Genomic DNA, 114,997 nt, shown 5'->3' with positions numbered 1-114,997 from the left:
CCTGTTAGGTGAAAGACCATTGTAAAATGTACAATTTCATACACACTTGATTGTGGTGATATCATATAGTATATCACTGTAATCATCACAGCACATATGAAATTCAATATATAAAATAATCTAAGTCTGTATACATGTACACAGATCACAAAGTAATATACCTATACTCAAACACTAGGGACGTATAGTTAAGTTTGAATAGTTTTGAATTCATTTAAATTTGAAGAGATTTGAATTCCAAGTTATTTTATAGATTGTTAGAAAATGGGCTCCCCAGCCTTAGCATCCCATTTGCTCACAGGCAGAATCTTGGATTTTGACCAGTTGATGGAGGACCAGACAGGGGTTTGTGAGCTATAACAGAATGCTTTTGACATATAAGCTGATTTTGTAATGTGGTGACTTTGACTAAATTCCTGTGATGTGGTTGCATTGACAAATGGAAGCTGCCAGGGGTTCAATTAAAAGTAAAAACAGTAGTGGGGATAGTTGGCATCCTTGTCAAGTGCCTCTCTGTAATGGAAATGCTCTCTGCTGTACCGCTTGTTCAACTTGTTCACTCAGATACACTGAATTCTGGGATTATTTATCAATTATTTAACTGATGGTAATGTGCTCACCACTGCAAACTTCCCATCCTTGTGATAGTCAAGTCAAGTATTATTCTAAGCAATTTATGGTAACTGTCTAGACATTTTAAAACATAATTAAAAATCCTTGTGGAATTTGTCACTTCATAGCTCAAGTACTGCCTATAAAGAACTGTAATATATTGTTCAATCTCAAAAACTAAAATAAAACTAAATGTTGAGACTAGGTGGGAACAGGTCCACAAAACCTTGTCTGGAGCACAGAAATCTGGAAAAAAGACTACACATACACAAAAAAGGCAAAACTCAAGGTTACCATTCATACAGAGAGAGAAGAGAGACAAGAGATACAAATAGAGCATGGAGTAGTTGATTATATTTGATTGCAGTTGTGAACAAAGACAGAGCAGGAACAAGCTGAACACTTGGATCGAGGACATTTGAAGGAGACACAGACAGGAGACATGAATCAAATCAACACATAATCCTGCAAATAAGACTGGATGAGAGGGAAAGATACAGAGAAAAAGGGAGGGGACACAATGAGTGGTCCCTACACAGGTGATATTCCACTGCAGAGAAGCTGCTGTTCTGAAAGTGAGAGTGTACAGGAAACCACCTCAACACTGACTCAGGATTGCCAACCTTCTGGAAAGACAAGTTTGGGTTACCAGGAGAGTTTCAAAGCTTCAGGAACTTTTAGACATTCCAACTAAAGGTACCCTCATATGCTCCACCCACACAAATAGTCGAAAATTTCTCCATTTCTTTTGTTTTTTGGAGGCGCAGCCGTTCTGCACATCAAAAACGCAGTCCGTCTGTCACACAATGAGGAGCAGGATGAGATTGAATGAGTCCCGCACCACAAGGTTCAACCAGGAATATTCCTGTCCTATGAACAATATTTTAGCTAATAAACAGAAACACCAGTTTATCTGGTACAGTGGCATCCTGGTTGCAGACGGCTAGAAGTTTAAATAAATGGCTTTACCCCATTGTGGTAATTTACAGTATTAATTAATACTAGATGTTAATAGGGAATTAATACATGATGGCAGACTTATTAATATCAATTCATTTATGACTCAGTTTGTTATTAAAGGGGTGCATTAATACCCATGGCTTAGGTAGCTTGCACATCTGGGAAGGCACCATTAATGCTGAACGGTATATACAGGTTTTTGAGCAACATATGCTGCCATCCAGACGTCTTTTTCAGAGAAGGCCTCGCATATTTCAGCAAGACAATGCCAAACCACATTCGGCGCGTATTGCAACAACATGGCTCTGGAGTAAAAGAGTCCAGACGGTAAACTGGCCTGCCTGCAGTCCAGACCTGTCACCCATAAAACAATAAAAATGTCTCAGTTTCAATATTTGATATGTTGTCTTTCTTCTATTTTCAATTAAATGTGAGTTTACATGATTTGCACATCATTGGATTCTGTTTTTATATACATTTTACACAGTGTCCCAACTTTATAATTCTACTGCAGTTGTTAGGGACCACCAAGGTGCCACTTTAGGGGGTATTGCCTAATGTCAGTGTCTCACTTGTACTAGTCCAAATGTATGTAGATGTTTGTGAGCTTGTTCTTCATTAGCTGATGCTGCCTAAATGCTGTTAATGCCAAGCGTGTTATTGTCGCATTGAATGAGGACGTGCAATTTAATTCAGCACACCAAAGTGTCAGCTTTTTATCCATTATCCAACTTGTACAATGAAAATTGAACAAGGAAGTCAAGAACCAGAAACAGAGTTAAACAAGTTAAATAGCATTGCAGTGTCAGAAATCAAAGCATGTTTACTACTTTGAAACTAATAGAGCTTTCACTATTTTGTCTTAGCCTGGTGCCAAAACTCTGTGATAGTTGTGTTATTGTTCAAGTTATCAGTCCTGGGTCTCTGTCTTCTGTCCCTTTACTTGCCCCTTCTGCCTATCATAGCGCTCACTTTTTGGGTGTAGTCTGCAGTACACCTGTATTGAATTATGTCATTGCCTTGAGTGCGGAGGAAGGCCTCTGGTCAAAACATGTCAGCAGTGATATATTGAAAAAAGATGAAGCTCTGCAGACATTGTAAGCACTGTCTGTCTGCCTGTTTCAGCACAGTCTTCTTCCTGTTCTTGGTTATGAAAGACATATTTTCCCAGAGAGCAACAGTGAGCAACCGTGCTATCAAAGTGATGACTGCATATTTTAGCACTTTCATGGAGTAAAGTTTTTTGCTTAGTGTACTCAGTGCTCTGTACTCTAAATCAAAATGATATGCAATTGTATTGGGTCAATTATTTCATTTATGCTTTGCAATCTTGTTGAAATGGGGTAAAGGGCATTTTAAATTAATAGTCAACTGCACATGTAGAGAAAATGCTTTTATTTGAAAAGAAAAAAAAGAACATATACTGAATATGTAGTATTTAGTTCTCACTATACATTATAGATTCGATTTATTCTGACATTTTATCATTTCAAAAATCAGGAGAAACAAATTGTGCCCTTGGAATTATAAGTTTTTCTCTGACACTTTTTTCAAAATTGAGTTATTCACATTTTTATTCTGTGACAACCTACTAACATTATGTGAGATGAGTTATTTTAGGTTGTGTGCATTTTTGGACTCTTATTAACGAAACGAGGTTCTATCACTTTTGGTATTTGGAATGAAAAAAACTTTGACACATAATATCTTAAAACTGCTCAGAACACAGATAGAACCTTATAATTCCAAGGGGGCAATGTCAAATTGGAAAAAGACAAAGAAAAAAAATACATATACAAAAAACAAAACAAAACAAAAACATAAGAAAACAATATACACAGACTATAAAATTCCACATAAATTATAGGGGCAGTAAGTATAGTAAATTTTAGTTACATTAATAACAGTGTATGCAAGGAATGAGTAGGTTGAGGTTGCAGCATAAATGGCTGAAAGATGACTTCATCAGGTGTTGAGGTGTCAGGCCTTCAGAATTGAACCTCCCATAATCAGTTTTGAACCAAGAAACTTCATGAAATGAACATGAATTTCTGCGCGACCGTACATCCTGACTCACTCATCCATCCCTGTATTTCTAGCCACTTAAGCATTGTTAAAAGTCTAAACACTGTCTATAGTAAGAGCAATTTGCTGGCGTGGCTCTTGTGAAAATGTAACCACCAACCTATGGTGGTTGATGGAAATCTTTTATTAACATGACTGTGTTGCAAAGAGATTTACAAATGCCATAAAGAATGTAATGTAAAACCATGCTATTACACATTTTCTGTGTAACAGTATGTCTTTAAAACGTACAACAAAATAGGTTTAACTTTTTATACTGGTAATATTTATGAGGTAATGTTATACATCTGCTGCACATATTTTTATCTTACGGCACTTGATTTGAGAATGCATTTTGCACATCCATGTCTGCTTTTGATGTACCAATTCAGAAACTACATATACAGTCAGGAAAATTCTTTGCATCTTCCTATAAGCCTGTTAGCATCTGTGCCACTGCGAGCAGAGTAAGGGACAAGACTACCAGTGTGAGCACTGTAGGACAAGGAGGACTACTCGATGTTGACATATCTAAAATAGTAGGGAAGCAAATGAGTTAGTAAGTGAACTCTCCACTTAATATAAAAACTGGGCTAAAAAAAAGAAAGGTTAAATTCAATTCAATTCAATTTTATTTAACATAAATCTCAAGGCACTTTAAAGAGTATGGTCAAAACCTTACAACAGACACCCAACAGATTATTGAGTCAAAGGCTGTCTCGTCAACTAAACAACTAATTTTGTGACAATCCCATAGCAACATTAATCAGTAATCTAGCAACAATGTTTCAATTCTCAAAGTTTTCAAAAACTTTCCTAGTCAAAATAGTCTGTCTGTCCCCCAGAAATAATAGTACCCCAGAAACCAGGACCAATAGTATAGACGGACACTGTATTTGTGTTATGGCTTTTGCATTGTGTTGTCCCATCTGGGCTACCATAATGGACAGATTTTTAATTTCTGAACTAACTTTTAGCCAAAACTAATTTGTAATTTGACACAAGCAAGACAATAGCAAGAAGGTTCTGGGTTCGAACCCCTTTCTGTGTGGTGTTTGCATGTTCTCCCCGTGTCTGCATGGGTTCCCTCCAGGTACTCTGGCTTCCTCCCACAGTCCAAAGACATGCATGTTAGGTTAATCTAATTTTAGTGACTCTAAATTGCCCATAGGTGTGTGAGTGAGTGGAGTGTGTGGTTGTCTGTCTCTATGTGTCAGCCCTGGTGGGATTGGCTCCAGTCACCCACCCCGCGACCCGGTTTCGTATAAGCAGTATGGAAAATGAATAAATAAATAAACAAACGATAGTAATAATATAGAATAATTTTAACAACTTACATGCAATAACACTGCCTGGTATAATTCTTATGGATGGGGAGTTGCTGGTGAGTTCACCACTAAGTTGCAATTTGTTGAAGGAACCAAGGTTTTATCTTTGAAAATAAGAGTCATGTCCACAACCACCGGTCCTCTCCTTCAATAACAGAGAGAACTTGGTCAACATTAGTCAATACTCCAACAAAAAGAGTAAATTGTTGCAAATGTCTTACCTGAACATGTTGACAATTGAGCGACGGAAAGTTGATGAAAAGACCCACTGACAAACTTTGTTCACCTAAAAGAAAATTTAGCTTTAAGTTCAATGTAATTACAGTTTTTGGCATTAAAAGGTGACTAAACTCCAAGTTAGCAATTTAGTCATGGCAGGGATACAATATGAGTTTGTTTTAGTTGTTGCATCAGCACAATTAAGAAAATGTTTTACATAATTTGCAGAACTATACTATTAGGCAAAGTGTCAAAAATAAATGTGAGACGAATAAACATAAGGGTTCTATCTTACGCGTCTTTGCTAGCTTCAGACCAACACAGTTTTCATTTTTCCTTCCAGCACCCAGCTTGTTTAAATAGCAAATACACTTGCACTCATTTGAGCACCCATGGGAATGTTGATCTTAAAATGAGGTGTAGTTGGGTGCATTGTTGGTGCATTGCTACCTTAAGGCAGTGGAGAGCAATTGCGTGACTGACCAACAAAAACCTGGTCTAAAGTCAATGGTGTAGTATTTCACTGGTATTTAAGACCGCATTATCAAGATCGTCATGTTTGCCTAAATAGGTGGGTACACACTGCACATATACTCTGCCTGTTATGCACAAGCAGTGCACTGAAAATGCACCTCAGCACACAGATGTTTGGATACATCTGGTGAAGGTTGGAGCATTCCTTGTGGCATATTGTGTGTTGCATAACATGCGTGATGGATGTCTCACTGCACTGCACCGTTATAATAGCAATCTGTCAAGGTGCAAGGACTGACATTTCTGGAGGATTGCCAGAGACAGCAGTCTGCCAGCAATGGCAATCTGGCAGAGGGAACATGCCCAAAACACACTCATGATTAATTAAAGACAAAGGTAAAACCCTTCTGAACCATGCACCTGGCATGGAGACTGTTCTTTCCATTGTTAAAATAGCACAAGTGATACTGACAATGCCTGAAATGCATTTACACCATGCGCTTTAGACTATGCGCTTTCCACTGTTTAAATAGAGGCTTAAATGTTGCTTAATGTTAGTCAAATAAGATAAAATACCAGATTGAAGACTCACATTTTATCTACTATCTAGCAAACATAAATAACTAACTCTTAACCGATGGTACTTATCAGGTTATTTTGTTTCAGTACTTTATTTGGCCGAAGGAAAAGACTGACAGCTAAGCTGAATCTGCCACTCTGTATTCATGGGTTAAAGATTCAGGCAAGTATCTCCATCTGTACCGGAGTCCTGACTCTCTGCTTACAATATAGCAAAGCCCTAGATAGACTTTTTCCCACTGTTAATGTTAGGGTAATACACACCTCTCTATTTATTGGAACTGTTTTTGTGGTTGTGGTATATTGTAGCAAAACTGCTAGTGATACACTTGGGCTGTTCACATCATATGAACAAATGAATAAATTGCAAAAACAGTCTGCTTTGTTGTTTGTCATGATGAGTGACATGAGTCGGTATTAAATTTACTGTGGACGGTTCTGTGGGTCTGCACATTTCCAGGGACTGTCTGTTTAACAAATAACATTTTGCCTCACTTTTAACATCAGAAATATACTTTAAAATGTCTGGTTATTAAAAAAAAATAGGCCATCTTACCTCCAAGACCACTGTCATTGACAAAGTTGTAAATGCTGTAGATGATAATTTGGAGAGCTCTGATGTAAATGTTTGGTTGAGACTAAACTGAAGACCCAGTGTTCCCTCACTCGCTGAAGGAGGATTTGTTGATACAATGGTGGTGGTTTCTATAGTTGAAGTAGCTGTAGCATCAGTGGAAGCAGCTGTTGTACCAGGAGCAGGTGTAGCAGTTGAGACAGCTGTAGCATAGGGAGCAGCAGTAGAGGCTGCAGCAGTAATAGCATTCGTGGCAGCAGCCGGACTAAGAGGTATAGCAGGAAGAGATGTTGGTACTAAAGCCTGTAATAATAAAACAAAACACATAAAAATATATTCTACAATAACCCTGTTGCAGCAGGGTAGCAGTTGATTGGAGCTCCATGGATTTAAGAGAACAACCTCTTACTTGTTGCAGCAATGCTTGATACATTCACTGGGAGAGAGAAGTTGGAACTGTTGGATGCAGCATTCACCAGAACCTTTGCCACAGCTCTAGGTTCACTAAGCTTGCATTATTAAATATCAGTTCAGCATCTACCACAACTGAACCTTCTCCGAAAGAGAAAATAGTGTTATAATTATTGTTACTTCTGATAATGTGTAATTACAAAAAAAAGAGGGAAAAAACAATTACCTCCTAAAATAACAGCACTGTTTGTGTAATAGATGGGGGATAAAATCCAGAGTCACCGTTCAGCCCAAAATTATATTCCAGTTCAGTCAGCTTCTTAAAGATGCTTCTGCAGCCTGAGTTTTCCAAAAAAAAAAAAAAAGTGGTATCTTCAAAATCAAAGTATTGTGTTTTAGTAATCCTCTTCTACAGCTCAACAAGGAAACTGTGTCCAACATATCCAACATAACATAAAAAGAAAAAAATTAACTATTAACACTAATTTTTAAATGTAACCTATTGATATGGATCACTCTCAATACTGATATCTCATAATGTGTTAGCCTGAACTTCATCTGAGTGGTGGTAAGAAGGGATCTCTTCAAGTATATACTTCAGTATGGAGAGGAGGAATCACTGCAGCGACCAAAACCTCTTGCAACAGAGCTGGCATTTGGTAGTGAGTTCATATCATTGAATATCACCCCAGCATCCACAACAATGGATCCTTGACTGTAAGAGAAACATTTTTGTGTCAGTTATTGGTCACAAAATGCTGTAGTCCACTTTATTAGAACATTCATTTATTCATTGAATAATTATGACATAATTAACATTACATTTACAAGAATGAAAGAAAAAAAAAACCAAATGCTACAGGTAACCACTGAGGATGAGGCAACTGATCAAATGATTTCTGAAATATAAATCACCAAAATTTGAAATTATCTGGAGCTATGTCCTATACCTGAATCCTTTCACTACAGTTCGATTAAATCACGCACCGTATTTTGCTGAATAAACTTGGTTGAGCTGTGAAAAATCAAACATTAAAGAAAAAAAGATTACTTTACATTCAACAATACTGTCTTGTGGGTGAGAGTATATTTGTTTTTGTTACAAAAGACCAACACACTTACTGCTGTGGTTACTTTAGTTGCTAATGCCTTGTATTCTTCTGAAGATTTGTTCACAAGCTGTGCTGTAAAATTTTGCAGTATTTTAAATTCCAATGTAATCTTTGGTTCAACTGGTGTGGCAGCTGTTGTTGTAGATGGAAAAGTACCAGTGAACGCCAGTGATGATGATGTTTCATTTACCGAGGGAGACGTCAATATACCTGTGAGAGACTAATAACAATTATTGGGTTGATAAACTGAAGTGATACGTGATGAAGGTGATTTAACAAATTTTAAAATTGCACTAAGTATCTATGAAGACACGATAACTTTTTGATTATCTTCTTTTGTGGAGATTGCGTTACCTGGCATGGATGATGGAGTATCAAGGGTTGGTAGAGCGTCACGCACTGTAGGTGAAGTTGTCATGGCTACTGGAGTAGTTATCTTAACAGATTTTAAAGTTGTCATCTGTGGTGTTAAAATTGTGCAAGGATGTGAAACTATGGCAGTTGAAGTGTTACTGATTGATGATGACATAGTGTTAAGTGTCACCGAAGTATTAAGTTAAGTAGTAAAGTTCTACTGGATGGCAGAGTAGTTAGGCTGGCTGGTGATAAAGCCTGGAGGCTGGTGGTAAAGCCTGGTCTTAAACTTGTGCTGATTGGTGGTAAATTCGATGTTGTGGGTGCTGAATTTGTTAAAAACGGTGCCAAAGATGTGCTGCAAAGTGGTAGCAAAGTGTTTACTCATTTCTGACTTGAGGTAAATGGAAGCAAAGTTTTTTTTATTACTGGAGATGAAGATGTAGGCAGTAATGATGGTGATGATGATGTCACATCCGATGCTGAGGTGTACATTGTTGGTGAGGAAGTCTCATTGACAGGTGGAGTTGCATTCACTGGTGGTAAAGTCTTGGTGACTGTTGGTTTACTTTCATTCAGAAGTGCTGAAGTTACATTGTGGGGTAAAGTGGTGATGGATGTTGATAATGCTGTCGTGGCAGGGGCTTGAGTGGGTGGCAACACACTTGTGAATTTGCCAACAATAAAAATATCCAAAATGAAGAGACTTACATATCTGGCAGTTAATATAAACTGTTACTTTTTGCATGAATAGATGATATGTTGATATTGAGGGAAAAATTAAAGCTGGAAGCAGTAGCCACCAAAGTTTCAGCCACAGAACTGGCATTTGGTAGTGAGTTGGCATCCTTGAATATCACCTCAGCATCTACAACAATGGATCCTTGACTGTAAGAGAAACATTTTTGGAAGTTATTGATTACAAAATGCTGCAGTCCACTTCATTACAACATTCTTGAAGTAATTAAGTCTTAAGTAATTTACAACTGAAAGAAGAAATCCACGTTTTGATACGAATCAAAGCAATGTTCTTTCATTTCTACAGTTAACCATTCAATATACAGACAACTTAGTATAAAAAATAAAAAAAACAAAGTTTCAAAATATCAGGAGCAATGTCCAATACCTGAATCCTTTCACTACAGTGCGGTTGAATTGTGCACCGTATTTTGCTGAATAGACTGTTAAGCTGTGAAAATTGAAGCATTATAGAAGAAAAATGCAATTGTCAAAATACATTTCTCCTTTAAGTTAAGAAATACATATCTCATTTTGTGGGTGAGATATAACACACTTACTGCTGTGGTTAATTTAGTTGCTAAGTCCTTGTATTCTGGTGAAGACTTGTTCACAAGCTGTGCTGTAAAATTTTGCTGTATTTTAAATCCCAACGTGATATTTGGTTCAGGTGGTGTGGCAGCTGTTGTTGTTGTTGTTGGAAAAGCAGTTGTACCACTGGTGGTGATGATATTCCATTTATCGAGGAAGATGTCAACATATCTGTTAGAGACAGACCAGAATTACCAATAGTAATTTGAAGTGACCTGAGATTAAGTTAATTTAACTAATTTTAAAAGTGCTCCAAGTATCTATGAAGACACAGTAACTTTTTACATTCGCTGAATCTTCTTTTGCACAGGTTGTGTTACCTGTCAATGATGACACTGTATTAAGGTTTGGTGGAGTGGCACGCACTGGAGGTGAAGTTGTCATGGCTACTGGAGAAGTTATCTTAATAGATTTCAAAGTTGTTATCTTTTGTGTTAAAGTTGTGTAAAGATGTGGAACTATAGTAGTTACAGTTGAAGTGTTACTGATTGCTGGTGATGCTAGAGTAATTGAATTCACTGGTGGTAAGGCCTGGTTTTAAACTAGTGCTGACTGGCACACCTGCAAACAGGAGAAGGAATATGAAAGGTCCCATCCTCTCTTTTTCAGGTCCCTGTGAAAAAAAAGTATGAATTAATTTTAACTTGCAGAAAATGTATCAATACATGCACCAAGCACAGGCTTAAGTGTGAGCTTATAGCAGCTCCAAGGTGATGTCATTAGATTAATAAATTGCTTTTACTGTCCATTCCATCCTTCCATTTCCATGTATCACAAGGCTACTATGTCATTTAGGTCTGTTTGAGAGTTAAGAGTTGCTGGCCACAGAACCTGGTACTTCCACAGTTTACACAGTTCACAGGGGCTTAAGACCCCTGAAGGTTCAAACGCCCTCTACCAGGATCTACAGATGGCAGGGACTGACACATTGTTGGAAGTCAGTGAATAATTTTAATAATGTTTAGATTCAAATAATTTTCCTCACACCATCTGACAATCCAACCTCATCTGTTCCCCTTCTGTAAAAATTATGGTAAAATATTGTTAGTCTACCATGCTGAGATCTAGATTTAGCAAAGCCCATTCAGGAGCTGCAGAAAGTGTGTAATTCATAAAGCAATGCATCATAAGCACCAACACACCCTCTGTGTGGGAGTCTGGAATGAGTAGCTCATGTATTCAGACTAAAGGATAATGCTTTCAAAGAATTTTACAATTTGATAAGTTTAGTCAAGAAATTCCCCACTTCACTCTAGTTGTATCAGCAGTTTCAATGGTTTTCAATTAGATGTTTCCTATAAAGTATGACTGCTATACTTGTACATAGTTATTATGTAACTGAGCATCTTTTAAATAAATTATAGCACTCCTACTTTGCTTTGTACATTGTTTATTTTTATTATATTTCTTCTAAAGAATGTTGGCATTTGCTAAACGAAGCAATTTTCTAAAAGGTATAAATAATTTAAAATCTTAGACAAGCTTAATTGTTACATGCAGTTCTATTTATTATATCACACCTGACAAAGCATTATGTTCATGTTATATTACTCCCTCTGTAAAATACAGGCAACCATCAGTAAGAACATTTTTTGTTGTCTTTAGAAGACAAATCTCCACACCATATTACCTGTCAATTATTTAACCTGAAATCAGACAACCCACAAGCCAGTCAAGTCTGAATCAATTCTGTGTCAAAAGCAGTGGTGTGCGGATCCTAACTGTTATGCACAGACAGAATGAGGAGATTTAGATCTTTCAAACTATGTACAAACAATTTGTCGAGATTGGGGGCAGTGTATTTTTTTTTTTTCTTATCAAATGAAATGCAGGAAATTGACAGTAAATATACTTTACAATACATTAAAGGGGTGCAGGAAAATCATGCATTGTGGAAATTTTGTAATATTTACTCTTTTCCAACTCTGTAAGTAGCATGCTATTTATTGCAAAGCTGTTGTGTTGCTTTGCATGTTCCTATTTTTTCTATTCACTCTGTTTGATTATGCTTTCTACGGAATGAGAAATACAATCTGTTATCTGTGAACTTGAAGGGATGGTTGTTGCAAGTTGATGATAATGATGCTACCTGGGTCCTGCTGGTGAGCATTTAAAATAGAATAAAATAAAAATGACATTAAAGAGCAATGTCAGTTTATATTGAATATTCACATTTTATTACCCCAATGGAGTCCAAATCCAACTCTGCAGCAATATTAAAATAACACCTATTATTCAATGGATTTTACAAACTGGCAACAACACACAGGCACCTGTCCTTCATCAGTGAAAATCTACAAGTGAAAAGCTTGTGAGGCTGTGAGAGACACCAATTCTGCATTAAAAAAAACTGGTACATACCAGTGGGGCTTGTTCTACTTTTGGACTATGTCAAAAAGGTCCTAAGAAGGTCCCCTTGAGGCAAATTGTAAATTGTAAAGGGCAAAAATTAGAGAAATTCTTCAAACACTACTGTGTGAATAATGGAAATGTCCTTAGGCCTACAATTTCAAATATGCAAGTATCCAATGCAGTTTAGATTAAGGTATTCAAGAAATTGTGCTAATCTGTGATTAGGCTACTTGTAAAATGTTACTTACATTGTTGTTTCCAGAGAGTTGACCACTGTTATTTATAGCTGCTACTATACACAAAGGCACAAACTATGAAAGAAAGACAGATTTATTTGCTTTCTAATGCTTTTGCATCATGTAGTACTAATAAGTAGGTAATTAGTTGGAAAAACTAAGTTTAAATACACTAAAGTTGAAGTCATTTAAACTAATGTTTTACTAATTTTTAAATCCACAGATTTCATGTTATCAAACTATAGTTTCAGCAAGTTGGTAAGGACATCTATTTTGTGCATGATGAGTAATTTTTCCAATGATTGTTTACAGACAGATTGTTTAGCTTTTAATTCACTATATCACAATTATAGTGGGTCTAATGTTTACATACTGTAAGTTGACTGAGCCTTGAAACTGCTTGGAAAAATCCATCAAATGATATTGCAGTTTTAGAAGCTTCTAAAAGGCTAAATGATATAATCTGAGTTCAGTGCAGGTGTACCTGTGGAAGAATTTTAAGGCCTACCTTCAAACTCAGTGCCTCTTTGCTTGACATGATGGAAAAATCAAAAGAGATCAGCCAAGATGTCAGAACAAAACTTTTGTTGTGGTTAAACCTTGGGAGCAATTTCCAAACACCTGAAGGTGCTACATTCATCTGTACAAACAACAGTACACAGGTATAAATACCATGGGACCATGCAGGTGTCATACCTAATGGGAAAGATTTTACTTTCTGGAGAAATGCTCTATAGTCTGATGAAACAAAAGTTGAACCGTTTGGCCATAATGACTATTGTAGGTTTGGACAAAAAAAAAGGTGAAGCTTGCAAGCTGAGGAACATTTCCCAACCTGAAACATGGGGGTAGCAGTGAATTAGTCAATTGACAGAAAAATATTGGCAACTATTAATTGTTTTGAGTAATTTCCAGATGATTCCATAGATGATTACAGAAACCAGAAACATATGTTCTATATGTTTCTGGTTTCTGTAATCATCTATGACAGTAAATTCAACATGTTTGGGTTTAGGACATGCTTATTGAACTAGACAAGACATTTTAAGATGTCACCTTGGGCTTTTTGAAACTTGGATGGGCATTTTTCACAATTTTCTGACATATTATTGACCAAACAACTAATCGAGAATGATCATTACTATAATCAGTTTTCTATTTGGGTGCATATTACATAGGTTAATACCATTACCTGGTATTAACATGCATCTTCAGTGATTCGATCACAAGTGGTCAGCTCTAAGTACTTCTGTTCACACAAAATGCATCTCCACATGTGTCTTTAGTGACCACTTGTGATCAGATCTCACTTCCCTGCTTCATATGCAAATAAATAGATATGGATTGTTGTTTTGAGCTTATCAGACAGATGAGCCCAACTTCTGTGTACGTACACACGTGGACAAAGTGTTGGTACACTTCCCTTAAAGAAAGAAAAACCCACAATGGGCAATCAAATCAAACATTGCTTTTGAATTGTGGTTCAACAGAATACAAAAATAATGGTACCCTTAACTTAATATTTTGTTGCACAACCTTTTGACGCAATCACTGCAATCAAGCAATTCCTGTAACTCTCAATGAGACTTCTGCACCTGTCAACAGATATTTTGGCCCACTCCTCATGAGCAAACTGCTCCAGCTGTCTCAGGTTTGAAGGGTGCCTTCTCCAGACTGCATGTTTCAGCTCCTTCCACAGATGTTCAATAGGATTTAGATCAGGGCTCATATAAGCCCACTTCAGGATAGTCCAATGTTTTGTTCTTAGCTATTCTTGGGTGTTTTTAGCTGTGTGTTTTGTTTTTTTTTCTTTAACGGAAGAGTACCAACAATTTTGTCCACGTGTGTGTGTGTGTGTGTGTGTGTGTGTGTGTGTGTGTGTGTGTCTGTGTCTGTGTATGTGAGTGAGTTGGAAAGCGAGCCAGAGAGCAAGGGGTATCGAGGATTTGAGCAACTCAATGCACTGTGGACAGCTCTACAGTGAAATAAATAAATAAATAAAGTATTTTAGGTTCATTATGTAGCAGACACAGGTTAGCTCCAGTAATAAGACACAACAAAAGCTACGGTAAGGACATGGGGGTGCTCCTGATTTTCAAGGAGAGCCTCCCATCATACTTTCCACCATTAAAGCATCATCTGGACAGAAAACAGGGACGAAGGGAGTCCCTCTCACAAACAAACTTGCTTTTAAAACATTGACAAAATTTACAGCTAGTTCATGGAACTCACCATGAATCAGCACCCGGAGCAATAGGGTTACACACACCCTAAACCCCTACTTGGTGACACAGAGTTTATGTACTTTCTCTGTTATTGTTAGCTTATTATGAGTTTTGTTGTGTCATTGTTGTACTCCTCACACTTTAATGTAGTTTCACTTAGACTGTCCGTCCATTCATTCATCCATTTCCTTCCGCTTATCCGGGTTTGGGTCACGGTGGCAGCAGGCTAAGCAGGGAATTCTAGACATCCCTCTCCTCAGCAACACTTTCCAGCTCTTTCTGGGAGATCCCAAGGTGTTCTCAGGCCAGATGGACTATATACTAATCCCTCCAGCGAGTTCTGGGTCTACCCTGGGGCCTCCTCCCAGTTGGACATGCCAGTTGGACAAAAGGAAGGTGCCCGTTCCAACCGAGGGTTGGAACGATGATTGACTGGTAAATTGAGAACTTTGCCTTCCGGCTCAGCTCCCTCTTAACCACAACAGTCCGATACAAGGTCCACATTACTGCTGACGCTGCACCGATCTGCCTTTTGACCTCCTGCTCCATCCTACCCTCACTTGTGAACAAGACCCCAAGATACTTGAACTCCTTCACTTGGGACAGTACCTCCCCCACATCATATTGATTTATTTTGTCTTAATACTGATATTCTAGGTACTGTCCTACAATGACAACGATAGTCTGAATTGGCTCTTCTCAGAGTGTAAATAAACCCACTCACTGTTTTAATCACAATCTCGACTTTGTTCTGGCTTATGCCATCGAAAATTGAACAATTAAAAATCTTTCCACAGAATCCTCTTTTATGAGACCACTATTTAATTAGTTTTGAGTTCTATCTGATAGTGCTGTAGCTAAATTTAAGGAAGTGATCCATTAGCATTTAAATTAATGCCATATCTCAAAAATAACGACTCCACTATGGTAACCTTAGGCGCTCCCAAATCGACCATCTTGTTGATAGTGCTACATACTGAATGTGAATGACACTCAACTCAAAAAGATAAAAACATTATCTGTCTTTATCCTATCTTTTTTTCTTTGTTCCTCTGAAAAATCATTAAAAACAAGGTTTGCTCCATGGTTTAACTCCCAAAACTGCATATTAAAGCCAACATCATGAATAAAGAAATTAGAAGAAAATCTTGCATCATGCAAGTTAGCCTTAAAACATATAGGAAGGCCCTCTGTAATACCAGAGCAGCCAATATCTCATAATCAATAGAGGGAAAAAATAACCCCAGGTTTCTTTTCAGCATTGTGGCCAGGCTAACAGACTGATAGCTCAATCAAACCATGTATTCCTGTAGCTCTCAGTAGTAATGATTTTTAATAATAAAATTCTAACTATTAGACACAAAATCCATCACCTCCTGCCCTCAATGGGCACTGATTCATCCTCAAACATAGGGACCTTACAAACAGCTGTAAAACCATATATATATTTAGACAGTTTTCTCCTATCAAGCTCCACCAACTAACTTAACAATTTCTTCATCAAGGTGGAATGTTGGTCCTGTGTGAATAATATTATAAGGAGTACGGTCTTTCCGCATGGATAAAACCTTCTTGTCTAGACTAGCAGCCAGTTGGACAAGATGCTCTAGCTATTTACATATCTCTCATCAACTGCCATGATCACTGCTTTATGAAAACTCTATACCATGTGAGGTTTATTATTTCTGATTACAACCAAGTTGTAACTATATCCTTTCAGTACCTGAACACACCAAAAATTTATTGACACTAAATTGTCACTTGCTTAAGACACCTGCCATCTTGTGTGGAATTGTCACATTCTCAACAGAAGTGTTTATAAAGTTATATTAATTCTATGCATTTTCCTTACTAATCTAACATTGCACTAAATTTAAATGTATTTTTATCTTTCCCCTTATGTTCAATCTGTTACAAAATATTCCTTATAAAGTGTGTTTACGGGAAGACATGCCAACAGAGTAATGTGTATAAAATGAAGGTGAAGTGAGGATACAAAGAAGGTTTTCACCTGGCAAGTGACTTGGACAAAGGAGCTGATGCTAACTCAACCAAGATTTGGCTGGCAAATTGTTTTGTGTGTTTATGTGTGTGAATAAAATAGTGCTGAAATCATCCAATTCTTTCGTTTGTGTGAGACTGGCACAATTAAAATAGTTTGATAAAAATGTCTGTTAGATATGATAAATCAATTATAAGAAATGACAGAATCTGTTACATAGATCCCAAGTTAACGTTAAAGTACGCTGTCTATTTTGTTCAGGCTATTGAAAGACATCAATGCTGCCACCAGCTGTATTTAAATTGAATAAAATGGATAGATTAATGTTGCAACATAAGACTGCAGATACAACCTGTGTTATTTTATACACTATTTACTATTTAGCAAACAGGAGAAGGTATATAATTTACCATCCTAGTTTAGTGTGTTAGAATACTATCATTTACTTAATATTAACATTAATTAATTATTACTGGCAAAGTACAACCGTAGTCAAGACAGTAGTATTGGACATTTGACCAGGTGAGGGCACTAGATAAAGAGTCAAAGGATGATCAAAGTCGTTACAACCCATAGACTTCTGTCCTCTCAGAATCCTATTTTACCTTTTAAGTAGGTGACTGTTAAGCAACACTGCCAGACCAAAAGGCAAAGGATTACTTCAAAGGAGTGTTAGGAAGATCTGCAGCATTCTTTAATGGTACTCCACCTTAAGTGGTCTGCCTGGTTAACATTCTCCATAAATACTTTACAACACACAGGAAAAGCATGCACAGAAGAAAACATCCAATCACCTTCCAGGAAGGTGATGCTCACGCTGTGTTAACCCAAATGTCAAATACTTTGTAGTATAAAAGACTTCTGGTAGTCAGTGTTTGTTGAATTAAAATCAACCATTATTTAAAATAATACAAAATGTATTCTAGAACCCTAAAATAAATGTTGTCCTCTGTTTGGAAATTACCGCAATTCTGAGGAAGACACTTGCTCTGTGCCCTGCACAGATATACAGAATGACCCTCGATCACAGCTGCTTTCCAAATATTAGAGCACTCTAATATTGACATTATTTGCCAACTAACTGCATGGATATTCATGAACAAGATGTACTATTTAAATCAATACATGAACACAAATAGTAAAAACAGTATTTATTCAGAGAATACCCATTCAATGTAAAGTATATCTATGAAAAAATATGAACAAACCAAAAAGATTAAAAATGATTGATCATACTTGCTAACTTCTCAGCTGTCACATACTAACCATATAAACTGCATTACAAACAATCATGTTATTAAGTTAATGCAGATGGAAATTCCCAGATCATTGGCTTGATCTGTGTTCTAGCGAGGTGGAAAACCCCTGTGTGGCCCTCCCCTGCCCCTGAACCCTCCTCTGTCCCCACGGAAATTTGGTCTGTTTCTTTCACGGCCTCTGTCTCCGCCTCTTCCTGCATTTGGCCCACCACGTCCGCCTCTAGGTGCTCCGCCACCACGGTCCGATTTGAGCTTAGCAGGTGGAGATTTGGGCCGCAGCCTCTCTATTTCCTCAGTGCAGCCAGAAAGGTGGGAGTTAGGCAAGCCAAAATGTGAGGCATAGGTCTCTGGGTTAAAGTTACTGTTTGTCAAAGTAGGACCCACTGTCAGCCAGCCTAGAAAGAGAAGACTGCAAGTTAGCAACAACATGGCTGTTCAGAAACGTGCAGACAGAAGAGAAGCTAACTAAAACCCAAACATACAACATACAGTTATCACCTAAATTCACCTGGTCAATGTATTTTTCCTTGATAAGCATATGTCCCATCTTACCTGGTCTGATGGTTGAGTCTCGCCCAAACAGGTGCAACCTCCTGCGGCCCAAACAGAAGTGCTCAATGATGTGGAAGATCTCTACAGGCTTCTCTACATTTCCCATCTCAGGCTCCTCAGTGATGATCAAGTCAATATCCACATTAGCATGGATGAAGTCACCATCAGTACTCCTTCGCACGGTTCCTTTGATTCCCATTAGGCAGTGTTCCTGGAGGGAATGTGTTGTATTTGTCTCTGTTCATTACAATATACAATTTACACTGGTTTAAACTTTAAATTTACCATACGTAAATGGTCTTGTAAACCTTGAATTGAGAATATATCATTATATCTACAGATTCTCAAGGAGAATAAATCCCAGACTAAATGCATTCTGTAAAATTTAGAGATATTTCACATTTGTTTTGGGCAGGTGTCTGTGAATGCTGTACCTTGGTCCTCTGGAACACTGCTTTGGGGTCCAGTGCCTTGGTCTTGCCTGGGTTATTCTTGTTGGTCTTGATCCAACAGATATCTTCACACCGCCTAAAGCCCCACTTTCTCAAACACTGAAATGGGTGTAATACGTCTTATGATGGATTACATACTGCATGGGCTAACAAGAACTGCTTTTAGTCACAGTGGGGCTTCACCTGCCCATCCACTGTGCATCATATCAAATAGCAAATTTTAAATAATGTAAATTCAAATTTACAAAATTCTGTTCACTCTGAAAAAAAAAATCTCATCATTGGCTGGTTACTTGTTCTTTGTAGCAGCTGAATGCTTTTGGGGATGACACAGAAAATTTGTATTGTTCTTTTTTCACACATTGTTACCTTACAATAAACAAGATGTAGCCTTCCTTCCTTAATTTTTACCACGCTTAGTTTTTAGTTGGTTTTAATAATGGCATCAGAAAGAAGGTTCAAAGGAATTGGAAAGGCATTTTATATTAGAACAAAACTCTGCTACCACCCTGTCAGCAATGTAATATCTCATCTACTTTTCTGTAGTTTTTGTTTGTTTAAATATAAAAGTTCAAATGTTAAAGTTGACATTTATAATGTGGTTTAATATGTGGTTTTATGACACTTATCTTTGTGACCCCAAAGAATAGACAGACAATGAGGGAAAAACTTTGTCGACATTCTTAATGTAAACAGCAAAGTTTTTTCCGGGGGTGGGGGGGGCACATGCATTATCAACACACACGCTCCAATAAAGGCAACTATAAAATCTATTTTTTTCGAACACAGAGAGTCAGGCTGTGACTCTGTGAAACTGTCTGCTCAAAGGAAATGCGTCACACCAACAACAGACAAGCATTCAACAAAGAAAACAAAGTTGTCTGACAGCTTTTTGGACATGAAGCAGGGTGTCTCTGCAGAGGGGCTTAAGCCTTGAATAGTCCAGTGAACACACACACTTCAAGGTAGCTGAGGACATTTCAGCTTCGGTTTCTGAATGCCTCATGCAGTGTTGTGAAACAAGTAGTACAAATACCACACATGCCTTACAAAACCAGTAATGAACAAGAGGTATATTTTAACAGAAAGCTAAAAGTTTGCCTGTAATTTAATGTGTGCTTTTGACTGTGTGTGTGTGTGTGTGTGTGTGTGTGTGTGTGTGTGTGTGGGGGGGGGGGGGGGGGGGGGGGGTTACCATTCTGCCCAAGTCCAGGCCTTCACCAGAGCCACACCAGAGAAAGACGAAGGAACGTAGTGCTGATATCTCCTCAATTTCAAGTTTCATGATCTACAATAGCAGGGAGCACAGAAGGAAAAGTGAGTGAACATAATGTCAAAATCTTGATCCATGAAGACTGAATAGGCTGTCCTGCCATTAGAGACAGCACAGATGTTTTGATTACCATCTTTACATTAGCAGGGTCATTCTGGATTCTTGTCATCTCCTACTGGGAGCCCACTACTGTATATTTGCACTGGCAACTTCCTAATACTATTTGGGATTTCCAAATCAATATCAAACATACTGCACATACATTTTTTTGTTAGAGTTCTTCAAGTGTGACCTCTTACTCAAATATTAATGATCAGAATTATGCACTGGTCAAGTGTAAAATTATGCAGGCTAAAATGAGACATCCTCCAACAAAATTATATCTGTTATACTTACTTTTTCTGTAAGTTATTTAAACCAGCCTGGGCAGATGGCTAGGCTTTGGGTTGTCCTTTTTGAACATGCATTCATACACTGAAATATGTCTCTCATACTGACTTCCACGCCTCACTGCCTTTTTATTATTACTTAATTTCTCTTTATTATTGTCAAGTTTGGCATGTGCCTCACTTGTGGCCCGTGAGCAAGTCGTAACAATATTCTATATTTATTCCAATCCCGGCATGAACTGCTAAATGCTAAAAGATGTGTACATACGTCATCCCAGGTCCAGAAACGCTCAGTGTGGCTGATGCCTGATTCTCTGTAGTACTCCTCCAAGGGAGGTTCAAGCAGGATAACGTCAAACTTGCACTTCAATTCCTGCAGGTCAAAGTGCTCTGGGTCAGCCTGGAGGTACCTTGACATAGAGGCACAGACAACTTTAATAGAGCCAAATGTTTTCAAAACAGTCAATGCCAACTTGAAATGGCCAGTGTCTTCTTAATGCAAGTTATATTCATCACATTGGCAGACTGATATTTACTCTTCCATTCACAGAATTATTTAACATACATGGGAGGGGTGTTGGTGGTGGAGATGAGTTCGTCCTTTAGTCTGATCAGCTCTCGAAGCTTTGGGTATTCTTCAAATCGGTCAGCCAAGCCTTAACCAGATAAGACACAGGGGTGAGACCCGTACACAAGATTGCACATGTACATTAACACACACACAGACAAGCACACACTCACCAACATCTCTAATGAAGTTTTGTGGCCTATGACCCGTGTCCACAAAATGCTGACAGTAGTCATTGTGAGGGTTCAAACTCTGGGTACCCTGAGAATAAATGAATGAATTAAAATAAAAGATGAGCAGGAGAGAATATACATGCATAAAAAAGACAAAAATTCTATGGTGAGAGTTTTCCAACCTTAAGGAAAGTACTTGAGTCCTTGTACACCTCCTCATATGGATTGCTTTCTTCTGGCTGCTGCACCTCCACCTCATCCTAACACGCATACACACACAAAACCACAATGAGATTCATATTTTTGTCCATGAACAGAACCTTTATCTGCACGTGAGGAGTGAGTGAAATCACAATAATAAATAAGTAGAGAAGTAAGGATAACAAATAGAAGAAGGTGCATTAAAGAAATACCGTAGCATATTAGTCAAGATTCTAATTTTCAAATCAGTCAGCCAGAAAACTAAGAGTAAGCAGGCGCATCGTGAACCCATTTATTGAGCCCACGTCATATCGACCCCAAAGTCAGCCACAAGTAAACCTCAAATTTCACGATATACTCACAAATGAAAAAATGTCAACTTTATTTTGTCCACCTTATTCTCTGGTGATTTAAGTTTTATAATGTCAGACCAAATGGAGCATGACCTCACACACTGACATGCAGAGAGGACATTATTCAGATAATACCCAATAGATTCATCTCATTCTTTGGCCAATCTTTGGAACTAATAATTAAAGAACAATACATAGCTCAATGCTCTTAAGACTACTTTAAAAAGAGTCAAGTTATAGTTTAAGATTCTCAGGCAAGAGGTATTTTAACTGGCCAGACCAGGAGGGACCACACCTTTGCTTTGAGGGCCACGAGGATCTGGAACAACCTGCCTGAGAAGATACGGTTTGCTCAGTCGGTGTCATCTTTTCAAATACTTCCCTGTAGATACTTACTCAGTGGCTTGTCATCATGTTTTATTCTTGTATTTTGATGTTATTGACATTTTAAGCCTTTAAACCAATCCATTTAAAATCACTATAAAATGTGATTAGAAAAGTGCTATATAAATCAGATTGATTATCATCTCATTCAATAGGGCGGAGGGCTCTTTAACCCATGTAGAGTCATAATACTCAGATGTAAATACACTCACCTTTTGTTCCTCCACATCTTCCTCTGTGTCCTCTCCTTCTGTCTGTGCCTTCCTTTTAGAAGGCAGGGCTGAACTATCAAATGAGGCCCTGCAAAATACAAATATCCTGAACACATTTCTAGATTTGATGTCTCTCTTAAAGCACAAGATCAACGTTTTGACACTGACATGGATGAGACAAAACTGGGAAGCAAGCTGGACTAATGTTTACAAAAAAATATGTTCAAGAACGAAAGAGGGAAACATAAACATGAAAAAGTCAGAGAATTTAAAATGCTAAATGTGTGCACAAATACAGGTCCAAAATGGTATGAAATGCTTGGACTGTTGTTGTTGTTGTGTGTTCTTCATGCCATTTAGCCCCTGTATTTGTGCATACATTGAGCATACTAAATTCCCTCACTATTCTGCACCCCTCCTTTCTTCTCTGTTATTTATGACCTGTTTGGTGTTATATGACATCTCACCTGCATGTTTCTCTCGTCTCCTCTATCTCTTTTAGTTCATCCTTACTGTTTAGGACAGCGCCGATGCTGTCTGCACTTTCAGCTCCCAACTGTGGACAGACATGAATGCGTACATCACTGTAGACTCATATTTTCTACTTCTGGCATCCCCCCCTTTATTGTATGAAACATAACCGGCGCATGTATTTATTAATTAAGTTCATAACAAAGCATGCAATCGTGCTCAACATTTTCTGTTATGCACATCCTCTACACACTCCAACTGAGTCGTGGTATATTTTTCATTTCTGTGCATCAAATTGTCTCAGTTTCGACATGATTTCATTTCACAGGTTCGCTTGGTTTCATTCATTTGCATTTCCAGTGAAGTTATTTTGCGTTTCGGATCCACTCGAGGGCGACCAATGTAAATGTTTGGAAGCGGTCTGGTTATCACCGAGTTGTCAACGTTTAGGTGACTCTTTGTCCCTTTTCACCACACAGCCGAAAATGCGTCTACCACACACGACAATAACCTTCTGTTATCTGGCAGTTGATTAGCGCTGCTGGTTAAATTAGCTACTTGCTAACAACAACACTACTTGCCTGTTGCGCTAAAAGCTGCCGCCTAAGTTTTTGCCGCTCTCGGATCTCTTGCAGTCGACTGTTCATTTCTTCTGCTGTATCGTTTTCTAATTACTTATTAAATACCTTTTGTTGTTATTATCAAAACCTCCCATATAGGTCTGACTAGCTTGGTTTAACGGAAGCCAACAATTCGCTAATGTGTAACAGCCGCTAAAAAAAAAAAAAAAAAAAAAATCACAATGGGTGCACTCGTTCTGATTACCGGCGCGGTCGGTCAGTAAGTGGAGTTAACCGCTAAAGTGGAGGGTTGAAGACACCTGGGTGCAAGTGGTCAACTTCTTTTGTCACTTTCATGCAAGTCGAGGCAGGTTTTGCATTCCCGACGGTGTTGGCGGCCAGGCTGGAGCGGTTCACCCGGCGAAAGGAGCGGTTTATCGAGTGCTGACACTGAGCATCGGCGTACACGGGTATTAATGTTTAACAAATACCGATTGAATAGACGCCGTGTGATGATGTCACCAGATAGGACGCTTACGTTTGACGTTTCCACGCTCCTCGTCCAATCAGAGACTACTACATCGTAGACACTAGAGGCGCTATGTAGTCCATCTGTGTCCACTAGTTCTCCCCATGGATGTATTATAAGACCACACACACACACACACACACACACACACACACACACACACAGACTGAACACACCCTCAGACATAATGGTGAACATCTCACAACATATTTCAGTCTTTCTGTCGTCACATGCACACATTTGAAGAGGAAGATGGAGAGGGCGAGTGTGTTTATATTTAGCCTAATCATACATTATACATCATAGGATACTGTTCTGCATCAAACTGCAGCAAATTTCCCTGATGTGACTCTAAAGAAGATCCCCCTAAGATCTTCATTCATAATAAAAGCAACAGAGCTGCACAAAACTTTTTTTTAAATTGTATAATTATGAATCCTCCTAAGAATATGATTAAAAAAAAGGTCTAAGAAGTGTAGGTTTAGTGCTGAGGGAATGTGCGTAAAATGATGATGATCATCGTTATTTTAAGCCACAGAGTAAAGGAAAGGCCTAAACAAAACTGACTTTAAACGTTATACTGAAAACCATCTGGCTAAGTCTGGTCAAATAGCCTAAGCATGTTGGTCATGATCGTGTCTCAACAATTTCTCAACATTTCTCAAAGATATGAGTCCCGATTGGATTACTAGCCTTTATCTGGAATTATTCAAAGCCTGGTATTTATTATAGCCTATATTATCATCATATTATAGGCTACTGGGTGAGGTCTTGTCTGTAAATTTGCCATAGGCTTCATAGAAATGCTTTAACTCTACTGAGTAAAGCCCATGTTATTGAATTTTCGTTTGGAGGCTGCCTGCCCGACGCACACAGGACTTTCATTGATCCGCGTCGTTTTTCCTTTCTCGGCTCTCACTGTCGTCCAACAGCAGGGCGATGAGGCGCACCGGGAACCGTCTCCTCAGCTGACGGTACACGCTGCCGAAATCTGCCCTGTCGTCGGCTTCTTACGGCCACGGACCTAACATGATTTTTGCATTTCTTGCTTTAACAGTCGCGATTAGCAGCCGCTGTCACTCCAGCAGCGTGCCTTCATTCATCCTGCCGTTCACCCACTGCGTCCAAAGCCGTGGGAAAGACGGTTTCTACCGGGGCGCGATAGACGTCACCGAGTCCGGCACCCGGTGTATGAACTGGACCGAGGTGGCCGGCTTCAAGGAGCGCTACCCGGGGAAAGGCTTAGGAGAGCACAATCACTGCCGCAACCCGGACAGCAGGATTCGACCCTGGTGCTTTTTCAGGAACCACAGAGGCAGAGTGGACTGGGGGTACTGCGACTGTAAACAAGGTAAACACGCAAGCCCTGCATTTTGCAGTTATTCACAATATTACATCTGTAGAGGGAAAAAAAATAGCCAGACTACTAAACTGAATGGTAATGTAGTCGCTCAGCCACATATACTATATGCATATTATCTACACTGGGCCTATATCCATTTTTATTTGGGCTGATGAAGAGCAGAGAGTTGTGCAGTGGTGTGCATCTGTCTTGACAATTATCTAGCTCGACCTGCGTTCAACTCAGGTGGCCCATAATTCAGTAATTAGACAAGACACACCTTCAGGTGTCACCCAGGTGTGACTGTGTGTGTGCAGTTGGCAAGCATAAGCATAATTACTGTGTAATGAGTGCGATTGAGAGTGAGATTTGCCAGCACAAGGGAATGTGAGTGAGGAGGCCAAATGAAATCCCTTTTTATAATAATATTCTTTGACCTGGGGAACATCACAGTATTAAGACCTATCAAATACACAAGCTAGGAGAACCTAGTGGTGATGATATGAAAACTGGCCGCAAAGTGGTTCCCACATTTTCAGACTGATGAGAGGTGGATAGAAGTAAAAGCGAGAGGGTGGTGAAAGAAATAAGAGTGTGGGATTTCCATCTGGCACAAGACAGACAGCTTCTGATATTTTTAGTCTTGGGGTGTTGGGACAGCATGGGTAAATTATCTTTTGGTAATTGATACTTTGAATTGACATGCTTTAATCCAGTTTATGAAGATATTTGGACAATCACGTGCCCGTGGGTGGTGTTCAGATACTGTTTGTGCTCATTTGTGTTTATGACCTTTTGCAAGAGAGGATAGCCACGCATGGGTTGTTCTCTTTAATGCAAGTTTAAGATATAACACAGATATCCCCCTGTGCCTGTGTTAGCTTAGACGTGCACCCTGACGTTCTTTGTTGCCCTTAAAATGCTTCGAGTACATTCACGAAAATGTATCCTAGCAATAAACAACATGCATGCACAAACACTACGTGACTGTAACCATGTCTTTCATATTAAAACTTCTGTATACATACCTAGGTTTAGTAAACATCTTAGAAACACTGTTCTAAATCCTATTTTGATCCTAGGGTCAAAATATTGAAATGAATGGTAGAATAAATTGTATGGCAGAGAGGCCCTGGACAGTATAGCAATACCGCCAACCCACCCCCTTTTTTGTATGTGCTGTATTTTTATACATTGTATTGTTCTCTCACCCTTTCTCCATCCTAGGCTCAGTGCGTCTGCAAGGAGGTCGCTCCAAGCTAGATGGCAGGGTGGAGGTCTATCTGGGAGGAGTGTGGGGGTCTGTCTGTAGCGATGACTGGGGGGATGAGGACGCTGCAGTGGTTTGCAGACAGCTGGGCAAGGGGTGAGAGAGCACACATGCACACACATGTGCTCAGACATGCACTATTTGGTGCTCTCTGTCTGCCTGTCCCTCTCACTCACGTATCCGCACGAGGGTGCAAGCACAATCTCCATCTAGCATATAAATTCACAAGGTGAAGCTGACTACAGAGGGCTGACAGATGGGTGCAATGGAAATTGGTTGGGAATGTATGAGAGTTTCACAACACTTCAGGCGTACACATTCATGCATTCTCTTCACAGCCTTTGTACTTTTCTCGAGTGACCCTTGCATTCCAACCCCCGTTCCCCAGTGGTATTTAAATACCTTTAGTGCTCAGCTATTTACCTTGTTACATGCTCTCTCTCTCTTTCTCTCCAACTCTCTCCCTTTCTCTCTCTCTCTTACTCGCACACACACAATGACTATGAGATGTTGCCATGCTAAAAGAGCCACTGATTTGGTGGGAGCCTGTAGTCAGATCATACATATGAAAAGTGTTCATAAGCTGGGGTTTAGCCTTGATTTTCCTGGAGCACAGAGACGTTCTGTGGACCTACTACACATGCTGGCACTAACACCAGCACTGGCATGCACATTAACATATGTCTGTGTGTGCATATTCACACAGGAGTCAATGAAACTCCACAGCGGAAAGGAAAGAGGGCAAATGTCAACCATATGTCAGCTGGAATCGTTGGTGATGACTTTCACGTGGCCAGTTACTGAAAGCTGTTGGGTGTAAAACTGCTGACCGTATTGGCCCTTGAATGGCAAAGCATGACATACAGATGGCTCAAGGCAACTGCTGCCAGGCTTATATGGCTGCAGAATTTACCTTGGATAAAATAATAAGTACCATGCATCCCTCCATCCATCCATTTTCTATACCGCTTATCCGAACTGGGTCGCTGGGGGGGGGCTGGACCCAATCCCAGCTGACATTTGGCGAGGGCGGGGTACACCCTGGACAGGTCGCCAGTCTATCACAGGGCTAAGTACCATGCAACAGTTATTAAAAGATGCTTTTAATATCTGAAGGACTCTTATCAGCATCAGCTCATCTTTTCCTGGTTTTAACAGACAACATCACATCACCCCAATCCTTGCTTCCCCTCCCTGGGTTCCTGTCCATTTTAGAATTGATTGTAAGATTTTACTGAGTACTCTTTAAGCACGCCGGGGCCTAGCCCTAAGCTACATTACAGCATTGTTTACCCCATATGAGTCAAGGATTAAATCTAAAGATGACTGTGCCTTTCCCATCAGGGCCCCTCAACTTTAACCTTGTAAAATCTCATTTCCATAGACTTGCTTTTATGTGATGTCGTCTTTTTATTTTGTTTTTAGTTTATTTTTTAACTTTTGTTTATTTTTATCATCTCCATAGTGTCCTTTACTCTTTACTGTTTTTACTGTTTCGTGTGCATGTGTGTTCATGTGTGTGTACAAATAAAAGTTATTACTTATCAGATGAGACCGGGCTTGCTGTTTGATGTCAGTTGTCTGATAAAAGCAAAGTATTTCAAATTATTAAAAGTAACTTGTTTGCTTATTAATCCCCTTCCCCATTTAGAATCTCAGGTCGTGCGCGTGCAGTTTCCCTGTTTCGTCCAGGCATGGTCAAACTCCATTGGAGGGCGGTCCATTGTCAGGGAGAGGAGCCAGACCTGCTCCAGTGTCCCAAGACTATCTGGAATGGGGGGGAGTGCCCTCTAGCTGCTGCTGTCACCTGCACCCAACAGCAAGGTAGGTCCACCTAATGGGGAAAAATAGGTCTTAAATAGATGGATAGAGATTTGCATGAATCTAATGACATCTGATTGCTGTAAAAACAAGTTTAAGATTTGTCCACAGTATATATTTTAAAATGAAAAAGTCCCCACATTTTGTGTCAGTCTACATAGATTCTGTAAGTATATTATGTGACAATGTATATATTTGTGCTTGTATGTCTTTCACCAGCGGTGACGCTCCCTATACGATTGGTGGGAGGTCAGTCAGTGTCGGAGGGCACAGTTGAAGTCTTCCATGCAGGGCAATGGGGTTCCATATGTGACGACCAATGGGATGACAGTGACGCAGAGGTGGTGTGTCGACAGCTGGGACTGAGGTGAAGGGGCAAACACACTCACACACACACACACACACACACACACACACACACACACACACAGATATTAATGTTCATATTCACATTAATTCAAACCAATAATTAGCATAAAGGAAATACATTGTGAGTATGAGAAAGTGTGGAAAAACCATGACAGAAAGATAGAGTAGGAAGCTGAGATGTGTCAGTGTGGGTGTCCAGTTGTCTGTCTGTCTGTCTCCAAGAGTATGAAAAGTATTCTTTCTATTCAGACACACAGAGAGAAAAGCGAGCAGTAAAGAACATCTGGGGGTCAGATAGTGAATTAGGCTCATTGTTCCTGCATGAATTCTAGTACCACAGAGATATGCATATTTAGCAATACCCTCTCTGCAAATGTTCGTGTGTGCTTTTTTGGTGAATGCCATTGTTGGTGTTGCAATGTTTACATATGCACGGATGTGCATGGCAAGCAATTTTTCAATAATAGATTTGAAAAACCATAGTTTTCTTTTCTTTACATTTCCAATAAAACAACTACAGCTTCCTAAACACTGTATTCTGTAAGTCAGGGCCAGTCAGTGCATCTGTTTTTCATTATATTAGTGTTACTGCAAACCAAACCTATTCTTCTGTGTCTTGTCTTCTCTTCGCAGCGGTGTAGCAAGGGCATGGGGCCAGGCACATTTTGGCAAGGGTTCAGGCCGTGTGTGGCTGGATGAGGTGCGTTGCACAGGCAATGAGCTCTCGCTGGACCAGTGTCCAAAAAGTGCTTGGGGGGAACACAACTGTCTGCACGCAGAGGATGCAGGAGTATCTTGTAACCCTCTTACAGGTAGGCCACATCTCAGCATTAGTATTCCGTAATATTCAGGAAGACACCCAAGTGAAATGTACACATATTTTGCATATAGAGATATGAAAGGCCCCCCTGGAATTTGCATGTACAGCTGCATTCCATTTAAGTTATCTGGTGCTGGTGTTGTGTTTACTGGAACACCAAAATGGAATAGTGCATTCATTAGTGTCATCAGTCACACATGTTCATTTTCTGTCATAATGTCTGCTGTGAGAAAGGCAGGGTAAATTAGTTATAAGTGAGAAAAAAGGGCGAAGCTGAAAACACCACCTTCCCCACATGAGTTCCGTCATTGCTCAGCCTGAGCAAACAATGTGGGAGAGGTACTGTGCAGTTTCACCACACGCAAAAACAGGAATGTGTTGTTAGGGGACTAATGTGTAAAGGCAGAAGACTTAAGAATTGAACCATGGCTACAGAAACTGGCTATTAAGTCTGGACAGCATCCTCTCAGGACCTTTTTTCTGTGATGACTGCCACCGGATATGACTGCATTAGTTGTGTGTTTTCTGAATAATTGCAAATCATTTTTTTTAAATGCTGCTTTGATGCAGATGGAAGGCCATGATTAAGAAAATATACACAAGGACATTGACTCTGTCTGTCTGTCTGTCTATCTCCAGATGGTGCTGTTAGATTGGTAGGGGGTATAGGGAGCCTCGAGGGACGTTTAGAAATCTTCTACCGTGGTCAGTGGGGGACCGTGTGTGATGACGGATGGACAGACTTTAACACACAAGTAGTGTGTCGACAGCTTGGTTACAGGTAATGTGTAAAGTATGCATACCACCAGGCAGGCTCATCCACGTGCACTTATTTCTTATTTATAGGTAAAATTATAGCCTAACCATTTGCATGTGGATGTACTTATCTGCCTTACAGGTTAGGCAAGACTCTGCTTTCTGAAGGGCTCGACATCACCCCAGTCCCACGCTTTGGGGTGGGGTCAGGTCCCATTCTTTTGGATGATGTGAGCTGCACAGGGAAAGAGCCTAACCTATTGCTATGCAACAGGAGGGAGTGGCTCCGTCATGACTGCACACACCATGAAGATGTTAATATCGCATGCAGCCCCGAGCATAATGGAGAGAGTCTTCCATCTAGTAAGAATCTTATCTTAATGTGAGACCTACTTCAAAGGTCACAGGTAACACAGAAACCACAAATGGCTGAGAGAGGCTCCATAGAAGCTGGTTGTCTACGTGGTTAGACACATATGTACCTCTAGCGTAACATAATTGTGATTGACCCCCATGCAAGTCAACATTGCTAGCATTCAATTAACCTTAAGCATGGTGAGTAAGCATGGCAGCTCTTTTGTTTACCAGACAATATGCTGCTAACTATGTGCATCACCTAAAGAACACTCCCTTCTTCTTGAGATGTTAAGAAAAAAAGTAAAATGAGTGGTTGGTAGAAATAATATTTATTTTTCCTAAAACGTGCAGTTTTGGAACATTTTGAAAAGGGCAATAAAATTAAAAAAGACTCTGACTCAAAACTATAAGTGTGATGGGCCCCAGACAGCACCGGCTGCTCTGTGGATAGTTACACCAGTGATATATACATACTGTACATAGATGGTCACTGTTGTGGGAATTTGAAAGACTAAGAGCAGTAACCATGTCCGGCAATGTGCCATCCATGTGGGGGTGTTTGAGGTTAGAAGTTTACAAATGAACAAGGACGTGTGTAGAAAAATTTGCTCAAATTGCTGTACTTTCAATTTATAAGCAGGTTTTACCAAGATCAGTTTCTGTTTTGATTCCAGCAACCGCAGTTTACATACTTTGAAGTTGAAAATGTTCATGTCTGAAAAGTTATTGTAGTTAATTTCAATATATTACAATTCATTATCGTAGGTCAGAATTCCTCTCTCACTAGAGTCTCATCTCATTTTGGTTACTGTTGGTCAGTATTGGCACGCACGTATTACCAGTATCTGTCCTGATTTTTGCAGTGATGAAAAATGACCAGATTTGATCTATTGCATGTTCATATTAATTACTGAAATGCTCTATATTCCTGTTTAAGACAATGCAGTCTTCAAAAGTTTTAATTACCTACGAATGCCAGATTTCTTTCGAGGGCCAGTAGGCAAGTTCCTAAAACCATGACTTAAGCAGCTAAACACTGGTTACACTGGCATTTCAAAACTGACTTTAATGTGGAGTTTAATCACTTTTATAGCCCATATGGGATTAGCTCCAGACTACCCTTGACCTTTTAACCCCATATTAGTTCCGCCTGAGATCCACTGGTAGTTTCTTTTAGGTCTTAAGTGGAGACTAAAAACTATCAGGCTTTGCCATCTGGGCCCCTCGACTCTGGAATAACTAGCGCTATAAGATCAGGATCAACAAATTCTTCATCTGATGCAAAATCTCTTACTTAAACTGTAATTATTCATATTTTGCTCTTTTTAAAAAAAAAAAAATTCTGATTGTTCTTTATATTCATTTGTTGGTAAGATTATATTTCACCTCTGCTATGCGATTAGCTAAATTTATTATTTTTATTTTTGAAAAGTGGTTTGTAAGAATAAGAATATAATAATAATAATAATAATAATAATGATCTAACACAGATCTAACATAGAAGACGCCCAGCTTGTACTTCACAGACACTGAGGAACAAGAAACCAAATGATGAAAATCTCTATGTAATTTCCCTTCACTACCAGCTGATCTGAAATCTGTGACTAAGATCTCTGCCAAAGAGAACCTGCAGTCAATTAGATATCATCTTACTTAGAAAAGGAAATCCTTCTCCGAGAAATGGATAGAGGATGATGTCAGTTGTGTCAGCTCTAATAGGCACAGCTGTCAGTTGGATTGCCCTGCCTGAAAACTGAAGTAAATCTCCCTCATGCCACTTCTTTACTGTTACTAACTACAAAATCATGAATACCAGGCATCAGTGGGCTAAGTGATCTTGCCACACTAACGCACAACACATGATTTTTCTTACTCCAAAACTGCACTTTCATACGCTGAGACAGGTAAGGGTTGAGTGGTGTTTCTATTACTGAAATGGGGAGGAAGGGTTGAATGCTAGCAGCATTAATCAAGCTGTGACAAGTCTGTAGCCTCCAGACACCATCCAGCTCCACCTTTCAGGATGCGAAAGGTGGAGCTGGATGGTGCCATTTGGGGCTTAGATTTTTCCTCATATGTGTTCACTTCTCTGCCATCTGTTTTGATATTGATGGTAACAAATATAGGCTTGATAAGTCCAGTGAATGTCACAGAAGGGATACATCATGTTTTCTTATATCCTTAGTGATGTAAGTTTGAGGAGTATGATTGTTTTGGGTGGAGAGCACATACTACAGACTGAAATAGCAGTATCATTTATTTGGTTTAGGTAGATTATATTGTTTGGCAAAAGCCTGAGGGACACTCTCACCCTACAAACATCCACTAAAGAATCATGTCATTACTACATAGCATTTGTGTGTGTATTAGTTTGTGTGCTCATGTGCACTTGTGTTTGGGTGTTTATGTGGGTGTGTAAATCCCCCCTTTACCCCCCGTAACATGCCACAGGCAGATTGGTTTGTGTTGTTTTTGGAGAAGGATAAAAAGCAGATAAGCCAGGCTGCGCTTTGAACTCTCTCCGTCTCTTTCACTCTCTGGTGTCAGAGACCATCACATTAGGCTTGTGTCAGAGCTGTGATTTAATGTGCGCGCATGTGTGTTTTGAGAGATAGAAGAAAACTATTTGCAGTGATACGATAGAGGATAAAGATGAGCATTTCCTCAACAGCAAACACCAAGTAAGAAGTAAACATTCCCACAATTAACTCCACTCCACCTTAATCTCCCCCTCCTGCGGTTCTTATGTCCCACGCACAATGTCTGAATGCGGTATGTCACTCATCTCAGCCACTGAAAATGATTTCAGGCTTAACTAAATTGCTGCTGATTTGTTCTAGGATTCATGTTTACAAAAGGATTGTGAAATGTTTCACCTACAAATAGCAACTAACAACTAGTCAACAAAGAGGATAGACAATAGCTTAAAAATTTAACATTTTAATTAGGTAATTCTTAAAGCCCCTCTCTGGCATGAGCAGCTTAAGCAAAGGCAAATGAAAACACTGATTGACCTGACACTTGGCAAGAGTGTAAACTTATCGTGAAGTGTCCACACATGTAAAAGACATAGTATTCACTTAAACGAGATTAGGGCACACGCATGTGCATGTGTTTGCATGTAAGGGTATCTGTGTGCAGACAAATTATGAAGGATAGGTCAGACTGATTTAATTATCATTGTGAGTTGATGACCACTTGACAAAGGACAAGAAAGGGAGCGTGTGAAAAACAGCCAATAAAAATAAATGGTCTTTTCATAGTCACAGGAGTCTTTTCTCCCTCTGGTCACACAAGTGGGTATATGCATGAAAACTGACAGGTGTTGCAGCTACTTCCTTTGTAGGGAGCATGAGCACACATGCTCCATTCACTAGACAAGTTGGCCTGGAGGATCAGGTTTGTTAGGGAATGTGTGTGTAGTGTCTTCAAGTAATTCTAGACATAGGGTCTTTTTTTGGGGTTAACTACAGAGAGAAATAAATCTGCGTCAGTCAGGTGAGTCTGTGCATTTTCAGTCTAAACTGTGTGTATGCATGTGTGCGTGTTTTCTTCAGGTCTGCCAGTAAGGCTTGTGGGAGGAGAGAGCCCGAGGGAAGGGCGGGTGGAGCTGTATCTATCAGGTCAATGGGGAACAGTGTGTGATGATGGATGGACTGATCGTGACGCAGAGGTGGTGTGCCGACAACTGGGGTACAGGTATGTATATATGTGCGTGTGTGTTAGAGCAGCTTCTTTGACAGACTTGCTTTTCTGCATAACAACCTAAAGTTATTCAGTTTACTGTTATACGAGACTGCTGATATTAACTTTTGAAAAAGTGATACCATTACATTTTTGGCCTATTTGTTTGAAAAATTACTGAAATGATTAATCAATAAAATAGCTATTAATTTACAGACTAATTGTTTCAGCTTTAGGGCATTTACATATTTTTAATATCTAAGAAGAATACCAGATTGCAGTCTGCTCTAAATCCCTCCTCTTATCCTTTCCTTTCCAACACATCAGGATGTTGGAATGGAGGTAAAATTTTGGAGAAAATCTCAGTACTGAGCTGTGGCATTGAAATATGATCACTCTATGCATTATATTCAATTGAGTGAATCCAGACTGCCTATGTGCAAAATCAATCACCACTAAGACTCAGTCCTTCTCTTTTTCCACTTTACACTTCATCACACTCACCTTGAGTTTCAGGCTAAACAACAGTAAAATAGCAATGTTTCATTAATTAATCTTTAAAAAATTGCACACCCAAGTTCTTGAGCACTTCTTATGAGCCTCTGGTGTCCTGCAAACTACTTTTAATTGAGGGTTTAGCTGTGCCCTTTAGCAGGGCCAAGATAAACATCCAATGAAAGGGCAGGCCAATTGTGCAAAAGATACATTCGCAGTGACAGACATGTTGGGGCAAAGCAAACTACCTCATCTCACCCTCTCTGCATCCCATTAAGTTTTCCCTCGGAGACATTGTCCCGTTTTCCAAAACAATGGCTATGAGAGGGCGGGGGAAAACTGTACTGTAACGAAATGTCTTCATTTTCTCTCTCATCACTCCTCGGCCTCAGCCATCCAATTTCTGTGACACATCTGTTTGTAGATGAAAGCCACATCTGGACCACATAAGCGTGAGAGAGAGGGGAAGCGTGTTGGAGGCGTGCAAAAATCATGTTAGGATCATCATTCTATCTCGCAAAGGGTGTGATGAGAGGTCATTATATACACAGCAGGTCCCTAAGGGTCAGAGGTTGCTCTGGTGATGTGAATGTGTGTATATATATATATATACATATATATAGAAGAACATGATACTCACACACAAACCGCATAAACACGCACACATTCACACCTATAGTGAGTGTCACGGCACAGTATGGTGCATCAAAAGATAACTGGGCAACAATTTAATGCTAGTGGTCTAAATGAAGCGTAACATGAAGTAAATTGTGATGAACTGTACTACTATTTCATACTTCACCTTCAGGAAACCAATGGTGCTTCAATTACTTGAAGGTAGAGAGAACTTTTTGGTCCACTTCCAGTCATTTGTTATGTTGCTTCCACAGTGCTGCACCATGAGCAAATGTATTCAGAACCTTAATGTCAGCACACTCGTGTCTCTGTTACAGAGCTGAGAGAGGCTTCTTAGCTCGAAGACATGTTGGAATTTTTTTTTTTAAAAACAACTGTGCCTGCCCCTCTTCATCCTACCCTGTTCACCTTGGCCTTCTATTTCCCCCTGGCAATATTTAACACTGATCCACTAACATGCATGCTAAATACTGCTCAGGGAGCTATTGGAGACACAGATACAACACTAGATGTCTCAATAAGAGACATGAGATTCCCTATGGATGAGTGGGGATACAAGACCTGTTACCCACCAAACCTCAGGGACGCAACATGAGATCTTCACTGTCAGTTATCTATCAATCTTAATTAAAATCACAGTTACAACATACACAGTCACCACCTACCGTCCTCTGTGTGTTAGCTGTTTGCTAATGAAAGTCAGAGGTGAGATGGTGATACAAATGCTTTTGTTATCAGATTGTAAAAGTGGTTTGACCTCGTTTGCGTCACAGCCTGAGAATGTCAAATCATAGCATTTACACTCATCACTGCCTATATGCTTGTGCAGATACATACGGACAGAAAGATGAAACAGTTGAGCATTAAACCCCTGAATTTTTTTGTGTGTGACATGATTAAAGGCTGTTTATCTTACTTTCTAATACTTTCTTGTCAAAGTAGTTCAATAACATTTCGAAAATCCAACATAAGAAAATATATAAATTTAAATCTTGTCAACACATCCTACACATTCATAATAAAAACATCACTCCAGTGTTGGCCTCTTACCACTGGAAACCAGGAGAGTTTAGAATTCAGTATGCAAATTTAATCAACCAAGCTCAAGGTGAAGTCCCCAACTACATTTTTTGGATTGTTGTGTCCCTATAGTGACCGAACATCTCTCAGGTCTACTTACCAGTGTCTGTTACTGGATGCTTAACTTAGCCCAAAATGATAGAAGACCAAGTTTTTGGTGTCTTAACTCCAAAACTTAGAATAGCTTACCTTTCACTATTAAATCAGCCAGATCAGATTTAAAGCTTCTTAAGACTCACTAATAGTCCCTTGCTTTTCTTTTTCTTTTTCTTTTTATGTTATTTCTGTGTTTTAATTCTATTGTTTTGCTCTTGAGTTTGTTACTTTCCTGTCTTTTGTTTAACCAGTGCTTTTATTGTGGAGCATTTTGTACATCTTGTTTTGAGAATTGCTATATTCTGAATAAATTTTAACATATTTACTTAGATTATTAGAATATGAACTTGTGTTTTTGACACTTTTAACAGTTTTCCAGTTTAATATCATTAAGAAGGTGATGGTAATGCAACGTCTGCGACGTCTTGTATCTGTCTGTCCTCTTCAGTGGCATGGCAAAGGCCCGTGTAATGGCGTACTTCGGGGAAGGGACAGGTCCCATCCATGTGGACAATGTGAAGTGCAGTGGCGAGGAGCGTTCATTAGCAGACTGCATCAAACAGGCACCTGGCACACATAACTGTCGCCATAGTGAGGATGCTGGGGTCATATGTGACTATGGTGAATCACAGCCGAGCTACAAGGAGGTCCAAGGTCAGTCAATTAGTCAGGACTGTTTTACATCATGTTGTGCTCAAAGTAAGTGGAGCTTCTGTGACTTATTGGGGACATTAAGGTAATGTGTTTAGCAAACAGTTCCAAAATGTCATATACACCGAAGAAGTAATGAGAAAGGAATGACTTAAGAAAAGTCAAGAGGTGATATTCTGAGAGGAAAGCAGTAGGACTTCTCTCTCTCTCTCTGTGTGTGTGTGTGTGTGTGTGTGTGTGTGTGTGTGTATCCAGATGGTAAAATGTTAAGAGCTCTGTTATTGCTTCACCCTGTCTGTCACACATCAGGGCAGACTCACATGATGCTATCTGTTACCTGCACATGTGCTATCACTACCATTTCTCACATGCACATACTGTGGGAAGCCTAGCCAGTGCAGGAAGGTGTTTTGCCTCTTCAGTGTGATAACTCACATCATCTAAAAGCTGCTCTTAAGCTATGTGTGTAGATTTTAACATACACACACACAAACATGACGAAAATGATCTGTCATTCATTTAATTTTCTTTACTTCAGGTTTATAGGTAGGTAGGAATTTCAAACATTATTATTTTTTCAGTCAGTCTAAATATTTAATAAGAGCAACATCTGAGCCTAAATGTATGGTTTAACAATCATCACTCTCCCACACAATCTCACATATACACATCCAAGTGGTTCCTCTTTTGTCTCTGTCAGATCCTGTCAACTCAATTTGCGGTCTGCGGCTAATACACACTCGCCAGCGCCGGATCATAGGAGGAGAAAACTCTCTGAGGTAGGCTGGAAGGGACAGGAGGGATTAATTACAGCACAGAGAAAGCCTGCCAGAGACATATAGAGTAAAGAATTTTGGACACATTTTCAGTTCAGCGTGTCTTAGATAGAAAACAGCTGATCTGAAGCTACAAGTAAAGAAATGTCCAACTTGTCTGTACATGCTTGTAAATGTCCTTTGAAAATGTTTTTCATACTCAGTACTCTGTGTCTGTGTGTGTGTGTGTGTGTTTGTGTGTGCACGTACGTACATTTTTAGATGGCATTCCTTAAGTTTACACCTCATATAACAGCATGTAAACTAATTCTGCTAGATATGCTAATGTTTAATGTCCTCTAAAAATCAAATAGAATATGCAGCTTATTGCTATGTTGCCTCTTTAGAGCTCCCTTCTTTCCCAACTCAAGATGCAATAACTACATGTACTGATTTTATAGTGCAGTAGAATGTCATTCCTTTCTTAGCATTGTCTGAATAGAACCCAGTGTGCTCTTGTTCAAACGCTGTAGTGTGGATGCTGTGTCTCAATTTTGAATTATTAGTGCCTTTTTGTAATTGTTTCTGTGTGTGTGTGTGTGTGTGTGTGTGTGTGTGTTTGTCTATGCGCATGCTTGGCTGTGTTTTCATGTCTGTAGGGGTGGCTGGCCGTGGCAGGCTGCAATTCGTTTGCGAGGCTCTCGAGGAGATGGGAGGTTGGTGTGTGGAGCGACTCTCATCGACTCCTGCTGGGTCCTTACCTCAGCACACTGCTTCAAGAGGTCAAACACACACACCCACATCCACTCACACTCATGCATATATACACAAACACATCTACTTTTAAATTGTGTTTTTGCACCTATCTTTATTCATGGAAATTAGGTCGTGCATATACATACATTGCTCGCCTGTTTCTGCAGACAGACAAAAAAAAAAAAAATTTAAACTAAACCCAAACTCAGCTGCACCCACTGAACCATTTCCTCATTTCATTCTCAGTATGTTTAAGTCTGACAGAAGCCTGAGAACCTCAACAATTTGAGCAGCAATCACTGGTGGTTTGGCTGCGGTTGTGGTGCAGGTGGAAGGGAGACAGCCAGAGTTACTCCAAAGCAACTACATCTGGTCTGGGGGGCCTCCACATGGCGCCACCACCTTGAAATCCATCACCTAATGCATACAGCAGAGAAGGCAGCGGAAAGAGTTAAGAAAGAAAGAAAATGAATAGAGCAGAGAGAGACATAGCAAATTGGTGTTGCGCTTAGAAGGTTGAGGGTTGTGACTGGACAAACCATACGGTCTGCATTTGATGTAAGGTTGTCTGACTGAATTTTAAGGGCAATGTCTCTTGGTTGTGTTTCCAGGTTCCAGTGTTTGGGTTTGGTAGGAAAACCAGAACTCTGTGGAGGCCCCTGGACCTCCACCACTATAAATCCTGATGTTTCCACATTAAAGAGAGAAAATCCTTTCCAGTTCCATTTCTTAAACGATTCCTAGGACCATTTCCATGTCAGACTTGTACTCCTTACAAAGTTATCTCTTCTCTGCGATGTGACTTTTCCATCCTCCACTTTAAAGAGGCACACACAGGAAGGAAAATCAGGAGTTCTAGGGTTGATCAGATGTAAATAAACATTGGATCACCAGCGTATTCACAGACTGAAATGATGATTAAGTGACTAACAATGTCACTTAAAATTACACAGTATCAATCATAAATCAAACTTTATTTATATAGCACTTTTCATACAGGTTACTACAGTTCAAATGCTTCACTGGTGACTGATGCTAGGCATTATAGTAGCCAGAACTGTCTTCAACAGATTGCTCTTTTGGTTATCTGTCATAGCTTGGCTGCACAAAAGAAGATAAATGATCGAGTAATCTACATAAATCTACATAAAGTAACATGTTAGTGTGTTCTTCATGGCCTAGGTGCACACTCACCTAATTTCTCAGACTTTGCTGAAACCCTGATGTTATGCCAGTCTGACAATCCTACCAAAGTAACACTCTGCTGACTGCTACGGATTGGCACTAGATCTCTACCTAATATAACAGTTAATTACTGTTGCTCAAAAGTGCATAACTAAATACGACACATAAAAAAATGACAGAACTTTATTTTTAGCTTTACTCCTGTTATCATGAAGAGTGTAAGCTGACAAGAAAGGTCACACCCTACAAAGTACTTACCTTGCCTGCTTGATCACATATCAGTCTTCAGTGCTCCAAGATGTGAGCTTCAGCTATGGCAGCTTTGAAAAGTAATTTGCCGCATGAAAGTCAGATACTAAGTTAGGGACTTCCGAGATCACAGTGTCACTTTTCATGTATGTAACGAAAATAGATACACATACACGCCTATGCATGCACACACACTCTCACACACACACACACACACACACACACACAAACACACACACACACACATAGAAACAACAAACAAATACACTCATGCATGTATTGTTCTGTTCTAATACAATACACAATAAATAGATCAACATGTTGGCTTATACTTGCCTGTTCTAATTTGCATAGATGGTTTTATAATGTCATGTTAAGGTACAAAATAATTAACATGTTCATATTATCTGATCCTGTACACTTTCATTACCGATTAGTAGGTTCATAAAAATTGACCTCAGGTCAGTGGTCACATGTTGTTAACATATTAAACCTATTTATACCTTGTAGCTGAACAGCTGGGGTCTTGCCAACAGTAATATTACTCCAGCAGATTTTTTAACTGCTTTTAGCAACAACAATAATGTGCGAAAGGTAATTTGGGTGTCACATTTAAGATCTTTACTATGGCTTTAGGACTAGATCAAGCCAGTTGGTTTTGTACCAGTCTTCATTAGCTTTGTACAGACATAGTAAGTTAGTGTAGATCAAATCACGTGTGTCTGAGTGTGAGTGTTGATGGATATTTACTGTACATAGATGGCTGGTGAGCAGTGTCTCTGCTCTGCCAGGAACGCTGTGGCATTCCCAGGCCAGGAGATCTTTCCGGAAATGCTCTAGCAGTTGTAACTGGACACAGAGACTTGGCTTAATGGCAGGGCCTTTCACTCTTCTCTTCTTCCTCCTCTTCTGTCCCTCCCTCTGCATTGCTCCTGTCTTTGTCCCTGCCTTACGCTACTTCATTTCAAAGAGGCCAAACATCTCCTACAAGTAAACAGAAAGTATGGAAAACACTTCATTATGTCAGCCTGAGTCAGCTAAATGCATAAATACACAGACAGATTTATTGTTATCATTCCTGCCTATGCTCATTCTTTGTCCGCTTTTTCATTTGTTTAGCTCCTAGAAGTGGTGTGAGAAGTGTTTAACCCTTTAGCTATAATTCACAGTAAATTGATAGAATGTATAAAAGTACTTAAGAGTGTTGTGGGAGAAAAGGATAGAAGATTAAGAGAAGAAGATCACATAGCTGATTAGTTACTTGAGAAAAGCTTTCAGGTCCGACCTAGCAAATATTCATAAGCATCAAGATGAACTCAAACACAAAATGAAATACAAAGTTGAGCAAAAATCCACAAGAAAACTAAAATACTATCTGATAACTACGGAAGCGTAACGTGTTGATTTAAGAAAAAAAAACAGTGCTCTGTCTTTCATTTCAAGTTTTCATGAGAAAAAATGTCCTGCTTTTTTTTCGGATTTATTGAGATCATATCTCAGAATTCCAAGATTTGATCTTGTTAATTTAGAAAAACAGAGAAGTTTTTTTTTCTTAGGTGAATGCATTACACTTTGTATCAGCAAAGAAATAATCATAGACTGAAAAAAAACCCCGCTTACCCCAACCTCATGACCCTCATTAGGTTCAACAAATCAAAAATATTGCTGGGATAATAACACTATTAAGCCTTAAACATTTAGAAATTAACTTTGAAATCTATTCTACCACGCATAGGCATGTAGTGCAGATTTTATATCTGCTCAGTTTAACGCATTTGTACTTTTTCCAACTCTACATGAACTACTGCTGAGGTAACTGCTGCCAGAGATCATAATTTTATTGTTCATGGTTTATGTATCAGCAGTGGGATTGCTCATATACACACGCCCTCTTTCTTAAAAGGCCTCTCCCGAGTCACCCCTCTGTTTCTCTCTGCAGGTATGGAAACAGCACGAAGCAGTATAAAGTCAGAGTGGGTGACTACCACACGCTTGTCCCTGAGGAATACGAAGAGGAGTATGGCGTCGATCAGATTGTCCTCCATCCACTCTACCACTCCCATAGCAACGATTACGACCTGGCCCTGGTTCGTCTGTCACCGGGGACAGTGGGCCAGATGCCAGGAGAGTGCGTGTCATTCAGCCGTCATGTCCTTCCCGCCTGTCTGCCCATGAGGAAAGAGAGAGTGCTCAAACAAGCCAGCAACTGTCACATTACTGGCTGGGGTGACACAGGTGGGCGTGTGTGTGTGTGTGTGTGTGTGTGTGTGTGTGTGTGTGTGTGTGTGTGTGTGTGTGTGTGTGGAGAAGGGGCTATACATGGAGGCCTTGAGGTGCAAAGCATAACATCATTTCAAAAACAAAATGAATAAATGCAGAATAATTTGTTTGGAAATGTAATTGCATATTCTTTTTGGTTAAAAATGGTTAACATCTCAGGGTCACAGTATAAAGGGAAGATGAAGGGCTTTCACACCTTCAAATTCTCTGAAATAAAGGACAGTACGGACAAAAATGATGATTTAAAAGACAGATATAGCATGATTTATTGACTTGACTATTGACTATTTACACTGTTTCCATCAGTTTCATGTTCACTCTACTATTTTTTTACCAATACGTTCCATGACTAGGAATGTTTTTAAAGATTTTTCATTTGTCTTGGGACAGTCAGGCTTAAGTTCAGTCTGTAAATCAATGCAGACTGAATGTAGTCCATCAAATTAATGAAAAATAATGTTTCTTAAAAATCATAATTATAATAAATATCTAGAACTTTTCAGCCATAAAAACATTTATTTTCAAAAACAAAAAATTGCATGGACTATTGGAAAGAACAGATGTCTAACAATGTAAAGAAAAAAAAACAATAAACAATGCAGAAGTGTAATAAATAAGGTAATGATGAAAAAATAAAATAACTCTAGGTCTAGTTATTTGTGGTGAAGTTAACTGTACATTTTGACAGACAGTAACACAATCATATGCTCTGACCACTATATCTTTCCTGTCATATGTAAGTCATTTTGTATAGGTGAACTGAAAATGCATATATAATAGAAGCGAATCTTCCACCAGCACTTACACTTGTTTGACTTCATGTTCTGTATCTGTCCATACACTCGCCTGCGTACACAGACACACATCTGTTAGTGATCTTTAAATTACATACTGATGTCACTGAATAATCATAGCAACTGAGTCACAGAGGGCTCCAAAAGGTCACAGGACACACTTATGCAGAAACATGTGCTCCCTACTGAAGGCCAAGTAAGTGTGTCATTTTTCCCTTAATGTCAGTGGAATTCATGTGTGATAAAATCTGTTTGTGTGGGTGGGAGAGAGCATTTTTATTAGTTTACTTAAGGGTGATGACAACACAGACTGTTTACTGAGTCTGATGTTGGGCAATGACTGTTTGACTTAAGGATAAATGTCTGCTTTGCACAGCTGTTTGCACTTGGCTATCTGCCACTATGATATCAAACGCACACACACGCAAGCAAATTTTACACATACATACCACTGCTAAGCTGCCACGGATAGTAAATAACACTGTGTGGTAATGGAGAGAGTCAGGGGTAAAAAAATCCCACCACCGTGGAGGCTTGAGTTCAGTTCTCAGCAGTGGTTCTTTCCAGCTTGGATGTGTGTACCAGCAAACACAATTGGCAGTGCTTATGAGTGGAAAACCATGGAAGCATCATGTCCTTGTCACTACTGGTTAGTAGTTTGAACCTCTGCAAATATTTTGGCCACAGGGTAAAGCTCCTTGTTGGAACAAACAGCCGGCTACAGTGCGTATATCAGAGGAAGCAAACTGCTGTCTACAACTTCCCCAGGCCAATACTAAAGTTAGCATGCAGGGAAATCATTTCTGTTAGAGACCTGTAAAGATATGCAATGGCAACCTTCATGGAAAAAAAAGAAAACAGTTTCTCTTAAACTCTGCCAGAAACCTTGAAAGTGATTTATCTCTAAATTAGATCCTGTTAATTCCTGAAGAAAGTCAGAGAGCCTTTGTTAAGAATGTGATAAACAAGATCGAGTCCAGTGGAGTCTGCTGACCACTGGCATGGCAAGCATTAGAATAAAAGATTTATTTAACAAAAGTCATGCCCATGTGGAAGACTGTGTGCTTCACAAATTTTGAAACAATTTGAAAATAGCATAAGAATTAGTCCATAAAGCTTTTTCACTGAATAATTAAACATTTTGATTAGATGCTGGTGCCATATGAGAAGCCAGAGAGATCACTGTTTTTATTCATCCTTTTTTGACTATGAATGCCTGCATAAAATTTTATGGCCATCCATTCAGCAGTTGTGGAGATATTTCAGTCTGCTAGCATTGCTAAACACAATTATTGACTGAGTGAAAGGCAGCAGACATTATAAAGGTCAGCAGAAAAAGACATTTTGAACCGCAGCCATTCCCCTCAGTCTTCACTTTGAGTATCCGACCTTGACACTAATAAACAGATGCTCACACACACTCTTCCAAACCTCTCATTTTAAACTCTAACTTCTTCATTTCTCTCAGGTCGCTCATACTCCAAGACCCTACAGCAGGCCCCGCTCTCCCTGCTTCCCCGTCGCCATTGCCAGCAGCATTTCCACGGCGCCTTCACAAGTCGTATGCTCTGTGCCGGCAGCATCCAGTCGGAGAGGCGTGTGGACAGTTGTCGTGGTGACAGTGGAGGTCCACTGGTGTGTGAGCGTCCAGGAGGGGGTTGGGTGGTTTATGGGGTCACATCCTGGGGTCATGCCTGCCGAACACAACAGTCGCCAGGTGTCTACACCAAAGTGTCTGCCTTCAGCTCCTGGATACACAAAGTGATTGGACATGATGAAAAAAAAAGGTGAAAGGAGAATGCCAAACTGACCTCTCGATTAGAAAGAATGACTCACTCAATTGGTCAGGTGACAACTGATACAACAATATCAGTCATAAATAATTGATGTCATGATGTTATGACCTGATTATCCTGTGATGTTAGTTATAACCTGACTTTCAAATGGAGAGGACAAGCAGGCAACGCTGGGCTTTTTGCCCCTTGAAATTTGTTTTGATGTTTCTTGGAGTTTTTCTCTCATCTAAGTCATTAGCACTTATTTTAATGATTTAATATTCTCATGAGAATATGCAGTAACTTTAATATGTTTTTGTTATTTCTTGTGACATTGCATAGCACACCATAATGTTTTTTCATTTTCTTCAGGAATGTTTTCTTTTCTTACTTTTGGTATAAAGTTTTATTGTAATTTATGATATAAATTATGTGAGTAAAAATGTTGAAAAGGGACCACATACTTCTTATATACGAGCATGCCCTCGTGCATACACAGTTAGTAATTGTAGGCATGAATTTGCAGACTTGCACGAAGAACCCACATTAGGTACTTAATGCATGATATTCAGTGCTTTTCCGTTAAGCACACCAGTCATATTGGCAATTGCCAAAGTGAATTATGTCTTTAACCTCACTTCATTCTTCTTATGTAAAGTTTATCCATTGTGCTCCTTGTTTCATGTTATGTAAAAAGCAAATTTCAGGTCTTAGTAATTACTCAGGCATCAATAATTTATATTCAATCAGTATTGTCCTTGTCTCAGTGCTGCTTAACCTTTGCAGAGAAAGGAGGAGACTAAATGTTTCTGAGTCCAAGCACAAACAGTATTTCAAAGTGTTAATGTGTTATATGTATATGTATACTGTTAATTTGTGTTCTTTTGTCCTGGTGGGATAGTTCAGTGTTGTCATGGTTTTGACGACACTGAAGGAAGACAATCGGGTACACTTGAAAAACAGACACTACACTGCCTTCTCATTTGGTATTCACTGACTGCGTGTTATGTTTTAATGTACTGTTAACATTTCTTCATAAACTAAGGTTTTGTAAAAAGAGTTAATTGTGTGTTTAATCAAACACTTTAAATACTTGAGTCACAGTGACTGTAATCAGTTTAAGTGGTTGTGACGACAACATATTTCTGTCATTCCCACAAACCTTGAAAGTTGCCAGCAGTGTTCTTTTGGTTGGGGGGGGGGGGGGGGGGGGGGGGGGGGGGGGGGGGTGACTGCAAACTGTCAAAGTGAGCACCACCATGTCAGACAATGTGTATGCACACACACCCACACACAGTGTCACTGGTATGTCACACAGTGTCTACAGGAATGGCAGCCATTTTCTGATTTGTCCTCATTTACAAAGCAAACACGTGTTGACTTAACATTGCTAAAAGCTGGGACCAACTGTTCCAGTGAGAAGCTCCATTTAATCTTGACAATTTTTTTTTTGTTTTTGCTTCACAAATATGTTGTCCCCATAAGACAAATACTCTTGTCAGTACACATATTTGCTGTTAAATCCATTTGACAACGAACTTGCACTGTCCACCATATATCAAGATCTAATTTCAAAGGTTGCTGTCATCCATCATATAAAAGAATGACATTGTCTGGCTCTGGGTGTGGTAATTGATGTGATTTCTGGCCTGGCTTTCTGCTTTTAGAGAATGCTTTTGTTTTTTTTTTTAAATGTTTTATTCATGAGCAATTTATGGGACACACTTCAAAAAAAAAAAAAAAGCCATCATATGTTATCACTGAAACTGCCCTCCTAGGAGTTTGCTAAAACCTAGTAGAGTTATACAATAGTTTTTGATCAAAACTGACTCTTTATATTGCTATATAAAGAGTTGCTTTCAGCTACAACACACCTTATTGTGTAAGAGCACCCTCCTGTGGTCATTATCACACATTACAAAACAGACATTAGACCTCACTCACATGCCAAAAACGTTTCTTACATTCAGTGCACAGGGACACTGAGCTTCCATTTATAAAACATTATTAAACATAACAAAAATGATTATAACTTAATCAAGGGGTGTTCTTTTTTTTCCTGGGGCTGAGATAAATGATAAGAAATTAAACATAAAATACCAAAATAGATAGATAAACAGTTAAAACACAAATATAAAAGCACACATATATTAACTGAATGTAAGTTTCCATTTATCTTTGTCTTGTGTTGGCTTTGATGTTAATGTCATCTTTGTGCACTGTGTTATAATGGCTGCTGCTTTTATTTTTCAAACTTCTGTGCTTCAGCTGTATTTGAATAATGCAGTATAGGAAAATCCTGATCAAAATATTTTTCATAAACATTCCAATAAAATGATAGAGGAACCAGGCAGCATTGCCCCTTTTTTTCTTTCACTTTTTTGTTATTCCCACTGAACCCCTAGCTATATAGAAGCACTAATGAGTTTATATTAGAGGTCACCAGGGGTGGTGCAGAAACAGAAGGTCTCATTATCCATGGATAATTGATTTCTACTCATATCTGTTTCCTTTCCTTAAACCCTGGCAACACTTGGGAAAACCAGCAGGGAAAGATCTAAGGATAGTGATTAAACCTGTATAAGAGTGATCTCATGCACATCAAATTGGCTGCTAGAAACTCCCTCCTCAACCTTCTGCTTTTGAAAGTGGCTGCAAATACCTTCATGGATTTGGGATTTGGGTTATTTTTAGACTGTTTAGATCTGCAATGCTTGTGTGTACTTCTTTTATCTGAAGCATTTTTTGTAAATAGGGTCATATAATCTTTAAACATTCTTAGAACATGGCAACATTACAACCATATATTATCTCCAAAAATCTTTCAAATCTGTCCAGAAAAACATTGCTGCTTTGCTGCTATTACCCAGCCCTGTGAACTCTGCAAAGATCAACCCTACTTTAAATGGGCCATAACTTAGATTGTGAAATTATTTATTTCCTCTACACAGTCAGTTGTGGCTCCTTTCAAACACAGTGGGCAGCTACAGCTTCTGTAAATACAGATAATGATTTATGGGAACTCCTACGGGGGGTTCTGTGAGTGTAAAATTTTTAAGGGCAACTAAGAAGGTATGTTTTTCTCTCTCACACATTCTGTGGATTCATCTTTTATTCCTGCCTTACTGACAAATGACGGTATAAATGGATTTCTTGTACAGGCTTCCATACTGATCTCTTGCACTTGTTCGGACGGTTGTATTTCGACTCCCGAGACATAAATCTGATGGTAGCTTCCTTTTGTCACTTCATAGCTAAACATCATATCTTATTGCTTTGGTCATCTCAAAGTCCTCCCTCACATTCAAGGTTTATTACAAATGTTCTGTGTATCATGATGAAAGAACAAAATAGCTCAACAGCAGATGGAAAGTTACTAATTGACTTGGCTGATATGATTACCACGTTGAGCCTTCAAAGACAGGTTTACATTTTTTAAGTGTGTCAGCAATAGTCAGGTGCCCATATGATTTTTTTTGTCTGTAGCTGATGTGAGATTTCAACAGCTGTCTGAATTTGTCAAGTGGATATCTTCCAAGGTTACAAACCTTTTGGTACAAATTACCCTGTTTGTGTTTCTCTGGATAGTGTTTCTCTATTGTGTTGAAAGGATCCAAGACAGACTTGAAAAACTGTGATTCTAACCATTAATATTACCACAATGCAGTAGATTTATTCTAATGTATTCCTTTTTTTCTGAATCATCATGGTTATGTGTCCTAGTCTATACTATACCATTTATAGTATTGTGTATAACAAGCAGTAACACAGTGTGGTTACCAAAAGTTTAATGAATAAAGTAAATAGGATGTAGCATTGATGTATTTAACCAATGGAATTTACAAAAAAAAGTCTTTATGTTGTACCAGAGTATTTTATAATATTGGATTATAAGAATATAATATATAATAATATAATATACAATATAATGGATATATAATGATCCATTACTATGTAAATCAGTTAAATGCTGCAGCTGGTGAAGATGGGGCTAACTTCAGCTACTTTATATACTGCTGGGCAGCTTATGAATTTTCTCCAAGACATCAGTAAAATCTTATCCTATCCTAATCATTCATCCTAATTTAATTATTGATTATTTCTTGTATTATCAATCTGAATCCGCAAAATAACTACTAACAAATATATGTATACAAATATAAAGTTGAATTCTTGCCACTGAATTGTGGTGGCATTGTAAAGAAGTAGAAGTATAACATAGTAGAAAATGGAAATACTTAAGTAAAGTACACAACCTCAAAGCTGTACTTAAGTAGTTAAGTAGTAGTTGATAGAAGTAGGAATAATGAACTAACACTGTGCTTTGAACTCAACATTATTGTACTGTTAGTGAGTTAATAGTGACTGAAGCAGTACCTGGCAGGGACAAATTCTTTAAACAGCAAAATGTAATGCACTTCATTTTCACTTACCTTAGAGGACGAACAGTCAACAATTTAGGTCAAAGACTATGTGACTCAAAAAAAAACTTCACTGCACAGTGTGGTTCAAGTGTGTTGGCTCATTAAAAAAAGAGAACATCTTATACTGTCAGTCATATCCATTTCTTTAATTTTGGTTTCTGTGTTTGACATTTAGAGGGGCTTGCATTCAAATTGAAGCTAAACAATGTAGGCCACAGGTATTAAAAAGGAAAGAAAGGAGGTTGAGACTTACTGTAAATGAGATACTGACAAAACTTAAGCAGTTACAGTAGCTCCCTAAAGAGTCTTGGAATTAAGTTTACTATCCATTGGGCTCAGTTTGGTCAGTTTTCTTCCCACAAACTCATGTCTCCTCAGTCCGTAGCGCTGAAATAATCTGCACTCATGCTCTGCTAAATGGACACAGCATTCTTCCGCATGGCTTGTCACAGGAAAATAATGAGCCGGCAATGCATCTTGGTTCAGTGAGTCATTTCCAGTCCACACTTTCAAGTGAAAGCCTCAAAATGACATCTCTAAGGGTGAACAAGGCTACCAGATCTACCAGAAACAAGTTTCACTTAAAATAAAATCTCACAAACAATGAAAGCCTATCATGGGAAGTAACAGCCTGTCACTCACCCTGAGTCTATACGCTCATCCTCCCTGCTTATTTTCTCTCAGTGTAACAAAACAAACAAAAAAACAAAACTATAAAAAGTAAAACTACATAGGGTGCATTTTTTGTCTTGGTGATACATGGAACAGAACTTAGTGCAAAGTCATCTCTATGGGAACCACGCACAGCTGACCAGCGCTGTTCTGGCATCATAAATTAAAAGTGAAAATAAAACAAAAAGAAATAACCATCAAAGTCACTGCAGGTCTGCACGAGAGTTCACCACAGTTCAGGACAGGGTTTAGGCATCAAAGACTTGCCAAATGCTCCTTGTCTCCTATAGTTCTATTCAGTCATTATAATGTGGTTCTTCCTTTAGTCCCACTTTGTTCAGAGCTCTCTAGGTCACCTGAAACTGTCCATCCATCCATCCATCCATCCATACTTCCATCCATACATCCATCCATCCTTACAAGAGTTCAGTTTCAGCCCACAGAGCTTTTTTGCACTTCCATGACTTCTGCTTCCTTCAGCAGTGTCACAGTCCTTAGGAGAAACAAGGCACCCTGTCCTCGCCTTCACCTCAGGGTTCACTAAAAGGCCACAGACAGTGCATCTGAAGGTCAGGTGCTCCTGGTCGCTTCCTGGTCTTTGACCCCTTCACCTTTAACCCTGGCTCATGGATGCAAAGGTTATCTAACCTTAAGAAAGAGGTGGAGGGAGGAAGGGGATTGAGAGTGAATCACAGAGGGGAGGGAAAAGAGAGGGAAAAAGTAATTTAATTACATTTTGTTAACTTATTCACTGAAATGGCAACCATGAAGATAAGAAAGAAAACACGGTGTGGACTGGAAAACTTGACTTGTCAAGTGACTCCCTCTGATTCATACAGTGACACAGCAGCACAAACAAATCCACAGACAAGAAGACATTGTTGAGCACAGCAAAATAAAACATGCTCCACAGAGATCAAGGTGAGAGTGATGCTATGAAAAGCACTTACACTATAAAATGTCATAGTATGATGTGCATGCTTTAAGAACCTTGACAGAATTTAATCAAGTTCAGAAAATACAATTCTTTCCCCCTGTAAGCCAGCAATATTTGTGTTTCTTTTGTGTGTTGCATCATCCACTGATAGACATTTTGCTTCTTTTGTTGGCTTTGTGTGATGTATCCATAAAATACATTTGCTGAAAAGGTGATAGCATATATTTCCATGCACCAATCAGAGCTTGCATCAAAATTTAATGACTGGAGGGGTTGCTTGCTCATGTTGCCCGCACTGCTAATCAAATCTGATCACCCACATAGTCCTGATGAAGCAGATTATCTGAGTTTTTGAGAGTCGAAGTCTTAATAAGTAATGACTAAGAAGGTGTTTTCCCCTATACTTTAACTTTAATTATTGATTATTTAGGAATAAAAAAATAATATTATAAAGAACTGCTTCCGGGGGCTGTAAGAACATTTTGTCACTATTCAGTCCAATCCAATCCACTGATGAAAATTATTTAACTTGCATTTGCATGCTAGTGAGCTAGTGAGATGAGTGTCAAAGAGTTTAAAGCTGCTGACCTTCTGCAGCTCCTCTCTTAGCCAGGAGGGAAGGGGCTGTCCGAGGCGATGCAATAGCTTTGACAGCTCCACATTGTGCTCCCTGTAGTACCTTGAGAGATATGCACGTGCCTGAAGAAAGAAGCAGGAAAGAAAAGATGGAAGAAGTGGAAGGGTAATGACCAGACATAGATGAAGGAGTAAGGGAGATGGAATGAGGGGGAAAAAAACAAACAGGGAGAGAATAAGAGGTGAGGGAAGGATAGAAGTGCAGGGGGTCCAAAAAAGGATTGAAAGGAGGGATATTTAAAAGAGAAAATAAGAAAGACAGCATGCAAGTAGGGGGGAAACAAGAAAAAGAGGGGATTAATGACGTGCCACCATCTTTAGATTAGTTTCTGTCCACTAGGCGCTGAGTGGTATTAACAGAGCTAAGAAAAGAGAGGTTAGAGGGAGGGGGAAAATTACATGAAGGATGCATGAGATCCATTACCTCTCTCCCTCCTGTGTGCATCCCTCATCTCTCCCCACTCTCTCTCCTCCCTGGTGTTCTCCACCTTCCTCATCTGTCCTCTCCTCCTTTCCCCCATGGCAGAAACTCAAATGCAGTTTAATTACAGGTGACACTGCCATTAGCCATGTGTGAGCACATGAGGGAGGACAATTTGTAGATATGTGTGTTTGTCTTCATGTGAGAGCAAATGTGTGATTCATTGTCTGCAGGTCTGCTATCTCTGTGGAATCAGCAGCCAGGACAAAGATTTATGGATTGGATTTTCTCCTTCTACCTTTCTCCCTCCCTCCGTCTTTACCCCCCCCCCCCCCCAAACCTCTCTCTCATGGGTGTTCTGTCACGATTGAGTCCTCATAATTAGGTTGTAACTTTCTGGCTGGATCTGATTGGCTGACAGTTTCCACCCCTATGCTGAGTCCTATGGGAAATTTTGCCACTGCGATGGAGAGGACTGTGGGCTGTCACTGTCAGTCAGGCTGCTGTGTTTTCTTTTTTTGTTTGTCTCCTTCTCAAATATTTCATTCAATGCATATATCCATTTTTTTCCCTGAGCATAAATCTGTTTTAATTAAAATGTGTGTTGTGTGTGTGAAGTTTACCTCTGGCTCCATAGGAGGGTACTTCCTTCCTTTGCTCTTTCCCAAACATTTCGTCTTTCCTCCCTCAAGGAGCTGGCACCAAAAGCCCTTCTGAGGGTCAAACCTGACAGAAGAGAAAAGAAGAAAATACAGTCACAAATACTGAGACAGGAGGAGAGCATTAATAAAAAAAAATTAAATAGCTGGCTTTGAAAATAAACCTCGGTGCTGGCACATCGGCCATAACATTTGGAAGCTTTTCTTCTTTTGGAAATTAGGCCTAAAAAAGTGGGCCATCTTAACACTCACAAGCCAGACATAAATGTCACCATGCATTCAACACTCTCTGTCTGTCTCTTACTCTTTTGCTATCAGTGTCTCTCTGACTGTCGCACTGTCCTGTTTCGTCTCTATCTGTCTCCAGCCCCCACCCTCCCTCTCCACGGCTCTCCCCTCTGCTGTGCTGGCTCTTTCTCCCTCTCTCTCTCTTTCTTCCTCTCGATGAAGACCCACAATGAGTGCACAAATGAGTATAGTTTATTTTTGTGTTAGTACAGTAATCCACTGGCAACGGCAGTTCTTGAGATGAGATGAAATATGCATAGACTATAGTTTGTTTTGTTTACTCCATTCTATGCAAATCTAATTTAAAAATGTGATTACTTTAGTTATTGGTTTGGGTTCATTGTGTGTGTGTTGTATTCGTCAGACACCCTGAGGAAGGCACCTGTCCCTCCAGTCAAGTGCCTGAAATTGGATTCTTTATACCAATGAATGAAAACATATCTTGTCCTTTTTTTAAAAGGCATTTCCCCCCTCTATAAGCAGCAGTAGGTGCAGGGGAAACCAGAAGCACTTATGTCACTGGTCTTTTTCTGTTACATTACATTTTTTATATTTTTATACATACATATTTTCATTTTTAGTCATGTAGGCTGCTTTATTTTATTCTTAGCCATCAGAATGATGACAACCATACTATTAGAAAGAGCAGAAAATGTGGAAACGATATATAATTACTGGGGAATAATTGTACCTGAGACTGAGTTTAAATTCATGACTGACCATGAAAAATAGCAGAATGTTATGTGTGGAGGAGACAGTGGGTGACTTTAGAAGCAATGAAATCAAGCACATATGTGTGCTTGTTGTCATGTGTACCCATAGAAATTATGCATTAATACATATGCATGTATATAGATTTATGTATGTACATACTGCTTCAGTGTTTATGTGCATGTGTGTATACAGCATGTATGCATAATCTATATTTAAGCGTACATTATGTTCATATACTGCATATATAATGATTAGGAAAAAATTATTTTCTATAATTTACATAAGAAATATTGACGGGGGGGGTGTGTTCACATTTACGCATTTGGGTTAATGTGGATGTGACTGGAAGATGCAAATATTGTTCTTTATCTGCATGCATCAGTGGGTGAGTAGAAGTGAAAAAAAGAGTTAAGTGGTTCTCCTTCAGTTTTTCTCTGACAGGACAGGAGGACGAAAGGAGAGGGGGGGGATTAAATAAATAGGCTCCAGTGTTGAGGATCTGTCAGACTGCTGCGACGTCAAAAGAATGAGAAGGAGAAGGAGAAAAGAAAGATTAGGCTTTTGTATAACTTGCTCTTCACCCGAAACACACGCTCACAACCACACACCATGCACACACACTCACACACACACACACACACACACACACATGCACAGCTTCCTTATTATTCTGTCAAATGCATCTCTTTACAAATTATTTGTATGCATGTGGGCTCGTGATTCAAGACAGGGGCGCTCTCTGTCCCAATCGGAGCAACAAATTCTAGATGTCCCTGTCTGGAGATTTGAGGGCTCGCAGGCAGATTGCATTCTGATGAGTGGTGCTTGAGAAATAAACACGAGAGCACTTCTCCCAAACTTAAAGGTCATATGCAACATCTCTAATGGAGAATGAGTTGAAACAGACTGTCAAGAGGCGAAAGCTAATCCTCTTGCGTTGTATTTAAAAAATAAATAAATAAATTATATATATATATATATATATCATATATGGTCAAAGTCATTTGCTTGTAGTGACATAAGAATGTTTAAAGCAACGGTTAAGGTCAATTATTGTGTAAAAACAGCATTAGTAGTTTTTCATCTGGCACTGATATCTTTATGTTTAAGTTCTTCTGGAGTGACACTGAGCAGTCCACTAACCTTTTCTTATTTTTTTGTTTTAGACGGCTCTGACACAGAGAGACAGGACGTGTAAGTGAGAGGACAGTCAGCACTCTGTTGGGATTTGAACCCTGGCCAGCAGCTCAGGAGGCTGACACTGTGTTTTGACAAGAGTAGGCATGAAATTGTTGCTGCAAAAACAAATTCATTTCTTTTACATAATGCAAATATCATGTGCAAACTTATGCATGATAAATTTAGAGAGAATGTAATTAGATGTTAATATTCCTAGAGTGTTTGGAAGTGATGCCTAAAATGTGAGTGTCGGCCAAATGTAATCGATTACTGCCAATCAGAATAAATACAATAAATACAACTTCATTCCTCCACAAAACAATTCATTACAAACATTTACTTGACACTACCTGTACCCAATAATTCATGTCATGCCTTCTTTGCTTAAATATGACAAATTTCAAGTGAAACAAATGCCTATACCTTCTTTTTCCTTGCTTTTTATTTTCCCTTTTCTGCCTCATCATCTTTTTGTCCATCTTGTACACGTATCCTTTTTTTCCTATCCTACAAATACACAAACAAAACCTCAAAGCTAAATCTGTGTAAAGCAGACATTTCATGGCTCAGAGCAAGTAGTGAACTGACCATCTGCGATAGGCTGATCTTTGATGTTGCGTGATGTCACTCTCTGTTGTTCTATTCAGAGAGTGACACCACCTGGCACCAAGAACTGCGAAAGAGGAGCTGGTCAGTTTAGTACCTTTCTGTTCACCAGTAGATGTCAGGCTTCACACAGATTTGGCTTATTGGGTCCCGTTACTGCTTGAACCTGTACGATCATTTCTATTACAGTGTGCACCGGGTGAAAGGTGTCCTTGCCCCAGGGTGCCAGGTATCAAAGACAATGAAGACACAGAAAGCAAGAGAGGGGGAGAGAGAAGCCGATATTGACAAACTGTGAGAGAGACTTACGTCAGGGCCTGGGAGTAGTTCAAATGAGGAGTGACACCCAGAAACTTCTGCACTTCATCCATCACTGCCGCAGGGTCAGTTCTCAGCTGATGGCCATCTATGATCATCACCTACACACAGATACATTCATATTGTAACACTACTACTAAACTACTACTAAATCACTGGTTAGTGCATTACAACCCGTTCCATCCACCCATTATCTACACCGCTTATGAGCACATGGTCACAAGGGGGCTGGAGCCAATCCAAGCTGACACTGGGCAAGGGCCCTGGACAGGGCTATCATAGGGCTGACATATAGAGATTCATGCTCACATTCACACCTACAGGCAGTTTACAATCTCCACTTAAACTAAGGTGCATGTCTTTGGACTGTGGGAGGAAGCTAGAGTACCCAGAGGGAACCCACGCAGACCCTGCACACAGAAAGGCCCCAGGCCTGCGGTTCAAACCCAGAACCCCCTTGCTGTCAAGAGACAGTTCTAACAGTGCTAACCACTGCACCACTGTGCTGCCTCTGTTCAGGTGTTGTGTAAAAATAAAAGCACAGAGACAGCTTCTTCAGTGCACTTTAACGACCGCCACAAAAGCTGGAAATCAGAACAGTGACAGCTGATGTAATATATCACTTTACTCGAGTTCTTTTTATGGTGGTATTGCCCCACCAGGCTGAACAGTTAGCAGTTACTGCAGGCAATGTGCCGGGAAATGTTGCTGTATGTAGGTTAAACAATGAAAAATACACTCAGTGACAACTTCATTAGGTACGCCTGTACAATTGTTTGTGATTCAGTTCAACTGCCATAAATTTCACCTTTACCCTAGTTTCTGATTTTTGGTTCTCCCTATTTACATACATGAGGGGAGCAGAATATCAGGAACAAAAAAGCCTCTTAATAAATAATACAGTCCATGACAGTATTACCACTATCTATGACCTAAGTACTAAAACATATAATTTAAATAACACATCTATGACAGTGTTTACAAAAACTGAACATTGAAGGCATCATAAAACTAGACTTTATAGCTGAACAGTTTTATTGGATTACATTGGACTACAAAGATGTACCCGATGAAGTGGGCAATGAGTGTATACATAATTACCATTCCCTCAGTTGTGTCCTTTATCACAGTTAACACCAATAAAAGCAGTTAATCTCAAAAGTTCTTAAACAGTTGTAAACATACTGATCATTACTGGTCTGTGCATGTGTTTGGTATTACAGTGAAATATACTGCAATTAACTGTGTGTGTGTACATATAGGCCTGTATTTGTCCCTGTGCATACCTGGTTAGCAGGGTAGTACGTGAGCCACCTCTCAAGGTGTGTAGAGTAGAGACCAGGGATGAGACAGCGGCTCTGTAGGGAGCGAAGCTCTGCTGGTGCTCCCGATTTTGCACTGATGACATCATAGAAGGTGAACCGCAGGGCGGCATGGTCCTCATGAGCTCTTTGATGCTGGGAAAAGGGTTAACAGATACAGCCAGATGAGCTTCAAAGAACTCACTCTGATGGTACAATTGCTCTCATTCAGTCTCTTAAGCATCAAGTAATATTATTCACAACCTCGCATGAGAGAGGCTTTATATTGTAGATGATGACATAACATTTAAGCTGGCATGTTGCTGACATTCATGTCTCATTAATCAAACAAGCTTAAGCACAAGATCTCTGGATCGTGTGACATTTCCCATACTGAGAGGTATAGATAAATCAGGCTCATTAACTCCACACAGAGAAATAAGACTACAAACACATTCTTGGAAAAGAACTCAATTCTAATCAATACAGAGATGAAGCATGTCATATGATGAAGTAGGCAGCTGTAGAGAGTTAAAAATAATACATACACTGGCATTTAATATATTCTGCGTGTGTTTGTATATGTACCTGATACCAGCTGTAGGCCCTGTCAGAGGGGTTGATGAGCAGGGTGATGATCTTGGCCTTGGGCAGCAGGGCAGCAGCTCGCCTCGGGGACTCCTCTGAGGGGAAATAGTTAGCACTCTTCTCAAACAGGAAGTCCGTGCTAACATTAGAGGGCACAGGGAAAAACTCCATGTACCTGAGGCAAAAGATGCGGAGAAAAGTGAAAAGACATATAAATACACACACATACATTCACAATGTTCGCCTCATGTACAAGACACACGACATCATTGCTGCAAACTCAGTCACCCACAGTGTAAATTTACTAAACACTTACAAGTTTTTTTCAAAGTCACACACAACTTCTAAAGTCACAAATTTATAGCCTCTATCTGTGCTTCGACAATGACCCCAAAATAAACTCGATGATAGAATTTGAACAGTGTTTAATGAAGAATTTCGGAGACAAGTCTTCTCTGGATGACTTCAGAGAATGCACCAGCTGTGTCTCTGTCAGCTAAGTAACCCATTTATGGGTCAATTTAGGCTGCCATATGTCTGTTGGCTTACATTTTCAGGCTTAAAAGATCATTTAAAAGACGCTGTTGAAGTGTTTTGAATTGCTTCATGTATCATTGACGTCTGCGGGACACACGACAGCCTGTAAGGACCTCACAAAATAAATTAGGGGGCTTTATAATCTTTGATTTCACCTTAGGTTCTGACTAACAAAAGGCATAGAGAAAGAATGAAAGACAGGGGTAAGTGTGTGTGTTCACCAGTCAATTCCTTTGTGGTAGTTGTTGGTGTTGAAGAACTGGACCTCCTCATACGTCTTTGGACTGGGGAAGTTACTGGAGATGGAGGGGTGCATGAGTAGGAAAAGATAAAGTGCTGTCGTTCCTGGAAGAAAGGGCATAATTCATAACTGGCTCGTTAAATCAGCTCAGCAGAGAGCGGTAGAGTGGTGTGTGTGTGTGTGTGTGTGTGTGTGTGTGTGTGTGAGTGTGTGTGTGTGAGAGCTGTCACCCACTGATCCATTCTGGATGACTTTTCCCTCCACAAGATTTATATCTTGTTGAGAATGCACTGTGTACGTGCGTGCGTGTGTCTGTCTTGCTCTCTGTGTGTGTGTGTGTGTGTGTGTGTGTGTGTGTTTGTGCAATGATCACAGTCCTCCCCGTCAAATGATTGAAAACCATTTGACACCAATCAGCACTGGGGCTTTGGTTGTGCCCTCTGTTTCACCCTGAGCAGCTGTCTTGTTGCCCTGTTCCCCGTAAACTTACTCCCACACATCCTACATGTTGCATCTCCCCTCACACAGTCACCTATTTGCTTCAACATCTCTGACATGCAGGGCACACCCTTCAGTAAAATGAGAAATTATTTTACTGTAATTGTTGTCGGGCTGCTAATGTTGCTATAATGACCTTTCCTCCCATTTAGAAAATTATCACCTGGTTAATTAGCAGCATTATGGACTCTCCTCACCTCTCACACCAAACACCAGTAATTAGAATTCCTGAAATCACATAGAGGCAACACTCAGGAGCCATATAGCCTATACAGATTGTTAATAAACTCCTCTTCTTTTTGCACCTCTAATTGAGAGTAGGGAAAAGAAATAGGGAGAGGGGTGGTAGCTCAGTATTGTATCTCTGTGCATCTAAAGTAGACTGTATGTGGGTGGAAGAAAGGAGGTAAGAGCCTCCTCCTTTGTCTCCCTCTGATGGGACCAAAGGAATGAGGGGGACTAAATGAATGGGCTCTGATGTGGAGTATCTAGACACCTGGGCACACAGAATGAGTCTCTTTGTTGCACGTGCATGTCTGAGTGTGTGTTTGTTTGTAGCTTACCTGTTTTCTGTGGTCCTATGACCATGAACTTGGGTAATCTGTCACAGGTTTTCTCTTTTGACCAGATGTCTTTATGTCGTTTGTCATCACATGGGTTCTGTAGTAGTAGAGGCAAAGAAATTATAGGTTAAAGTAATGGTGCTAAGTAAAGCATACAAAGACATTAAGTGCACATAGGATTTACTGCATAGAATGACTGAATGAGGGTTTGTTATTGTGTTGTGCATACTGCCATTCCCAGCCTGCATGGGCTTACAAGACACCGCAAAGTCATATAAGCCAGCATGTTCATTTTCAAACAATAAAAAAGGTTAAAAAAAAAATATATATATATATATACAACCAATTTCAAAACTATCAAAGTCAAATCTTCATTTTCAACCCTGGACTCTCACCTTATACCGGCCTATCATCACTGCTGTGCCTCCTATAATTTATTTATGTGTATACTATGCATAATTACCATTAGCTACACATTGTTAGGCATTTTTTATCTATACACCACAATATAGAACATATATATATATATATATGAATAATATATATAATCATGAATTGTATTATTATTATTATTATTATTGTTCTACTATTGTAATATCTATCTATCAATACAGTTTTTATAGTTAGAGTGGCACAGTATAAACTATAGTGACAATGCATTACTTATTATATATTGTATTTATATTCCATAATTATTACTTTACTTAATTATAACCATACTGAGATAACTACTCTGTGAACAACTGTTTTTTCCTGCTTCTGCTGTTTTTAATCTGCTTATTTTCCATTATCTATTATGTCAATCATGGCTACTTTTCTCTGTGGTTACATACAGGTGTGCACACTGCACCTGAAACACCAGTAGTCATATGCAACACAGCCGCCTTAGTAGTTCAGTCCTGTTTTTATGCCGTATATCCGTATGTTGCATTGTTTTTATCTAAACTATTACAACAAATCGGAGTAAATACTAGTCCTTTAATCCACCTTCTTTTCAAGGCTTTCCAATTTTTGATCGTGTGTACACCATATATTTCAGGGTTTTGCTGAGTCATTTCATGGAAAATTAATACTTTTTTTCCACCTCACCTAAATCAGACACGTATCTTCTCAATATTTTTCAGTCTACAGAAAAAGAATATCCTACTTCATACAAATGCACAGTAAAAATGTATGGACGCGCAGAAACACACAAGCCCATACATGTGGGCAAATACCCACGCAAACACACCTGCCAGAGAGGGTTCCTTTGTTCAGGGAAAAGCTGGAAGTACTTGTGTGCGAGCTGCAGGGGAGGGAGTGTGTGGAGTCTCAGGTTTGTCCATGAGCGAAGAAAAGAGGCCAGGTGAACGAACGTGTACAGACCCAGTCGATCATTACCATAGTTAGACAGGTGGGTCATGAATATACTGATCTGGAGTGGAGAAACAGAGAGTAGGAGGTAGAAGGGAAAAGGAATGGAGAGATGGAAATACATACTTATTGTATCGTGCAAAATTGTGATAAAGTCAAAATCTCATTTCCCAAGTTCCAGTGTTTGTGGAAAACTGTGGAGGCAGTGCAGTAAATCTAATTACTGTTGTTGCGGCTGCAGTGGAAAGCAAACAGATTATTTCTCAGTGTGTGATGGTTTTAAAGTTGCTAACAGAGCAGCTGTCCACTGGGTATCAATATTTGTTATCACTTTGATAATCAAAGTGACACACTCACTTTTGTTACGTAAGACTGTAAATTAACTTTCAGAGCAATACAGTTTCAAGTATAAAGAGGAAAACAGATAAACTGAAACCGATGTATTCACCTCTCCTTACAGATAAAGTTGAGGAGGCAGCACAATACTCTTCATAGCCACGATGGGAGAGATGCAGCTACACACAAGGGGGAGAGTGTTTCAGAGTGTGTCGGATTGTGTTCATAATGGTTAATGTGTGTGAGGGAGAAGGAGAGACTCGGCAGGAGTGAACGAGCGATAGAGTGTTGGTCCAGGCTATCTGTCTACGCCTCAGTGCTTTTATAGGCTGATCAAAGAGACAAGCTAAGATAGCTGCTACAGACAAACGCACGCACACACGCACACACACACACACACACACACACACACACTTCTTTTGTGATTGGAGGGAGCTTGGGAACATGAAGAGTCTGGATGAAAGGGTAACATCAGCCATTAAGATATGAATTATTTGGTGGATGTGGGCATGTGTGTGTCTGTATGTGCATGAGAGATTGTGTGTCAGTATATTTGGGAGAATGCCCATGAATGTGAACATAGACAAACACAGTGAATTTCCTGGTGACAGAGGACTGTCGGTGCTCCTCTTTAACGCTGAAGGTTGCCGTAGATACAAAGCGACACAGTGTCGGGGTTTGATGGATCAGCGTCCGGCCGACCTGGAAAGCTGTTCAGAATACTGATCGCCTCTGAATACTGATGGGAGGAATGTGTGTGTGTGTGTGTGTGTGTGTGTGTGTGTGTGAGAGAGACGCTGTGGGAGGGAGAAAGAGGAACAGACATGTGTGTCGCCACTTGTGTGTATCTTTGTGATGAAGAAAGCAACAGAGAAAGAGGAGAGAGGAGCAAGGGTATGCATGTCTGAGTGATTTTTTATGTGTTTGCGAGTGTCTGTGCATGTCAGCGTAATTGTTTATGCATTTGTGCGTCTGTGTATGCCAGCGCAATTGTGTGCATCTGCCACTGCCTTCTTATCTTGTGCTCACTCTAAGCAAACCAGCAGCCTTGCCTGCTTCATATCAATCTAGCTGATGTTAGAGCAACAATGTGGAACCACTGTCGAGGCATCAACAAGCACTCAACCAGGAGCAACAGAAATACATGGCAGGGAAAACTGTTGGCTTCCTCCTCTTGTTCAATGAATCGTAATGTCAAAAACCCAAAACCTCCCCCTTCGAAGCATGAATGGAGAACTTCAAGCACTACTCTTTGAGAAGTGTCAAATTAAATTTGACAGTCTTTCGCTGGAAACATCTATTCACATTTGGGACTGAGGAGAGAGCGTCTGATGTGAATATTACAAAATGAAAAGCTCTTGTAGTGAAATACACTGAATGCAGACAAATCTGACCTGAGTAAATAAGACGCTATAAACTCTGTTGAAGTCTCCCACCTTTCCCTTGTTCTGTTGTTTTGTGCTTTCTTTGAAAGCAGGCAAAGTGATCAAAAAGTGATTTATGTTCCCTTCAAACCACTCAACACCCTATGATGTCTGACTGGGAGGCTGCGAGGAGACAGGGTATACTGTAGGTATGTGCACGGTGTATTTTTTCAGGTGTGTGTGCATGAAAGACAGAGCGAAAAAGAGAGAGGGTGAGAGAAAATCTGAGTGTTATTGAACATGGAAACATTCATTATGGAGCTTAAGCACTGGCTGCCAAATTAAACAAAGGCAGAGTGGGAAGATGATTTGTGTTCGTAATTGGAGAACTGCAGAAAAGAAAGGAGAAAAACAAAATCACAGAGGGTTAACAAAGGGAAAGATGAGCGAGTAACCTTGGCAGGTGAGTCTGAATTAAAAAACAAAAAGAGAGAGTGTTAATCTCCAGACACTGCGCAAACACTCCTGGTGGCTAAGGATTCAATTAACTGAACCATATAAACCTTTCCTCGGCATCTAGTGCCACGTCTCATTCCCTGAATATTGGATTGCTTTGAGTCCCCTATGTGCCTTTAATAAAGAATACTGCACTAATAATTTAACACCAGAATTGGGCTCAAATCATACTTGGAACTGGACTGGGAGAGAAATGTAGAAATAAGAGAAATAAATCCAACCCCACAGCCTCCCTCTTTTAATCTTTGTCCCTTGTCTTTTCCTCTCTGTGCTCCTATGCAGCTCCATTCCCTCCTTCTTCTTCGCTTTGAATGTCTTGCTCTCACTCTCTCGTCTGCTTGAGAAAGTCACTATATGTTTTTTTTTTTTCCTCCTCTCTCAAATCTCATGCTGACCTAGATGCTCTGATGAAGCATGTCAGTCCAACGTGGAGTGATGTTCTTCAAAATTCATACACACATGAACACACAGGCACACAAACACTCACATGCAAACACAAACACCATGTCTTGGAAGATTAAGAGAACATCAGTCATGTATTTGAGTTTGTGACATGTTCCAATCCCCTTGAACATGATTGCATTTTTGAAGAAATTACTTGTTTTACTGGCCTTTGGTTGAGGACGTTTTCTTTTCACTTGTCGGTCTGTCTATCTCTCTGTACAGTGTATTGCAAGAGATCTGTTGTGCAAGAGAATCTTATTTTCTAAAAGCAAATTGAAATTATTGCATTGCTATGTGTTATTTTTTTTTATCCTTTTTTCAATACATATGAATTTCAGCAGCATCTTTGCCATAAGGGAATAAAAAGGAGGACCATATGCATTATAATTTTGGTCAATATTTGAGTGTGCTGTAAATGGACACTATTCTGCAACAATGCAGTGCACATAGGATGTGGAGGAGCTGGTCACAGCTGGAAAAAACAAAAATTGTGAATCTTCAGAAAGACGTTTTGTTTTGTCAATGTGAAATGTAACTGACTGTGGCCCTCGCAGTTTGCTTGATGTCCGATGCTGAAGCTATGGTATAAATTCCTGTCAGAATAACAGTTTCGTATCTGTAACTGCTAACTGCTAAAACTATATACCATGATGATTACTATGTAGTACATAGTGGCTTTTAGAGCCCTTAATTTCTGAGAATTGATGGATACCATTGTCCAATGCACTGCACACAGGAAATGCAGAAGCTGCTCATAGCTAGAAACAACTTAATCTATCTATCTATCGATCGATCTATCTGTCTATCTATCTATCTATCTATCTATCTATCTATCTATCTATCTATCTATCTATCTATCTATCTATCTATCTATCTATCTATCTCACTAAGTCTGTCCCTGCCTTCTCTGCTGCTTCGTCTCCTTCATTGTGTAGCTGTAGCTGCCAGTTTCCCATTACAGACCACTTAGTTCCACATACATTTCTCCTTGATTGAATTGTTATTACTACTAAAGAGAAGCCTACACACACCCCCTCCCACCCGCCGTTTTCATTCTCCTTCATCCCTCCAACCTTCATCTCCCCCCTTCTCACTCTTGCAGTGGCTGTCCTCTCTCTTTTGTTTCTCACAGTCCATCTCATTGTCTCTGTCTCATCAGTGGATAATTGAAAGCTGAACGTCAATACAGCAAATGATTTCAATTTATTTTGCCAGCTCCAGTCAGCATCCACTAGCCCGGTCCTTTCTGTCGTCTTTCATTGCTTTACTCTCACTTTCTAATTTCTACTACTGCTTGGATCGTAGCTTATTGTGTGTGAGTCTGTGTGTGTGTGTGTGTGTGTGTTTGTGTGTGTGTGTTTGTGTGCGTATGTTTGAGAGCCTGTATGTGTTGATGAGCTGCCAAAACCTTCAGTAGCAATCAGCAGGACTGCTGAGAAAGGGAAGAAAGGAGTGGAAATGAGACAAAAAGTGTTGAAAGATTCACATGTGTGAGCACAGTCAACATGCACAAGTTGAAATGTGGAAAAAAGATAGAGAGAACACGATGGAGAAAGATAGAACCCCTAGACAAGATAGGAAGGGTGAGGGATGTGAGACTGTGCACTCTGTAAAACAGAGGGCTGGGAAGGAGGGTGATTGTGCTGATATTTGGTGTTTGGCCAATAAGCTTAGTGGCAGAGCTAAGCGCTAAATGTCAGCCCTGATATATGTCTACAGCTCTGCTTATGTCAGCTGGACACACATTTATACAAACATACACATGCACACCTATGCAGATACTTCAATGCTGACACACAACATATGCACTGGCGTGTGTTTGTGTGTATTTCTGTGCGCGCGTCTGTATGTGCATCACTTCCTCTCTGTATGTGTCTGGATTCTCAAGTGACAAAAGATGCCGTGACCTGAAAATTAAATCTCAATCTGTCTGCCACCTTCTCACCCTCTCCCCCTCTCTCACCATCTTCCTGGCCATTTATTGGGGAATGACTTGTGCCCTATTGGCTGTTTGCAGAGTCTAGGTCGTCCAATCGATTGTCGAGCTTATGTGTGAGTTGGGGAGCTCAGTGACTGCTGATGCAGCCCAGAATGATGTGAAAGTATCCAAATGCACATGGACACATGCACACATGCACACACACACACACACACACACACACACACACACACACACACACACATACAGCTAATGCACATGCACCGCACACACATCCAATATGTTGTTTGCTGTCAGTGGTAAACTGCCACCACAGGCCAAATGTGATTTAAAGTCACTGAATGGGAAGTGACAATGTTACCAATGTGCAGATCATCAAACAATAGGAAATCCCCAGGGGACTAAAGCAGTGAGCTACAGAGCACTATTGATTACACACACAAAGTGCACACACTAATGAAAGCTTGTGCGTCTGCAAATGGAAACATAGCAGACAGAAGCGAGAATGAATCATTTGTCTGTATGTATGTGTGAGCATGTGTGTGTGTGTATGTGTGGACGTAGGTCATGGCAGATAGCTCTCATTTAGTGTTTAAATTGCTTTTATGTTTAATAGGTCTCTTCATTAAGAGATACAAGAGGAGAGTTTCATCCTGTGTTACACTGATCAAGAAAGGGACGGAGCGAGAGAGAAGGACAAAAGATAGCAGAAAAAATGTAATTAGCGTCTGTGTTTCTGGCTCTTAAGAAGAATTTCAAAGAATTTCAAACCCTTATGTAACATATACAAATGTGTGTGTGTGTGTGTGCTCCTTTGTATGTGTTTCTTTTGTATCTATCTAACAGTGGACCTTTCAGTTGTCACCATCAGAGGACATTTCAGAGGTCCAGGTAAGTCGTGCCATATATCCTGCTATAATTAAGTCTGAAACTCGATTTTAAATTTATTTTAATTATTGCCAAGAGTTGACCTGCAGGTGTTTGTGTGTTGATGTTCACACTCAACACAGCCTCTGCAGGGATTTTAATGATTCACACACACCTCTGAAGTGTGAATGGTTTGTAGCTCCAGACTGGCCTTCAGACTACAGGTTGTCTGTTTAACCGACTGAAAGAATCAGTCTTCTTAAACACTATTTTTTGTTTACAAACCAAATAAAATAAAATAAAATAAAAAGGATAAAGAGGTTAAAGTCTGAAATAAAAGGGTCATACAAAGAAAAAGGTAGTTTTCATTTAAAGCCCCTCCCCCACATTTCCCAGCAGAACTGGTTCTGATGCTTCAGGTACCGACAACGGGCAGGATTCAAAGCACAAATGCACCCTTGGCGTCTTAGCGTCGTGAACAAACCCACCAAGCCACTGAGTTACCTTCAGACTGGGAGCTTCTCCATCACTTTAGCTGTTGGCCTCATAAGGATTGAACTCATAACCTTAAACCCTCCACACAGTGCTCTAACAGCTTTCTGGTCAGACATTTGACCGTTTCTTAGAGCCTTTGAATGACCCCTTAAACCAGTGTTGGACTTCTCGGAAGTTCTGAGGTTCAGTTTTTATGAGAATATAAGTCCAACACCCAAAGTGAGGAAGCAAAGGCTCTAAGAAGTACATTTCATAAATGTCAGACCAAATAATTCAGGGTGTTAGAGGACCGTTTTGAAATTTTGACACTGTGGGTTCAATCCTCAGGTAAATTATTGAATTTTTATGTTCGACTTCTAAAGGACAGACACATAAACTCTAAGAAACACTTCTTTAGTAGCCCTGACCAACTGGCTCAAGGACTCAGAGGCCTAGTGAGAAGTTTTGAGGTCAAGGAATCAAATATTGAGAAGCTCACTAAATTTTAAGTGGAGACTATGAACTTTATTACAGGGAGTATGAACACAACTCAAAAACCTGTAGATCAACTCTTGGCCATAGTTAAAGCCCCGCCTACGATGAAAATCATGTTTTTAACCTTTTTTTTGGGGGGGAAGGCTTTATTATAGATCAGTGGAGACTGACAGGAAAGGGGGTAGAGAGAGGGGAATGACATGCAGGAAAGAGTCGGACCAGTCGGCAGTCGAACCGGTGAATTGTGCTGTTCCTAACTTCTCTGAATTAGTATACATAAAAATGTTTTTACACTTCCCCTAAAAGCAGCAATGGTTTTCTAATAATAGGCAAATAACTAGGTGGTTGGTATGGAGTGAGTTTAATTTATCTTTTCCTGTCTAATAGGTGGAGTGATTTTGGGGGCTGAATTGCTTGTTACTGTATTTATTGTTACACTTAGGGAAACAACTTGTATGAATACAAGAAGTCTGCGGGGAGACTGAACCAAACAAATAGTCACCTGTTCATGTAAAAGTCCTACTCCTTTTTATTAGTAGGGACTAATAATTATCTGGCCTTTTGATATTAAATCTCTGAAACAGTTAGCATGAGCAGCGCAAGCCATCATGACTGACGCTGAACAAACATAAAGTACATACTTTTAGGAAGACCAGCAGTTTTATGTTTGAGCTTTGCTTCAAAGATAACAGAAGTAAAGACTTCCAGGAGCATCTTGTGCTCACATGGTACACGCCCTAACCACTCAACTACCTGGCCACCCCAAGTTTTTAACCTTTTTTTCATGTCCATATGATTTTTTTTTAATATAATACAAGACATATCATAAGCAAAATAAGCAGTTATCGCCATGACTGCGCATTTCCATCTTGTAACTGCAGTGAACCAATGACAGTCTCATAAAAACGGATTCAGACAGTTAGGGATTCATATGTCATATAACCTAAGGAACCAATCCTGTCAACTTGTGGGGATGTGGGGAAGGCAAAATAAACACGAGACCTTTGTTAGTACAGAGAGCAAGAGTTTGCATTAGCACAGCAACTATAGGAAAAGTTTTAAAGGCAGAGGTGGATTAATGTGAATAAACGTGTAAGAGCAAATTTTATATATTTCCACTCAAACTGGCCATTTCATTCATTTTTACAGACTGCATGCCTCCATACCCATAAAGACTCTGTCATTGTTTACCTACTTTTAAATTTAATAAATAAATAACCTCAGGTTATAGTGGCCTATTGGAAATGAAACCTTTGGCATTTTCTTGGCAGTCCCGGAAGTCTTTACTTCTGTTATCTTTGAAGCAAAGCTCAAACATAAAACTGCTGGTCTTCCTAAAAGTATGTACTTTATGTTTGTTAGGCGTCAGTCATGATGGCTTGCGCTGCTCATGCTAACTGTTTCAGAGATTTAATATCAAAAGGCCAGATAATTATTAGTCCCTAATAATAAAAAGGAGTAGGACTTTTACATGAACAGGTGACTATTTGTTTGGTTCAGTCTCCCCGCAGACTTCTTGTATTCATACAAGTTGTCTCCCTAAGTGTAACAATAAATACAGTAACAAGCAATTCAGCCCCCAAAATCACTCCACCTATAAGACAGGAAAAGATAAATTAAACTCACTCCATACCAACCACCTAGTTATTTGCCTATTATTAGAAAACCACTGCTGCTTTTAGGGGAAGTGTAAAAACATTTTTATGTATACTAATTCAGAGAAGTTAGGAACAGCACAATTAAGCAGTCTTAGAGTTATTTTAAACTGAATATAAACTGATTCGTAATTTGTGATACCAACTGTCAGTTGAGAGGAGTACATCAAGCGTATACTCTGTTCCTATGCAAATGTCACATATTATTATAATTTTAAAACAGTAAAAACAAAAAATTGTGCTCAAGGAAAGAAACAGTGTTACAGGCACAGGAGACAGCATGAAAAAGAAATCTAAATAAATAAAACAGCAAAGAATAGAAGACAAAATAAAGACAGAGAGAGAGAAACACAAATAATATAGCAAAGAAAGTATGAATTAAACAAACAAAAGAATGACATTAAGAAAAAGCATGAAAGAAAATAAGAAAGAAATAAAAAGAAAGACAGACAGACAAAGTGGTGCAGAGAGAGAAGAAAGGGTTGGATCGGGTTGTTGTGCAAAGCTGCATGACTCTGTGATGTTCCCTGAGTTCTGACAGCTCCTCTAGTTCAGCACTCCCCTACCTGACACTTCAATACAGCCTACTGCTGCTCCATGAGCATCTTTGTGTGTGTTTGTGCATGTGCACGGCACGTGTGTGGTGCAAGTCAGAGAGAGATTGTATGGGGATAATTCCTGTGAATTTCTATGCCTGCCTTTAACAGCGGGTGTGCAAGCGCTTGTGAGCACGTGCCCATGGACGAGCATCTTAACCGCCACCAAACCCTAATTCTGTTCCTTAATTCAAAGCAGAATCAAGTTGAGCTGACATACGCAGCGGGGGTAAGCACGAGCGGGAGGGTGTGTGTGTGTGTGTGTGTGTGTGTGTGTGTGTGACAGCAACCCCCCTGTGGTGAGACCTAATTTAAAGTGGGGAGATGAACACAGCTCCACAGTGAGAAGCAACCCCTGACAGGAAAAGAGACAGACGCACACACATGCACACAAGCACAAACACACACACACACACACACACACACACACACACACACTCAAACACACACACACACACACATACACACACGCACGCATGCACGCACGCACGCACGCACGCACACACACATACAAACACAAACACACACACAAAGCAAAAATGAAAAAGAATGAACCAGACAGAGAGGAAGTTACCTTTACAGAGAGAGAGAAAGAGAGAGCGGGAAACCCAGTTGGTGCCTCTTTAAGGTGCAAAAATCAAAATAGAAAGCAACAGTCCTCCCTGCTTCTCACTCTGTATATCCGCTTGCATGTGTAAGAGTGTGTGTTTGATTGTGTATGTGGTTTATGTGACTCACTGGGTTGAGTAGCACGGTGAGAAACAGCTCTCCCCCACGGATGCTTTTGTCCAGTTCTTTAGGTCCACCAGGGTATTCCTTATAGTAGATGGTGTGAGTAAACAAGCCACACGTCTGTCGAGGCAGCACCTACACACACACACACACACACACACAGGGAGAGAGACATGCAACAAAGGGAGGAGTTGTTAATATTGTTCATATCTTCAGTTTACAAGGTAAAATGAAGATGAACAAATAGCTTACGATAACAGCACGTACTAATTTCTTACAGAAAATGAGAATCTGTTGTTTTTAATGACCCATAAAAGAGTACTCCACTGATTTTATATTTGTATTCCTATACCACTATAACACTGGCACTTTAATCAGATTTCAGACTTCCCTCTGGAGCCACAAAACATTTACACTAGTACTCCCAATGACCTGTAAACAGACTTCAATGTGTAAAATCAGACACGTTTCCCTTTAGGTGGCATATGAAATCACCATGATACAATGATTTTTGGATTAAAAAGTAAACTAGCAAAACAGCCTTAAAGAAGCCTGAAAACAACAAAAATAATTTAGCAAGCAGCATAAAAGATGATAGATGTATGGATTAAATGTGCTACTATAAATTCAAGCGTTGCTACACGTCAGCTAATAAATATGAGAAGCGGGCAGCAGAGCAGGTCAGGGGTATTCTGACGTGTCGTGTCATACAGCATATGGTAATGTTAATTATCACAGTGAAGAAGCACAGGTGTCAGATCTACAGATGGTTTCAGTCACATTCTCGCAGAGTGTAGCGGACCTTTTCCACAGCTGGCATTTCGACTTGTCATAGGATAAAAAGCACAAGTGTAATTAATAACATAATTGATGGCTCTGTTCCATTTAGGTGTTCAAGTTCCGGGACTCTGCTATTGTGCATGTGGCTCACTGACGCAGCTTATTGGGACGTTTCAATAGAAAGAAACAGTCATCAAATGTTATTAGCTCCACCTGTACTTTTCCTATTATGGCAAGTCAACATGTCTGATGTGAAAGAAGCCCGTAAGTGTTAAATTAGGGTTGTCAAAGGACACAGCATTTACTGCCTCCAGTGTGCTTGAGCTATAGCATGAGTCCTAAGAAACAGGCCGGCTGAGATTATTTCACTGCAGTAGCAGAGACCCTATTTTCATGCAGGTTCATAGCAAAATGCACTGATTTGCCCTTGTGAAGTTAAATCTTCCTTGGGCACTGATAATTTATTTTTTTTCCTCACCTACACCTGTTTGGTATTTTGGTGACTCGCTGTTTACCGAAGCAGGAGGAGATGATAATGGATTACTTCTAATCCTACCTCGAACAGGTGCACTGTGCACCCTTGGCCATGAAAATACTTGAAGTACATCACCACGCCTTCTGTGCGAGTTGCATACTCTGTGCCTTGATTGATGAAAGCAGGGAGCCAGATGTCAACACAAGTGACATTGTTTTTGGCTCTAAGATCTAATGTTAGAATTATCAGGGAGTCGTTGTCGCTTACCTCAACTGTAATATGGCATGTGCCAAACAAGTCGAGGCCCATGTAAATACATAAATATAAGTTTATGCTTATACTTAAAAAAAAAAAGATATATTAACAACCATGAAAAACCAGTGAGGTGTGAGATCAAGTGTTCAATAACTGATGAATCAATCGCCTTTTCGTTGGATTCATTGGATCGAAGAGAAGAGAAGAGAAGAGAAGAGAAGAGAAGAAGTCTTTATTGTGAACTCCTTGTGGAGCACTTCTCTGTTTGAAACAGAGAGTAAAAGGCTAGAAGCGTAGATATTGGTTTATCTATAAAACACCCCAGACTCATTCACACACACACACACACACACACACACACACACACACGAAGGAGAAAGACAGAGAGAGAGAGGGAGAAAGTGAGAGGAGAGAGAGGGAGAGAGAGAGAGAGAGAGAGAAAGAGAGAGAGAGAAGGCCACCACAGCCACAGACACTCAGCACTATTTCACCAAACCAATTATCCACAGAGCTATAGCTCAAACTGATATAGTACATTTTAAAAAGAAATACACACACACAAGTATGCATGTTTGTGTGAGTGCACACACACACACACACACACACAGCACAATCCCATATCTCAGTCTGATTTGTTCTGATACTGTGGGTCCAGTGGGTGACTCTCAATCTGCTGACAGAGACACACAAACACCAATTTTACAGCCTTAAGACAACGTCCTGTCCTCCTCGGAGCAAACAAAGATGGAGTGAGAGGCGGAGGAGAAAGAGATTAATGGACAGAAATTGCAAGAAAAATTGGAAGTGAAAAAATGTGAAAGCTAAAGGAAACGGGGAGGATGTGAATGAATGTCCTAGAGTAACTTTACGTGAGGTCAGGAGGCTAGATGAGTTATCAGAACCTGAAAGCTCACCAGCCGGTTTATGGTGAAGTCATTTAAAATTCAAATTCAGCATGGACTTACGTGCGCATACATACACATGCACAAACCATCACACAAAAAATGCCTCTCAGAAAAATGTTCCGCCTCCACGAGCTAAGCTTTGAGTTTGTTTTTTTTCTTTTTCCTAGCCTCCTTTTGCTATTTAGTCAGTGCAGCATGCAATGTCTTGGAGCAAGAGATGGGCCTTTCTCTATTTTCCTGCACTGCTTTCACATTGCTCCTCAGTTTTAAATATTTAATAATGGCTACTAATACATATTTGTTTATATATTCAATTTTGTAAATACCATTTGACAGAACAACGTGATCTGAAGGCCCATTTAGTAACTGTTGTGTAGCTTGCAGATGCTCTCGTTTCTGTTATTTTATTTTGAGCACTTTTGGGATTTTTCATTCTCCACCTTAGAAACACCTGTTGATGAAGAGTCATCAGTAATTTCATCATGAAATTATCTGCGGTACATCTGATTCTCAAGAGTGGTGGGTGTGGGTCTGTGTTTTTTCTGACCTTATAGTAAAGCAGCATGATCAACAAGTCATCGCTTGAAGTCCTTTCATTTCCTGACAGACCTGAGAGAGGAGGACTGCTAAGCTAACCAGCTTTCAACAGTGAATCTGATTTGCATGCGTCCTTGCTCCCCTGTCAGTGTGATTTTGGTGCATGAGCAAAATGCCCAGCTGAAAAAAATAAATAAAAGAAGTTTATTCCAGCCTATAAAAAGTTATTGACAGGTTTTTTTTGGTTTGGTTTTGTTTTTGAAAGACAGTAGGAACAAAGGCTTCAGAGAAAAATCTGCATCCATCACTGAGGTCGATGGTAACTTGATAGTAATTTTTGTTGGGGAATTCATTTCGGTTTTTCCTCTTCAGCTTTTATTTAAAAAAATATTTTCTCCTAGTGTAAAATTAGTTGTTTTCTCACAGTTTTTTCTTTGTTGTTTTCTGTCTGTCTTTGAGATATATTATGTTGTAAAGTGTTGGATAAGCATTTTTGTTTAGTTGCACGATATTTAATTCAGTGATTCACTGAGGCTTCTCAACACCGTTGTATTGATAATGTATAATATTACATTATAGCCTGTCAAACTGTCATCTTGGCATTGTATTGAAAGGAAGTTAGATTAAGTGGCCGTCTTTTATGACTCTGTGACAAGATGACAAGAAATAAAAGCAGACTTCTAGGACTGATTAGGAAATTGACATAGCTGTCTGTGCAAATTGTTTGCTCAAGACCCAAATACAGCAGAACAACGTGGACTGGTAATTTTGGTGTCAGATGTGATTGGTTCTTTTGTCAATAAGGGACCAGTTGTGCACAATGACAAAGAGCCAGAGTGACAAGTGAATGAAGAGGAGGAGGAGGAGGACAGACAGAGGGAGGGATGAAGACAACTTGCTTAAGTGAAATGGGTGACAAGAGTTTTATTCTATTGCTGTCTCAAACACTGACTGATGAATCATTTATTGAAGCAATAAAGTGTGAAAATGTTCTCATTACTAAATCCTTATTCTGTGATGCACATCCTGCACATATACAAATGCACACACCTGCATATGCACAGAAAAGGCTCACACCTACAGCCACAATGGGAAGCTTTTAAATATTGAATCAGGGTGGAGCTGAGCATCCTGTGGTGGGACGAGGTCAAAGAACTCATATCACACCTATAAGCAGAGGTTACACACCATGCCCAGCATCATTGATTTTTTGTTTAAGACCACAAGAAACAGTCAGCACACAATTTACTATTCAGCAAACACTTATTTGCACAAAGAGGCAGCAAATAAAAATTGCTATTCAAAGTGAGATGAGAGAGAAGAGCATTTAAGCTCGCTTTGATTTTTAACAATTTGTAATTCATTGTTTTAATTTCAGTCAGACGAATTACGCAAATCATTTTTCCTCCTGGTGGGCAAGGACACCACATAACGTGCACTGAGTGTTAGGTTTGATGCATGACGCCTGCACGGTCAGTGGTGTTATGTGACAAAACACATGTGATAACTTAAAAAAAAAAAGCACTTGGCTGTGATATTTATCGTGTTTATCTGACCAACCTGACTCACCTCTTTTTTTTTTCAGACAACAAACATCTGTCCTCTGTCTGCCAGGCCAACATATTTCATAAAATGTGTCTACACACAGCACCATCACTGACTTGTATCTATGGACAAGCACAACAAACAGCTGTGGTACCACAAGCTTAATGAAAATTACCTCTAGCCCAGTAAAAGATGAAGACAGTAACACAGTAAGGAAATGTATCAGAAACACAATTGTTCGTAAAAATAAAATCGAACACACAGGCAGTTATGAAGGTTCATATATGTGCAGAAACATGTCAGTTGATTACATTATATTTATGGATAAGCACATTTGCCTGTGTATGCTTGTGATGATGCTGATGCACAGACATGTGATTAACAGCGTTTTCTCCTCACCATGATGTTGCTGTGGATGAAGCCCTTGCGATAGCGGGCGGGCTTGAGGTGGGGGTACTCTTCGGTGCTGGTGACCCGGATGTTCCATACACGTCTCCAGGCCTCATACAGCTGCAGGTGTACTGGGTACACACCTGAGTGGTGAGGGGCCACGGCATAGCCCATGTCCACTGGAATGTTGTGCTCCTGGAGGGGGAGGACATATGCATACACAGACACATGCATGAGGGTTATTTATATAAACACAAAAGTTATAGTACATTTGCAACCATGGCAAAAGACATGACAGCACATAAAAACACGGACAACCTGACCTTCTAGAGGAAGCACTTGGTTTGTGTTTTGTTTGTTACGATGCTGGCCTTCGCGCTGGAAATTAAAAAAATATATAGTTTGTGCAAGCATGTGTATGTGTGTGCGTGTGAGGATGGACGGTTGCTGGGTGCATCTCGCAGACTGATGGTGTTGTCCTTGGCTCTGACACACACCTACACACTGTCAAAGCTAAGCCTCAGTGACCAGGGGATGAGGGAGTGGCATATGTATGTGTGTGTACAAAAGAGGTTAGGGATCACACTTTATGATAAAGTTCACCTTCAACAACATGCCCCCCCCACCCCCCCACCCCACCCCCCCCACCCACCCCCACACACACACACACAAACAACTGCACTGAGCATGCGACATGCATGGTCAAATCATTGCCACCCACTCACACACATATAACAGCAAACCAGAGCGAAACCAAGCTGAGCAGAGCAACAACAGCACTCGACCTTGTGGACTTCAGATTAAAAAGGGCTCAGGTGTGCCCATCAAAATAAAGTGCATCATTCCCAACTGGGATATTTTTGACATGGCAGTACAATTTGTAGAAGCATTCTTACTGTTTGTGCTGACAGAAGAGTGAATGATGTTTGTTTCACTAGTCAAATGTCACACACCTGAAGGCCCGCAGCCCACATGGGCTCCCACTACTTACATATATATGGTACTGTATACATATGTCAAACCAGTTATATTAGCTATAAACAACAATTTTCTCTCATAACCAGAGCAGAGTGGCGCAGCGGAAGCGTGCTGGGCCCATAACCCAGAGGTCGATGGATCGAAACCATCCTCTGCTAGTCCTAAATACATTTGTGGTGTTCTTTGTGGTTTACCAATACAGTGCATTGCCCAATGACACGTGAGATGTCTTCACTCTTTCCTGCTGTAGTTGTCACTGTGGTATACTGTCTCTTAGCACTACATAGCAAATCCACACTTAAAGAATCGTCACCAGCACTTATTGCTGCGCTAACACTTCTTATCGCACTTAACCTTGATTGTTCCCCTTTCTGTAAGTCGCTTTGGAAAAAAGCGTCTGCTAAATGACTAAATGTAAATGTAAAATGTAAATATGTATCAAATGCATTTCAGGTAAAATTATTTCCCTACTGCATTCTGGATCCAAATATGTCCCTTGAAGGGGGTATTAATAATTTTTCTCGTGGTTTCTTGCCTGGAGTGGGTCGTGTCATCACTTGACAAGAGCTTCAGCTCCATCGTTGTCATTATAATGCGTGAGGTTATAATACGCCCTCTGAGCAGCTCTACTTCTTCAGAGCAGTTTGGAGGCTACAGTGAGCCACCATCGGAAAGTGCCGAGAAGGGCTGTGGCTAGCAGGTTAGCATGCTAACTTAAGCAGAAAAACAGACGTGATAGAGACAGGTGTTAACATTGGCGTTGCCACCACTGGAGACAGCTCTTGAGTGAAGCGAGTAAAGGAATTAAGTTTGATGCTGAACTCAACATTTCTTCTACACTGGTAAGTAAACAGCTGTTTACGCTAACGTTGGCTACGTAGCAATAGCAAAACAAATAGATCATTAAAAAAAAATTTCATATGCAGCTAATTTCAATTAGCAAAATATATTCAGCATGAGCTGTGAGTTATCCCACATTTTGTTTTTTTGTTTTTTATCACCATTCATATTTATAAGCACATTTAAACAAAAACCTTCCAGCACATAAGATACAGGATGTGAATTGCCAGTCCCAGAGTTCACATGAGCATCATGTCTGTAATCTGCTATGGCAAATGAATAGTATAAATAGTTATAACTGCAAAACATTAACAGACAACCTTGAGGAAAATGCAATCAATGGGGAGCAAGCATGATTAAAAGGACATGCAAGAAGAAAGCAAGAACAAAATACACAACTGCAAGAAATTTGTGCTTGTGTGTTTGTGTGTGCGCGTGTGTGTGTGTGCACATCCATCTCACCAGAGCGAACTCCTTGTTGAGGACCATCTGCTCCAGCAGCGAGGACTCGTTGTGGAAGAGGTGAGGCTGCATGTGGCTCCACATGTGGGGGAACCACCAGAACTCATCCACATACTTCAACAGTAAGTCATCTCCCTCGTCCTCCTCCGCTGTGCCTGCACACGCACAAAAACACACACGTGCACAAGGACAAAAGGACAAAGAATGAGACATGCTTCATGGAGATAAAGAGCATATTGAAAATGTTTGTTCTACACAGCTTCTCACTGCTTTAAGGCTAGTGTATATATCATCAAGCAACTAGGCTGTCTTAATGCCACGTTGCTAAATAAAGTGGTGGTGTGATACCATGGTGATGAAAAGTGATGCCATAGCAATAGCAGATGCTATGATGATATCTTTCAGTCTATATCAGATTTTCTCTAATTATAATCATGTTCAGTCTCACCTCTATTTTCCCTTTCCAGTGTATCCTGCTTCTTTGTTCTCTTGCTGCAGATTTAGACACTTTAACAAGAAAATCAATAAAATCTGTCCTTGGAACCACAAGAGAGCTTAGAATGTGCAGCAGTAAGTCACAGCCTCACAAATATACCTGTGTAAATATGACTGTGACTCAAAATCTAGAGATGGTGATAAAAAACCCATTTTTTATGATGAACAGGATAACTTATCACATATACCCCCTATAAGCATTATATCTTCGAGGGACTGATTACTCCTGTGATTATTACTGTGCTGCAAATTCATCTTTTTTTTAATCATATTTGGCAATTAGTTTCCTGCTGCCCTGAAGTGTAAAACTCCATATGTGATTTATCTAAATGTATTTTACTACTTTGAATGAATCCATTTAATTTACTACAATGATCATAATTAAATTAAATAATTTTAAGTCTTAATTTTATCTTGGCAGCGCATGTTTTTCTATACGTGCATGACCTCCCTATTACAGTTTTTCTCATTCGCTTGGATGCAATTTACATATCAGAAACGTCATTCTCACAACTCTCAATGAATTTCTCATAACACTAACTCATCTGCGCAAAAGCCACTAAAACAATCAAAACCTTGTTCACATGTGTCGACACATGCAAAGTCAGTCAATCACTTCGACATTGTCACCAATTAATAAACCCCTCTCACCAGTGCTTTAAGATCTAGACACCAAATGTTTTAATGTTATATCAAAAATCTTACTTTTTTTACTCTTAAAAAAAGGGTACCCCAAAAATGTAATGTAGAGCAAACACTGATCAGACACAACAGTGATATGTGAATGATTTACTGTAACTATGAGAGAGGCTGGATTGAGATTCCAACCCAACGTGACTCAGTTGATAGTGGCATCCATAATTCAAACCTTCAGAAATGAGAACAGGTATGCAACTGTCTAATGGCTCCCTCAGCATTACTGTGAAATGAGTATTACTGAATTGTATCACATAAACATTTGTAGGTCTCACTGTAGCCACCTATTTACTGCACCATATTGTAGGAATGGGTGGTTATCATACTGAAGTACAATACAGCCAGCTGCAAAAAAACATATGAGTAGTGTACTGCACACACCCACACTTTTTTTAAGGTAATCTTCTACAGAGTGGCCACATGTTTACAGAGGAACAGGAGGTGGCTTTTGTAAGTGTGGTTTTTACATGAGTATGGTTTTTGTACAAACACTTTCTTGTATGCTGTACAACACTGTACTGCAGTTACAAAAGTTACATTTTGGAAAAATAAATGTATTCTGTTTCAACAATGCATTGGTGTTCATCATAAAAAATGGGTTTTTTATCACCATCTCTAGATTTTGTGTGTGTGTGTGACTGGTCTTGCTCGTTCATACCTATCTGAAGGAAGTTTAAAGTGTTTTGACTGAAAACACTCAATGCAGGGATCAAGGTGAGTGAGAGCTCTGTAATTCTCACTGACGAAAGGTACCGACTGTTTTCATGAGTTGTCAGAGTCAGATGAGAAATGCATCAAAACAATGACAAAATGTCTTCGGGAGTGAAATATGTGTGGACACGATGGCAGTTTCTACAAACACAACGAGAGATGCTAATTCGTGTGGGGAAATGATGAACTGTTCTGAGAACTGCAGTTAAAAGAATACTTAAACTTCCACATAATACTTAATTCAGACCAACACTGAGTGGCATCTTACAGGAATATAAATTATAAAGATCATTTACTGTAACATCATGTTAATTGGCTATTCGTTTTTCAGTTGATGGATTTTATGGATAATTTAACAAAACCGTGTCAAAAAAAAAAACCAAACACTTGCTGTAAATGAATGGAGTATGGTTCAAAATCATTCAGTCTAAATATAAATCAAATTCATTATAGTTACTGTGTACATTAGGATGGAGAGCATATAAACTCAACAAACCTGTGTGGTAGAATTTCCCAGAGAAGCCAAGATTGAAGGTAAAGTTGGAGATCTGAGAACGCAGCTGTTTCTGAATGTCAAGGAGAGCCTATAGATAGAGAGAGAGAGAGAGAGAGAGAGAGAGAGAGGACATTAGAATTAACATTAGTGACAAAATTGTATTCAACCTTTTCAGAGTATACAGCTATCAGGTTCATCTCCCCCTGGCCTGCACTTGTACAGATAAACGCCCAAGCTGTCTGACACAGGTCTTTATGTCCCTCTGTTGTATATTTAAGTGAACCCTCTGAGAACTATCATGATGCCTGTGTGTTCTCATTACTGCTTATCCAATGGCAGCAGTCACCAACATGCAAGTACTCCAGTGTGTTTGATTGTTCTGTCTGTTTTCTGTGTGCGCGAGAGCGTTCAAGGGGTTGTTCCTGTCCTTAAAGTTACCCCAGTCCCTGGTTTCAATGCGTGAATCAGGATTTTCTCCACTTATTTGATGACTTCATTAGTTTACTGGCCTTTAAACAAAGATTCAGTAATGAGTGTTAACTAAAGAGAGTTGCACAGTCGCACACACACAGTCACACACACCGACAGTAATGCAAGTTAATGAAGGTCAGTGCATTAGTAGCCTCTGGAGGGTGGACTAATAACCACTCCCACCCCACCCCAGATACCCCCCACACCCACACACACACCCACACACACACACTCCTCCCTTCTCATCATTCTCTCCATCCATCCTTAACACTACCAAATGAAACCTTGTACCTCCCCCACCACCACCACCACCACCACCCCTCCCTTCTCTCTCCCTCCTCTGCTGATTCTGATTCGTCCTCTACACTGCCATCTTCCCGTTTCTGAGAACCTGCAGTCGCCTCTCTGCCCCCCTTCCCCATTTGTCTTCCACCACCACCGCCCACCCCCCAGCCCTTCTCTGAACCTCCATCTCTCCCTCGCCTGCTCCGTGAAAATGTCACATTCTCAGGAGACGGGGCTGTTCTAATTTGAAAGGAAGGCTGAAGCAGCATGGAGGAAAGATCGCTCTCTCTCTTTCTACAGCTCCCTCCCCTTGCTCTTTACCTTGTGCTTTCCCACCCTTTCTTATTGCTATCATTGCACTTATTTAGTTTTTTTTATAAAATTATTACATTCTCTGTACATTTCAAACTGCTGGGTCTTTCTGTTGAGCTACGAGCCACATCTCTATTACCGGTCTTTGTCATGCTGCTTTTGATCGATCCCCAGGAACCTTCCCTGATTTACAAGACCTGAGCAGCTGATGTCAGAGCAGGGAGTTGGTTCCAGGCACTCTCTCTCTCTCTCTCTCTCTTCACCCTTTTTCCTCCTGTGTGTGCCTCCCAAAATAACAAATATACAGACACATGCACAGAGTGTCTTCATTATCGCTAATCTAATGGTGTTGAAGACGGCTGCATGCTGACAGATGTGCACAGCCCCTTAATCTGATCCCCTGTCTCCTCTGTTATGACATCCTCTACATCTTATACACACACACACACACACACACACACACACACACATGCACACATACACACGCATGCAGATCCACACACAAGTAAACGTGTGGATACAAAGACTTAAGAATTGAATTAGTTTTGTAGCTGAGTGATTTGCATTTATAACTCAATATACACTCCCCGATGCACTTGGTCGAAATGCATTATTAACGCGTGTGTTGCTATCTGTGGGAGTCGGCGTAGGTGTGTGTCCAAGTGTGCAGTATATTAGCTTAAACACCTCATTTGTATTCTGCTACCTAACATCCATAGCACAAAACAGAAGAGCATGCAGGAGCTTGTTGTGAGACCATACAGCTGCATTTGTTTGTTTTTTTTTTTTAGCTTGTATCAACTCTATTTCTAAATGGTAATTTTGAGCAAACCATTTTAAAAACCTTCTTCATTGCTGCTTTCATAGATGCTCTGTAATTTGAGAACTCCTGAAGAGGATCTCACTGATAAGCCATGTTTTTGATAACTTGAAAACCAGCCCAACAAAAAGCAAAAAATGAGATGTTTTGAAAGGGACAATTTCAACTTGGCAACTTCTTGCATTAAAGAGGTCGTTCAGCATCTAACTCTCAAATCTTACACACCAGAGACCAACAATAGCGTTTTCAAAATGTTCCGTTTGCAACCACAGCACTGATTATGAAACTTTCACTGTGGTAGATCAGCTTTCTCAAGCTAGTTTCAGTTCTGTGCAAAGTGGTTTTCAAACAGTTCAAAATATGTTTTATGTAATAGGCTACATTTTATGGATAAACTTTACTGTTTACTTAACTTAACTTTACTTAAGTTTACTGGTTCCATTTGAATTTTAGGGCAGCATATAAGCTGGGGGAGAGAACACTACTGACAGGTAGAATATTGTAGAATTTCAAAATAAGATTTTTGTTTCTTGACACTTAAATCAATTTACAATATCAAACCTTGTAAAATTATATAATGTTCCTATATAGATTTGGTAGTAAATAATGACCTTACTTTAAAGCACTGCAAATTATTTGAAATGTAGCTTATCATTTCTGTAATTTGAATTTTGGTTGATTTTGGCATAGCCTATCCATGTTTTTTTTTTTTTTAATACTATATCTTTTTTTATGCAGACTATAGAAACATACTTTTAGCTTAATTGACAAGAGTGTGCTTATGAGTGCATGAGGCATAGATTATGCTCTATCAGAACTAGTTTGTTTGATGTGTTCAGAAATGAAAAGTGTCTACACTTGTTCCAAATGGCAAGTGAGAAGCTGGCTGTCATAGAAAAGGGAGGGGGCACATTTTCAGATCTTTGAAGGAATTCATGATGTTGTATTTGGTTGTTTGCCTGAAAAGTGAAGGAAATAGTTGTGTCACAAATCCTAAAGAGAGCTAGAGGGAGAACTTGAAATCCTGGCTTCTCTCTCACCTTCACACTGCTGACCATTCACAGTGTGAAGCAGGTGTTGACAGTTTTGGAAAATAACACAAATCTGTTATTTGGCACCTTTCTGGATCTGACATCGGAAAGGTGTGGGAGTGGGGGATTTCCAAAGCTATTTAACCACCTGACAAGCAGTTTGGGTATAAAAATGAATTCAGCGCCTTTTCCGACTAAACTCCCTGCTTTTACAACATTTTATTTTGGCAACTCCGTGGCGATTCTGTGTCGTATGTAGAATTGTATGCAGAATTCCTGCAGACAACAGGAATCAGCTTTATTTGCCAGTTGTGTGTTACAGGTTAGTAAAACCTTTGAATTATTGACAAAATATTCATAACACAACCACATCAGGATACTGCAATCACAGAAACGGGAACAGGCTGAACCACGGGGCACACTGTGTCAGGCAAACTGTGGCAGTTCAGTCATCAAACTTGAGGACTGAGGACACAACTGTATATCATCATGAGAAGGAAGAACTGTGGATAATAACTACACCCGGCAAAATAAAGCAGCAGACATCTAGGACAGAAACATATGGCAAAACTCTAACTCTGGCTCTGCAATACAATGAAGTCCCCTCCTGCTGTGTAACGGCAGCAGACTGGGGGGGGGGGGGGGGCTTTAAGCAATATGGAGCCAATCTGTCCACTGGATATAAGCTCAAAGCTGAGGATGGTTTTAAAACAGGCCATAAGAGATACTTCATAAGAAAGAAGGGGGATTTGGATTAGCGGGAGGTGGGACTATGTAGCATATGAGAGATCTTGACAATCCTAGTGATGAAGGTAAACACACACTGGGATTAGCCGTTAGCGATAGCCCTCATTTCTGTGCCCAATCCCACAGCTGCCTAACACTGCTAGTGTCAGAAGCATTGCCAGTTTGTTTCTGTGTATGTGAAAGTGAAAGTGTGTGTGTGTGTGTTTGTGTGTGTGTGTGTGTGAGTGTGTGTGTGTGTGTGTGTGTGTGTGTGTGTGTGTGTTTGTGTGTACTCAATGTGTATGTGGTAAGAAATGGAAGAGGTGCCAGCTAGATGTTGGGGTTCAAACAGATGGGAGACAGGCATCTGGACAGCTGGCATTCACTGCCTTTCACAAACCCTTTACACCAACCACCTCTCCTCCATATCCCCATTCTGTCATTCTTGCGTTTTCACTGTTTGTTTTCTTTTCTTTTCACAGCCTTAAGCCTGGCTGGGAGATCTAAAATAACAAAAGTAGTTATAAAAGAACTTATTTGTGCGGGGGATTTTATGCGCAAACAGATTGGATGGCGGGTTGAAAGGAACAAGAAAATTAGGCACATTTTACAGGTTTTATTCTTGCACAAAAGCAGGTCAAAGTTCTCGATTCATCTACATCAGTGCATGTGTTTGTGTCTGCGTGTGTATCAGTGCATGTAATATGAACACTAGACCAGCAAATTTAACTGGGTCAGGCATCTCTATTTGATGAGCAGGAAGAGCACTTTTCCAGTTAATGCCAATCTTCTTTTTGCTTACTCTTCCCCTCTCTGTCTCATTTCTAGTCTCGCTTGTCAGATTCGAGGCAGTGTAGCATTTTATATCGGAGCATTTTACAAAATCATCTATTCACTTGCATTTATGGATCCAAGGTACTTGTGATTGCTTTGGCATTGCTACACTTACACTAAATTCTACTTGGCAGCCCCTCAAGGATTTTGAGTTTCAGTGATTGCTGTGACCGCAAAAACCTGCCTCATTTTGTAAAAGAAAATGCATGGCACGCTGCCACGTTCTCAGAGTTAATTTGAAGTAAAAACAAGAGCACTGACAAAAATAGTTAATTAAGCAAAAAAAAAAAGAAAAGTTAGTAAGACAATTTCCTTGTTGACAGATGCTTTCTTTAGAGTGTTCATGACAATGACACAGTGATGACTTTGTTTTTTCCAACATATGTTAAAAAAAAAACATAAAAATGAAAACCCCTGACACATAAATGTATAACAGCATTTTTTCTTCATAGTAGTGTAACTGTAAAACTTCTTCTTCCCTGCAGGGCTGACTGTGATAATTTCACTTGTCCCGATCGGGGGGGAATGAGAGCAGATGTCAGGAAGCATCATGCTGGAAGCAATATCCTGTTCTCCTCTGTCATTCTATAAGTCATCTCTTTTTTCCCTTTCCCACCTGCAACTTTATGATTTTAAAAAACCATTAAGATCTAATACCTAAGATTCCTTATCAAAGGTGCCAACCTTTGCCATGCATTACAAAAAAAATTTCAAATCTTATCTCCACTGTTTGTCTTTTCTTCATTACTTTTGTAATAGCATTTGGCAAAGTAATAAACGGATATGGAATGAGCTCAGTTCCATTGACTTAAGTGGCAAATATGGATCATACTTAATTAGGTCTAAAGATTAACTCTAAGTAGGACTGCACAGTAAATTGCAGGCTGCTAAGCCAAAAACCTTCAGTGAAGTCTGAATTTTGCCCATTTTGTGTGATTCCTTTTTTTGTTTTGTTTTCAATTTTAGGTCACTGCCAGACCAAAGTGATCATCAGCACATGAAGAGAAACACTTTAGCCTAGACATTTATGCTCTTCACTTCAAAGGTCCCTACCCTATTATCTATTATAGTCACTTGTACGTTCTGCAGTGCATTGAAGTAATATAATAGCTACCTACTAGCTGGGTAAGATGTTAAAACAGGCTTCCTGTTCTGTCCTAAAGGCGAAATATCCCTTCAAGGTTTATTAGGCCACATGAAAATAGTAATTATTTGACTTCCCAAATCAAACAAAGTCATACATTTTTAAAAAATTGCTCCACTTTAATCTCATTTACCCAATTATTCCTTTCCAGAGAGTACAAGGGATGGATTGTTACAACATGAAATATGCAAAATGCAGGGGATTTCCTTTGACATGATGACAGATCATTGGACAATCTAACCTGAGCCCATACAAACATGGGAACAACTTGCACATAACACAGAAAGGTTCTGAGATGATATCAGGTAATTGTGCTTTTCACTGAGCCACTATACCTTCTTCTAGATACATAAAAAATGCTAAATATGCAGCATGTGCAAGGGAGTGTGTCTTGGCTTAAGTCCACATACAGTATGTGTGCTCACATGCATGCGTCTCCTCTGAACTTAGATGGCACCGTTTTAGAAAGCACCACGGGAAGGAAAAGAGTGAGAATGAGTTGAGAGGGGTTTAGGGAGGAATACAAATTGGCCGGAGATAGTGATCAATGACTCGGCTGAGGAGGGGGTGGGGAGGAAGGTGAGTGGAGGGGAAGGAAAGGGAGAGGGGGTGATAAAGAGGGATCTGAAGATGAGAATCAGACGCCTCCCTAACGGCCACTCTCTCAAGAAAGAAGAAAAGGAGAAACCCGACACGCATGAATTAAAAAACACAAGCAACGGCACGAGCGGATCATTGATGGGAGTTTTTGACTGGCATCATCCCTCATTTTGAGAAATGTCAGCCACGGGGTGCCTCCCTGTGAATCATTTTAATAGAGGAAATACAGCTGTGTGTGTGAGTGTGTGTCCAGACAGGAGGGGGTGTAGGTATTGTTTGTCACCAGATGAACTCGTGGGGTGAGTCTAATGACGAGTGCAGAGAGAAGGAGGGTGGCATTTTAATTGGCCTCCCTCTCTCTCTCTCTGTCTTCCTCCTCTCTCTTCTTTTCTAGGGGAGCGCAGGAGATTGAATGTTGGCTTTGCCGGGGTAAGACGGGATTTCTAACATTGGCACTGCAAATACCTTGTCCTACTAATTAGTCAATAACACATCCTGTTACATACTTTGATGCAGTGTTACACAAAAGCTGTTCTTGGATAACTAGGGATAAGAGAGGATTTTCACATATTTTATGTCATTCATAATTATTGTTTCGGATATGTTGTCTTCTAATTACTATTCACAAGAAAATATTATTTTGCGGTGACAGAGTATTTAGAATAATGTTTAGAATATCTAGGAAAAACATTCAGAGATGTCTTGATGGACCCACCGCACACTCAATATGTCGGTTTTTGCAATAAACGTGATCCGCAATGTCATGTCAGTCTCGTCCGAACCTAGGACAGTTCTACTCCACGAAGCTATCATCAGAGCTAGACAGCTTCAATTTTACCTTCTAGAAACAGCTTGCTTTCATGATGAAATAATTCCTAGGATTCCACAAGCATTCCTCTTTTAATGACATGAAGGGGACATCTTTTCAGCTGTCACCTTCACCCTAGGCAAGATTTATATTTGATATGTGGTTATCTAAAATGAGTCATCCTTTCAGCAGCTATTCTCTCACGTTTTGCTGGAAGGGAAAAGTTCCTGAAAACTAAATTTTACTGATCAAATGATTCCTGAACACAACAGAGAAAAGATACCTTAAAAAAAAAGATTACAGTAAAATAAACCGGTTGATGCACATGATTATGAGTAAACATGGTTTACACATGCATACACACTTGTCACTTAAAATAAGCCTTGTTTTAACTGTAATCTGACAACTCTACCTGAGGCTCTTCATCTCCAAGAGGAGGGCTGCTACAAATCACCATACCACTGCTCCTGCACCTCCCCTCCTCTGCTTCCCCATTTCCCTTCAGCATTTTGTCTCTCAGAAATCGCTAAGTTAGCTGCTAGCTCTTCCCCTAGGCGCCATACCCCAGCTCCCCCTCCCTTCTTCTCTCGCTCTCCAACTCTTTTTCTTCCTTTTTTTAATTCTAGTTCTTCCTCTTTCTGACTGCCAACTATCCTGAAGGAGAAAGTAGAGTAGAAATATGGAAGGAGTGTGAGCCTTTCAAGTAGCATCACCCTCTCTTTTTCCTCTCTCTCTCTCTATCTATCTATCTCTCCATCTCCCTCTCTCTACTGCTTCCTCCATCCACATCTCCCTGCCCCTCTGTTATGGCACTGGTTCATCCTCATGTATATTTATGCTACAAAGCTGAAGAGTCAGGCAGACTTGAAATGAAAACTCCAACTAGAGAGTGCTTGTGTGCTCATTTTGGGAATCTGTATGTGCACGGGTGCGTGTGCAGTGTGTGTCTGACTGTGTGTAATATGCACTCCTTTATCCTTTTTCGATACAAGCTTCTTTTTATATTCAATGGTGGAATTCCTCTCCACTTGACCACCCACTGCACCTCTGTTCCCCTCCCCCCTCCCATTCCTCTCATCTCCCCAAGTTTCAGCCACAGACAGGTGGCTCATCTTTTTTTTTTTTTTCCCCATTGTCTGATGGGACAGGTGTCAGCCACTGGCAGAAAGTGACATTCTAATCTAAAGTACTGATTCAGAAAAACACCCACGCACAAACACACACACACACACACACACACACACACACACACACACACTTTCCTATCATGTATATCCTGTGACTGCAGTGAGACAGGCAGACACCTCTGGTCTTAGCTCATGCACATCACCACAGAGCAGCATAAATCTCACCTGTCTCACAGTTCCTCCACACACACACACACACAAACACACACACACACAGATACAGACACACACACACACACAGATACTGACAGGCTCCCACACATGAAAACCCACCAAACACAATTTGTTACTCTTCAATGGCCCTTCAATAGTGAGGTCACAGTGGGAGAATGTGACCACAGATTTCAAACAAAATTCCTTGTGCAGTAGCGTTTTATTCCTCCCTCCAGCAAACCTGCCATGTTTTTTTTTTTTAATCTCTACTATATACTATATTGAGGGTAAATAGGGTTTACATGCATATGTGTGCACATACTGTATTTCTCCATGCATTGCATACAAGTGCACGTCTGTCCATATGTGAGTTTGTGTGTGTGCGTTTGCTCATGCAAGCGTGTGTGTTGTAACAATAGATGTCTTAAGAGGCGGGCTGCATGGCTGACTCTCCTTTAGTTTCCCTAAGAGGAGGAACGTGGGAAAAGAGGAATAAGTGCCATTCATCTTTTCACTGGCTCATTCACTACCTCTCTTTCTCTCTCTCACCCCTCCTCTTTCTCTCTTTCACTTCACGTCTTTGTTCACTTAAATGGCCTCTTTACTTCTGGCTAAACCTCCATTTGAGATAAATACCCTCTCGCTGTACCCCAACACATATGCACTTGGTACACAACACACAGAGACATTACACACAGACACACATGAGCTTTCCCAAGTACTCCCTCAATGCACCCGTGCCCAAGCTAAAAACCTTTGGAACACACTCCTTGTAAAATCTTTTGCTGCAGACTTACAGTGCAATAAGTACACATTCCGTATCTTCACCACTGCACTGCCATCAGATACTGTTTTTAGAAGTTGACAACAGAATGAAAAATCTAATCCAATACCACTGACCCAACATGAATTCATTCTCTCTATCGCACTCTCTCTCTCTCCATCTCTCTAATGCACATTATCACACACACATCACATCCAATACCTTCACATCCTTGGCATTCATGCGTGTCCCTTCCTTCCCGACGAAAATGTCATCTATATCCACCAGTATGTGCCGGTCCAGACCCAACGTAAGCTTCCTGTCTGTGAGGTAGGATATGGCATCCACCAGGATGAGTCTGTGAAGCCAGTAGCTCAGCCCCTGGCCAAATAGTACCCTCCTCACCCCATCATACAGTCCCATGTCCTGTACCACAGTGGCTTGGAGGCCTAAACTGAAGCCAGGCCCTGGATTATCACCACTACCTGCCCCTGCTCCCTCCTTGGCCCGTGCATGCAGTACAGCCTGGTACGTGGAGTGATTGGAGGAGAAGGAGGTCCAGTCCTCTCCAGGTAAGGCCCCTCGATCTGTGCCGGGCTTGGTAAGGTGGAGGAGGGGAGAACTAGACACCACACAGCAGTCCCAAAGGGCCTGGTTGGTCTTTAACACCAGTGGGAGGCCTCGGAGTTTGAGAAGAGGAGGGGAGTTCTCAGTGGAGCGGTAGAAACCGATGATGCCCACTCTGTACTCAGTGCAGTATTGATGCAACAGCTGTCTGTTCCATGTGTCTGCGTGTGCATACTTTAGCAGATTCTCATAAATGATAAGCGAGTATCGTCCACGGCCCTTTTCTGTCAACGGCGGAAGGTCTCCTTTCCCTGAGGCAATCTCCATGCGGAACTGGAAGTGTGCTGACTCCAATATAGCCACAATGTCCTGACCCAGCTGTGAGTACTGGGACTCCACCAGCACCAGCACCACTGGGTCAGTGTGGACATGCGTGTGAGGGGGGTTAGGTGGGTACGGGTACGGGAGTTGGCGGTACGGAGACATGGAGAGCGGCTGGGAGCAGGCCGGTTCAGGAGATTGTCCAAGCTGCATGGAAGGGGAGGAGTTCGTAAAGAGAAAGTATGCAGATAGAAGGAGGGAGAGGAGACAGCAGGAGGCCAGCAGGAGCAGGAGCCTACGCAAGTGGCGACGGAATCGCACGGCCACCGTCATTGCAAACTGGGGAGGTGTGGTGCGTAGCAGGAGACGTGTTTTTGAGTTTGCTGGGGGCTAGAAAGCGTCTGCACGAGCTTGGGTGTTTGAAAAGCCCAAGAGATTGTCTGTGTGTGTGTGAGAAAGGAGCAAAGCCACTCAGGGGTGCGTCATGTCACCATGGCAGATGGAGAAGGGAGCTTTGCTGGACGTCGGGGAACAAAGGTCTTCATTGAGGAAATGCAGTCGACGGACTCTTCTTCCAAACCTCATGGAGGTATCACATGCAGATACGGAGCAACTGATGATTAATGTCTGCAGAGAAAGGGAACAAGGAGAAAAAAAGGAAAAGTGAATCAGTTGGGCAAGGTTGAATAGTATGCTTTAGTTCTCCAGCTGTGTGTGGTGTGTGTGTGTGTGTGTGTGTGTGTGTATGTGTACCTAGGTTGTGCCACCCTGGGGAATGTGAGGGCACAGCTGGTAACTACAGAGCTGATTGAAAACAACTTACATCCTTAGGGCTTATTCAACCTCTGGCGCACACACACACACACACATACACAAAGTGACATCACAGTTAAAAGCACAAACACAACACAAAAGTCAACCCTCACAAATAAACAACAGCTGGTTGTGCGTTAATATGGCAGTATGGAGAGGTGGATGGGACCTCGACTAATCAGTCCTGCAAAGCTCTACAGAGAATTCCTCTAATTGTGCCGTACTCTGTGCACTTCTGTCCTATTTCTGAACCTAATCATCTGAAATACCACAAAATTAGAGTTGGAATCCTTTTGCCAGGAGCACTAATCTGGGGGGAGCCCATGAGGAAAAAGCGAGCGAGAGCAAAGTCAGAGAGAAAGAGCAGAGAGAGGAACAAAATGCAATGAATTATAGAAAGAGACAAAAAAGACCAGGATTAGCATCTTAATGTATGTGCCGGGAGCTCGGGAGAAGAAAAGATCCCACAGCATCTTCTTCTTTCTCTTTTCCCTCTATGCCTCACTCTCCCCTTCTCCCTCTCTCTTTCTCTCTGTCTATCTACACCCCCTCTTTCTCTGCTTCTGTCTGTTTGAATATCAATAGTCTTTCCTCACGTTCCCCATCCTTCTCTCCTTATTCCTTGCCTTTAGAGAACACAGAGAAGGTCATGGAGAAGCGACTCCAGTCATATTATTTAAATATGATACCAGAAAATGCAAAATACGAGGAAGGAAACTCTCACCAGTTTTATGTATACCTATTCCAACACAGTTGTATTATTTGCTTTAATGAAATGCGGTCATCCTAATTGGTTCTTCGGAAAGAACACTAACTCTTAAATAAAAAAAAACTGGGGTTTTATTAGTTTTATTACACACCATAAATTGTCTCATGTGCCGGGAATAAGAGTGTATGTCTACTCACTTTTAAAAAGGGGTTTAGATGGTCTAAGTCAAACTAATGTTTTGGTGTTCAAAAGCAGGGAAAGCACTAATTCTGACTCCCAGCTGAGAGTGTCAGCTGCAGGTGAGCGCTGGTTGGACCTCTTACTATAGGTATGCATGTGTCTCACTATGAGGAGCCACAGGGGGGCGCTGGAATTGGATGAACGCAAGAGACTTCACATTGAAGTTTTCGCCTGTTATTTGAATAACTATCGTTCCCGATCGTATTATAAACCATCCAAAATGAAAAAGGCTGCAGATGCGTTGCCTGCAAGTCGTGGTTCGTGCAGCATGGAAAACTTTTTGAACTATTTTACCCCTTCGCATTTAAATTGGAAAGTAAATATGTAAAATGTATGTTTTTCTTTTTTTTAAATTATTTGTCGTAATAATAATTGTTATTTATAAATGGTAATAGTTTCTGTGAGCCCGAGAAATACATAAGATTAAAACTGAGGTGTGTGTTGGTGTGAAGCACAGGATAAACTGGAGGAAAACTCCAAAGCGGTAGGCTAATAAATCCAGTCTACTATTCTGTTTGTGTCGTTAAATCTCCGGTGAAAATGTAATGACAAAGAAAGCAACCGGCAGCATAAACATCCCTCACGCTGAACAGGCAGATGGATGAACTCAAACTAAACAGCAGATAATTCCTCAGAGTTTTTTTTTTTTTTACATCCTGCTTGCTGCCGCTGAAGTTTACGTTAAGAATTAAAGGCACACCGACTCGCCCACTTACCTCTAACCGAGGCTGAGGCGCTGCCGTGTGGGGACGAGGCGTGACGGGAGAGCGGTGAGTGTGATGCTGCTTCGGGTGGGTCCGGGGCTGAGGTCTCGGCGGCGCACCACTCCCGTGTGTTTTGGATGCTGAAGCGTTGTGCCATCTCCCCACTCCCTCTCTCTCTCTCTCTCCTTCTCTCTCTCTTTCTCTCTACCCGTCCACTAGAGCAGCAGGGGCGGCCAGGCGGAATGATCCGCTCTCCACCCCCCCTTTCATCATTCTTCTCTTTCTCTTCCTCTCCCCCACTGTCTCTTTCCTCTCTCCTCCCTCTTCTCTTTTATCTGTGCTCTTGAAGGTGGAGATTAGGCGGCGAGTGGACGGAGGAGCACCGATATCAGGCTGCCCGTTAACGACTGACTGCCGTGCGTAAATGCTCCGCTTTAAGAGTGCCTACACAAGTGGAGGCGATCGAGGGAGAGAGAGAGAGAGAGAGAGAGAGAGATGGAAGAGACAGAAGGGGAGGGGTCTCGCTTTGATTGACACAAACAGCCCTTTTCTCCGGCATCAGTGATCACGGGCCCGTTAAAAGCTCACGGCCCGTTAGTTGGTGTTAGTCGGATAAGGGATGTCACAGACGGATACGCACCGGTGCAAGTTAATGGCGCGCCTTGCTGATTCTCTCCTGCTTCTTGCACAAGTTGTCGTACTCAAGGATAAAAAGAGGGAAAAGGAGGGGGAGCACCTGATCTGGCGCTGGTGTAAAAAAAAAAAAAAAAAAAAATTTCACACAATCAGGGATTGGCATCAGCCATGAGAGTGACTACAACACATTTCTGACACTCGAAAAAAATTCGGAAAAAAAAAACCACTTGTGCATGCATGTTGATCAGACACGCACATATGAGTCAGCTCCATTATGCCCACTTGTGTAGAGTGTCAGTCAAGCAGGCACAGCATGTCAATCATAGAGTGCTTTTAACTTGATTAGGTGTTCCTTCTCCCCTTCCCACTAGTTCATCAATCTCCCTAACCTATTTGCACTGACACACACTCACTCACACACATCTCAGTGGAGCTGGTGGGCCCCTCATTCACATTGTAATGGACTTACAATAGAGCTTATTTAGTGTGTGTGCATGTGGTGTGGTGTGTGTGTGTGTGTGTGTGTGTGTTTGAGAGAGAACACCAGCCAGAAGTGTGAGGAAAATGTATGAACCCCTGAGAAAAGACAGACACACAGTTGTGCCGTGCAGTTCACAGAGGGTGTTGTTGAGGCTCCATGCAACTTTAAGCACTGGGCCCCATGAAAACACACACAAATGTATGCACACAGACACACATAATAGACAATGTGGACACAGGGCATGGAGTAAGAACTAATTTTCATACTGGGTCATCTTTTACTTACCTAGTTAGAGAAATTTTGACATTCTTTGGTCATATTCTTTCACGGGAAACGTCCCTATTTGTGGCTCTCAGTAAGTGTAATGACTAAGCAGTGGTGCCGAGAAACAGTGCTTGAATGAAATATAACAGCCAGAATATCATGCCCTACAGAATGGAATCCAGAGATAATGAAGGTTTGGATTGGAGTGCGATTGTGTTTGTATGTAAATTAGTGTCAGTGGGTGAAGTGTAATTAGAGAGGCTGTTCACCCATTTCCTCCACATTAGAAGCTAAGAACCTCTTCTGCTATGGTGCTAGTTGGGAACAATAAGCCAGAAATGAAAACTAGACAGACGCGCATAGGCTACAGTGTAGGCTGTGTGTGCGTGTGTGTATGTGTGTCTCCATGCATGTGTATGTGTTAACGCTAAACATAATTAGGGAGATGCTCGTTGCCGCAAACAACAGAGCAATAGCTCCTGAGAAAGCTGACAAAGAGCATGCACGCGCACACATGTCAGCGTACGCTCCCTCTGACACATGCACACATACAGCATCTGCTGACACACAGGCCATGGTGCAAGTACACAAAGTACAAACATTGGCAAGCAAGTGCAGAGACACATGCAAGCCTGTGGTACACACAGCAATACACGCAAGGTTGCAGTCAGTCACTCACACACGCACACACACACATGTGAGAGCACACTCAACAAAGGGCTGGAGATGTGAAAAGTGTCAGAGCTGCCATGTTCAACTAGCACTTTGACTGTTAAACAGAGGAGAGCAAGAGACAAATGAGAGAGAGTAAGAGAGAGACAGAGCGGGAGAGGGAGAATGCTTGTTGTCTTCATCAGAGGCTTTTGTTAAGTGAGAGATAAGAGAGGAGGAGCGACTGATTCCCCCTCTTCTCTCTCCCTGCTGAGAGCTAAATGGTGGCTCTGTGAGTCTCTAGTCCTGCGCGAGGCCTGAAGAGAGCAAATGGAGCTCGAGTGTAAAAACAGGAAAAGACATTATCATCACGATGCATCACATCATCCCAGGAGCCAGGGCAGGCAGTGCAACATTCACACTGTGCCCCCCTCTTAATTAAAAACAAAACAAAACACTGGGCAGATTGTTGCACGCTCGCACTGAACACATACTAGACCCTGAGCCCTGGCACTAATAATGATACTCTCCTTTTTCCTGGCTGTTTCCACAAAGCACAGGATCTATTGCTCAAACTAGCAGCTCTCTGAGATGTATCAGCTCATTGCCTCCCACAGTGTAAACAACAACACGCTGGAGCTTTGCTAAGGTGTGTTGGCTGCTTGATGCTGTTGCTATTTTAATGATTCCTACTCTTTCTTCTGTGTGTGTGTGTGTGTGTGTGTGTGTGTGAGATCGAACCACCTACCCGCTCCTGACCCCTCCCCATGCCTGGAAATGTTGATAGATAGATGTTCTCTTAAGAGCTCGGAGGCTAAGTGAAAGCTGTCTCCCCCCCACTGCCCCCTGCCCCCCTCCCCTCCCACTCCTCATCCCCAAGCACATTAGAGGAAATATCTTTTGGCCAATCAATACAGCGCTTACAGATTGATAAGGCAAAGATACACATGCATGACAGCACACACGCACACACACACGCACACACACACACACACACACACACACACACACACACACACACACACAGATTTTCTTCTTCCATCTTTGAGTCTAGTGTATAGAATAACCACACCAAAATCAATCTATTACTGGAATGCTGCCAGTTGCAGGATTACCATAGCAACATACACCAGCAAACTATACTCTGCAATGAATAATATCAAATGTACTCTTTATTTAACAGTCCCAGATAAACTTCTAATTTTACTCTAATCCATTCCGCAGCATAACACGATACTGCACTGGCAGACCCATATGCATTTCTTTGTTATATGAAAAAAACAAACCAAACACAAAACATTCTATGTGGCTGTGTACATATATAAAACTCCAAAAGAAACAATTTCCATACATTTTTATTGCCTCTAAATTTCCACTTTAATACAAACTGTTCTTTCACAGTGTGTGAGGATTGTTAGATGTGTTAATGCAATGGGAGTATTTAGGCCAGAATTGCAACTGTGTTACAAAACAGTTAGTGGTCAGGAAAAAAAAAAAGTATCTATAGTTCGATCAAACATACGCGAGTAGGATCGTAGCGTAGTGGTGTGTTTTGGTACGTGTGTGTTTTTCTGTGTGACTCATTGAAAGACAGGATGTGGTTCGCCAGTAAGAACATAGTTTTTGACATATTCAGGAACAATATTGCCTCCACACAAACAGAAACACACATAAATGTGCACACATACCCACAAGATCATGCTTAACGCCCACACATCTCTGTAAACAACCCAACACTCCCACACTTTTACAAGCCACAAACACTGGCAGGCTTGTTAGAGTGACAGAGTGCACCTTCATTTCATATCATATTAACACTATATCTCAGCACTGATTGCAAGTGATGCTTCTGACAGGTGAAAATGCACCAGCCATGGAGAGGCTAAATGTATGCAGGAGTGTTTAAGAAAACAAACACGAGTCTGCTTGTGTTGGGTGCTATCAGCATCATGTGGTCATATGAGGATTTAGAAAACAGAAAATAGGAATGAGTGGGGAGAGAGAGGACGGAGGAGGATGTCAGAAAGCACAACAGTGATCAGATCGCACAGCACTCAAGGGAGGGAGGGGTAAAGTGATCTGTCTCTGTCTCCCTCTGACCTTGTTCACTCTCGCCAAAAACCTGACTTACAACCCCAAACTAAATATGATACCTTCTCACTCTGTCTCCACCCTCTGCCCCCCCGCCCCCCCTCCCTCCCTGGTAATAAATCGCACTGTAATTACCAGGCAGGATCGATAACAGTCACATCACTCCTCTCCTCTGCTCGTCTCCCTCGTCTGCAACTGACACTGACGTGTTCATCCCTCGCTGTGTGCCACTGTTATAGATCTGTGAGTGATGGATCACATCCCGTCGCATCTGTACACACACTAACACACATGCAAAACACAGGCACAGGTTCAAAAAATGCACACACAGTGGGATGAACCCATGCAAACACAGATAGATACAGAGATAGTACACAGACACTCACAATCACAAGTATGAGAGCTGGATGCCAAGGGGGGGGCAGGGGGGGGTAGGCCATAGGTCTCAGTTGCTATTGGAGACGTCTCTTCAGCTGAGCAACCAACAAAGAGTTACCGTTCTCTCCCAGAATAGCTCACTCGGCCCCCTGTCTAATGAAATGGAGGACAAGGATGAGCATCACATGGGCAGTCACACAGTGTGAACTTGGCGAGTTTGCCTTTGACAGAGAGAGACAGTGCGTATGTGCGTGTGCGCATAGTGTGTCTTTGAGCAGGTGTGTCTGTGCATGTGCATGGGTGTGGTTTCTAAGCGTAATCATGCAAGCGTAGTGATGTTTAATAGGAAATTAAAAAATATTCTGGAGAGCAAGGGCGATTTTAAAAGCTCAGAATTGCTGACTTGTAATATTCACTCACAGCCACACTTCCACGGACATTTGATGGGTGTGAATGTGTGTGTCTGTGTGTGAGAGAGAGAGTTACGCTTTCATTTATCTGCAGCCTTCAGTGTAATATGTGTAACATGACAATGGTCAGTGTTGTGGTCATTCAAAACGCTCTTGCATTTATGCAATTATTATCCATATGACCAAAAACAGAAAAGTAAGAAAAATAAAACAACTTAAAAATTTTACAACATTACAACAGCTAATGTATTTCCCATTGTCTGGAGTTGTCTGTAATTTGATAACTGAACAAGAATATAATTTATTACCAGTTAGATCTTTTTGCTTGTGTCGAACTGAACAAGATTTAAGGTTTAAAATGTCTTTAATGCCAATGAGACTGTCCTCCGATTTCACAAGAAAGACATAAGAAGAAAAAAAGTATAAACTGCTCACAAAAAGTCAAGCATAAAAAATGAAATTACACAAAAGTATACAAGTAAGTGTTAAAAGCTAAATATCTGTACTTTCTCATGTACAGTAACTAAATGAGGTCAGGGGATGCAAGACAAACAAACTTGATTGGTTATTATTACTGCAAATGAATTTTCATTTTTAAATGGCACAAGTAATATTTGAAAATGTAAATCACATCAGCAATGTAGATAATATTAAGCATAGCTGATGAATGTGGTGTGTGAAATAGTAAGAGGTAATACTTGAGTCCAGCACTGTGTGTGTGGGGTGTGTAGTGCTTTGACTGCTGTGGTAAGAGAGTCAGCGGTGGTGGGCAGCGTTCAGACAGGTGATGGCTCCAGGGACAAAGCTCTTCCTGAATCTCAATCTGCAAACAAAGATGAGGAAACAAGAGCAGACTGGGTCTGTAGAGATGTTTATGGCTACCGAAGTGCTGTAAGTGTCCTTGATGTCTGGAGGCTGTGGTCGCATGATACTCTGGGTGTTTGGTGTCTTGTATTTCATCTGCTAAATATATGCACCCAGTCAAGGCTATGTAATAAAGGCACTATCCACTCTAAACTCAGATATCCTAGGAATTATGTTCATATGGGGCGATTCTGCACCTCACAATTTACATTCAATGCCAACCTTCAATGCCAAAGCACAACAAAAGAGTGCCCTTTGAGGGAGAAAGCAAGGGTTTAGAAGTCAGGGTGGTGGATGGGCATTCAGTGTATTCAACTCTCATTTGGGTAAAGAGACTTGCTCTGTTTTGCTTTTTTTAACCATAACACCCATCTGTCCCTGAGCTTCACCAAGTGTTCTAGTTGCCCAACTGTAAGCTTACCTTAACCAAACTGTAGTTTCCAGGCGCAGATATTATAGGGAGAAATCATCATCATCATCATCATCATCATCATTATCAGTATTAATATTACTGCACAAAACAGAAACACAATTTAGTTTTGTAAGGAAGCAAGAGATGCTCATTATTATTATCATTTGATTTGATCTCTTCCCACTTGGAAAAGTGTGTTTTGAGCTTTGTTCCACTTTCTTGAATTGTTTGTTGCCGTTCTGCATGAATGTGGAATAGACCGCTGTGTATATATATATATATATATATATATATATATATATATATATATTTGTTATGTGGTTGTAGACTGTGTACTGAGCTGATCAGATAGTCATGACTTGTCAGGTTGCTTCTGTCCTGGATGACAGTGCCAATGAAGTCCACTTAAAACTGAGCCAGCATAACTGGAGGCGACACATTTCGCACCACATTTGTAGTTTCACGCATCAAACTAAAGCATAAGCCCAGTAGGTTCACACTTCACTAGCTGAGATATTTTACAAGTCTTGTAATGGCTGATTCAAATAAACTGCAGCCTTCCTTAGAAACTTCCTCAACTACTCAACTACTCATATTTGCTGGGGACCTCTCACCACAGGCAGAGGCAACAATGTGTGGAAAGTTACAGACTTCACTTTCACCAACCGCAGTCTCAGTGGACCAGACATTTTACTTAAGAGGTGCTCCACTGATTTTGCACATTTGGATCAGTTTACTCATCATGGGGAGTAGAATTCAGTGTGTGATAAACAGCTGTATAATGCCCTCTGTAGCTTATCTCAGCTTGGGCTGGGATACTTGCAAAGTATGGGCAGAAACTTGACAGATGTGGAAGTTTACCTGTCAGGGAAAGTAAAACAGTGTTAACAAGTTGCATTTTGGGAAGTGTGGTATCTGGTGTAGAACATGCTGGGGACTAAATGGGAGCCACTGCTCAGCTTATTTTAACCATTCTATGTTTTTTTTTTTTCTTTGGAAGTTCTTTTTGGAAGTGTAATATTAAATTGCTGTGTCACAAACATAGCCCTAAAATAGTTTAGGCCTATAATTGTTTTTGGGTTCACTAGCTGGTTATATCTGTGCTATTGTTTAAAAGAATTACAGTCAAAATAGGAGGATATTTACCAAAGAAGAAGAAGAATTGGCCAGTTATACCTACAGCCAAAAAAAGTTATATTACCATATCATAACAAGTGACAGCATTCATGCACCGGGGCTTAAACACTGAAAATTGTCTTTTCTTTCATGTCCTTGTTTGTGCTTTTAGTACTCACGTGGGAAAGACATGAGAGATGAAGGGCAGGCAAAGCAGAGTTTAAAAAAAGCGCAAAAAAAGGAGTGAAAAATGGAAGTGAGAAAGATAGATCCTCTGTCTTGCTGAAAATGAAGGTGTACAGCTGGACACAACGGTGCACACACAGACACACACATACACAAATACCCGCATGCACACACACGCACATGCGTACACACACACATACATCGGATGAGACCTGCAGAGAGTGTATGATTAACTGTTCTGTCAGAAGTGAGAACTCTCTGGGGCGGGAAGGGCAGAGGAGGGGGAGGAACGGAACAGGGGAGAGGATGAATTGGAGAGGGCTAGAGGAGCATTAGGAGGGAGGCTGAGGTCTCTGGGGTCTCTGAAAGGAGGTCCCACGGGTTAGGGGAGGCAAAGCTTGAGCCAACTGTTGCTCCTGGGGCAGTTGTGTGTGTTGCTTTTCAGAGTGCGTGTGCAAGAGAGAGAGAGTGTGTGTGTGTGTGTGTGTGTGTGTATGTGTGTGTGTGTGTGTGTGTGTGTGTGTGTGTGCACCCCTCTCCCATGACGCTTCCAGAGAGCCCTCCTTGCAGACTATCCTCCTCACAATCTATATGCAGAGCAGAATGGGCACTGCAGTATGGAATGCAGTTGCTGATTAGGTGAATGATTGGTGTGTATGTGTGTGTAAGTGTGTGTGTGTGTGTGTGTGTGTGTGTATGGCCCTTATCACAATTCTGCAGCGCAAATGATTCACAATGGTTGACTGAATCTCCTTCTTTCTCAGGATGGCAATCGTGTACCAGCAGACACACACACACACACACACACACACACACACTTACACACACATACATGGCGCGACTCCTCTATTTTCTCCCATTCGTCACAGGGCTTGTTGTTCTAATGCCATGGTTAGGTCTGAGTTCAGGGTCCCCATGGTTGGCGACTCTGCTCATAATGACAGGCGTCTCAACATTTCTCACTGAGTATGGGGGGTGGGCTTAGACAGGAAGTGAGAGGCTGACAGAAAAAAAACACTGAAAACATTTTTAGAGGAATACGGACTCATACATTTCTTGCTGATGCTTCTTCATGTTATCAAAGTAGTAGCAGTGGTGGTCGAGTGACCACGTGTCTTTACGTCTAGAGGGGAGAGGGAAACGCTTTAAGGTGCTGAACATAGCTCAGAGCTCAGCAGGAGAAGAGAAGATAATCTCTTGGACCCTGCAAACCTGCAACCAGCAGAGAGAGCCTGGAGATTATTTACAATACCACCCCAACCCCCAAACACACACACACACACATACACACACACAAAATACCAAACACAGCTTGGTGATACATTTGAACACAGTTGATGCCACACAGGATCATATGATGCACTTTCTAACAGAAACAGTACAAGATTAAATTAACACATTGGTTAAAAAAAAAATTGCATTAAAGCTAAAACGAGAAAAAGAACTCCCCACAATTTTCACCCTCTCTTTCTTGCTGTCGCCGCCACACATCAGCTTTTCCTCTGTCTCCCTTCCTCCTCTCTGCTGAAGCGCTTTCTCACATGTAACCATCGACTTCCAAAACACTTCACTCCACTTTAGGTCCAGAATAGCACAGTCCTACGTGGTTCTTCTAGTTGTTGAATGTTGCTTATGAAAGGCTATTGTTTGCCCACTTCAGCTGATATAGCCTCAGAGCTGTAAATCACCAGTTACTACTTAGCTTACTAACACTCCATTCAGGAGCTGGACACAATGGATCCACAACACATTCATTCATCCACTCTCCAACTCCCGCCCTCCTGCTATTCAACTTTACTCTCCTCCCGCGTTCTCCCTCTTTCTCTCTCCTCCCTCCTGCTACGCTAAGCTGTTTTCTCTCCTTCCCCTTCTCTTTTTTTTGTATTTCTCCCCCAATCAATTCCGCCATTCCAGTTCCTGATGTGGTTTTGTCTGTTGTTGGGGCCAACAGTTTCCCATGCACCTGCCTGGTTGTAGATATGTCAAAATGAACACACAGGCATGCACACACAAACACACACACACACACACGCACACACACACACACACACACACACACACACATGCATGCATCCATGCAGGGAGTCAGCTTTAATTTATCCTCTGAAAGTTCAAGGAATTTGCTCATCTTATGAATGAATTTTCAGCCAGTAGATTCCATCTGTTATGAGTGCGTGCTATTGTTTTGTCCAAGACACACACACACACACACACTCACACACACACACACACACACACACACACACAGATCCAAACTGCACCACAGAGAGGAGCATCACTTCTGATTGGTCTTGACGTTTCAACAATCTTTTCTTATTGGCTGTGGCACTTCCAGAGTATGCAGTTTCACTCCCTATCTGTTGGGTGTTAAAGCAGTGATAACCACACACAAACTCACACATGCGCACACAAACACGCATGCAAAGAACACCAGCCTTGACTGTCAGGCGCAATCACCTCAAAGTAGGCTCTACATCCATGCAGCAGGTAAGAGCAAGGAAGGAAGACAGAGAAAAGAAAGAAGGAGAGAAACAGAAAAAAGAGAGAGAGAGAGAGATGCCAAGCAGTGATTTATGACCTGAAAAGACAGATTAACTCCACTGGCTGCCTAACTGGCCCTGAAACAAGCTGAATTACAGCCCAGACCAGGAGGAGAGAAGAGGTAGAGAAATGGAGGAAGAATGAAACTGAAAGGTCAGTAGTATGGCAGGATTGAGAGAAAGTGTAGACGACAAGATGGAAGAGCAGATTGGTATGGAGGAACTGAAAAATGAAAAGGTCAGAGGTAAAGAGGAAAAGATAGATTGAAGACTGCAGGGGGAAATAGAGATCGAGAGGGGTGGGTATTGTCCAGAAAGAGACACTAGTAGATAGTGGATTTTGTATTTTGTATTAAGTTTGTGTGAGCTGATGAGCCCTATCATGTCATGTGAATCATATCAGATTCCATTTCCATTCCTTTGCATGCTGTGAAAAGGCAGAATTAGGGTCAACTGCATTTCACCTGCCTAGTGGCATGAGGTGAAACGCTAACATGCTGTCTGTGGGCAATTCCTGCAATGAAGCAATTTTCTGGTCTGAGAAGAGAGGAAAGCGGAGACAACAGATTGTAGATCTCAATAAAGAAAGTGACTATGGTGCTTTACTTGACAACCGGTCTTGATCTGACTCATATTGGGGGCCTAAGCTTTAGCTCTCTCTGCAAATGAAATGGTGGGACTGGCGAACAAGTGGGATTTGTTACCAATAATGGCACTTTGGGGTCTGAGGTGCTCCAGTCTTGTATCATTTTAGCCTAACTAAGTCTTAAGGCTTCATCACACCAGCATTTAAGATGGCAAAGTCAAGCTCAGCAGCTAGCCTCGTGAGTAGTCAATACGTCACTCGGCTTCTATAACCAGATGTTTTGTAAAGGCATGACGTTTGCTGTGCCACTTTCTGATGCACTGCCTCGACTCTTTCATTCTCATTGTTCTAAGAAAAAGTACTCAAAAAAACCAAAAACAACTCAAATCAATCGCCTGCTGGCAAATTCATCAGAGACCTCTCTTGTAAACGTTCAAAACATAATCAGGGATTATTCTTGTAACATTGGCACACACACACACACACAACCACATACTTTACCTAAAGCAACACAGACAAGCAATAGATTTCCAGCTGCATTAATTACTTATCTGCATCTGACTGTCTACAGTGACCATGTCACAGCGCACCAGTACACTATTGCACACCAGTAGATGTCTGCAGCTACTTGAAGTGTTCAACTGGGTTGTTACTTCATTGGTTATTCTGTCACATGAGACAACCACAGGCAATCATGTTAAGGATTAAGAAAAGTATAAGCTTAAGCTCAGACAACTAGTAATCCTGTGATACACAGGGAATTCAATTAGACAGAGGGAGAGAAATGTGAGAGCAGCTTGTTAGCTACTGAGAAGGGACCAGTTAAGATCTTTGCAGTCTCGCTACACTTTCAGCACTGACATTGGGTGTTAGCTGTGTGACATCCCTGCTGAGGTAAACAGTACTTGCTACAATACACTGATGAATTACACTAGCGACATTCAGAAAATGTCCAGAATGAAATTCAGCTCCAGACAGCGCTCTGAGGCTCAGATAACCATTCTTTGTGTCGTTTCCAATGCAGAAAAAGCCGAGACATTGACACACTGCCTTTCTATTGAGAGCAAACCTCAGGTTTCATCCTCACCAAGGTGACGAGATACATTCCTTTATGTTTGATCATGCAACACCACAAAGATCATGGCAGTGGCTTTGATACTACACTAAAGATACTGACTTAGAGACAATATGCTATAAATACCAAGTAAGCAAAATATTTTCTTTCTCCTGCTTGGTCTTTTCCATCCCTCCCCAACCCCCACCCTCTCTCCTTCTCACGTTAACTAAACTGGCGCAAACAAATGACAGAGACAAGGCCATAAATATAAGCAGCTACCTCTCAGAAAGCGTTCAATAAGAGCTGCTGACAAATGAAGTAGCTGTTCACCAATTGCCCTAGGTCCTGTTAATGTCTTTCAAGTTTATTAACTTACTGTTTTTACGGTTATCCTCTGCTGTATTTCTGCATATACACACACAAATACACACCCGGTGACACGTCTTGTTCCATTAAGCATGAATGTGTTTATGTGTGCCTGTGTGTGAATTATGCGACCGGTCGCTAATTGCAGACAAATCGCTTTGCCGCACACAATCATTCCTGTTTTTTTGATGTTTAATTTCACCAGTTGATTACCGGTGGAGTTTAGCGCCGCCATTCCTCTTCCTCTGCCACCGGGACAACTCATCCGTCTTCTCACACTCTCACTGTTGTGCATACATAATGAGCTCGCTCTGACGAACAGAGGGATGGATTTCATAAATCATGCTCTTGTTTGTAACAGCTTTTCTCTCTCTTTCGCTGTCTCTCTTTCCCTTTCAATTAAAGTAGCAGAACCCATTCTAAATGTTGAGTGCCTAGAGACATACAGTCCAAGTAAATTATTTCCTGCATAGTTTTTCGATTTGAGGCAATTTTGCAGCCCCTCTCCCAATATCCTCCTCACTACACCTGCCAAACGACACTCCAAAACATTGGCTGGGCTTTTCTATTCAGACTGTGTCTTTTATGTCTGTCTTTCCAATAATAAGTGCCATAAAAAGAGTGAAGTATAGACACAGCAGTGGGCCAGCGACATGCATAGTTTATATCTGTGCATGTACCACAGTAGATATTTCTGTGTTGTTAAATGGAACCCAGTGGGCTTTTACTGTGTATTGGTTATGACACTGTACATCTGCTAGGTGAATAGAAACTCACATTTTTGCCATAAGCACACACACAAAAAACGTTGTTGTCGCTGACGAAGGCAAGTGTCTTGCACAAATATATTCACGCACGCACGCGCAAATGCTGCGCACGTAAATGAAAAATGCAAGCAAAGCTTAGCATTGGTGTAATACAGTTTTTATTACTCACTGCTCTCTGTGATCGGAAAAATAAATCCGGCAACTAAATTGATTTATTTGTTTTTATCACTTGCTCTGTTGCTCGCCCGCTCCCTGTTGCAGATTGGATCCTCATATAAACCCGAGAGATGCACATTTTTACAAACCAATTTAAAGACATGTTCAGAAAAATGGCAGGGGGCGCAGGGTGGGTCTCTGTGTTAGTGTGTTCCATTTAGGCTCAATTTTCTTGTGTAGCATGCTGTCTTTGCTCCTCACCCTCTGTGACCTCCTGAAAGGAGCCTTCCCGGGTTAAGGAAAGAACCAGTTCTCTGGGGGTGTTAGTGCCGCTCCCTCACAGCCCCTCTACCAACAGGTTCGCTCTCATCAGCTAAATAAATAGCACCTTTCACTGTTCCTATTCAATGCACCCCCAGGCCACATTCACTAACACAGTGTGTTTGTGCCCATGTGTGCAAGACACAGTGTGTTGCAGCAGGAACTATAAAGACCGACTGGCTGCGTTTGTGTGCAGGCATGCACCTTTTTTCGCTAGTGTTCCAAATTATGTGGTAAGCTTGCCCTTGGCATGGAGGAAATTGGTGTTCGATCCTTAGCAAGGTTGGCGTGCCTTCAGGCTAGCCATTAGCCATGTGCTAAGCTAAAAACAATGCAAATACAGGCCCAGGGTCAAGCAGGGGATCATTAACAGGCACTCAGCCTCTTCAATTATACAACAGGTGATGCATGGCAACATTGAGGGGATACTTACATCAATTGTTCCTCAATAAAGCTCCAGTGACACACTCACTTACCCAGCAAGGGGTCAAGGCAAGTGCGCTACACTGAGGATGTTTTGAGATGGCAAACTGACACTGCAGGCAATGTTATTATAAGCCTGAATTCACTGTATGATGTGTTGCTCCCATTTGAGATATACTGATAAGATCTGGACAGGTGGCCGTTTCAAGAGATTTTGGAAACGGATGAGGAAGCTCTGCGCTATTCAGAGCTCTTATAGGCTTAAATATATGGTGCTGCTTGAGATACAGGCATTTACTTTGATAATGGTTTTCTGGGAGGACACATGTCACTAGAGGGCAGGAGGAATAAAGCTACATTCAGCTTTTACTGCAGGGCCCCTATCCATCATGACTGAGGTAGGTATTGACCACCTTCTCCTAATAAGACTGCAGGCTTCTTTCTTTATTTCTTTTTCTTTTTCTTTTTCTTTTTCTTTTTCTTTCTTCCTTCCTTTCTTTCTGACCAAATAATCCAAACACACACCCACACACTCATGCACACACACAAGAAAAAGCCTGTGATAAATAAGTGCGTGTGCAGTGTCGATGCTGGTGACCACTGATGTTAATTCATCCAGACTGTGTGCATTGTGAACACTAATAGACTCTGGCTGTGAGTGTGTTTGTGCATGTACTGTAAGCTCAGTGTGGGACTGTGGCTCTCTGTGAATCTCAGAGTGCATTTTACACATTAACATACCACCATCAACCCTACTCTGTTCTCTCTAGTGATGCTCGTGTGTGTGGGTTTGTGTGTGAGAAAATGCAAGAAGTGTGCATGTGTATGTGTGTGTGTGTGTGTGTGTGTGTGTGTGTGTTTTTGCACATGTGCACTGTAGAGCTGGTTGTTCCAGTGATTCTCTTTTTGCTGACAGGAATGAACACGCTGTTGGGCTGGGAGTGCGGTGAGCCGAGACTGTAGAGGAAGAGAGTGGAAGAGAAGGAGAGAAAGCGCGACAGGAGAGGAGAAGCACATCGGACACCACCTATTTATCACCCTGACTCCTTCTGTCCACTGCCAAGGAAAGAGAGAGAGAAGAGAGGGAGAGTTAGGGCAGATGAAGACAGCATGGCTAGAGTGAGAGAAATAGAAGAGAGGGTAAAACAAAAATGTAAAAAAAACCAAGGAATTGGATCTGTATCTCAACTTTAAGGCCTGTCTTCATGCTTGTGTTGTTCACCATGGTTCATGCTCCCTGCATAACCCCCCCCACATCCCCCCACCTACTCTCCCTAAAGCCCTCACCCCCAGCTGATTTGGTACAGCAGCAGAGGATGAAAAGAATAGGAGGGGTTTTGGGGGGTGGTGGTGTAGGTGGGTCGGTGGGTGGGTGCTCCCCACAGAGAAAGCTACTGTTACCAAGGAGAGAGCGAAGGAATGTGCATTTCAATAGAAAAAAAAAATCATCCACTGGAACAAAATATCAAGAGAGAGATTTTTACCTCCAATAACCGCTTGATGATAAGCTGGTCGATATCCAGCAAAATGTTGTGATCTCCAGCTACGGAATTATGCATTTAACTTCCATATCCAAACTCACTCTTCACACCATTTGTGTGTGTGTGTGTGTGTGTGTGTGTGTGCCGCAGGGCATACACAATAAAGGTTTTTATGCTCACAAACCAATTTAGGCCCTGAAATGAGATCTAAAGTACCGACTCACCACGCTCTCATAATTAATTGAAAAGAGCTAAAATAATGATATCTGAGGAGTGATATTGATAGCCATGGTTTATTTCTGACAGCTGGCTCATACTGAGTGCTGAAACACTTTTTATTATTAAGTCCAAAAGAACAAAAGATTTAAAATCTCCATGGCTGCTCAGCATGCCATGGCTTTTTTTTTTTTTCTGGTTAGAATATATTTGCTGCTATTGTCAGGGTATAGATAATGAGAGAGCGAGAGAGAGGAGAGGGAAAAGAAAGAGGAATGCAACAGTGAGGTCATGTTGTAACAGAGCAAGATTATCATATTTCTAAGGCTTCCGTTTGAAATTATTTGATCATTGCTTGTTTTAGTTGTTGTTTAGTTGTTTTGGGAAAGAGAGTGAAAGCATTGTGTTCTATGGACATTTGGACTCAGGCAAAGGTCCCTACCACCAGTGGCGTGATAAATTGCATGCCTAAGAAGAAGGGACACCTGTCAGCTACCCCCTACCTAGACCAACACTACAAAAGAGGAGACATACACATGTGTGCTCACACACCTTCACGCACAAACACAAATCCTGTACACAGGGCTCACATCACACAGCGCCACACTGGATTGATTGGAGGTAGCCGTCACCTTGAACTGTCAATTCTTTCATCTAGAACATGTACTGAGCTGTCAGAGCGCAAATGAAGTGTGTGTTATACGTTTGGCAGTCTGTGTGTGTCTGTGTGCACTGGCATGCCTTAGTGTGTGTTTGTGTGTGTTTGTGAGCATGTGTGTGTGAAAGCCACTTTTCACTGGGCCAGTTGGAAGTTGTGACAAGCAGGAAAAGAGAGGTGCAGAAACTCAGTGGTGTTTAGGTGGTGGCCTGTTAATCACATAACGATTCTCTTTGTGTGACACACGTGCACATGCCGGGGTGCGCACATGTCCACAAATGCAGACTTGCATAGGACTTAAACACAGTTAACCCTGTCAATGTTTGTTTTTACATCTCTGAACATGTAAGAGGTGATTTGTCAATAGTAGAGTAGAGCAGGTACAGTGTTCTCCTCTGCAGCCAGTGATCAATATACAACACACACACACACACACACACACAAGCACAACATTGATACATCATCATCGCCCTCATGAACACAGGCAATGATCTCAAGTAAAAGCCAATTATACTGTACATCAGTGCAAAGCCACCAAGAGCCCACCTGTAGAACCACATGAGCCCACCTGTCCTACAGGTGCTTGTATCCACCTGCTTATTTTATGTTATTCAAATACAGGTGCTTGTTGAGTTTGAGCAAACCAAATCTGATCTATGACTTTAAATATCACAGACGTCTGTTGATGGATAATTGTTATTTAAATGAAACGAGCCACAACCAGCTCATGAAATGTATATTTAAGTTAAAGTTGTGAACACAAATGTTGGAAAATGAGCTTGTTCACAGTAATTACCAATCAGTACTGATAGAAGTAAATACACTTTTTCCTCAGACTTGGTGGACACATAAAATACTTGTTTTATGCATGCTTGACAAGCAGCTGGAGATTTTGTAGACTCTGGAAGCACCTGAGGCATGTGGGTATATTTTCTGGTTCAAAGCCTTGACTTGACTATGAATAAAGCTCATTTGGGTGTGAAAAAATCTTCAAAAAATCCACAAAGTCAGTGTTTAGAATACATCTCTCTTTTTTTTTTTACATCACACTTTACATTTTTGACTCAGTGAGCTCAAGCATTGGAAATTAGTTGTTTGTATTAATGAGTATTCGCTGAGTGATCCAAGACGATGCAACTAAGGAACAGCTTTTGGTGGAATGTGGAATGGAAGGTGGAAGTGCTGCTTGGGCAAAAACTGGAATCAAAATGATGTGTTTCTCCTTTGGAAGTGTAGATATTTCCAGAAAAAAACAACACAATTTCAGATGTGTGACAATGATATCGTTTCGATTACTATCGATATTATCGATTACTTTGAGGTGAGCTGTTTTTTCCACCACAGTTCATGTGTTAGCAAATAATCATGGCCTATAAACTTAAACTATAAACTGATTAACATCTTTAAACTGTGTGTGCTTGCACAGAAAAAAAAAAAAAAAAAGTATAAAAAAGCAAGTCAAGGCTCTCATCTGTGTTGTCACCAAGAGTCACAACCTCACTTTTAATATTAAAAGACCTATTCCTTTTCTGCATTAGCATTATTAAATATGAATAGAATTTAAACGTAAATCTGCATAACTGGTTTGCTATTCCCCGCCTGTGAAAATACAGTCCCGTGTCTCTTGACATTTAAATATCCTACAGCTTAAAGACAGCAACAGATTGAGAGCACACATGCCGATAAACGTGCCAGAGATTCTCCTTAAGACCTAAGGTTTTTCCTCCTCCCTCTGTCCCTCTTTACCTCACCTTTTCTAAGGCTGAGGGAGCTGTGCATATTACAGGCTGTCATCATCACACTTGGTACAGATCATTGTTGTATATCTTTATCTTTGTTGGCTGGAAGGTAATCAGTTGATAATGCTCAACCTGTGACTACTGCCTCCATTCATTAATGTAGTTTGTGTTAAGGGGATTTTCTATTATATAAAATATTTGTCCCAACAATACTTAGACTTAAGTCATTAGAAAAAATGAAGAGCTGAAATCATTCAGTTAATCAAGGATGTTGGCCAGTGAAGCCACTTTCCCATATTTTCTATGTTCTATTTGAATATGGTCTTTTTTATAGTCACATTTTATTACACAACTGTAGCATTCGGAAAGTCCATGTTTGTACAAAGCAACTTGAATTGAGTTATGCAGAAAACCACAGTAAGCCTTTTAATATAACTATTACCACTAAATATGAACTATGTACTTATATGTACTCCAAAATGTAAGCTGCATACATTAAATGCTGGAAACTGTATAATAGTACTGAAATGTAGTTGAATTATGCATGTAAATGTTGAAAAAGTATTTCAGATTTTCTGGTTGTGTTAAAAAGCCTGAGGTTTTAACAAATCTACAGTATATCCTGTGTTTTTATATCCCTTAAATATTCTATATTATTTATGATCTCAACATAATTATATGAAATACCTTCCAAGAATTCAACACCACAGCTTATGATGCGTGACAGACGATTTCCATTCATTTACATACTGTACAGGAATCCCAGTGGATTTCTTATTAAACATTTCCACATGGTCCATTCTGTTTTATCCTGCAAATCCATGCTGCAGGATTACTATGGGTGAGGGGCTAAAAATAATGAATTTGAAACTATTTGAGCACATTTAAAGGAAAACACCACGAGGCAAAAAAGAAAGGAACATGACAATTTTCATTACATGTATCTCTTCGCACATTCACAGGCTGTACTGACTTGCCGAATGTACGACACTCTGCACATACGCAGCTTTGTCGTGTTGCTACCTCACATTAAGACTTGTGGATTTGAAGGTTTGAAGGAGCATTAAATGATGCGTGTCTTAATGATACATGTTTGTTGTGCTCTGTTTTTATTCAACAGCTAATAAACGGAAAGTGAAAGGAGTCATGATTATAATTACATATTCATAATAAGAATAATAACTTCCTGTTGCTTTGGAAGGTAACACAAAGTGTCTAAACAATCGCTTCAAAAGCACCCTCTGTATACAATCTCCACAAATATACACAAAACAATTAAAAAATAAACACCCTTGTGATGTTCAGCATTTCCCATAGCAGCTGGGCTTCAAAAACGTTCCTGCTAGACAACGCGCTTAATGCCATGAACAGCAGGAAGTGGCTGACAAATTAAGTGTCCTCTGACTGACGCACACAGAGCACGGCGTGATGGCTGCAATATTGCCACCATAGAGGAAAACAATTAAGTGAAATGTGTTTGAAGAAGATGCTTAAACCACAAATCATTCATGCATCGCAAATTGCACATATGTTGACAAACTGTTATTATCAACATTCAGCTTATTTATGGTCACATGCTGTACAACCCAGAGGCAACACGGTTCACGTCAAGGAATCCAGACCTCTCATCTCTCTGTACGCACTTCTTCTATTCCTCTATGTGGATTATAAAGCAGGCTGGTGAGCTCCAGATTCAGTGTTATCAACTGGAGTTTAGTAAAGATATTATTAATTTGCAAATTTGCTTCAAACTATTACCACCATTATTAACTGCATTACTCCCTGATGTTGTCAGACAACCCAATAAGACTAGGTCAACACCTAGTATATGGCTGGACCATATTTGCATTCTACACACTGCAGCCCTTTATCTGTTTGCCTCTCTCCTCCTCTCTGTGCTCACACATACAGTATTTTAATACAAATTCAAATTCCCAATGAAGCTGTTCTCATTTACGTTTTTTCTGTTTCTGTTGTCAGACAATGGAACAAAGCTTGAAATAGTGACAAAAGACTACATGTTAACTTCCAAGCCATTTCCATTTCCAAGCCACTGATTCTATAACCGGCCCTGCTGTTGAGGTCCAGCCAAAAAAACTATTGGACAAGAGAAGTGGACACAAGAGGTGGCAGGAAAACAAAGAAAGAAATAGAGGCGTGTATGAAGTGAGGCTATGTGTGTATTTCTACCAGACATGGTAAATGTAAGAGTGTGTTTTGATTTGCTCTATATCATTTTTTTGTGTGCACTTAACCTAAATATTCTTTGCAAATAAGGGAGGTGTGAGAGAAAGTTAAAAGGAGAACAGAGGCGGTACAACAAACACAAAATGGTGTCACAGGCTTTTGAATTATGAAAGTCAGTTCCTCATGGTGTAGTTCATTTATAGTTATGAAGCTCTGCATTTTACTGAGTGTGAACTGCAAATAGATATCCTGCTGTATCTGTTTAAAGTGGTAGCTCACAATCTGTGCCTGCGTTCTCCTCCATCACTGCTGTTCTTGCGCCAGCAGTCAGACCTGACAGAGGGATGCATGTAGAGGATGAAGGTGCACTGTATGACTTATACACCAACATATGACACTCCAGACACATGTTTCTGAGGCAGTGGTAAAAATAGCCTTCTATAGGGAAACCAAAGAGGCACAGGAAGACTCAAAACACATGCTGGGAGACATGCAGTATGAAAAGCACAGCTTTCGCATGCTTTATCAAAGCAATATTGCTGTGCGTCTGGTCCTACATGACCTTCCTCTGGTATGTCTTGATACAAGCTAAAAGCCTGCCAATTTGATTTAAAAATTGCTTCGACAAAATGCACAGAAGCTTTCTGCCTTTAAAAGTTCAATACAGCCAAATTTTGATAAAGTGTCATGGTGTGTCAGTTCTCATTGTGATGCTGTTATTTCAACCTGATTCTATTTAGATCTCAAAAAAGCCTAAATGTAATTATTATAAAGCCAGTGGCTATACAGGAGAAAAAGAGCACTGACAAGGAGCACTGCACCGCAAAAGAAAGTGCTTGGTATATTAGTGAATGGCTTAGAGGCATGTTTGTGTGACACCATGATAAATGTTAATAGCTGTGTTAACATACAGCAGGTTATCAGCTTCTCATTATTAAACTGTTTTGATTGTCATTTATCTGACTGGATAAACATACCAATTAGAAAAGAAAATGATATGCAAATAAAGCAACTGTGGCTTTTATTAGACCGTGCCGTCACCAAAATCTGTCTTCGGTCTTACATTTGTCACCGTGGGTGTCAGCCTCATGCTCCTCTGCTTCCTCTCATAGTCTGTCACTGTTTCTCTACCTCTGTCAGTGTTTACTGGGTACCTCTTGCCTCCCCTATGAGGCAAACTCTGTTTTGTAAAAAAAAATAAATAAATAAAATAAAAAAGTTACTGAATCATTAGCCATATAATAATATTACACTGGATGCTCAGACCTTTTGACCTAGGAGAAAAAGAAGCCAGGGCAAATTGCAGCCGAGGAAAACATTAGTTTTATATGTCTGTTGTCTTGGTAACAGAGAGGAAAAAGAAATCAATGCAGAAAACAACAGTTTCACCACTGAATGACACTCCATGTATTTTGGGAATTGTTCAATATTTCCGCACACACTGTAGGCCTACTCACAAACATGCAACCACCCACATGTGCACAATATGCAAAAAAAAAAACCAAAAAAACACTGAAATTTATACTGTGTCTACAAGTATGAGGTGGCTTCCTTTTGCAATCTGGAAGGAAACTTTTCTTATCAAGCAACTCTTCTATCTCTCTCCTCCCCTCCCTCCCTCCAGCCCCAACCTATCTCTCTCCCTTCCCCTGTGTATCTGACGCTCTCCTTGTCTATCTCTTTCACGCAATGAGAAGTTTCTCGATTTTCATTTTGTCTTGACCCATTTTAAAGCGATAACTGTCGAGTAGGCAAGATAAAAGTGTCTTGCGCATATGTGAGAACAAAAGTGCGCATGCTTGTGTATTTGTGGATGTGTAAATGTGTGCATGCAGTGCCTCACAGAGATAGATATTCTTGTCATTGGGAGTTGAATTATCTTGATTAATAATTCAGGTGATAACATCCCCAGTTTTCTCTCCCTCTCTTTTGGCACTGTACATTCTTTTTCATTTATTATTTTGTCTCCTTGTTTTAATGATTTTCTAGAAAATGACTTCAACAGAAATACTGTATCATAAGCAGTCTACTGTCATCCCTGACTGAGTGCAAAGTAAAACAAAATAAAAAAATAAATACATCAGTGTTTTAGGTCAAAGTTTCAGCAAACGGCTCGAAATGGCAATAAAGTCACACAAGAGTGTTTAAGTGTGTGTGTGCTGGTATCTGTGGTTATGGGGAAATGAAATATACTGCTTCTTCATGAATATTATATGAGGGAATGACA

At 40.5% G+C, this 114,997-nt stretch overlaps 3 protein-coding genes and 1 non-coding gene across 5 annotated transcripts; 2 read left to right on the top strand and 2 right to left on the bottom strand.

Moving 5' to 3' along the window:
* Positions 1-17,501: 17,501 nt before the first annotated feature.
* mettl14 (methyltransferase 14, N6-adenosine-methyltransferase non-catalytic subunit) lies at positions 17,502-24,173 on the bottom strand. The gene is made up of 11 exons (XM_071504567.1): positions 23,700-24,173; positions 23,115-23,203; positions 22,648-22,735; positions 21,680-21,757; positions 21,498-21,585; positions 21,322-21,412; positions 21,025-21,166; positions 20,290-20,382; positions 19,077-19,193; positions 18,643-18,853; positions 17,502-18,485 (listed from the first exon to the last, which is right to left on the bottom strand). The coding sequence occupies exons 1-11, from the start codon at positions 23,763-23,765 to the stop codon at positions 18,178-18,180; spliced, it is 1,371 nt and encodes a 456-aa protein (XP_071360668.1). The 5' UTR covers positions 23,766-24,173; the 3' UTR covers positions 17,502-18,177.
* Positions 24,174-24,706: 533 nt separating this feature from the next.
* Positions 24,707-47,729, top strand: prss12 (serine protease 12). The gene is made up of 13 exons (XM_071504602.1): positions 24,707-25,558; positions 26,777-26,915; positions 28,471-28,643; positions 28,860-29,007; positions 29,643-29,821; positions 30,469-30,610; positions 30,728-30,948; positions 34,500-34,641; positions 37,382-37,587; positions 38,285-38,363; positions 38,999-39,121; positions 42,469-42,764; positions 45,072-47,729. Exons 1-13 carry the CDS (start codon positions 25,237-25,239, stop codon positions 45,392-45,394), a joined length of 2,493 nt encoding a protein of 830 aa, XP_071360703.1. The 5' UTR covers positions 24,707-25,236; the 3' UTR covers positions 45,395-47,729.
* Positions 47,730-49,921: 2,192 nt separating this feature from the next.
* ndst3 (N-deacetylase/N-sulfotransferase (heparan glucosaminyl) 3) lies at positions 49,922-93,462 on the bottom strand. 2 transcript variants are annotated; one of them, XM_071504600.1, is made up of 15 exons: positions 92,797-93,462; positions 89,653-90,945; positions 80,297-80,384; positions 77,899-78,053; positions 75,628-75,813; positions 70,738-70,866; positions 61,192-61,374; positions 59,961-60,057; positions 58,880-59,003; positions 58,122-58,296; positions 57,519-57,689; positions 56,224-56,333; positions 53,092-53,194; positions 52,000-52,110; positions 49,922-51,117 (listed from the first exon to the last, which is right to left on the bottom strand). In XM_071504600.1, the coding sequence occupies exons 2-15, from the start codon at positions 90,649-90,651 to the stop codon at positions 51,088-51,090; spliced, it is 2,661 nt and encodes an 886-aa protein (XP_071360701.1). In that variant the 5' UTR covers positions 90,652-90,945; positions 92,797-93,462; the 3' UTR covers positions 49,922-51,087. The 2 variants fall into 2 exon arrangements, with proteins under 2 accessions (XP_071360701.1, XP_071360702.1); XM_071504601.1 differs by having other exon boundaries at positions 49,922-51,122; positions 92,797-93,460.
* Positions 76,683-76,754, top strand: trnam-cau (transfer RNA methionine (anticodon CAU)). Its single transcript has one exon. It is a non-coding gene; the product is annotated as a tRNA-Met (tRNA).
* Positions 93,463-114,997: the final 21,535 nt, after the last annotated feature.

This window comes from Trachinotus anak, unplaced genomic scaffold (assembly GCF_046630095.1).
Source record: "Trachinotus anak isolate AG129_WGS33_773 ecotype Australia unplaced genomic scaffold, CSIRO_AGI_Tana_v1 ptg000019l, whole genome shotgun sequence".
In the NCBI taxonomy this organism is placed as follows: Eukaryota; Metazoa; Chordata; class Actinopteri; order Carangiformes; family Carangidae; genus Trachinotus; species Trachinotus anak.
Note: the sequence above shows the minus strand (reverse complement) of the source record. Positions and strands in the feature narration are given on the sequence as shown.

What these genes read in the sequence shown, in the direction of transcription:
- prss12 (XM_071504602.1), top strand. Translation starts at nt 25,237, where the DNA reads ATGATTTTTGCATTTCTTGCTTTAACAGTCGCGATTAGCAGCCGCTGT. An exon ending in GTACTGCGACTGTAAACAAG is followed by an intron (nt 25,559 to 26,776) that starts GTAAACACGCAA and finishes TCTCCATCCTAG; the next exon opens with GCTCAGTGCGTCTGCAAGGA. An exon ending in TGGAGAGAGTCTTCCATCTA is followed by an intron (nt 30,949 to 34,499) that starts GTAAGAATCTTA and finishes TGTTTTCTTCAG; the next exon opens with GTCTGCCAGTAAGGCTTGTG.
- mettl14 (XM_071504567.1), bottom strand. Translation starts at nt 23,765, where the DNA reads ATGAACAGTCGACTGCAAGAGATCCGAGAGCGGCAAAAACTTAGGCGG. An exon ending in GCCTGGACTTGGGCAGAATG is followed by an intron (nt 19,194 to 20,289) that starts GTAACCCCCCCC and finishes CACCCATTTCAG; the next exon opens with TGTTTGAGAAAGTGGGGCTT. An exon ending in CAGTGTTCCAGAGGACCAAG is followed by an intron (nt 18,854 to 19,076) that starts GTACAGCATTCA and finishes CATTCCCTCCAG; the next exon opens with GAACACTGCCTAATGGGAAT.
- ndst3 (XM_071504600.1), bottom strand. Translation starts at nt 90,651, where the DNA reads ATGACGGTGGCCGTGCGATTCCGTCGCCACTTGCGTAGGCTCCTGCTC. An exon ending in TCATCCACAGCAACATCATG is followed by an intron (nt 70,867 to 75,627) that starts GTGAGGAGAAAA and finishes GTGTGTGTGTAG; the next exon opens with GTGCTGCCTCGACAGACGTG. An exon ending in AAAGGAACCCTCTCTGGCAG is followed by an intron (nt 60,058 to 61,191) that starts GTGTGTTTGCGT and finishes CTACTACTACAG; the next exon opens with AACCCATGTGATGACAAACG.